Source organism: Dendrobates tinctorius, unplaced genomic scaffold (assembly GCF_039654945.1).
Source record: "Dendrobates tinctorius isolate UK_male_01 unplaced genomic scaffold, ASM3965494v1 ptg000074l, whole genome shotgun sequence".
In the NCBI taxonomy this organism is placed as follows: domain Eukaryota; kingdom Metazoa; phylum Chordata; class Amphibia; order Anura; family Dendrobatidae; genus Dendrobates; species Dendrobates tinctorius.
The window spans coordinates 63,351-185,246 of NW_027361742.1; the positions used below are offsets into that span (position 1 = coordinate 63,351).

Here is a 121,896-nt window from a genome sequence, read left to right on the forward strand (position 1 = left end):
CTTGTACTTGACCACCAGCAGGTGGTCGCTACATTGGGCTCTGCTCTCACCTTTTCGGAGCATCTGCCCAAGTAGCGTCTTCGGGAGGCCTCTCTGATTTTTGCGGACAGTACCGCAGGCTGCGGTACGTCGCTCAGAGAGGGATTTCTAGAGTGGGATGCTGGTATAAAAGTTATCAGTGTAGAGGTGATAACCTTTATCCAGCAGTGGGTGCACCAAATCCCACACAATTTTCCCACTCACTCCCAGGAAAGGAGGACACTCAGGGGGTTCAATCCGGGTGTCCTTCCCTTCGTAAACTCTAAACTTGTGGGTGTACCCTGAGGTACTCTCACACAACTTATAGAGTTTGATTCCGTACCTGGCCCTCTTTCTGGGCAGGTATTGACGGAATCGCAGCCTTCCCTTGAAGTGAACCAAGGACTCATCCACACAGATGTCCCTTTGGGGCACGTACACTTCAGCAAACTTTTTGTTGAAGTGTTCGATGACCGGCCGAACTTTGAACAGACGGTCAAAGTTGGGGTCATCTTGTGCGGGACACTCTGCATTATCAGTATAATGCAGAAACTTGTGGATGGCCTCAAAACGCTTCCGGGCCATGACCATTCGGAACACTGGAGTGTAGTATAAAATATCAACACTCCAATATTGCCGAATTTCCGGCTTCTTCAGTATCCCCATATGGAGGACCAGGCCCCAAAACTGCGTCATTTCAACTGCGTCTACAGGAGACCAGTTTGAAAATGTTGAACGCGGGTTTTGCTCCAAAAATTGACGAGCGTACAAATTAGTTTGCTCCACCATGAGGTTAACAATATCCTCAGAGAAAAAGACTTTGAAAAAGTCAATTTCTGTGAGGCCGGTGGTGTCAAACTTGATTCCTGATTCTGCCACAAAATCAGGCATCAGTGGCTCGTAATTTTCGGGGGGCGAGGTCCATACGGGGAGCACTGGGTCAGCTGCGGGCATGGTGGGCGCTGCCTCATCTTCTGTCCTGGAGCGTCTGCGTGGCGGTTCCGCAGGACCCGAGGAGGAAGATGAGGAGGGGTAAGAGGAAGAAGAGGATGAAGAATCCGATAAATAAAGAAAAGTCGGATCGTCATCCAAATCGCTATCAGTTTCGGAGGCAAGTATAGCATATGCCTTCTCCATTGTATAGCGCTGTTGGGATGAATTTGATGACATTTTTGTGTAAATATGGTGCTCGGGTGTACACTTTATTGAAAACTGTATGTGTACGTGAGGGGGGGGGAGTGATTGGTGTAAACTTTCTGTAAAGAAAAAGCTGTGGAAAAAAGTCTAAAACAGCAGGCCCTAGCTGATAAGTGTCACTTATCAAAACTAGGCTGCTGGATGTGCGCACGGGGTGGCGTAAGGGGGGGGTGGAAAAAAAAAAGGAAAACGGCAAACTCTGATAAGTGAACTGTGTCACTTATCCAAGTTTCGCAGCTGCGGGATGTGTGTACGGAGGGGCTAAGGGAAAAAAAGCGAGCTCAAGTGTTGATCGGTGAACTGCGTCACCAATCAACGCTCGGCGGCTGCGTACGGAGGTGGCGCAAAAGTGGGGTGGAGGGGAATAAAAATAGGGGGAAGGGGGATGGGGGGATTGGGGTGGATGAAGAGAGATTGGGCAGGGATCAACAGTTAGGGTTGTAGTTAGGTGGCACAAAGGGGGGTAAAAAAATGAAAAGCGGCAGGCACAAGCTTGGATAAGTGACGTGTGTCACTTATCCAACTTTTGCGGCTGCGGGATGTGTGTACGGAAGTGGCGCAAAGGGGGCTAAGGAAAAAAAAGCGAGCTTAAGTGTTAATCGGTGAACTGCGTCACCAATCAACGCTCAGCAGCTGCGCACGGAGGTGGCGCAAAAGTGGGGTGGAGGGGGGTAGAGGGGGGGTGGAGGGGGGATGGGGGGATGAAGATAGATTGGGGGGGTGAAGATAGATTGGGCAGGGGATCAGGGATCAATTAACACTTACAATTGTAGTTTTCTTTCTTCTTCTTTCTTCTGCAGGGATTGTGATGCTACAAGCTGTGGCACCACAATACCCAGCACAGGAGCTCTTGCTGCGTCCGACCTCTCTGCAGGAATCCTCAGCTAGAGTGAGGACCCCTGCAGACAGGTCAGAGGCAGGTCAGGGGGCAGGTCACAGAGCGGTCACATCGCTGCTGTGACCTGTCATTGGTGGGATCGAATGATTACATCGATCCCACCAATCCCTGATCTGCCTGGTGACCATGGCAACTGCCTAGAATCGGAGCTCACAGCTCCGATTACTAGGCAGGTCATGCCCAGGTCACCAGCAGGGCACAGAGCGGTCACATGGTGACCGCAGCTGTGCCCTGTGGTTGGCGCGATCGCCGATCTAATCGATCGCGCCAGCCAACTCCTGCAGGCCCTGCATCAGGCTCCAGCACGATCGGTGCTAATATAGCACCGATCCTGGCCGGTACTAGCAGGGCACAGCGGCGATATAGCGCCACTGTGCACTGCGATTGGCGCGATCGATCAGATCGGCGATCGCGCCAATCCGGGTGCTTTTTGCTGGTGCCTGGCGTTGCCAGGCACCGGCTCTAGGATCGAGTACATCGGTACTCGATCCCAGCCTAGGACATCATTGTTTCAGCCAAGCTGATTGGCTGAAACAATGAGAAACGCTGCGATTGGCTGTTCAGAATTGAACAGCCAATCACAGCGCTCTGGATGCTGGGGGGGCGGGATCGCAGCCCGGGATGCCGACGCCATCTTTTCTAAGGTGAGATGGCGTCTGAATTTTAATGCGATCACCGCGACTTTAGTCGCGGTATCGCATTAAAGGGCCCGACGTACTATCCCGTCCACGGTCATACGGGCCCGGGTACCGTGGATGGGATAGTACTTCGGATGTCAGGAAGGGGTTAAACAGGGCTGCCAAGAATTACGATGCACCACAATACCCCTTTCAGGAGATGTCCAGGAGGGCTTCTATAAAAAATATTGCATTGAATGCAAGATCTGCCCTGCTACCAAGTCATATGCACCACAATAACCCCAATCCATCCTTGGAAGAAACATGGAGGAGAGCCTCGTAACAAAAAATATCCCATTAAAAAGGGGCGGTCTCCTAGACTTGAAATCCCCATACACAAAGTGTGTTAGCTGTCAAACATTTTCTCCTGTGGGGTGCACCTCAACCTTTTCCATAACAAGTATTTTTTTTTACGACCAACAAAACCACCAACCCTTGTTAGGAATTCAACACTGGCTGTAGCAGCACGGAACAAGTTAACGGTGATTTAGTGGCAGCGAACGATGAGACTTGGAGGAAGGCCTCATTAAAAACAAGGTCCAATTTAAAGGAGCGGGTCTCGTAGACTCGTTATGCCCATACTCTAAGTGCATGGGCTGACAAACATTTCCCCCTGGGGGAATAAAATTGTTAAAAATATTTTATGGGTATTGTAAATCAAACAAATAAATAAAAAATGTGAATCCACCTATGAAAGAAAATAACAAAAGGGAGAGGCGAACACAGGTTCATAGATATGAAGCCAGAATGTGTTCAACGAGATATGTTTGTCCCTAGCAACAGCTCAGAGATAGGGATGTAAATAAAAATATAATATAATATAGGATTTCACTATTTTTATATTGGAGAGGTATACACTAGGTCATAAGAGGATGTTCCACAGATAGGGAAAATATAAGAATAAATGGCAAGAATATACTTACATCTCATTTTTATTCGATTTCCCCCTGGGGGAGTAACATTTCTTTTGGTTTCAAATTAGTAACGAGCATCATAAAAACATCCTTGCCAAAAATTGAGTGACTTTTGCATCACGAAATACGTTCACCCTGGTGTTCTATTGGTTGTGGATGATGAGAATGAGGATAAGGAGGAGGAGAACACCAAACAGACCAAATCAGGCAGCGGATAGCCATGTGTGGTTGTGAAGAGGTGCATGAGAATACACCTCCACAAAAAAAGACAATGTATTTGAGGTTATTTTTCGCTGTCTTCCTTCAGTGGTGTACAGAAGTCTTGCCCAATCCAGCCCTTGTTCATTTTTATAAGAGTCAGCCTGTCAGCATTGTCATTTGACAGGCGGATGCGCTTATCTGTTATAATTCCACCAGCGGCACTAAAAACCCGCTCTGACAGAACGCTAGCAGCAGGGCAGGCCAGGACCTCCAAGGCATAGAGAGCCAGTTCATGCCACGTGTCCAGCTTGGATACCCAATAATTAAAAGGCACAGAGGAATCCCTGAGAACGTTTGTACGATCTGCAAGGTACTCCCTCAGCATCTTCCCAAACATTGCACTTCTTGTGACTGCACCCCTTGCCTCTGTGGCAGCATGATGGTAGGGTCTGTGAAAACATTCCCAGAACTTTGCCATTGTTCCCCTTCCTGAGTTTGATTGTACTCCTTTCTCTCTCGCTTGGACTCCTTGGCTATACAACAAATGCTGACATCTCCTGCCAGCATTCTCACATGGGAATTTTTTCAGTAATTCCGCTACAAGGGCCCAATGGTACAGTAACATTTTTGTACACCTGTCTGGCTCTGGAAAAAGAGATTGAAAGTTTTCCTTGTAGCGTGGGTCTAGAAGTGTCACCAACCAGTAATGAGTGTTACCGAAAATTTTTATAATGCGAGGGTCACGGGAAAAACAACATAAAGTCAGCCATGCGTGCCAGACTACTAACAGGCAAGACTTCTGTGTCCTCACCAACTGACTGACCATGCTGTCATCCTCATCCTCCTCCTCCCTGTCCTCAGGCCATCCCCGCTGAAAAGACGGTATGACAGCTGTGGTTGTAGTACCATCTATAGCACATAAAAGTAGCTCCTGTTCTTCCTCCTCCTCACTGTCTACCAATCCAAGTTGCGACGAAATGAGGCTGGGCTGCGTGTAATCACCTTATATGGTTCCTTGCTCCATGTGTTCGTGCTCTGCCTGCAATGCATCATCTTTAATTGTGAGCAGAGAGGTTTTCAGAATGATGAGAAGCGGGATGGTGACGCTAATTATGGCGTCATCCCCGCTCACCAGTCCTCAAAGTTCTGGAGGATGGTACATATGTCTGACATCCATGTCCACTCCTGAGGTCTTATGTGTGGAGTCTGAACTGAACATAGATGGCCTTGTTGATGCTGGTAGTCAACAACTGCCCTCTTCTGCTCACAACTCCTTTCAAACATATGCAATGTAGAATTCCAATGTGTGGGGACTTTACACACCAGTCAGTGAGCCAGAAGCTGCAAATGCTACTGAAGCACGGCAAGGGCGGCTGAAGCTGTAGCTGACTTTCTAAAATGGGCAGACAGACGGCGTATTTTCACTAGCAGATCCGGCAGCTCCGGGTAGCTAAAGAAGAGGAGGAGGTGCAGGAGCTGTAGACTGTGGGGGCAACCCTGATTGACGAAGGGCCCGCAATCTTCGGCGTGGGGAGGATGTGTTCCATCCCAAGGTCCGACTAGGTCCCGGCTTCCACTATGTTAACCCAGTGTGCCGTCAGTGAGATGTACCATCCCTGCCCACAGGCACTTGTCCGTGTTCGTGGTCAGGTGGACTTTCTCAGTAACAGCATTTTTCAGGGCAAGGGTAATTTTCTGGGACATATGCTGGTGTAATGCCGGTACGGCACAACGGGAGAAATAGTGGCGACTGGGGACCAAGTACCTTGGGACGGCCACCGCCATCAGGTTGCGGAAAGCTTCCGTCTCAACGAGCCTAAAAGGCAACATTTTGAGGGCAAGTAGACAAGAAATGTGCGAATTAAGTACTGTGGCCTGGGTATTTCCGCTTGCGTTCCAATGACTGGGGTATAGACAACTGAAGGCTGGGCTGGGACGGGACAAGGACGCGGATGGGCTTGATGAAGATACTGATTGACTGTGGGCAACAACAGGTGCAGGGCCCGAGGCATCTTCACAGGCACGGTGAACTGTGGATTGGCTTGTACGCAAAACAGTGGAAGAAGCAGTGTTGTCACCTGCAGTGTTCCTGGAGCCTGGGGTTCGGCCCACAAAGTCGGGTGCTTTGCTGCCATGTGCCTAATCATGCTGGTGGTGGTCAGGCTGGTAGTTTTGCTACCCCTGCTGATGCGGGCATGACAAGTGCTGCAAATGGCCTGTTTGGTGTTATCGGCAGAGTCTTTAAAAAATAACCAGACTCGAAAAAATCTAACAGTTGGAATGAAAACTTCCGTCCTGTTAGTGTTACGGGGAATGGATGCACACCTCCTGTCTGCGGCCACCACACTGCTTCTTCCTGCCTGTTTTGGTGATATGCCTGCTTCCCCATGTGTGCTGCTGTCCTCGCTCTGCATGTCCTCCTGCCAGGTTCCACATCCGCACCCTGCTCCTCCTCCTGACTTTCCAGCAATTGTGTATCATCATCTTCCACCTCTTGTGACCGTGGTTGCTCAAAGATTTGTGCATCGCTACATGGAATATAATCTTGCCTCGCTTCAAGTGGAGCGGACGAGAGGCACGAATCTCCAAATGGAAAACTGAACAGCTCTTTGGAGTGTCTGAGTGTGGGATCAGTTGTCTCAGGGCACTCGGCATGGTGGGAGGAAGGAAGATCAGAGTGAGTAATATCCGGTCCACACTCACGGCTACTCAGACTTTACTGTGTGGAAGACGTGGTGGTGGTGGTGGCGGCTAAGTGACTAGAAACATTATCCGCTATCCAACCAACAACCGCTTTACACTGCTCTGGCTTCAATAGTGGTGTGGTCCCCTAGAAACTGGGACAGGAAGGTCGAGCGTGAAGATGTGGGTCTTTGCTGTGGCCCGCTTTCAGCTTGGCCACGGCCTCCTCCTCTGCATTCAACATCAGTATCACGTCCACTTCCCCGTCCCTTGACCCTGGCCTTGCCCATTTTAAATTGACCACTGAAATATTTGAAAAGCTCAATACAAATGGATTTATTTGGAGAAAAATTATATGTGATCAGTATGCCTGCAAAGCGAAGATTTTTCCACCACAGATACACCAGGCCTCAACCTGAGATAACAGACTGCATTAATTTTATTTTAGGTTTTGAGGTTATTTTTGAAAACACAAAATAATGAGTAGAACAAGGCTAGCAGACAGAACTATGCAGCGCATGCCTGTGAAGCAAAGATTTTTCCACCACAGGTACACCAGGCCTCAGCCTGAGATAACAGACTGTAGAAATTTTTTTAATTTTTTTGGATAAAAAAGACTGCTGGATATAACGAGAGTGACAGACTGCCCTAAAAAAAGGGAACATAGGCCTAAAATGCCTCAATTTTTGTCACACGGGTGTATGAGGCGGGTCACAGACCCCACTGTAGAATGTGTGCCCTGTTTTTTTTTATTTTTGGGCTAACTAGTGCTGTATATACGTACAGTTTCACCCAGGTCAAAAAAAGAAAACCGCTGTAAACTGGCAAAACTTTGTGCACGCACAGATATGAGTTTGCACGGAGATAACACACCAAAAAATGTGTGGCCTGCATTCCAATTACACCTGGCGCTAGCTATATACGGCTAATATATCCTGCAGGTGGCAGCAGCAGCACCAGAACACAGGAAGGGAATGGACCTGTGGCGCCCCTGAGGCTTCAGTCGCCACAGAGGTACTGCACCTTCTCCTAAGGTGTAGTGCCCCACCATCCAGGTAAGGTGGGAACTCCTGACCACGCTCCACACCTGCATTCCACACACAGGATAGTTCAGTGGGGCCACCTAACAGCTTCAGGCTGGGGGTTAGCAGAGCACCCCTCGTGGAACCCTGCTTCGTAACACGAGATGTGCTGGGAGGCGGGTGGAGTTAGATGATATAAAAGAGAGGGAAAGTGTAGGATTTCAGGTTAGTCTGGGAGAGACCCAGAAGGGGTCAGTCTGACAGGGGTCAGTCTGGGGAGAGACCCAGAGAAGAGAGCAGGCTAACAGCAGGTCAGCCTGAGAGGAGCTCAAGGCGGAGGAAGGCAGTCAGACAGGAGAGTCTGAGGACTGGTCTTAGTGGAACGAGCTTCTCAGGGAAGGAAGAGAAGGAGAAAGAGACGTAGACTGAAGACTACAGATTCCATAAGAGAGAGAGAGAACAGATCGGAACGAAGGAGAAGGAGAACAGAGAGGAGGAGTGGGTTGGATAGGAACCCTGCCTATAGGTTCTCAGCGCAAAGGCCGGGGCCCGGTCCCCGAGGTTGATTGGATCTTTACATCCGGCAACAAATACCGGAGGAATAGTGAGCCCACCATAGACTTGGGACACAACAGCGAAACGGATAGAGAGACGGGACTCAGGAGAGGAGTCCCCGAAGCAGGCTACAGCTGTCTGTCATACAAGTAAAGACTAGGAACATCTAGAGAGAGGCATTCCAGGGTAACTAAGTACTGGAGTGCTTCGCACCTAAAGGCGCATTTGAGGAGTCGTTCAGTGAAGGTACATATTGGCGGAGTGTGGAAAGGAGAGTCCTGTCCTGCCTGGAGGTTGGCTGGAGCCCTGACCTGGAGAACACAGTACGGAGGCAGGCAGTGGTGTGAACTGCAAACAGTGAGTAAAGCTTTGGAATTGCATACTCTGGTGTCCTCCAGTTATTCCCGCATCGCTATACCTGGGTAACAACATCTACACCATCCTGTGACTCTCCTCATCCATTGTTCCTACACTGCCCTAGGACTACAGCTCCACCTGTGGGGAGCTATACCATCTCTGCTGCACCACACCATCAGTCCCAGAGGATCTGTATGCAGCGTTGGCTAACACCTCACTTGTAATGTATAACAGCAAGTAAGATAAAATATAACTTTTAATGTATAGCTTAAAAAGTACCACACCTAAAGTGTCACCAAAAAATAATTAAAATAAGATGCCCATACATTGGGTGATCCCTAAGGGATAATAGTATATACCCAAAAGCATCAGATAGGAATATAGAATGCAGCTAGTATAACATCCAAACAGCAATCTATATATATTGGATACAGCATAAAGAATAGCAGCAAAATGCCATAGCCAAATACACTCATATGTTTATATATACTGGCTAGACCAAAAAAAAGGGGGGAGGGGGTTCATAGCCACCAATAGATGAGAATAATAAAAGGAACAATCTCACCAATATTTTGCAGACGGTCAGGAGTCTCCAGGGATACTCATCGTATATGTGGGAAGGCAGCAGTGGGAGTAAAATACCCTGTCACATCCCTCATATGCTGACCATTACCTGATCCCCAGACTCCTGCCCTGACAAGGGCAGTCCACAACTAGCCCTAGATTGCACAAGCCCTACACTTTCCCTTCAAGGAGCGTCCCAACGCGTTTCATCCAAGTAATTCTTCAGGGGACTAACTTGTTCAAAAGTGCCACAGTGCTAAAGCTAAGAGAAATACATCCTCCTGCTCTCAATGCTGTCTGCTGACAGACAGACAGCAGACAGCATTGAGAGCAGGAGGATGTATTTCTCTTAGCTTTAGCACTGTGGCACTTTTGAACAAGTTAGGCCGGTTTCACACTAGCGCATTTTCAACGCGCGCACGGCCGGGGGTAGCTCCGCCCCCGATCCGGCTCTCTGCCCGGTGTGCCCGCCCCTTGCCTGTAGCGCCGCCTCCTAGCGGACGGCGGCGCCTGCGATCGGCGCACCCTATCTTTAGCATAGGGTGCGCCGATCGTGCGCAGGTCGTGCGCTAGTTGCGCTTTGACCTGCGCTGCGCACTTATGACGGTGCGCCGTGCGCGCCAAAATCCGAAAAGTTCGATTTTGGCGCGCACGGCGCACCGTCAAAAGTGCGCAGCACAGGTCAAAGCGCAACTAGCGCACGGCCTGCGCACGATCGGCGCACCCTATGCTAAAGATAGGGTGCGCCGATCGCAGGCGCCGCTGTCCGCTAGGAGGCGGCGCTACAAGGAAGGGGCGGGCACGCCGGGCAGAGAGCCGGATCGGGGGCGGAGCTACCCCCGGCCGTGCGCGCGTTGAAAATGCGCTAGTGTGAAACCGGCCTTAGTCCCCTGAAGAATTACTTGGATGAAACACGTTGGGACGCTACTTGAAGGGAAAGTGTAGGGCTTGTGCAATCTAGGGCTAGTTGTGGACTGCCCTTGTCAGGGCAGGAGTCTGGGGATCAGGTAATGGTCAGCCTATGAGGGATGTGACAGGGTATTGTACTCCCACTGCTGCCTTCCCACATATACGATGAGTATCCCTGGAGACTCCTGACCGTCTGCAAAATATTGGTGAGATTGTTCCTTTTATTATTCTCATCTATTGGTGGCTATGAACCCCCTCCCCCCTTTTTTTTGGTCTAGCCAGTATATATAAACATATGAGTGTATTTGGCTATGGCATTTTGCTGCTATTCTTTATGCTGTATCCAATATATATAGATTGCTGTTTGGATGTTATACTAGCTGCATTCTATATTCCTATCTGATGCTTTTGGGTATATACTATTATCCCTTAGGGATCACCCAATGTATGGGCATCTTATTTTAATTATTTTTTGGTGACACTTTAGGTGTGGTACTTTTTAAGCTATACATTAAAAGTTATATTTTATCTTACTTGCTGTTATACATTACAAATTTATGGGTAAGAAATAATTGGAAATTTCTGATCACTATTGGCATTTCTTTGCTGTATATCTAACACCTCACTTGCCAAATACCACGGGTGGCGTCACGAACTATACCAATAAACTCTAACACCTTTAACACCCCCGCCATTGATATTGGGCACCCAGGGCCACGGACCGGGTCACCGCTGCTGTGACACATTCCCCTGACACTGGCCCGGTACCGAGTACCCCACGGCCCTGGGGGGGCGACCCACTGCTACCAGATGTAATACTTTGGGTATCTTCATCCTGCTGGTTACTTGCTAGTCGCATATACTCTGCCTCCCACAGGGAGAGATGGGGACTGGTTGGGGTAATTGAAATGGCCATGGCAATGTCCAATGCCTGCGGAGATGGCATATCCGCTACCTCCGATGGCACTTCTGCTGCTGTTGGGGACTCAGCTGGCGCTGTAGCTGGTTCCTCGGAATCCGATTCTTCCGTGTCCATTGGGACCTCGGCTGGCAGCACTGTAGCTTGGGGTTGCCAGCGGAGGTCAATTGGGCCATTTCTATTTGTGGATTCCGTTCCCAAGACTAGGGTTAGATCGGGGGCAGCGGTCGTACCTTGTGCCTCCAGGCGAGGTTCCAGTCTCGGCACCTGGTAGTGGACTGCGGCAGCCGCAACTCCCGGAGTTGTTGATGGAGTGGGCCGCAATTGGATCCGGGCAGGGGCAAGGCTGGCCTCGGCCGGAGTCATCGGTGGAGGCCGGTGCAACAGCGCCCGATCAAGACGGAGACGCGGTCCCGGCCCTCCGTTCTGCTCCAGAGCCCTCATATATCTCCTCCGGACGGGACTCACCCAGTGGCAATATTGGTTGTAAGGTGGTGGCGGACGCTGCAGAGTAGCGGTCGCAGCCTCCACAGGGGCGGCCTGGGGGCGAGCGGCTTCTCCTCCCCCCGTTCTTCTGTCTTCTCTTTCGATCATGGCGTTCTGGCATTCATCTCCCTCCTCTCTCGGCCCCTTTCCCGCCACTGGCTTCTGCCCCTCCATCTTGGGGCGGCGTCTTCTTCCAGCGCCTCCATACCAAGCCAGTATACGAACCCCTCGGGGGGTGGGCCATGTTGCTGTCACATAGTAATTCAGGCAGGGGAGGTCCAAGACTCTTCGCGGTCTTTTCCTAGGACCTTCCATCTCTTCACGCCCTTCTTCTCCACGCCAACGGCCATTTTTAATGTTCATTTCACAGTCTATTAAATTGGGTCTTCTGCACATTCTCAAAAGTTTTAAGTCCAACAAATCTTAGGCACACAGAACCAGATGGTATCGGGTCTCGTCATCCTGTTTGTGACGCCAAGTTGGGTCGCCCTCCCAGGGCTGCGGGGTACTCGGTTCCGGGCCGGTATCAGGGGGACGTGTCATAGCAGCGGTGACCCGGACCGTGGCCCTGGGCGCCCAAGCAATGGCGGTAGATGTTGTGAATGGTGGAATGTAGTTAGATGAATAGTTCGTGATGCCACCTGTGGTGTTTGGCAAGGGAGGTGTTAAGCCGACCCTGCAGACAGATCCTCTGGGACAGATGGTGTGGTGCAGCAGTGATGGTATAGCCCTCCACAGACAGGGCTGTTGTCCCAGGGCAGTGTAAATGTGGAGACAGATGGTGTAGTGTCTGGCGCAGGGGATGTAGCAGTGTTAGGCGGACGGACACAGGAAGGAATGGAGGACACCAGGGCATGTAGTTCCAAAGCTTTACTCACAGTCTGTAGTGCCCGCTTCTGTGCCGTGTCCTCCAGGTCAGGGACTCAGTCAACCTCCAGGCAAGATGGACGGACAGCTCCCTTCCACACTCCGCCAACTTATGTGCCTTTTCTGAACGTCTCCTCTATAGCGCCTTTAAGTGTGAAGATCTCCTAGTACTGTGTTACACTGGAGTTCCTCCTAACAGATGTTCCCAAGAACTCTACTTGCACGGCAGACAGCTGTAGCCTGCTTCGGGGACTCTCTACTCCTAAGTCCCGGCTCTCTATCCGTGTTGCTGTTCTGCCCTCAATTCTTAGATGGGAGTAGTGCATTTACAGCCCACTACTCCACCGGTGTCTGCTGCAGAACCAGTTCATACAACCTCGGGGACCGGGCCCCGGCCTTGCGCTTAGAACTTCTAGGCAGGGTTCTTCCTCTAACCCACGTCCTCTGTGTTCCCTTTTACTCCTACGTTCCGTACTTGTCTTTTCCCTTCTATGGAAGCTCAGGCTTCGGTTCAATGTCCGGTTCAATGTCCTTCTCCTTCTTTCCTTTCTTTTCCCGTGCCAGCTGGCTCAGGTCACTGAGGCAGCTGCAGCACTCCTTCCTTCATCCCTTCTTCCAGGGATCCCCACTCCTCCCGAGTGGCCTCTGAACCTCCTGTCAGACTGAACCCCGACTGAACCTCAATCCTGTAACTGTCCCATTCTTTTATATCTAGTCTAAACTCCACCCACCTCCCAAAACGTCTAGTGTTCCAAGCAGGGAACCACCAAAGGTGCTCTGCTTCTCTCTAAGCAAGGAGCCGCAATGTGGTTATGCTGAACTACTCTATTGTGTGGGGTGAGAGTGTTGGAGCGTGGTCAGGAGCCTCCAACTTACCTGGATGGTGGGGCACCACACCTTAGGAGAACGTGCAGTACCTTTGTGGTGACTGAGCCTCTGGGGCGCCACACTTACATTTAATTAAAGGAGATAGTACTGTGTCAGCACAGTTGCCAAACCACAGCGGCCGTCGTGGGCCCTCTCACCCAGTGCCCCCACACCTCTCCGGGCCCCATAGCAGCTGCGTGGTCTGCTACTATTGACGGTACGCCCCTGGTTCTGGGAGAGCTTTTTAAACCCCTGGGAAGCTCCAATCCCTGTCAGTTATACTTTTACCTTTGGCCGAGTGTGGTGACCTCTGTGTGCCTGTGCCTGTTCGTTGTTATAGCTTGTTTATATGGTTCTGACCCGGTTCTGTTCCCCGTTGTGAGTTTGCCTGTTGATTCTGTACTGCGCTACCCTCTCTGTGTATGACTCGTTGCCTGTTATTTGACTACTCTCTGCTCGCCCCTCTTGTACCTTGCAGCTATCTCTGTGTATGACTCATTGGCTACGTCCTGACTATCCTCCCTGTCTATGCCCCTTGGTAACTTTGTCTTGCAGTTACCCTGCTAGGAGTTCTCGTGCAGCTCCTAGCGCTCTGGAGTTTAAGCCACGTCCCCAGCAGTCACGTGCTTCAGTTCCTGCTGTTCTGAAGTATGCACCTACTCGGCTGCTGCCCGCTCCACAGGTATCTTTGAGCACAGTTCGCTTTACTCAGGACACGCGCACTGGCTCAATGAGCAAGTGCAGTGCGGTGTTCCTGACAAATAGTTTTTGCATCACCACATTTTGAGAGCTATAATTTTTCCATATTTTGACACATAGAATCATGTGAGGTCTTATTTTTTGCGGGACGAGTTGACATTTTTATTGGTACCATTTTTGGGCACATGATTTTTTTTATCACTTTTTATTCCAATTTTTGTGATGCAGAATGAACAAAAACCAGCGTTTCATGAATTTCTTTTGGGGGGGGGCGTTTACACCGTTCCGCATGTGGTAAAATTGATAAAGCAGTTTTATTCTTCGGGTCAGTACGATTAAAGCGATACCTCATTTATGTATTTTTTCATGTTTTGGTGCTTTTATACAATAAAAACAATTTTATATAAGAAATAATTGTTTTTGCATCGCTTTATTCTGCGAGCTATAACGTTTTTATTTTTTCGCTGATGACGCTGTGTAGTGGCTAAGTTTTTCCAGGACAAGATGACGTTTTCAGCAGTACCATGGTTATTTATATCCGTCTTTTTGATCGTGTGTTATTCCACTTTTTGTTCAGCGGTATGATGATAAAGCATTGTTTTTTGCTTATTTTTTTTATTTTAAAGGGGTTCACTAAAGAGGTTAACTAGTGGGACAGTCATATAGGATGGGTCAATACGGACGCGGCAGTACTAAATATGTGTACTTTTATTGTTCTTTCATTTACAAAGAAAAAATAATTTATTAGGGGAATGGGTTTTTTTTACTATTTATTTATTTAGGAATTTTTTAAAAATTATTTTTACACTTTTTTTTTTTTATTACTTTCTTGTCCCAGTGTGGGACCATATAATAATGTGTCAGATCACTGATCTGACACTTTGCAGTGCAGTGTCAGATCAGCGATCTGACAGGCACTGCTGCAGGCTTTCTCAGTGCCTGCTCTCAGCAGGTACTGAGAAAGCCACCTCCCTGCAGGACCCCGAAGGCCCCCACGGCCATATTGGATCTGGGGGCCTGCAGGGAGGAGACCCTCTGTGCAGCGCGAGCACATCGCGCTGCTCCAAGGGTCTCAGGGAAACACGCAGGGAGCCCCCTCCCTGTGCGATTCTTCCCTGTGCCCCCGGTACACTGCGATCATGTTTGATCGCAGTGTGCCAGGGGTTATTGTGCCAGGGGCGGTCCGTGACTGCCCCGGCACATAGTGCCGGGTGTCAACTGTGATAATCAGCTGACACCTGGATGCGATCAGCGGCGCTCACCCCGTGAGTGCCGCTGATCACGTTGGACGTACTATTCCATCCTTGGTACTTAGATCCCAGGTCACATGGACGGAATAGTATGTCCAATGTAGGTAAGGGGTTAATAATGGATAGGTGTCTTATTGACACCTCTCCATTATTAACCAGGCTTAATGTCACCTTACAATAGCAAGATGACATTAACCCTTTATTACCCCATATGCCACCCGCTACAGGGCAATGGGAAGAGAGAGGGTAAGTGCCGTATTAGGCGCATCTTACAGATACACCTTTTCTGGGGTGGCTGGGGGCAGATTTTTTGTCAGCCAAGGGGGGAAACAATGGTCCCTCTCTTGGCTATTAATATCTGCCCTCTGTCTCTGGCTTTCCCTCTCTGGCGAAGAAAACTGCGCGGGAGCCCAAGCAAGTTTTTACCGTGAATTAATCCTTTAATTTAACACCTACAGCTCCAAAATTTAACATACACACTACTAACATTATTAGTGAGGAACACATATAAATCTAACTGATATGCAATGGATTACTGTATGTAAACCATGTCTCATATCCTGTCGGGTTCTGTAATGATTTCACTGAAGCCGACAATTGAATTATTGGTTATTCTGCTATCTACCTCTGTATGAAATAAGTGTGTGTGTGTGTGTGTGTGTGTCTCACTGACATATATGTATATATAGACTATATATATGTTTTCACAAATATCTTAGGCCATGGATCCATTATAGGTCCATTTTGCAAGCCGGTGAGAAAATCTTGCCGTGCGGATGCCATATGGATGCTTAGATGAGAGAAAATCGCATATGAATCACTGTTCAGGGAACATTTTTGCGATTCTCGTCCGCGTATAACGGACTGTATTTTTATACGTTGTGTGTGACTCCAGACAGATAGAGTGTGTGTGCATCAGTGCTGCTTACTTCTTAGGCTGGTTTCACATTAGCGGTTTTTTGCGCAGCGCATCGTGCGCTATCGGTCGCATGCGTTATGCGCACCTATGTTTAACATGGTGGGCGCATGGTCTTGCGCTAGCATGCATTCGTCTGTGTTATCGTGCGCATGCGCTTTTTCCAGGTGTGAGTCTAGACGCGCTCGACGCAACATGTTGCATTTTTTGTTCCGCCCAAAGGCGTCAAAAAAACGCATGTGTTCGCTGTGCGCACGGAATGCGTAGAAACAAAGCATTATAGTCTATGGGAACGCATTGCGTGCACATGGACACGCGCACGCCTGCGCTTTTGAACGCATGCTGTTGTGAGTTCATTTTCCCCTTCACTACTGAGGCCCGAGGAACTCCCTCTTCTGGTGAAGAAAGGTAGTGAGCCTGATTGTCAAACACCTGGGGCTGATTATGATGACTGGCTGAGTGGAGTTAATGACTGGATATAAGGCTGCCGACGCCCTTCTGGCCTGCGGGTGATTTCTCTGTGGACTTCTAGGAAACCAGTCTGATTCCTGCTCATCTAAAGCTAAGATTTCTGCTTTGCCTTTTTGCATTAGTGTTTTGTTTTCCTTGCTTTTCTGGATTCTGCCATTCCCTGCTGGGGTGAGCTGAATCTCCTTTTGCCTGTTGCTCTGTCTTCAGAATATTCCTGAGTACTGACATAGCTTTTTTGAAGCCTAGCGTCTTCAGGGCCTTTTTTACTGTCAGTTGGTTGGCTCTTATTTTCATAGGGTTTTTCACAGATTGCAGACAGCAGCCTTCCTGTCCTTTCCTATCTAAGCTAGCGTGGGCCCCATCTTTGCTCAGTCTATCTTTCTGTCTGTTTTGTTCTTTCTTCTTGCTTCACCGTCATTATATGTGGGGGGCTGCCTTTTGCTTTGGGGTCTGCTCTGGGGCAGTTTAGATTTCCCTTTCTGTCTTTAGGCTATGTAGTCCTCCGGCTGTGATCGAGGGGCCGTAGGAGCCCCCCACGGCTACTGCTAGTTGTGTTGATCGGTTCAGGGGTCTGCAATCCGATAGCTGCCAACTTCTCTGGTTTTCTGGACTTAGCTAGCATTTCTATTTTTGCCTCCTACGGTGACTCAATCATAACAGAATCACCCGCCATACCGCAGATTCTAGGGTACTCAATAGCAGGAAAGAGTTGTATAAAAAAAAAAAGTGTGTATATTTTTTCCTCTATATCTCTGAGGCCGTAGGGGGAATTTTTTTTTTTTTTTTCCCTCAATGGAGATAAAGCAATTGTCTGATCGTGTGGAGCAGCTCGCTGCGGAAGTGCGGGGAATTTCCGCCTACCTTGCTCATTCACATGCTGCTGAACCAAAGATTCCTACACCTGATGTATTTTTTGGGGATCGGTCTAAATTTTTGAATTTCAAAAATAATTGTGAATTATTTTTTGCCTTGAAGCCTAACTCGTCAGGGAGCTCCGCGCAGCAGGTTAAAATTGTCATCTCTTTGCTGCGCGGCGAACCCCAGGATTGGGCGTTTTCTTTGAAACCAGATGATCCTATTCTGACTAATGTGAACGCATTTTTTCAGGCCTTGGGGTTGTTGTATGACGAACCTAATGCCATTGATCAGGCTGAAAAGACCCTGCTGGCATTGAACCAGGGTCGTGATTCTGCAGAATTGTACTGTCAAAAATTCCGAAAGTGGGCAGTACTTACTATCTGGAATGATAATGCCTTTGCTGCTCTCTTTCGGAAGGGGTTGTCAGAAGCCATAAAAGATACTATGGTGGGATTTCCTGTTCCCTCTGGTCTTGACGATTCTATGTCTTTAGCCATTCAGGTTGATCGGCGTTTACGCGAACGCAGAGCTGCATGAGAGGTGTTGCCACCTGTTGAACAGATGTCTGAACCTATGCAATGTGATAGAGTTTTTTCCAGAGAGCAGCGTCAGGAGTTCAGAAGGCGCAATAAGTTGTGTTTTTTCTGTGGAGATGCCTCGCATATTATTTCTGTCTGTCCTAAACGCGAGAAACGCTTTGCACACACGTTTTCTGTTGGTGGTGTTCAACCTAAGTTTCTTCTGGCTATTACTCTGATCTGCTCCCTGTCCACATTTTCCGCCAAGGCTTTTGTGGATTCGGGAGCAGCTCTAAACCTAATGGACTTGGATTTTGCTAAACGTTGTGGATTTCCGATGACACCTCTGCAGACGCCTATCCCTTTGAGGGGGATTGATGCTACTCCTTTGGCTAAAAATAAACCTCAGTTTTGGACCCAGGTGGTAATGCGGGTCGCCCCAGACCATCAAGAAAATTGCAGGTTTTTGGTGTTACATAATCTGCATGATACTATTGTTCTGGGGTTTCCCTGGTTACAAATTCATAATCCAGTTTTGGATTGGAAATCTGTGTCTGTGGTGAGTTGGGGTTGTCGGTGTGCCTTTAGTGAGGCTCCGGTTTTTCCACCTCTCCTCAGTCGCATGATGTTCCTGATTATTTGGCGGACTTTTATGATGTATTTAGTGAGAATGAGTCTGCGTCTCTGCCTCCTCATAGAAGTTATGACTGTGCTATTGAACTGAGCCCGGGGTGTAAATTTCCCAAGGGTCGGCTCTTCAATTTATCTGTACCCAAGCACGAGGCTATGCGATCCTATATTAAGGAGGCGTTGGAGAAGGGTCATATTAGACCATCCTCGTCACCCTTAGGTGCCGGGTTTTTTTTTGTAGCCAAAAAGGATGGATCATTAAGACCTTGTATTGATTATCGTGCTCTCAACAAAATTACTGTTAAATATCAGTATCCGTTACCCCTGATTTCTGATCTATTCTCCAGAGTTAAAGGTGCTTGCTGGTTTACCAAGCTTGACCTTAGGGGGCGTATAATCTTATTCGCATTAAGCATGGGGATGAATGGAAGACGGCGTTTAATACTCCGGAGGGACATTTTGAGTACCTGGTGATGCCTTTTGGGCTCACTAATGCCCCTTCTGTCTTCCAGTGCTTCATGAACGATATTTTCCGAGATTTTGTCGATAAATTTTTGATTATCTATCTGGATGATATTTTGATCTTCTCCAAGGACTGGGATTCTCATGTGGAACATATTTGGACTGTGTTCCGGATCTTGAGGGAGAATTCCCTGTATGTCAAAGGATCTAAATGCCTTTTTGGAGTACAGAGGATTTCTTTTTTGGGATTTATTTTGTCCCCGTCAACTATTGAAATGGACCCGGCCAAGGTACAGGCCATTTACGATTGGGTTCAGCCCACTTCTTTGAAGGCCCTCCAGAAGTTTTTGGGTTTTGCTAATTTTTATCGGAAATTTATAGCAAAATTTTCTAGTATTGCCAAGCCATTGACTGATTTGACTAAGAAGGGTGCTGATGTGTTAAATTGGTCTCCGGAGGCTGTTTCCTCCTTTCAGGAGCTGAAGCGAAGATTCACCTCCGCCCCGGTTTTGCGGCAACCTGATGTCTCACTTCCGTTCCAGGTAGAGGTGGATGCTTCTGAGATTGGTGCAGGAGCTGTTTTGTCCCAAAAGGATCCTGTAACATCTAAAATGAATCCCTGTGCTTTCTTTTCCCGAAAGTTCTCTCCATCTGAACGTAACTATGATGTGGGGAATCGGGAACTGTTAGCCATGAAATGGGCATTTGAGGAGTGGAGACATTGGTTGGAGGGAGCTAAGCATCAAGTCGTGGTCCTCACTGACCACAAGAATTTGATTTACCTAGAGTCGGCTAAGCGCTTGAACCCTAGACAGGCTAGGTGGGCCTTGTTTTTTACATGTTTTGATTTTGTGGTTTCTTTTCTTCCTGGAACTAAGAATGTCAAGGCTGACGCCCTCTCTAGGAGCTTCTTTGCTGATTCTCCTGTGGTGACCAAGCCTGCTACCATCTTAGGCGAAGGGGTAGTTCTTTCTGCCATCTCGCCTGATTTGAGATGTTCTCTGGAAGAGTTCCAGGAGGACAAACCTGAGCGTTGTCCCAGTGGAAAGTTGTATGTTCCTGACCAGTGGAAGAAGAGAGTGATGTCTGAAGTTCATTGCTCTGCTTTGGCTGGTCATCCAGGTATTTTTGGTACTAGAGATCTGGTGAGTCGGTCTTTTTGGTGGCCCTCCTTGTCTCGTGATGTCAGGAATTTTGTGCAGTCCTGTGGGACGTGCTCCCGGTCTAAATCGTGTTCTCGCTCTAGTGGGTTGTTGATGCCTTTGCCTGTCCCCAAGAGGCTATGGACCCATATTTCAATGGATTTCATCTCTGATATGCCTGTCTCTCAAAGGATGACTGTTATTTGGGTGATTTGTGATAGGTTCTCTAAGATGGTTCATCTTGTACCACTCCCTAAGTTGCCGTCTTCCTCTGAATTGGTGCCCCTGTTTTTACAACAGGTGGTTCGCTTGCACGGGATTCCTGAGAACATTGTATCTGACAGAGGAGTCCAGTTTGTGTCTAGATTTTGGAGAACTTTCTGTTCCAAGCTGGGAATTCAGTTGTCCTTCTCCTCTGCTTTTCACCCTCAGACCAATGGGCAGACAGAGAGAACAAACCAGACCTTGGAGTCATATTTGAGATGTTTTATTTCTGCGGATCAGGACGATTGGGTTTCATTTTTGCCCTTGGCCGAATTTGCTTTAAATAATAGAGCTAGTTCTGCCACTTTGATGTCTCCTTTTTTTTGTAACTTTGGGTTTCATCCTCGATTTTCTTCAGGGCAGGTGGAGCCCTCTGCCTGCCCAGGGGTTGACACTGTGGTGGAGAGAATGCACCAGATCTGGGACCAAGTGGTGGATAAGTTATCTCTCTCCCAGGAAAAGGCCCAGCGGTTTTCCAACCGACATAGGACCATTAGTCCCCAATTTAAGGTTGGTGATATGGTGTGGTTATCATCAAAAAATATTGCTATGAAGGTGGCTTCTCCTAAGTTTAAGCCTAGATTTATTGGACCTTAAAAGATTTTGGAGATTATTAATCCGGTCTCTTTTCGTTTGGCTCTTCCTGTCACATTTAAAATCCATAATGTGTTCCATAAATCTTTGTTGAAGAGGTTTGTTGAACCTGTTGTTTCGGGGGTTGCACCTCCAGACCCTGTATTGGTTGAAGGTAACATGGAATATGAGGTAGAGAAAGTACTGGATTCCTGTCTGGCTAGACGGAGACTCCCGTATTTGGTTAAGTGGAAGGGTTATGGTCAGGAGGATAATTCCTGGGTCTCTGCCTCTGATATTCATGCCAAAAGATTGGTGCGTGCCTTTCATCGGGCTCACCCTGATCGCCCTGGTGGCGTGGTTGAGGGTTCGGTGACCCCTCCTCAAGGGGGAGGTACTGTTGTGAGTTCATTTTCCCCTTCACTACTGAGGCCCGAGGAACTCCCTCTTCTGGTGAAGAAAGGTAGTGAGCCTGATTGTCAAACACCTGGGGCTGATTATGATGACTGGCTGAGTGGAGTTAATGACTGGATATAAGGCTGCCGACGCCCTTCTGACCTGCGGGTGATTTCTCTGTGGACTTCTAGGAAACCAGTCTGATTCCTGCTCATCTAAAGCTAAGATTTCTGCTTTGCCTTTTTGCATTAGTGTTTTGTTTTCCTTGCTTTTCTGGATTCTGCCATTCCCTGCTGGGGTGAACTGAATCTCCTTTTGCCTGTTGCTCTGTCTTCAGAATATTCCTGAGTACTGACATAGCTTTTTTGAAGCCTAGCGTCTTTAGGGCCTTTTTTACTGTCAGTTGGTTGGCTCTTATTTTCATAGGGTTTTTCACGGATTGCAGACAGCAGCCTTCCTGTCCTTTCCTATCTAAGCTAGTGTGGGCCCCATCTTTGCTCAGTCTATCTTTGTCTGTGTTTTGTTCTTTCTTCTTGCTTCACCGTCATTATATGTGGGGGGCTGCCTTTTGCTTTGGGGTCTGCTCTGGGGCAGTTTAGATTTCCCTTTCTGTCTTTAGGCTATGTAGTCCTCCGGCTGTGATCGATGGGCCTAGGGCATCGTAGGAGCCCCCCACGGCTACTGCTAGTTGTGTTGATCGGTTCAGGGGTCTGCAATCCGATAGCTGCCAACTTCTCTGGTTTTCTGGACTTAGCTAGCATTTCTATTTTTGCCTCCTACGGTGACTCAATCATAACAGCATGCGTTTTAAGAGTAAACATGTCTAGACACTGGTTTAATCCACCCCCTACACAAAGAAACATTGTTTCGGGGGTAATGTAGATAAAAGGTGTTGGCACTGGCAGTCCACTACGCTACAGCCAGCCTGGAACAGAGAAGCAGCAAGAATACTTTGAAGAGCAGCCCTTTGGAGACTTGCAGCAACTTTAATAATGTGAGTATTAAATCTAATGTCTGCCTGTACTTTTTTCTCAATTTATTATGTACTAATGTAGCTTTTTTATTGCAGCATGTCTTCTGGAGAGAAATACAGACCGGCCCGTGGTGAACTGGCCCAAGCAGAGCGTGAAGTGAGTACCTTCCTTCCCTACAGTTTGGGTAAGTATTCGCTGTCGCATCTACACATGTGCCAAATTATGTGCCAAATTAATTTTTGTTCTTTTTCAGACCTCATCGTCCACGGCAAGTGAGGAGGAACAGCAGGAGCAGCCAGCCCAAGTGCGGGCGGGGAGACGGCCTGTAAGTATAGACTGACTGTGACTGTACTCTTTTTTTTTTTTTTTCTTCTCTGACTTTTTTCTGGCCTGTTATTCATCTTCAATCTTGCTTCTTTTCTGTATTTTTCTTTTTCATTTCCAAATCCTTCCAAGATTAATGTTTTTCTTTCTTTTCTAGGCTCCACAACGGGATGGAGAGCTCGCCCTGGACAATGATGCCCTCATCCAGTTGGTCTAGGAGCGAGTCCCGTTGTGGGACAGCCGTGATCCTCAGCACTCGGACAACGTGGAGCTCCAGCGGCTCTGGAATGAGGTGGCTGCAGCGCTGATGAATGGATGGGACAACGCCTCTCCACTGGTCCGCAAGGAATTTTGTAAGTATTTAAATTCTGTGTGATGCGGCAGTGACCTGAAGATGATGATGATGATGTTGCTGTATACTGATGATGAGGCTGTATACTGATGGTGATGTTGCTGTATACTGACTACGGGGCTGTATACTGATGATGTTGCTGTATACTGATGATGAGGCTGTATACTGATGATGATGTTGCATACTGATGATGATGATGCTGCTGTATACTGATGATGGGACTGTATACTGATGATGAGGCCATATACTGATGATGAGGCTCTATACTGATGATGGGGCTGTATACTGATGATGAGGCTGTATACTGATTATGATGGGGGCTGTATACTGATGATGATGAGGCTGTATACTGATGATGATGTTGCTGTATACTGATGATGAGGCTGTATACTGATGATGTTGCTGTATACTGATGATGAGGCTGTATAATGATGATAGTGCTGTATAATGATGTTGGGACTCTATAAGGCATCACACACATTTGTGTTATCCTGACCTACAGTGCATTGTCTAATTTTGTTTTGTTTTTTCCACAGTGAACAAAGTCAGAACCCGTTGGCGCTCGATGAAGGACCGCTTCAACAGGGATGTACGTCAGTAGAGCAGGGTTCCCAGTGGTGCTGCGGCAAGGACCTCAACCAAATATAGATACCATCGGGCGTTGGCCTTCTTAAGACCGGTCCTTGCCACCAGAGCGTAAGTATTTTGTTGTTCTATTGGATTGTGTTTTACTCTGTGTTTTTCTATTCCACAGGAGTTGGCGCTTTAACTATTGTAAATGCATGATACTAATGGTTTTCTTTTCACAGCACCTGGAGCTGCACCCTGCAACCTGTTCCTGGAGCGGTCCTTCATCGAACGACCTCGAACCCATCCCAGCCATCCGACAGCCAAGAAGCAACTTGCGGGTCTGCACCACAGACAGCTGGAGACCAGGAAGCTGGTCAGTCAGGTGTTCCTCTGTCCCAGGCCTCTGCCAATGGTTTTGCGGGCACTTCCTGCCAGCGGCAGAAGGCCTCGGACAGGTCTGTCATGCCCGAGTTCCTTCACTTGAGCTCGGTCTTTCAGAATGGCCTCAAGGCACTGTCAGACAGGCTGGAAAGCGGGTTTACCCTAATGGAAAATAGCTTCCAGGCTGTCGACCGTCGCCTTGACCATCTGGAAGCCGACGTCAACAGACCAGCGCACCATTTTTTTTCATCAAATAGAACGGGGCATGGCGGAGCACCTTAGTCCTGAGCTACAGCTGAATGCGATGCAGGCCTGCAACACTGCTTATATGCACGCTATGCAGCAGAGTCTGTACGTGCAGCAGTGAGTGGTGGCATTTCCAACTGTGCCACCACTGACTCGCTTCACCTCACTACCGACTTCTGCTGCATATCACTGCACGGCCACCTGCATTCCAAGCCATGCCGGACACCAGTGCACCACCCCAATGCCGAATGCTGCTGGACACTCTCCCGCCACCACCATGGCAAGCGTTGCTCCTGCCTGGACCACCACCGCCACCACTCCTCCTGCCTGGACCACCACTCCTCCTGCCTGGACCACCACCGCCACCACTCCTCCTGCCTGGAGCAGCACTGCCACCAGTACTGCCTGGACCACCACCACCGTGCAGCAGCAGCAGCTGGGGGACCCTCATTCACTCTTTGCACCCACGGACGCTGGAAGGACCTCCACCACTTCCAGCATGCAGCAGCTACAGGATTTGCCAGGAGGTCCACCAGCTCCAGGCGGTCACCCAGCTCCAGGAGGTCCACAAGTACCAGGCGCTCCAGGCAGGGCATCTCAAGCCACAGGAGACACAAAAATGGACATAAAAAGAGGAAAACTCTTAACCCTCTCTCCCCCTCACCTTACACTGTGTCTCAGCCTGCCTCCAGTTCCATCCCTGAGCTCCCTTCACCCACTCATTTTGTCGCCCCTTCCCCTAGAACCCCTTCCTCGCCTTTAAGCCGTTCGTCGTCCCTCCACACCCCCAACTTGCCACCATCTTCCCTCAAACGTCGCTCCCAGTAATGTCTCTATTTTTTAGTTTAAAAATAAAGGTCATCATACTTGTTTTCCCCTAATACTGTTTGGTTATTGTGTGTTTTGCCGCCTACACACACTGCGCCATACACTTTTGTTTTTGCCACCACATAGCTCGAGTACTGACATGTTTCTTGTGTCAGTCCTGGAGATATGTGTTGTCAAAAACACAAATATATGACTTGTATTTTCACCACCATTAGTCTCTTCAGTCTGCTAATATTGCACAGACTGAATAGAGGATGGTGGTGAGTGCAAGGCATATCTATTCTCACCTTGCCAGGTATCCTAAAGAGTGAATTGATGATGGTGTGTTTTGACCATCATCATTTCACTCTTTGTGACACAAGGCCAGGGGATTCTAGATATACCTTGTAATTAACCACATCATCTATTCAGTCTGTGGCGAATAAACTGAAGAGATGATGGAGAAAATACACGTCATATCTACAATATCCTGGCCTGGTATCATAACTATTTAGCACACCTGGCCAGGTGACTATACCTGAATTATCTGCAGCGCCGCTTCAGTCTGCATTATCTATTGCACGCAGACTGGAGAAATGCTGGAGGTTCACTCATATGTGTATTGACCTGCCCAGGTATCTTAACATTCTGATGTCAGTATGCGTTTTTTTGGGCATCCTCACTTCCACATGACACCAGGCCAGCGGATTGTAAAAGTTGTATAAACGTTATCATCTCTCCAGTCTGCGTTCATACTCAAGCCACAGTGGTGATCCTACAAATAATATTTATACCCACATGTTCAGTTGTCATAAAGAGTGAAGGATGCTAGTGCATCCCAAAATCACTATTTGTAACATTTGATATAAATATTAGTTGCATTATCTCCACCGTCGCTGCAATCTGCCTTACTGAACACAGACTGGAGAGATGATGAAGGTCATACAACTTTTATATCTACACTCACCTGGTCAGGAATCCTAGTAAAGTCAGGATGCACAAAACACAGCATCCTGAATTCACTGGGACACCTGGACAGGTGATTATTTTATTGGAGTGTATAAAGACAGAATGTACTCGGTACAGGTATCAAAACAGGTTTTTTATTTACATACACACAAGAAAACAATTTTACACCATTTGTTCTTGCTATGATGTTGTGAATTCTCTTACTTCCGAGGTGAGGCTCCCTCTGGTGGTTACTGTGGGTAGTGTAGCTGGCCGGATTGACAGAAGTCTGCCACCTGACGACGATGATTGGAAAGCTGGGGTTACTGATTGGGAGTATTTAAGAGAGCAGGCTTCCCTTAGTTGCTGCTGGTGATTGTTTCTTCCTGTGCATTTTGGGGTCTGCTGTCTCCTGCCTGATCCTGCATTTTTCAGTTAAGTGGTTCTGGGACGCCCTCACACCCAGGGCTGTGGGGTACTCAGTACCGGTGGATCTCAATGGAAGTGGTCACGGTAGCTGTGACCCGGCCCGTGGCCCTGGGCGCCCATTGTAAATGTTCAGTGTGAATGAATAAGTCGTGACGCCACCTGTGGTGTTCGGCGATGTAGATGTTAGGCCGACGCTGCAGACAGATCCTCTGGGACAGATGGTGTGGTGCAGCAGTGATGGTATAGCCCTCCACAAGCAGGGCTGTAGTCCCAGGGCAGAGTAGATATGGTGACATTTAGATGGTGTAGTGTCAGGCACAGGGGAGGTAGCAGTGCCGAGCAGTTTGACAAGCGGTGTAGAAGCTGGTACCCAGATGTAGCGATGCTGGGTGCGTTGGCGCAAGAATTGGAGGACACCAGGGCATGTAGTTCCAAAGCTTTACTCAGTCTGTTGTACAAACAGGTGCCTGCTTCCGTGCCGTGTCATCCGGGTCTGGGACTCAGTCAACCTCCAGGCCAGATGGAATACTCCTTTCCAACACTCCGCCAACTTGTGCCTTTCTGAACGTCTCCTCTTATAGCGCCTTTTTATGAAGTACTCCTAGTACTGAGTTACACTGGAGTTCTTCCTGTCTGATGTTCCTATGAACTCTACTTGTACGGCAGACAGCTGTAGCCTGCTTCGGGGACTCCTTGCTACTAAGTCCCGGCTCACTATCCATTTGCTGTTGTGCCCCCAAGTCTTGTGTGGGAATAAAGTGGTCACTACTTCTATTCCGCTGGTGTCTGCTGCAGGACCATTAGTATCCGTACAACCTCGGGGACCGGGCCCCGGCCTTGCGCTTAGAACTTCTAGGAAGGGTTCTCTTCTCACCCACATCCTCTGTTCTCTTTTACTCCTCACGCTCCGTACTAATCCTTTCTTTCTATGGAGAGTCAAGCTTTTAGTCTATGTTGCTCTCTCTTTCCCGTGCCAGCAGACCCAGATCACTGGGATCTGCTGCAGCACTTCCATCCATCTATCCCTCTCTCTAGGGATCTTCTCTCTCCAACCAACTACTCACTGACTGACTTAAACTCTTCCCGCTCCTTGAAATGTAATCTAACTCCACCCACCTCCCAGCACGTTTCGTGTTCCAAGCTGGGAGCCACCAATGGGTGCTTTGCTACACTCCAAGCAGGGAGCCGCCGAAGGTGCTTTGCTACACTACTTTGTGGTATGGGGTGCAGGTGTTGGAGCGTGGTGAGGAGTTTCCACCTTACCTGGATGGTGGGGTACCACACCTCAGGAGGAGGTGCAGTACCTCTGTGGAGACTGAACCCTCAGGGGTGCCACAGTTCTTTTGCTAATCCTTTGCATCTGATCTGGTTTTGCCTTTTTCTGCTTTGCTGTGAGGGTTCAGCGTGCTCCCTGCTGGGGCTGTGCTGGACCTCGCTCCATATGTTACAGCTTGTTTCAGTTTGTTCAGTCCCATGTTATATTAGTCCCTTTTGCTTTGCTGCCAGTTTACACCAGAATGCTGATATAGTGGGGGAGAGGTCGTGAGACCTCAGTGTTTTTGTACATCAGTTGTGTTGGATTTTTTAGGGTTCTTGCGTGATTGCAATTGCAGACAGTGTCTTTCCTGTCCTATCCTGTATAGACAGTTTGGGCCCCATCATTTGCTCAGTCTATTTTCTGTGTTTGTGCCTCATCTTGTCTCACCGACAATATATGTTTGGGGGCTATCTATTCCTTTGGGGTTCTACTCCGGGGCAGTTAAGATTTCACCTTTCTTGCTTTAGGCTTAGTTAGCTCTCCGGCCGTGCCGAGGTGTCTAGGGCATCGTAGGTACACCCCACGGCTACTGCTAGTTGTGTTGTTAGCGGATTGCAGACCCCCTATTCCTAAGTTACCAACCTTTCTGGTTTCCTGGTGGCATGGCCTATTCCTGCCATCCTCCTCGGTGACCAGTTCATAACACCATGCCACACGTCCTACATCAGAGAGAAAGTAGGCCACAAATTGGTCCCTCATTTGGCCAACTTCAACTGATGACCTGAGAAGGTGCTGAGTGAAATCAGGTAATGGGTTAGCAGCTGGTTCATCTAGTTCAAAGTTAGGGTGCTCTTTAGCCATCACAAAATTATGAAGAACCACACACGCTTTCACCACCTCATCTACTGTTTCCAGTTTACGATTAATGGCTGTGCCGAGAATGCGCCCATCTGGAGATAAGAATCCCAAAGGCACACTCAACAGTTCTTCGTGCCCTTGTGAGTCTGTAATTGAATATTTTTCTCGTGTGGACCAAGTCCAGCTGGAGTAGGATTTCAGCAGATTTTGACACATTTGAAAGGCCTCTTCCCCAACCATTACAAATGGCAGTGGCGAACGTTCGGCATGGGGAAGAGGCCGTGACAGGGGGAAATTAAAATAGTTGCCATACAACCTACAGCCCATGTCCGAGTTCTTTAAAGCCTGTGAGTCATTCCCACGGCCAACTGCCCCAATGTCCACTGCAACAAACATACAGTCTGCATCCGCAATGGCCATGAGTACTGTAGAAAAGTATTTTTTATAGTTATAGTACTCCGATCTACTTCTTGCGGGTTTGGTTATCCTGATGTGTTTCCCATCCACCGCTCCCAAACAGTTGGGGAAATTGCAGACTGTCCAGAATTTTTCAGCAATGTCCATCCACTTTTCCGCGGTGGGCAGGGGCATAAATTCTGGACAGAGAACGTCCCACAAAGCCCGGCAGGTGTCCGCAACTATTCCCAACAAGGTGGAGATTCCAAGCAGGTACTGGAAGTGGAGTGAAGAGAGGCTCTCTCCAGTAGCCAGGAATCTGCCAGAGAGAGAAAGAAAAAAATTAATATACTTATGTCCAGGGTTTTGCAAAACACGGAAATGAAAAAATATTTGTACAAGGCATAACAATAATTCTGCAGGCTTTTGTTTACTACATGGCAGAACAATAAGCTTTGGATAAGTACATGGCAGACCAAAAACAATAATGCAGGCATTGGTTTGTAAATATTATGTACCGTAATGTGACCAGGAGCCGTTCCTCAGGAGGAATCGCACGACGGAGCTGTGTGTCCTGTCTCCGGATGGATTCTTGAACACGACCAAGCAAATCCCTGAAGCTTTGTTGGGACTTTCGGGTACAATCAGTAAATTTCTCCGGGTTTGCCTGGAGCTCGCTGTAGAGGGTGTGGTACACTCCACGGCTCTCCCGGAGATCAACAATCGGATGTATCCACATACGCCTCCGCTGCCGTCTTCACTGTCTCCCTTTCTTGCTGGCAAGCAAATGCAAAAGCCTGAGCCAGCGAGATGTCCAGATCCAAGTTGAAGTGAAAACTCATCCAGCGCAGATCCATGTGCACAAAGGAAACAGCAGCAAAATCTGCAGAATTCAGCTGTAAACAGGGTCTCTATAAAGAATTCCCATGACACGCCTACTGCCGTCCCATTGGTGGAGTCTGCTTCAAGGATTTTCCTCCTGTGAAATGTGACACCTAGAGAATGCATGCACATCAAAAACGCAAACGCATGGAAAAACGCTGCTTTTTTGTCATCATGCGCACACTGATGCGACAAAACATGGCAGCGTTTACATGCGTTTTTTGCAGGCGTTTCATTTGCGCATGAAGCGCTGCACAAATAAAGCCCAAATGTGAAAGTAGCGTTACTGTTATTTTATATATACCCGGATGTGTCCGCAGTTTTCTGCCCCGGATTTCTATTATTGCTTTCCTCTGTAGAGCAGCGGTAACTACAGAAATGAATGAGAGGTAGAAATCCTCCTCCTGTCACTGCCCTCAGAGCCTGCGCTCACCCTGCAGCTGCCGGACACCCACCACTGCCCAGTCTGTGTGCCTGCACTCACCGCACTGAGCAGTCAATCACAGTAATGTATGTGTCATGTGGGAGGAGCCCAGTCAGAGCAGAGCATTGCCCACCATTCCCCCCTTGTACACGCCGCTCCGAGTCTCCGCCCCGTCTCCAGTCAGGAGGGAAGACGCTAAAAATCTTGGTCAGCCCCCAGTAGTGAGCGGCCCCTGTCACTCACATCAAAGAGCCGGCTCTTCGTCTCCGATCATTCAGGAACGACACATGTGAGTCTCCGGCGGAGCTGCGGACAGCCCTGCCCGGGGTCCTCACATTGCGGCTTGTGATTGGTTACCGGCGGATCCGCTTGACAACCGCAGAGAAAAGAGAGAGACGCAGAGGTGGTGCGGCCCGGGCACCGTGCAACAGCGGGAACGCCTCCTGCACCGGAGCTGGGACTGACACAGGGACTAACGGGGCTCACAGGCGACACAGCCGGCCGGGACTCTGGGACACCGGCCCGGGAGACGGGAACACCAGGTACCAGGGGAAGGGAGGGAGGCTGCGTCCATGGCATCCCATCACTGTGCTCCATCGCTGTGTCATGTGCCGGCGTCTGTCTGCCATCATCCTGCCGGCACACTCCGGGTGTGTCCGGGGGAGATCGCAAGAGGGATCGGCTGACAAGTCCCGGTTCTGTGGGATCACAATGCGCAGGTCTGTGGGCTGCTGAGCTGTCACATCACTCAGGGTGTGTGATCTGTTAATAAGCAAGAGATCTATATCGGGAGATCACATTGGTGATTGTCCATGGTTATGTCACCCTCCTGTGTGAGGAGATCCCATGGGTGAAGCTGGTGATCGGCTGATCTGTCAGGAATCTATGTGAGATCTCATTGACAATGTGTAATCTGCTGATGTGTTAGAGAAATATATCAGGTCCATGGTGTCCTGATCTGCTATAGATCTATGTGAGATCACTGGTGAGCTCTGTGATCTGGTGATATGCAGTAGATCTGTGAGGAGATCACATTGGTGAAGTGTATTGTCCGCCGATGCGTCACAGATATGAGGTCTGCTGATCTGTCAGATCACATTGGTAGAGTGTGATCTGCCACTGTGCTATGGATCTATGTGAGATCACATTGGTGTATTCTCTGCTGATATTTGTGAAATCAGACTCTGAAGTCTGTGATCTCTGCACTGTATACAGTATACAGTTACGGAGGCCGGTGCACTGTATACAGTTACGGAGGCCGGTGCACTGTATACAGTTACGGAGGCCGGTGCACTGTATACAGTTACGGAGGCCGGTGCACTGTATACAGTTACGGAGGCCGGTGCACTGTATACAGTTACGGAGGCCGGTGCACTGTATACAGTTACGGAGGCCGGTGCACTGTATACAGTATACAGGTACGGAGGCCGGTGCACTGCACCATATATGGAGCGCCTGGACGGTGCAGGACCGTGGGGTACTCGGTACCGGGTCCGTTGACTTCAACGGGGGACGGTGTCACGGTGGCTGCGACCCGGTCCGTGGCCCTGGGGCGTCCATTAAATAAAATGATGAAAGGGGAAAAGTTGTTTGTGATGTTGTTAGATGTGGTAAAAATGAAGATAAAAGTTTATAGATGGTTAAATACGTGACGCCACCTGTGGTATTCAAGTCAGAGGTGACCAGCGCTGCGGTGTTGTTCCCCTGAGACTGTTGGTGTGTCGCAGCGGAGGTGAAAATAGCTCTCCACAGGTAGAGCAATAGTCCCAGAGTAAAGATGTTTGATTAATAGTTAGGATGGCTGTGAACGTTGGGGTGCAGAGAAATGAGAGGAGGACACAGAGAGGTGGTTTCTTTACCTTTTACTGGTAATAGGTTGCAGTCCGGAGTACCACATACAGGTGATGGTATGAGTCCGGCTCGCCTGGAAGCATTCAGGGGATCCACCTTGCCAGGTGGGGATTTAGGACCTTCCTTCTGCGCTTTGTAAATAAGGAAGGTAGTAGAACCTGGTGTGTAGGACATCTGGGGAATTCTAATGAAAATATCCAGTGTAATATTATATAATTAACCACCAGCATGCACATCCAAGGACTATGTATGACCAGTTGCAAAGACAAGCATAAACAAAAGGGGGGAGGACGAATCCAAAAACACAACTAAAGGACAAATATAAAATTGCTTTATTAGCGTGGAAGGCAAGGTACAAATAGAGTGTACTATAAAAACATAATCAGCGAAAATGGACACTGATACCCTGTAGGCCAAAACTACCCATAATAGTACAATGGAGTATATAATAAGCATATATCTAAAGACAGGTCTATAATTAATATATATGATACCATTAATGTACCAGTATGATCAAACTAGATAGCACCATATCCAGGCAGAGTAAGAAGTGCAAATTTGAATAAACACGCAATGCATAATACCTGAACTGGAAGGTAGATAGAGGCCGCAGGGTACCCTTGTTTTATATTTGACCTTTAGTTGTGTTCTTGGATTCGTCCCCCCCCCCCCCCCCTTTTGCTTCTGCGCGTTGTATGTGGGTCTCCGCTGTATATAACTATGCTGCGACCCTCAATTGCGTGATTATTTCACTAACCTAACCGGCTGTCAGCGTGAGCCTATTCCACGGGTACCGTCCTTTTCATTGTCAGCCCCGGGCTCCTTATCTGCTGCCGTGCCCTCAGGTGTTCAATGTCGCACAGGAACTTACAATCCCCTGTACTTTCAGATTCGGTGATCAGGACATACAGCTCCTGACCACCAAGGACTCTGACGTCCCTTTTCTTTCTATTAGCGCTTCGCCCTGGGGTCTGCTATATGCAGTTTTTTAACTTCCCCAGAGCCTCTCCGTCTCTGCTCGTGTCCGTTCCCTCTTCACAGATCAGCTCTCTCCTTGAACTGACTGGATCTTCCAGAAAAATCTCTTTACCTCATGTTTAACTGTCTTGTCATTTTCTCTCAGCTCACAGCTGCTCTCGTTTCCATGACAACTTCCTCAGCTCACTTCTAGATGTCTCACCAACCCCCTCTGCTGGCCAGAATTTATAAGGCAACTCCCTTTTCTGACCTGCAGCAGGAATTGTGATTTAATCTGTTACCTGGCATGGGGGTCCCTTTCTGCCTCCAAGCATGACTTCACCTCTCAGAGGGAGGCAATGTCACTGTGACAACCAGACTCTGGGGTGTCACATATACAGTATGGAGGCCGGTACACTGCACTGTACACCGTATACAGGTACGGAGGCCGGTGCACTGCACTATATACAGTATACAGGTACGGAGGCCGGTACACTGCACTGTACACAGTATACAGGTACGGAGACCGGTGCACTGCACTGTATACAGTATACAGGTACGGAGGCCGGTGCACTGCACTGTATACAGTATACAGGTACGGAGGCCGGTGCACTGTATACAGTATACAAGTACGGAGGTCGGTGCACTGCACTGTATACAGTATACAGGTACGGAGGCCGGTGCACTGTATACAGTATACAGGTACGGAGGCCGGTGCACTGTATACAGTATACAGGTACGGAGGCCGGTGCACTGTATACAGTATACAGGTACGGAGGCCGGTGCACTGTATACAGTATACAGGTACGGAGGCCGGTGCACTGTATACAGTATACAGGTACGGAGGCCGGTGCACTGTATACAGTATACAGGTACGGAGGCCGGTGCACTGTATACAGTATACAGGTACGGAGGCCGGTGCACTGTATACAGTATACAGGTACGGAGGCCGGTGCACTGTATACAGTATACAGGTACGGAGGCCGGTGCACTGTATACAGTATACAGGTACGGAGGCCGGTGCACTGTATACAGTATACAGGTACGGAGGCCGGTGCACTGTATACAGTATACAGGTACGGAGGCCGGTGCACTGTATACAGTATACAGGTACGGAGGCCGGTGCACTGTATACAGTATACAGGTACGGAGGCCGGTGCACTGTATACAGTATACAGGTACGGAGGCCGGTGCACTGCACTGTATACAGTATACAGGTACGGAGGCCGGTGCACTGCACTGTATACAGTATACAGGTACGGAGGCCGGTGCACTGTATAGAGTATACAGGTACGGAGGCCGGTGCGGTGCACTGTATACAGTATACAGGTACGGAGGCCGGTGCACTGTATACAGGTACGGAGGCCGGTGCACTGTATACAGGTACGGAGGCCGGTGCACTGTATACAGGTACGGAGGCCGGTGCACTGTATACAGGTACGGAGGCCGGTGCACTGTATACAGGTACGGAGGCCGGTGCACTGTATACAGGTACGGAGGCCGGTGCACTGTATACAGGTACGGAGGCCGGTGCACTGTATACAGTATACAGGTACGGAGGCCGGTGCACTGTATACAGTATACAGGTACGGAGGCCGGTGCACTGCACTGTACACAGTATACAGGTACGGAGGCCGGTGCACTGCACTGTACACAGTATACAGGTACGGAGGCCGGTGCACTGCACTGTACACAGTATACAGGTACGGAGGCCGGTGCACTGCACTGTACACAGTATACAGGTACGGAGGCCGGTGCACAGTATACAGGCACGGAGGCTGGTGCACAGTATACAGGCACGGAGGCCGGTGCACTGCACTGTACACAGTATACAGGTACGGAGGCCGGTGCACTGCACTGTACACAGTATACAGGTACGGAGGCCGGTGCACAGTATACAGGTACGGAGGCCGGTGCACAGTATACAGGCACGGAGGCCGGTGCACTGCACAGTATACAGGTATGGAGGCCGGTGCACTGCACTATATACAGTATACAGGTATGGAGGCCTCTGCATTGCACTATATACAGGTATGGAGGCCGGTGCATTGCACTATATACAGTACGGAGGCCGGTGCACTGCACTGTATACAGTATACAGGTACGGAGGCCGGTGCACTGCACTATATACAGTACGGAGGCCGGTACACTGCACTGTATACAGTATACAGGTACGGAGGCCGATGCACTGCACTATATACAGTACGGAGGCCGGTACACTGCACTGTATACAGGTACGGAGGCCGGTGCACTGCTCTATATACAGTTACGGAGGCCGGTACACTGTAGTTGTTGGTACCATTACAGGGACAGTATGCATTCGTGCTTAGCGAGGTTTTCCTGTGAAGAAAGTTAATTTTTATCAATATATCGTGGAATAATAATTTCCACAATTGGATGTGTTTAAATGAAACGTTCCTGTGCTGAGATAATCTTATAAATGTGCCCCTGCTGTGTACTGTGTAATGGCTGTGTCTGACCATACAGGAACATGGTCTGATCATACCACAGCTCCTGGTCAGGGGGGAAGCAAAAGAAATGTACAGACAGGACAGCACTGGATCACAGCTGATTCTTTCTTTGAGGTAAAACAATTTTAGCACAGGCAGAGAAATGCTTTACCTCAAAGAATCATCTGTGATCCCATGCTGTAATGTCTGTATACTCTTCTGCTTCCTTCTCTGCTCAGGAGCTGTTGTATGGTCAGACTATGTCCATGTATCGTCAGATACAGCCATTACACATCAAATTGTGGAAATTATTATTATTCCATGACATATTGATTTTAAATTAGCTTTGTTTGTGGGAATACCGTTTCAATGCTCCTAGTCCAGTCGTAGTAATGTTATTCCTTCTATAGCTTGTCAGGTCTCTCCCAACCTTTATTCACTGTTCACACATGAACTTCCATTATCTGTACGCCTGACTGCTTCTATGATGGAGCTGTGGACACTAATGTGCCAATCAGTGACTGCTAGAGTTGAGCGATACCGTCCGATACTTCAAAGTATCGGATCGGAATGGATCGGCCGATCTTTAAAAAAAAAAAAAAAAAAAAAAGGAATCGGTATCGCCGATTCCGATACCGGAAGTCCCATTCAAGTCTATGGGACTTCCGGTATCGGAATAAGAAAAACCCTATTTTTGCCTTGTACAGCCTCTCTGGGGTCTGTACGGGCCTTTCGGGGGCTGTGCCGGCCTGCCAGGGGGTCTGTGCAGGCTCCGGGGGGCTGTGCCGGCCTGCCAGGGGGTCTGTGCAGGCTCCGGTGGTCTGTGCCGGCCTGCCGGGGGGCTGTGACGGCCTGTGGGGGGGGGCTGTGCAGGCTCCGGTGGTCTGTGCCGGCCTGCCGGTGGTCTGTGCAGGCTCCGGGGGGCTGTGCAGGCATCGTCCGATGGGACTACAAGTCCCATCGGGCGATGCCTGCTACCATGACAGTGATTGACACATTAGCCAATGATGGGACAGTAGTAGTCCTATCATCCGGCTAATGTGTTGAATATAAAAAAAAAAATAAAAATTACATGCTACATACATACAACATGCATACTACATATATACTACATGTAACATACATACTACATATATACTACATGCAACATGCATACTACATGCATGCTACATTCATACTACATATATACTACATGCATGCAACATACATACTACATATATACTACATGCATGCAACATACATACTACATATATACTACATGCATGCAACATACATACTACATATATACTACATGCATGCAACATACATACTACATATATACTACATGTAACATACATACTACATGCATGCTACATACATACTACATACATACTACATGCATGCTACATATGCTACATGCATGCTACATGCATGCTACATGCATGCTACATGCATGCTACATACTACATATATGCTACATGCATACTACATGCATGCTACATACATACTACATGCATGCTACATACATACTACATGCATGCTACATACATGCTACATGCATGCTACATGCATGCTACATGCATGCTACATATATACTACATGCATGCTACATACATACTACATGCTACATACATACTACATATATACTACATGCATGCTACATACATACTACATGCTACATACATACTACATATATACTACATACTACATGCTACATACATACTACATGCTACATACATACTACATGCATGCTACATACAATACATTCATACAATACATACATAGACATACAGTACATATAACATAGAGTAACATACTTACCAATACTTGTCACATTGTTCCCCGAAGCCATTGTCGTGTACGGAATAAATATTAACATAACAAACCACAAAAATACTCACCCATGATCCGAAGCAGTCCACGAGTGTGTCCCACGACGATCTTGGGTAGAGAACTGCAGCATCAGCTGATGCTGCCGCTCTCTACGGGCTGCAGGAATCCAATGATGGAAGGTAGGTATCCTTCCGCACTGTATTCCTCCGCCACTTAAAAAAAAAAGTCCCTAGTCTCACTTTATGCCATTGCTGCGTGGGAATTTCCCACGCAGCAATGGCATAAAGTGAGACTAGGGACTTTTTTTTTTAAGTGGCGGAGGAATACAGTGCGGAAGGATACCTACCTTCCATCATTGGATTCCTGCAGCCCGTAGAGAGCGGCAGCATCAGCTGATGCTGCAGTTCTCTACCCAAGATCGTCGTGGGACACACTCGTGGACTGCTTCGGATCATGGGTGAGTATTTTTGTGGTTTGTTATGTTAATATTTATTCCGTACACGACAATGGCTTCGGGGAACAATGTGACAAGTATTGGTAAGTATGTTACTCTATGTTATATGTACTGTATGTCTATGTATGTATTGTATGAATGTATTGCATGTAGTATGTATGTAGCATGTAGTATGTATGTAGCATGCATGTAGTATATATGTAGTATATATGTAGTATGTATGTAGCATGCATGTAGTATGTATGTAGTATGTATGTAGCATGCATGTAGTATGTATGTAGCATGCATGTAGTATGTATGTAGCATGCATGTAGTATGTATGTAGCATGCATGTAGTATGTATGTAGCATGCATGTAGTATGTATGTAGCATGCATGTAGTATGTATGTAGCATGCATGTAGTATGTATGTAGCATGCATGTAGTATGTAGTATGTATGTAGCATGTAGTATGTATGTAGTATGTATGTAGTATGTATGTAGCATGCAGTATGTATGTAGCATGCATGTAGCATGTATGTTACATGTAGTATGCATGTTGCATGCATGTAGTATATATGTAGTATGTATGTAGCATGCATGTAGTATATATGTAGTATGTATGTAGCATGCATGTTGCATGTAGTATATATGTAGTATGTATGTTACATGTAGTATGCATGTTGTATGTATGTAGCATGTAATTTTTATTTTTTATTTTTTTTTACATTCAACACATTAGCCGGATGATAGGACTACTACTGTCCCATCATTGGCTAATGTGTCAATCACTGTCATGGTAGCAGGCATCGCCCGATGGGACTTGTAGTCCCATCGGACGATGCCTGCACAGACCCCCGAAGCCTGCACAGACCACCGGCAGGCCGGCACAGCCCCCCGGCAGGCCGGCACAGCCCCCCGGAGCCTGCACAGACCACCGGCAGGCCGGCACAGCCCCCCGGAGCCTGCACAGACCACCGGCAGGCCGGCACAGCCCCCCGGCAGGCCGGCACAGACCACCGGAGCCTGCACAGCCCCCCGGCAGGCCGGCACAGACCACCGGAGCCTGCACAGCCCCCCGGCAGGCCGGCAGAGACCCCCGGAAGGCCCGAAATGACGGCGCATCATGATGCGCGCACACCGCGCATCATGATGACGTCAGGCTGTCAATCAACTTTGAACTTCCGATTCCGATACCGACATCCGATATTGAAAAAATATCGGATGTCGGTATCGGAATTCCGATACAGCAAGTATCGGCCGATACCCGATACTTGCGGTATCGGAATGCTCAACACTAGTGACTGCCCATATATAACCTGGTACACGTTATTAACCATTGACCTCTGACTTTTGGCTGTGCCCATTAGTGGTGATGCCCGTGTGATGAGATGACCCCCTCTGTGCCCATTAGTGGTGATGCCCATGTGATGAGATGACCCCCTCTGTGCCCATTAGTGATGATGCCGTTCTGATGAGATGACCCCCTCTGTGCCCATTTGTGGTGATGCCGCTGTGATGAGATGACCCCCTCTGTGCCCATTTGTGGTGATGCCGCTGTGATGAGATGACCCCCTCTGTACCCATTTGTGGTGATGCCGGTGTGATGAGATGACCCCCCCCTCTGTGCCCATTAGTGATGATGCCGGTGTGATGAGATGACCCCCCCCTCTGTGCCCATTAGTGATGATGCCGGTGTGATGAGATGGCCGCCTCTGTGCCCATTAGTGATGATGCCGGTGTGATGACCCCCTCTGTGCCCATTAGTGGTGATGCCGCTGTGATGAGGTGACCCCCTCTGTGCCTATTAGTGATGAGGCTGGTGTGATGAGATGACCCCCCTCTGTGCCCATTAGTGATGATGCCAGTATGATGAGATGACCCCCTCTGTGTCCATTAGTGGTGATGCCGCTGTGATGAGATGACCCCCTCTGTGCCCATTAGTGATGATGCCAGTATGATGAGATGACCTCCTCTGTGCCCATTAGTGGTGATGCCACTGCACTGTGATGACCCCCCCCCTCTGTGCCCATTAGTGGTGATGCCTCTGTGCCGCTGCCCCTTCGCCACATGATCTCTTCTGTGCCGTGTAGACAGGTTGTGGCTTCTCCTGGAATCTCACATCTTTATCTTTGCCCCTTTTTGCTGCTCCATTTCCCTGTTGCCCATCAGGGAGTGACCCCGCTGCCAAATAATGAGCTGCTGTTGTTAATGTGATCGGTGGGGTGGGAGACCTGCCTGCCAGATAGTGATCACACCGTCACAGTGGGATTAGTGGGGGAGCAGCAGCTGGGAGAGCGATCCCACCGCCCTTGTGTCTTTGGCCTGGAAACCATACAGACAGAATGTCATTTCCTTTGTTGCTTGTGGCTCATTTCAGAGCTGCTCTCGTATTGACTTTTAATTATTTCACACCCAGAGTATTGGGAAGGGGCTTCCTATCCAGATGGGAGAGCCAGACTGTTCAATTATTCATGGTACGATGTGCAAATGAGCCCCCCTGTGCCATTGAGCGGGCAGCCGCTCAGATCTGTGCCCTGGGCATGAACGCGAAGCCCAGCTGCTCTCTGGTGGCAGCAGCTATCACAGGTTATGGGGAAGGGGCAGAAGAGCATACCGGCCGCCTACAGGGTATGTGCTGGAAACCGAGCAGGAGACCACCCATGAGTGAGACTAGGAGAGCTGATGGGGGCGCAGTCATATCAGGAGGAATGGGGCGGCTCAGAATGCTTCTCGTTAGTGGGGGCGATTACTCGTTACTGTCCATTACCAAAGACCAGAGGGGTTTTCAGGAATTAAATAAAAGATCTGATGGCAAGAAATGTGGAAAATGAACACGGAAATCCTCTTCACCTGGTAAAGCCGTCCTGGCGCGGCCTCATGATGGATTGTCGGCAGGGACTCTGGGTTATCAGATGCAGGACGCAGCCAGACTTGTATGCACCATGATGCTGATTGGCAGGGGTCCTGGATGTTGGATCCCCACCACTCACACATTAAAGGGGTTGTCCCAGCATGGTTTTAACATTCAAAAGCCTAAGGGTATGTGCACACGTAGTGAAATCTGCTGCGCTTCTGCAGCGGTTTTGGCTCTGCAGAAACGCAGTAGATTCTGCTGCATTGTACAGTACCTTTATTTCCAATGGGAAAAAAAAAAAGCTGTGCACATGCTGTGGATTTTTCCGCGCGGTTTTGCTGCGGTTTACAAACCGCAGCATGTCAATTGTTTGGTGCAGAAACGCTGCAGTTTTACACCTCATCCATTATGAGGTGTAAAACCGCAGGGCAAAACCGCAGATAAACCGCAGGACTTTTGTCCTGCGGTTTTCTCTCCAAAATCCGCACACCCAAAAAACTATGTGTGCACATAGCCTAAGAGTATGTTTCCACTCAGTGCATTGCCTGCGCTTTGGACGGAGCGGAAAGCCCACTCCACCCAAAGCCCCGCCCCCTTCTGTGCGCACGGTGATTCCGGATGTGCTCATTGAACACATGCGTTATCACCGCATCGCATACATAGACCGGGTTATTTACCTTGCGGAGACTGAGCGTCTCGGCATGTGTCTCTTTGAGCTGCCGCCATCACCTGAAGGGCTGTGCTGCAATGCTCTGCCCGATGTGCGGCTCTCTGGATGTCAGCTCCGTTGGTCGCACGCTTCCCTGCGTACCCGCCGGTTTTGGGGAGTCCCTCTCTATGCCGCCCTTTCTCTTCACGCCGCGGCCTGTCGCTCCCCTCTCAGCGTTTGCGGTTTGTACCTCATCAGCGTTCTGGCGGGAAGATCGTTTCCCTGGCCATGCGACCCATTTTACCTCACACTGACTGGCCACGCCCTTGTCACCCTGGTTACTGGCTCGCTCCGGCTGCAGTCTCGTTTCCCTCAGGAACAGGAGGTTCGGCCCCAGCAGTTCCGGACCCAACGCTCAGCAGCTCTGTCAGCCCCGTCTACCCTTCTACATCAGAAGTGACATTCTCCGGTTTAAAAAAAAAAAAAAAAGCAGTTTTCCAATTCAGTCAAGAAAAAACCCAATGTGTGTGCATGAGATTTCTGAAACCTCATAGCTTTTGCTGGTACTATAACAAGCAGCTTTTAATTTGCCAAGAAAACGGCAAAAACGCAACGTGTGAACATGGCCTGAGGCTCCATTCCCACAATGAGATTTTGGTGTCATTTTCATGCTGCATGTTTTTGAAAAAAAAATGCAAGTAACTTATTTTACTTAATGGGGACAGAAAATCTTCAACATCAAAAGCTCATTGTGGGAACACAGCCTAAAGGTATGGGGTTAATAGTGATAAAATGCTGTGCGGTTACCGGGTGCAAATGATCTTATTTCCTCCTGGGAACCGCTGCTTTCAGTCATAGACGCTGTAGAGATGCTACAGTCACATCAGCACACGGTGAGCAGCGGCTGTAACGTCTCGCCGGCACTTTGACAGCTTTCTGTGCACAGATATGCTGTAGTGCGAGCTGTCAGTCATAGTGCTGGAGCGTGGTCACAGCCGCCACTTACTGTGCACTGAGCGGTGACTGAAAGCCGGCGGCTCCTGGGAGGAGTAAAGTTAACTTCCTCCCATTAGCTGAGCTTTCAGTAATGTGGCCGGACATCATAGTAACGCTATTAACCTGCAGATTCATAACGTTTGGGGGCATGACGGGTTTCCTTTAAAGCTGCCGGACCTTTCACTATGAAATTATGGGGTTTAATTTACTGTACATAAATCCTGAAAACTCCTTTAGGGCAGCGCTCCCAATAGTAACTGCCCAGTGGCCATGAGTTTCATGGCGTCACATCCAACTTGTATGAACTGTTAGGGTACATGTTCACGCAGTCCTTTTTTTGCAGTATTTTTTAATGTATGAAAAATGTAGCATTGACAAGAAAAAGTGTTTTTGTTTTTTTTCCCCATGTTTCATGATTTGCTTTTTGCCATTGAGTGGGCAAAAATATTCAGCAAAAACACAAAAAATTAACATGTTGCAGTTTAAAAACCAAAAAAACTCTGAAAGGAAAAAAATGCACTGTGTAATGAGATTATAGAAATGTAATTTGTTTTGCTGCTATTGAAAAGTGCTGATGTGAACAAGCCCTTCAATGTAGCTGATTTTCTGCAACCAAAAAAGTGGGGGGGAGTAGTGTTTAAAGCCCCCGTTACACACAGCTCACTAGCGACCACTTAGCGATGCACCAGCGATCCATATCGTTGTCGGGATCGTTGTGCCCTTAGGCTATGTGCACACACTGCAGATTCGTCTGCGGATTCATATCTGCGGAACCGCAGGTAAAATGACCTGCGGTTTTGCCCTGTGGTTTGCCACCTGGACAATGGAATAGGTGGCAAACCGCAGCAGAATCCGCAGAAACAATTGACATGCTGCGGAAAAAAACCCGCAGCTTTTCCGCAGGTAAAAATCCTCAGCATGTGCAAAGCAGAATGTTAATCCCATAGGATAACATGCTACTGTACACTGTCTGCAGAACTGCTGCAGTTCTGCTGCGGTCAAAACTGCAGCAGAACCACAGCAAAAACCGCAGCGTGTGCACATAGCCTTATACTGCACAGGAACATGGCCTTAATCTAAGGAGGCACCCTCTTAGTTGAGGAGATTACCTTTATTCTTCCTATGACAAGAAGGCACAGGGGTGGCATCACCGATGTAGCCAATCAATGAGCTCCCTGGGGTAGGTGGCAGAGCTGCTGAGCTCAGTGATTGGCTGCAGTGGTGATGTGTGCTGCTGACATGACCTCACCGCTGCAGCCAATCACTGAGCTACCTGTGGTAGGTGGCAGAGCCACTGAGCTCAGTGATTGGCTGTAGCAATGATGCACACTGATGACTCTGCTGCAGCGAAAACCCTAAGACCTGAGCGGTGCTTCCGAAGCACAGAAGGGCGAGCTCTTGCACTGTTTGTTATCTTAGAGTGTTTGTGATCCACTTTTCTGAAAGTGAAAAAGTCCTTTAACATTTTGAGGACACTGCAGAATTAGATGAATGTTCTGTGTGAGTCGCGCTGTGGATTTCCTCTGCACTTGGGCATGGATTTTACCTTCCAGTAGATGTTCATCATTTTGTCCCGTCCCCCCCTCCCCCCCATAGCGGTACCTCCCCTGTGAGAGGTTTGTCCGGCACGGAAGCTGCTTCTCTCCATTAGACGCAGGCATTGCTGTGGGGCTAAACGTGGCTACGTGGAAAGCTCCTGCCATCTATTATCTCGCTGGGATCATTCTGTCCTAGATCTTGTATGCTTCCATTATAGCCCCCGTCTCACATAGCGAGATCGCTGTTGCGTCACCAATTTTGTAACACAACAGCGATCTCGCTACGTGTGACCCATAGCGACGATTGGGTCCCTGCTGTGATGTCGCTGATCGTGCTCGAATATCCTGGGCCATTTTTTGATCGCTGGTGTCCTGCTGGCTAGCATGCATCGCTGTGTTTGACAGGGACAACGACGAACGACCTCAATACTACAGGTGTGAGAGACAGGGTCCCAACGACCGTTGTATCATTCCGTATTGTTGCTGCGTCGCTGGTGAGATCTGCCTGTTTGACATCTCACCAGCGACCACGTAGCGATGCACCAGCGATCCCTACTAGGTCATATCGTTGTCGGGATCGCTGGTGCGTCGCCAAGTGTGACGGTACCCTATCAGTGGAGCCGCGGCTTCCTTGCTTTCCAGCCGCCATTGTTCTGCTGTTGCTGGGATAACTGGCCATCATGGCACTAAGCTGAGTACGGCAGCATCACCTCTCACAATGTGTCACATAGCAACACGTGTGGACACAACACCCAGTACACAGAACTTACAGCAACTCCGTCAGCACAGACTTTTCAGTAATGGCGGAGCCAAGCATTTATACACACCTTCCCATCTGCCTGTTTTCCTTCTATCTCCACCTCCATCTTCTTTGACAGGTCTGGCTTCATAGATCCAGGGAAGGGTGGCAATATATGAAAACCAAGGAGGTGAGAAGGTGTGTACAGTTAGAGATATTTGTCTTTCGGACAAAATTTCAGGAGAAGTTAATGTGACCGTCTCTAAACTTCTGGATGCCCATGTCCAACTGTTCATTGTTTCAGTACTTTTTGCACAACTTGCTGTTCTCTAACAAGGAGCTTAATGGCAAAATTCACAACAGGTGTTTGATCCATGAATCGCCCAGTAAATTTCAGAGTCAAATTAGAATTAGTTTTAAACAGTCGTCCACATCTTACTGTTCACATTCTGACATCATGAGACCATGATGACTCCTAACAATTGATCACCAGTACTCACCATTGTGAGGCTTCAAGCAGGATGATCTCAGACGGAAGAGGCCACTGAGCCTAGAGAGACACAGTCATCAACAGGTTGCCACAGAGAGACTAGAAGAGTCACAGAGAGGTGGAGAAGTGGAAGTCCTCTGCCACATCCCACACTGATGACCGACCACTTCATTACGAACCATGCTTTTCACATCTGGATGATGAATGTCACACAACTCTGGGCACATTAAAAAGATGTGAGAGGCGCCCAAGTATCACGTCAGACCATTCAAAGCCACTTACATCAGTGTAGATGCTTTGGTACCTGACCACGCCACCAGACACAGGCATTATTGTATCGCATGGGCCAGGGACATCTACACTGGATGAGGGACCAGTGGGCCTCAGTGCTGTTCGCTGATGAAAGTCGATGCACGCTGAGCAGAAATGCTGGCTGCCAATGATGTTGGAGACGTCAAGGAGGGCATCAGCCACTGTTGTCACCAGATGAGCCTTTGGTGGTGTTGCAGTATGGGCAGTTTTGTCTAGTCAATACAGAACTGCCCTACATGTTGTGAATGGTACAGCGACAAGCCCTTACTAGAGTACCATCAGTAATCCAGTCATTGTGCCTCTGCATGAACAACGTAGGCCTAACTTCATCTTCATGGATGACAATGCTCCAGCTTATCGAGGTCACATCATTAGGGAATGGCTGCTGGAGACTGGGGTACCTCAAATGGAGCGGCCTTCACTTTCTCCAGAACTAATTCCCATAGAAAATCTATGAGATCAGCCGAGTCGCCATGTAGAGGAACGTAACTCTGTACCGCAGAACCTCAATGACCTGAGGGCCGCCCTTCAAGAAGATTGAGATGCCATGCGTCAGCAGACAATAACTACACCTGTGATCCTCATGAGACGTCCTTGTCCGCTGAAATTGATGCTCAAAGCCTCATCACAAGTTATTAGGACATTTGGGGGGTGTACCCAGCACTGTTGTTGGCTTTTGTTGCAGTGAATTGTTTGAGATGAGGAAATCTCCATTTTTGCTTCTACTTAAATGCCCGACTTTCTATAGTGTTAACCTTTTAAGTTTTCCATAAATTTCACTCAAAAGCCAAAGATCCGGTTATTAAAGAGGTTTTCCAAATTGATAAGTCTGCAGTCACTGTGTGACTGCAGACTTATGAGGCCCTCCAGCACATGCACTGTGTGACTGCAGACTTATGAGGCCCTCCAGCACATGCACTGTGTGACTGCAGACTTATGAGGCCCTCCAGCCCATGCACTGTGTGTTCTGAGGGTTTCTGAGCCAGTGTTTGAGTTGCACATACTCCCATCCAGAGGCCGTCCAGTGGGCGCAGCCTTGCTCCCATACGCTTGTGTATACTGTACGTGCACTGGGGGATTCAGAATTCTGCAGTGACGACTGCAGGCTTATCGATTTGATCCTGATAACCCCTTTAATTGGGGGATGTCACATATTTTAAATCTGTCACTAGAGGGAGCATAGGAGCTAAGCACTTACGTTATTAGTATAGTGTACATGTGTGCTCCCTCTACTGGCAGCGGCAGGTACAAGTCATGTTTGGACTGTGTATCAGGAGAACAAAGCTTCCGCTGCTATATAGCTGTGAGGATATGGATCAGGACTAAAGGCTTCATCCTAAACCCCTGTGATCACAACATGTGGACATTTTTTATGCTTTGTAAAATTAAACATTAGGCCGGGATCACACTTGCGAGAAACTTGGACAAGTCTCGCACCTCAACTCGAGACCGGAGCGTTCAGCTGCATAGAAAGCGCGGACACTGCCCATGCCTAGACGAGAGCTGTCTGTGGAAGATTACATTTTTTTTTTTTTTTTCCTCAGTTCAACACCTTGAAAAGAAAAACATTGCTCCATTTCTGTTTGTCATCCTCTTGACTTTTTATTTTATTTTTTTTTTTTAATGTAACCAAGTTCATGGTGTTTTTCTAAAAATATCAATTGCACCTATGTTTTTGAGGTTATTCTAAGTAAAGATTTTTATTTATTTCTTTTTTTTTACAAAAGGACCAAAATGAGTTAAAACTAAAAATAAGCAATAATCTCCTTACCAGCACTCCCCCTGAGTGCGATCCTACCGCTTCACACTAGCCTGTGCTTCCTCCAAAAGTGACAAGGTCCGCTGCAGCCCATCACTTTGTAGCCCAGATTCATGCTGCATAGATTTACTCGGCAGCACTCCGCCTGCCGCTGCCGCTAGAGGGAGCTAACTGAATACCATGGTATTATTCAATCCCATACATAGCAGTAAGCAGCTGTGCGCCCTCTAGTGGTGGCTGCAGGTAGCCAGAACACACAGGACATCATTTTCTGTAAATCCTTCAGTTTGTTAGTCTGCAGGGAAAGTCAAGTGCTGAGATCAGTCAGTCCACGGTTTAGTAGCCTATTTTGGTGATAAAAAAAATCCCAATTGGCTTCTAGATTGAGGAGCTAACAATGCCTGTGTAATTAAGATGTAGGAGCTACCGGTGCCTATGTAAGATGTAGGAGCTAACTGTGCCTAGGTAAGATGTAGGATCTAACAGTGCCTAGGTAAGATGTAGGAGCTAACTGTGCTTATGTAAGATGTAGGAGCTAACGATACCTATGTAATTAAGATGTAGGAGCTACCTGTGTCTATGTAAGATGTAGGAGCTACCTGTGCCTATGTAAGATGTAGGAGCTACCTGTGCCTATGTAAGATGTAGGAGCTACCTGTGCCTATGTAAGATGTAGGAGCTAACGATACCTATGTAATTAAGATGTAGGAGCTAACTGTGCCGATGTAGGAGCTAACGGTGCCTATGTAAGATGTAGGAGCTAACGGTGCCTATGTAAGATGTAGGAGCTACCGGTGCCTATGTAAGATGTAGGAGCTACCTGTGCCTATGTAAGATGTAGGAGCTACCTGTGCCTATGTAAGATGTAGGAGCTAACGATACCTATGTAATTAAGATGTAGGAGCTAACTGTGCCGATGTAGGAGCTAACTGTGCCTATGTAAGATGTAGGAGCTAACTGTGCCTATGTAAGATGTAGGAGCTAACTGTGCCTATGTAAGATGTAGGAGCTAACGGTGCCTATGTAAGATGTAGGAGCTAACGGTGCCTATGTAAGATGTAGGAGCTAACGGTGCCTATGTAAGATGTAGGAGCTAACGGTGCCTATGTAAGATGTAGGAGCTAACGGTGCCTATGTAAGATGTAGGAGCTAACGGTGCCTATGTAAGATGTAGGAGCTAACGGTGCCTATGTAAGATGTAGGAGCTAACGGTGCCTATGTAAGATGTAGGAGCTACCTGTGCCTATGTAAGATGTAGGAGCTAACTGTGCCTATGTAAGATGTAGGAGCTAACGGTGCCTATGTAAGATGTAGGAGCTAACGGTGCCTATGTAAGATGTAGGAGCTACCGGTGCCTATGTAAGATGTAGGAGCTACCTGTGCCTATGTAAGATGTAGGAGCTACCTGTGCCTATGTAAGATGTAGGAGCTACCTGTGCCTATGTAAGATGTAGGAGCTACCTGTGCCTATGTAAGATGTAGGAGCTAACGATACCTATGTAATTAAGATGTAGGAGCTAACTGTGCCGATGTAGGAGCTAACTGTGCCTATGTAAGATGTAGGAGCTAACTGTGCCTATGTAAGATGTAGGAGCTAACGGTGCCTATGTAAGATGTAGGAGCTAACGGTGCCTATGTAAGATGTAGGAGCTAACGGTGCCTATGTAAGATGTAGGAGCTAACGGTGCCTATGTAAGATGTAGGAGCTAACGATACCTATGTAATTAAGATGTAGGAGCTAACTGTGCCGATGTAGGAGCTAACTGTGCCTATGTAAGATGTAGGAGCTAACGGTGCCTATGTAAGATGTAGGAGCTAACGGTGCCTATGTAAGATGTAGGAGCTAACGGTGCCTATGTAAGATGTAGGAGCTAACGGTGCCTATGTAAGATGTAGGAGCTAACGGTGCCTATGTAAGATGTAGGAGCTAACGGTGCCTATGTAAGATGTAGGAGCTAACGGTGCCTATGTAAGATGTAGGAGCTAACGGTGCCTATGTAAGATGTAGGAGCTACCGGTGCCTATGTAAGATGTAGGAGCTAACGATACCTATGTAATTAAGATGTAGGAGCTAACTGTGCCGATGTAGGAGCTACCTGTGCCTATGTAAGATGTAGGAGCTACCTGTGCCTATGTAAGATGTAGGAGCTACCTGTGCCTATGTAAGATGTAGGAGCTAACGGTGCCTATGTAAGATGTAGGAGCTACCTGTGCCTATGTAAGATGTAGGAGCTAACTGTGCCTATGTAAGATGTAGGAGCTAACGGTGCCTATGTAAGATGTAGGAGCTAACTGTGCCTATGTAAGATGTAGGAGCTAACTGTGCCTATGTAAGATGTAGGAGCTAACGGTGCCTATGTAAGATGTAGGAGCTACCGGTGCCTATGTAAGATGTAGGAGCTACCGGTGCCTATGTAAGATGTAGGAGCTAACTGTGCCTATGTAAGATGTAGGAGCTACCGGTGCCTATGTAAGATGTAGGAGCTACCGGTGCCTATGTAAGATGTAGGAGCTAACGGTGCCTATGTAAGATGTAGGAGCTAACGGTGCCTATGTAAGATGTAGGAGCTAACGGTGCCTATGTAAGATGTAGGAGCTAACGGTGCCTATGTAAGATGTAGGAGCTAACGGTGCCTATGTAAGATGTAGGAGCTAACGGTGCCTATGTAAGATGTAGGAGCTACCGGTGCCTAGGTAAGATGTAGGAGCTAACGATACCTATGTAATTAAGATGTAGGAGCTAACTGTGCCGATGTAGGAGCTAACTGTGCCTATGTAAGATGTAGGAGCTACCTGTGCCTATGTAAGATGTAGGAGCTACCTGTGCCTATGTAAGATGTAGGAGCTACCTGTGCCTATGTAAGATGTAGGAGCTAACTGTGCCTATGTAAGATGTAGGAGCTACCTGTGCCTATGTAAGATGTAGGAGCTAACTGTGCCTATGTAAGATGTAGGAGCTAACGGTGCCTATGTAAGATGTAGGAGCTAACGGTGCCTATGTAAGATGTAGGAGCTAACGGTGCCTATGTAAGATGTAGGAGCTAACGGTGCCTATGTAAGATGTAGGAGCTAACGGTGCCTATGTAAGATGTAGGAGCTAACGGTGCCTATGTAAGATGTAGGAGCTACCGGTGCCTATGTAAGATGTAGGAGCTACCGGTGCCTATGTAAGATGTAGGAGCTACCGGTGCCTATGTAAGATGTAGGAGCTACCTGTGCCTATGTAAGATGTAGGAGCTACCTGTGCCTATGTAAGATGTAGGAGCTACCTGTGCCTATGTAAGATGTAGGAGCTACCTGTGCCTATGTAAGATGTAGGAGCTAACGATACCTATGTAATTAAGATGTAGGAGCTAACTGTGCCGATGTAGGAGCTAACTGTGCCTATGTAAGATGTAGGAGCTAACTGTGCCTATGTAAGATGTAGGAGCTAACTGTGCCTATGTAAGATGTAGGAGCTAACGGTGCCTATGTAAGATGTAGGAGCTAACGGTGCCTATGTAAGATGTAGGAGCTAACGGTGCCTATGTAAGATGTAGGAGCTAACGGTGCCTATGTAAGATGTAGGAGCTAACGGTGCCTATGTAAGATGTAGGAGCTAACGGTGCCTATGTAAGATGTAGGAGCTAACGGTGCCTATGTAAGATGTAGGAGCTAACGGTGCCTATGTAAGATGTAGGAGCTAACGGTGCCTATGTAAGATGTAGGAGCTACCGGTGCCTATGTAAGATGTAGGAGCTAACGATACCTATGTAATTAAGATGTAGGAGCTAACTGTGCCGATGTAGGAGCTACCTGTGCCTATGTAAGATGTAGGAGCTACCTGTGCCTATGTAAGATGTAGGAGCTACCGGTGCCTATGTAAGATGTAGGAGCTAACGGTGCCTATGTAAGATGTAGGAGCTACCTGTGCCTATGTAAGATGTAGGAGCTAACTGTGCCTATGTAAGATGTAGGAGCTAACGGTGCCTATGTAAGATGTAGGAGCTAACGGTGCCTATGTAAGATGTAGGAGCTAACGGTGCCTATGTAAGATGTAGGAGCTAACGGTGCCTATGTAAGATGTAGGAGCTAACGGTGCCTATGTAAGATGTAGGAGCTAACGGTGCCTATGTAAGATGTAGGAGCTAACGGTGCCTATGTAAGATGTAGGAGCTAACGGTGCCTATGTAAGATGTAGGAGCTAACGGTGCCTATGTAAGATGTAGGAGCTAACGGTGCCTATGTAAGATGTAGGAGCTAACGGTGCCTATGTAAGATGTAGGAGCTACCGGTGCCTATGTAAGATGTAGGAGCTAACGATACCTATGTAATTAAGATGTAGGAGCTACCTGTGCCTATGTAAGATGTAGGAGCTACCTGTGCCTATGTAAGATGTAGGAGCTACCGGTGCCTATGTAAGATGTAGGAGCTAACGGTGCCTATGTAAGATGTAGGAGCTACCTGTGCCTATGTAAGATGTAGGAGCTAACTGTGCCTATGTAAGATATAGGAGCTAACGGTGCCTATGTAAGATGTAGGAGCTAACGGTGCCTATGTAAGATGTAGGAGCTACCGGTGCCTATGTAAGATGTAGGAGCTACCTGTGCCTATGTAAGATGTAGGAGCTACCTGTGCCTATGTAAGATGTAGGAGCTAACGGTGCCTATGTAAGATGTAGGAGCTAACGGTGCCTATGTAAGATGTAGGAGCTACCTGTGCCTATGTAAGATGTAGGAGCTACCGGTGCCTATGTAAGATGTAGGAGCTAACGGTGCCTATGTAAGATGTAGGAGCTAACGGTGCCTATGTAAGATGTAGGAGCTAACGGTGCCTATGTAAGATGTAGGAGCTAACGGTGCCTATGTAAGATGTAGGAGCTAACGGTGCCTATGTAATTAAGATGTAGGAGCTAACGATACCTATGTAATTAAGATGTAGGAGCTAACTGTGTCTATGTAAGATGTAGGAGCTACCTGTGCCTATGTAAGATGTAGGAGCTAACTGTGCCTATGTAAGATGTAGGAGCTAACGGTGCCTATGTAAGATGTAGGAGCTAACGGTGCCTATGTAAGATGTAGGAGCTAACTGTGCCTATGTAAGATGTAGGAGCTACCTGTGCCTATGTAAGATGTAAGATGTAGGAGCTAACGGTGCCTATGTAAGATGTAGGAGCTACCTGTGCCTATGTAAGATGTAGGAGCTACCTGTGCCTATGTAAGATGTAGGAGCTAACGATACCTATGTAATTAAGATGTAGGAGCTAACTGTGCCGATGTAGGAGCTAACTGTGCCTATGTAAGATGTAGGAGCTAACTGTGCCTATGTAAGATGTAGGAGCTAACGGTGCCTATGTAAGATGTAGGAGCTAACGGTGCCTATGTAAGATGTAGGAGCTAACGGTGCCTATGTAAGATGTAGGAGCTACCGGTGCCTATGTAAGATGTAGGAGCTACCGGTGCCTATGTAAGATGTAGGAGCTACCGGTGCCTATGTAAGATGTAGGAGCTAACGGTGCCTATGTAAGATGTAGGAGCTAACGGTGCCTATGTAAGATGTAGGAGCTAACTGTGCCTATGTAAGATGTAGGAGCTAACGGTGCCTATGTAAGATGTAGGAGCTACCTGTGCCTATGTAAGATGTAAGATGTAGGAGCTAACGGTGCCTATGTAAGATGTAGGAGCTACCTGTGCCTATGTAAGATGTAGGAGCTACCTGTGCCTATGTAAGATGTAGGAGCTAACGATACCTATGTAATTAAGATGTAGGAGCTAACTGTGCCGATGTAGGAGCTAACTGTGCCTATGTAAGATGTAGGAGCTAACTGTGCCTATGTAAGATGTAGGAGCTAACGGTGCCTATGTAAGATGTAGGAGCTAATGGTGCCTATGTAAGATGTAGGAGCTAACGGTGCCTATGTAAGATGTAGGAGCTACCGGTGCCTATGTAAGATGTAGGAGCTACCGGTGCCTATGTAAGATGTAGGAGCTACCGGTGCCTATGTAATATGTAGGAGCTACCGGTGCCTATGTAAGATGTAGGAGCTACCGGTGCCTATGTAAGATGTAGGAGCTACCGGTGCCTATGTAAGATGTAGGAGCTACCTGTGCCTATGTAAGATGTAGGAGCTAACAGTGCCTATGTAATTAATTAGGAAACTATGTTTAAAGAAAAATAAAAAGCCTGGCAAACCTAGTACTCGGCTTATGTAAATATCGAGGTGTACCGTGTGCCTACATTATGGCTGCTGGCTATCTGGGGAGATAATTATACAGAGATGCTTCATACCTGCTGTGTATACAGACACTATGCACCTTGTACATCACCTCGTGGGATCGCACCCATCCACAGGAGGGCTTCCCCTGCCCAATGGTAAGATGTCTAGGCTGCATCTTTAAAGAAAATAGCGCTTTGTCCTGGAAGGGTAAATTCACAGATTTATTGCAGACATTTCTGTACCTATCGCATTCATGTGAATGGGGTCTGCAGAAATCCATGCACAAGAAAATGCATGTAGTTTTGGCTACTGATATTACTAGATCTGTCTAATGAAGGGCTTGCACATGAAAAGGATCATTATCAGACATGACTGTGAATGCAGCGGAGCCGGCGGTGGTGTGATCAGTACACTAGAAGGCTGGGCTCTGACACACGTGACCGCACCATTCTGTGGAAAATCAGGGTATTGCTTGTAAACCATGGGGTTGTGCTTCTGCCTGATTGGAGCACGTTCAGTGTGGATGTCCAACCTAAAGAACTTCTATATTTGCTCGCTCACACTGGCGTATGTTATCTCGTGCAAGAGAATCCGGACGATTATGCTAGTATCAGGCGGATTAGACTCTGTCATAGTCTGATCCGAGTGTTCTCTGAGTGAGATCCAATTCTCTTACATGAGATAATTTTATCACAGTGGAGAAGATGGAGAGCCTAATTTCCTCATCTTCTCCATTGTCTTGAGTCTGCGCATGTCGAACTGCATTTGCATGTTTTGTGAGTGCAGTCCGATGTTTCACACCCACCCATAGACTTACGGTTTATGATCTTGATCCGAATATCAGGGCCACATGCAGCATGCTGAATCGGTATGAGGAAAAAAGCGCTGGTTGGCCATGCCCCATACGATAACATTGGTCAAAGTGCTAGCCGATAGAACGTGTTATGCCCCGGTGTGAGGTGGGTTTCCTAACAGCCCAGACTGTACCTAAGGCTAAGTTCACAGGAGTGTATAAAACATCGTCCGATTTTCGGTCTGTATGGCAATCATTTTCATACAGCAGACAGTAAAGTTTAGACCAAATACCATTTCTTATGTTAGAAATTGCAATGTATCCTTGAAAATCTAAATCTATATTGTTGATCCATATGGGATCTGTTGGTTTCTTTTTTTTTTTTTTCAAACCCAAAGACTTTAATAAACGAGTCTCATCCAAAAAAGAATATTGCATGCTGCGATTTGAGATATATATATAAAAAAAAATTTTTTCTGTAAAAGAAAACCGGTCACTTGCACAGCCCAGTTGATCCACATTGTCCTTAGTGCTGTCCGTGTGATGTCAGTTTTTCTTTTTTGACAGCCAGCACTTGGACTGAGACTCCCTATCCTTACTGTGATGAGTGACTTGTCGGCGCTGTTAATCCATCCTCCACCTATAAGGCTGGGCTGTGGAGAGGCTTGTATGTGCGGTACCTACGGACGTCCTCTCCATGCAGCTGTAGACGTGACATCGGTGTAATATAGGGGTGAGCATGGCTCCTGGGCTGTGGCATTACATCTTGGCATACCTGAGCTGTATTGTCAAGCATCGCCACATAGGACAGGATGCCGAATTTAACTATTTAATGAACAAGGTTTAAGATGGATCATATTTTGTCTCCTTTTTTTCCCATAAACATTAAAAATTAATTTTACACATCCACTCTGATCTCTGTGACTCATGAACTAATGTAAAATGCAGGCACTGCTGGCCTGACCTTGCTTGCAGAGGTTTAGCCAGAAACAACATCGGTACATACTGTGTTTTTCCCTGACGCTCTAACACTGGACCTCTGTGTTTCTGGTATTTTTCCAGCAGATGGACTAAAAGCCGGATAAAAGGGAGTCGGGTTACTCCATGTGCTGGATTTTCATGGCATCCGTAATTGTGCCACCTCTGTGAATGCGGCTTTGATGGAGAAATCGGCTTCATTTTGTGTTATGCACACTGTTAAATTCCCTTACACTATTGATTTTTTTTTTTTTTTGGTTTTCCTCTCTTCCAGACCATCACCATGACGGCTGAAGAAACTGTGAATGTTAAAGAAGTAGAGATTACAAAGCTGATTTTAGACTTCCTCAATGCCAAGAAGCTGCACATCAGCATGTTGGCCCTGGAGAAGGAGAGCGGGGTGATAAATGGGCTTTATTCTGATGACATGCTTTTTCTCAGGTATGTCACAGTCGGCAAGGTCTACAGAACCCGCCAGTTATCAGCGGTGCATGATGGGGATTTTCTCAGCGTTATACAGGTGTCGTTTACAGATTTATTTTACATTGGATTTTATATCCTCAACACATCCGAGGAAAAAGTGTCCTGTATAATATTGGTATATTGTGCCTTTAATGGATTCTGTCAGCCCAACCTATGCATATAGCCTTGTATTGGGTATAGCCCCTCTACAAATAGCTCTTCAAGTGTCTAATCACGGTCTCCGTTCTACATAAATTAAAGTCTAACCTAATATACTAATTGGGGTACTTGGTGCACCCTGGGTGTAACCAAGAGGCTGAGCGTGCTGTCCTGTTCCCATGCCTCCCTCACTAATAACGGACAGTGCTTGCCTGACTTTTGTCTGCAGACCGTTCTCCCTTCCGGCAAGGCATTGCTGTCTCTCACTCATGAGGGAGGCAGGGGAATGGAAAACCATTGGGTGATTGAGATGCACTGACCCGCTCTTTCACCCCCAGGGTGCTCCGAGATGCCTTTTTCCATTACAAAGCTAGGTGCTTGGTTTATACTATCAGTTTGGGCTCATAGACACCCTTTACGGCTGGGGCTATACATTGCGCTTCTGTGTAACGTGTCATGCAGCCAAAGATAGCTCCATGTCAGCATAGTGCAGATGACTTGTAGGGTGCAGCAGCAAACAAAAATGTGTCCTCACGTTCAGTGTACCTTGGGGACGCAGTGTCCCTCAGTAACCTGCGTTCTACTGTGACGTCGCAGTGGCGTTGAGCGATCTTCGGCCCGTGCCTATGTTGCGCCCAGAGTCGCCGTGTTCCCATGGCCTTACCGTATGATGGTAATGTGGGGTCTCCGTTCTCTGCCAATCTTCTTTTCTTTGGTATCCCGCAGACAGTTGATACTGGATGGTCAGTGGGACGAGGTCCTTCAGTTTATCCAACCACTTGAGTGCATGGAAAAATTTGACAGAAAAAGGTAATTTCAGTAGGTAAAATGAAGGAGTAATTGTCCGTGTGAATCGCGTCCTTGTGTCAGTGTTCAGCATGTCCTGACCACGTCTGATGGACGTAATCACTGTATGTTCTCTGTGTGTTTTCTGCACGTTCTGTAGTCTCTGGTGTGCCGATATATACACACATGGATATTTTGATCTCCTCAGGTTTCGGTACATCATTCTGAAGCAGAAGTTTTTGGAAGCACTGTGTGTGAACAATGCCATGTCAGCAGAAGAGGAGCCGCAGCATGTAAGATATAAATGAGCTCACAATGTAGGTTTCTCCTAGAGGCGCCCTTGGGGAACGTGTTCTTCCCTCTCTTCATCTTCTGCCGTCAGTCATGCTATGTGCCAAGTAATTCATTATGTAAAAATAAAAATTAGAAACTTGTTCAGAAGCTGATGAATAAAATATTTGTGCTAATTTAGCCAGGATGTATGTGGACTTGTTTTTAAGTTGACATTGCACGTACTGCCTTGTGTATACTGTCATCTGATGGCAGCGTTATGCATTGATCTGGCCATCCTCCTGTAAACCGCGAGCATGTCTGATGTGGAGAGAAAGACCCCCTACATCGGGGATAGGCAATATTCCCAAGGGGTCACATGAGATGCTGGGACTGTTGTGGAGGGCCAAACCAACCCATCAAACTTAATTCTGCTCAGTATTATTGTTTTATATTAATTTTTATTAATATTGAGCAGAATTAAGTCTGTTGACTAGTTATTGCTGCTAATGCGTGTTACAATATGGCTTATTAGTGATGAGCGAGTGTGCTTGGTACTCAAGATTTCCCGAGCATGCTCTGGTGATCTCCGAGTATTTGGATGTGTTCGGAGATTATGTTTGAGTCCCCGCAGCTGCATGATTTGCGGCTGCTAGACAGCCTAAATACATGTGGGGATTGCTTGTTTGTTAGGAAATCCCCACATGTATTCAGACTGTCTAGCAGCCGCAAATCATGCAGCTGTGGGGACTCAAACTAAATCTCCGAACACATCCAAATACTCGGAGAACAGCCGAGCATGCTCGGGAAATCTCGAGAAACGAGTATACTCCCTCAGCACTACTTATTATAATCTATATTCTTAAATGTAGGTGTGAATCTAAACCATATACTTTACTCCTGCTTGTAAAGTTTATATACAGCAGTGAATCATAATGCTCTCGTTTTTCATCCCTTGTATTTTGATCAACAGATGCACAGTCTCAATAGTGGAAGAGGGAGCTGATGGCTCTGTGTTCCATCATTGTATTCACCTGTATCTGCATCCCGAGGATGCAAATATCAGTGAAAATGAGACGACTTGCAGAGGGCAGCCTCGAGGTGTGAGATTCTACTGCATAAAACTGTTTGGCTGTCCTGGTCCACAGGTCGCCCCACAACAGCCAAGGGGCCACAGGTCTGTCCTGCATTCATATAGACTCCCTTTAAAGACTTCTATCATATCTGGTATGGAGGATGTCGGCAGATATCACACCCCTGCCCTAATCTTTTTAATGGGATGCTGAAATTAGCTATGATGGGGAATCCCTTTTATTCTTTTATTTATAATCTTTTTATTTTTTATTTTATAATTGTATATATATTTTCTGGTTTATTTCTCCTTCGTCTCATTGGGGGACACAGAGACTGTGGGTGTGTGCTTCTGCCGTCTGGAGGCTGACACTAAGTATACAAAAAAAGAGTTAGCTCCTCCTCCGCCGCATACACCCTCGCCCCCAGACCGGGCGTAACTCAGTTTTTTGCTTAGTGTCTGATGGAGGCACATGCAGTCTGGAGCTCCAGACTAGATTTTTTTTTTTTTCTTTTTTTCTATGAAGATAAGACAGGGGCGACGGATCCTATAGAGAGGGTCCGATCTCCCCAAATCATCAACGGGCGACCACGTGTGAGTAACCCTCCACGTGTTTCTCTCCCGCACCGAGGGACACATCTGGGACTTTTCCCCAGACAACCATTTTTCTTTTTTATTTTGTAAAGAGGCGGCAACGCATCCTGATAAGAGGATTGCGGTTTCCCCATCGTCCCCAACGGGCGAGCACGTGTGAGTGATCCTCCACGTTGTTCTCTCCTGCAACGTGGAAATGCCCCTACCACCCCTAGGTAGTGAGTCCAGGGGTGGAGTTGGAGGCGCAGGTAAGCAAGGGATTGAAGCGGAGAGCGGTACAGTAGCCTCCCCCTCCCTGCCCAGGGATGGGGTTGAGAAGCACCTCAAGAGAGCCCCCTCGGCGGCCCGGCTCACCTTTTGTTAATAGGCTGGGACCAGGTAGTCCGCCTCTCACCCGGCGCTGCCCCCGGCGGGTAACGCCGCACGCGGAGTGCGGCCGGAGCCCCGCGGGCGGCCGCGGCCCCCGCTGTATGGGGAGATCCGTGAGCGCGCGCCCGCCGACTTCCGGGGGTAGCCGGAAGCCCCGCCCACTAACTTCCGGGGGCGGAGAGCGGCGGGCGCGCACAGTGACCGGGGAGCTCCCGCCCCCCTCCCTCGAACGCCGCACGTGGAGTGCGGCCAGAGCCCCGCGGGCGGCCACGGTCCCCGCTGTATGGGGAGGTCCGGAGTTCCGCGCGCCCGCCGACTTCCGGGGGTAGCAGAAGCCCCGCCCACTAACTTCCGGGGGCGGAGAGCGGCGGGCGCGCACAGTTACCGGGGACCTCCCGCCCCCCTCCTTGCATTTCCTCGCCGAAGTGGGGCCGGAAGCCGCCCCCTATCTCCCGGAGTGCGAGTGCCCCGGCGAGTAACGCCGCACGCCCCGTGGAAGAGACGCAAGGTGGGACATTACCGGTGGGTAAGTGCAACCCCGTTGCGAGTGCCGCACTAGTAGTCAAGGAAGGGGTTATCCTCCTCCTCCTACCCTACCTTGCAATATGTCTGGCAAAGGGAAAGCTCACTCTTTCCTATACGCTGTTTGCGTTTCCTGTGGGGTCAGGCTGCCTAAAGCGCAGCCGGGTAAATTTTGTGAAGCCTGCGAGTCGGAGCGAGCCCAGGAGCCCCCCACTGTTGCAGAGCCCAGAGGTCAGGACCCTCCAGAATGGGCGGTGTCTTTATCACACTCTATGATGTCCCTTACAAGGGCAATTGAGTCTCTCCAAGGCCCAGGCAGGGACAAGGATGGAGGTCTGCCAGCGGAAGACAGCTCGTCCACGTCTCAGGACCCTCCGACCGTTAGAGGCCGCTCCAGCACCAGACAAGCTCATAGCAAGAGAGCTTGTTCCCCGTCGGCCGGACCCTCTGGGGCTTCGGCGGCAGGTATTAGGGTATCTCGTTCCCCGTCGCCGAGCTCAGGAAGCGAGCAGGATGAGGGCGAGGAGGAGGAGGAGGAGGCCTGGAATCCAGAAAGCCTGGGATACCAAGACTCGGTGGACAGCCTCATTGAGGCAGTCAACCAGACATTAGAGATCGAGGACGATGTGTCCACGGCCTCAGGTCACAAGGTCTCCTTCAAAAAGACCAGGCGACCGCATAGAAGGTTTGCCACGCATCCGGAGTTCGAGGAGCTAGTTCAGAAACATAGGGAACACCCGGATAAGCGTTTTGCAATGCAAAAAGCGCTGCAAGCTAAGTATCCGTTTCCTCCTGAACTCCATAAGGGATGGGTGGAGTCGCCAGTAGTGGACCCACTGGTATCACGTTTAGCGTCCAGATCGCTATTGTCGATACCCAGCGGTTCTTCTATCAAGGACCCAACTGATCGCCTTATAGAGGGGCTTGCCCGCTCGGTGTATGAGGCAGCGGGGTCGGCCCTAGCCCCCTCCTTTGCGGCTACTTGGGTGGCTAAGGCCATGGTTTCATGGGCGGACGCTCTGCAGAATGCCCTCCAAAACAGAGATCTGCCTGCGGAGGTCTTGGAGGTGACAAATCGGATCTTAGGGGCAAGTGATTTTCTCGTCAGCGCCTCTCTGGACGCGGCCGAGTGTTCTGCGGTGGCAGCAGCAAATGCGATCGCCGTTAGGCGAGCATTATGGCTGAGATTGTGGAAAGCGGATTCTATCTCCAAAAAGTCCTTGACCTCATTGCCTTTTCAGGGCAATCGGTTGTTCGGTGAGAAGCTTGATAAGCTTATCTCAGAAGCCACAGGGGGGAGGAGTAGTTTCCTCCCGCAGCAGAGGACTTGGCCAGCATTCAGGCAGACACAGAGGCGTTTTCGGCCCTTTCGTTACCCCTGGAGGGGGACTTCGGCCAGAGCATCCACCTCCGCAAATGATGGTCAGATTAGGGAAAGGCAAACCTCTTACAGAGCCAATCCGCTGGGTAGAGGCCGAGGCCATTTGCCCAGAACAAGGGGGGCCAGATCCCAAAAGCCTCCAGCAAAAATGACTCGAGGCGCTTCGTACCTACGGACGACAGAGTGGGCGGACGCCTACTAAGGTTCAGCCACGTTTGGGTCGCAGTGGCACGCGACGCTTGGGTGGCAGAATTGATATCGTCCGGGTACAAGATAGAGTTTCTCGCACTCCCGCCACGGCGATTCTTCCGTTCCCGGCTTTCCGGAACAGAATCGCAGGCGGAGGGTTTGTTACAGGCCATAATGACGCTACAGCGCAACGGGGTCATTGTCCCAGTGCCGAAAAGCGAAGAGACACAAGGTTTTTACTCCAACCTGTTTTCGGTCCCCAAAAAGGACGGGACAGTAAGGCCAGTATTAGATCTAAAAATCCTGAACAAATTCATCAGAGTCAGGCGGTTCCGGATGGAATCCCTCCGTTCGGTCATTGCAGCCATGGATCCAGGGGAGTTCCTGGCCTCGATCGACGTGCAGGATGCATATCTGCACATTCCGATTTTTCCTCCACACCAGAGGTTCCTGCGTTTTGCGATCGGAGGGCGACATTTTCAATTTGTTGCTCTGCCCTTCGGTCTGGCCACTGCTCCCAGAGTCTTTACGAAGATAATGGCGGTGGTTATGGCCATCCTGCATGCTCGGGGCATAACGGTACTACCTTACCTGGACGACCTTTTGGTAAAGGGGCCGTCGTTTCAGGCGTGCCAGGAGAATGTCAGTATCACGCTGGATACCCTGGTGCGTCTAGGCTGGTTGATCAATCGGAACAAGTCGTCTTTGGTTCCAGCCCAGAGAATCGTATTCCTAGGCATGGTTTTCAACACCTCCCGGGGGCTGGTGATCCTCCCTCAGGACAAGGCGCGAAAGATCAAACGGGGTACGGAACCTTCTACAGCCAGGCTCCAGATCCATCCGGTACGGCATGAGTGTGTTGGGCAGAATGGTGGCGGCGATGGAGGCAATCCCGTTTGCCCAGTTCCATCTCCGTCCGCTTCAGCATGCGCTCTTGTCAGCATGGGACAGAAGGCTGCTATCCCTCAGTTATCGGTGCAATTTGTCTCCGCTGGTCCGACGATCACTCCGATGGTGGACTCGCGACTCGTCTCTGGTCCAGGGGAAACCCTTTCCCCCGGAACAGTGGTTGGTGGTGACGACCGATGCAAGCCTGCAAGGTTGGGGAGCAGTTTTCCAGAGTCACACAGCCCAGGGGCGGTGGTCCATTCAGGAGATAATTCTCCCGATCAACATTCTGGAGATACGGGCAATACGATTGGCCCTGCGACATTTTCAGTGTTTCCTGAGACACCGGCCGGTGCGCATTCAGTCGGACAATGCTACAGCAGTAGCATATGTCAACCATCAGGGGGGCACGCGCAGCCATGCGCGAGGTTGGGCTGGTACTGCGTTGGGCCGAAAAGAACCACGTGGTAATTTCAGCGGTGCACATTCCGGGAGTCGAAAACTGGGCGGCAGATTTTCTCAGCCGACAGGGGGTCGCGGCAGGGGAATGGTCCCTGCACCCCGAGGTTTTTCAACAGATCTGCCAACGGTGGGGGACACCAGACGTGGACCTTATGGCATCCAGAGAGAACGCCAAAGTACAAAGGTTCGTCGCTCGATCCCTCGACCCGCAGGCGATCGCAGCAGACGCTCTGGTGCTTCCATGGAGCCAGTTTCGTCTCCCGTACTTGTTCCCCCCGCTACCTCTGCTTCCAAGGGTCATCAGAAAGTTAAGGAGAGAGAAGGTTCCAGCAATTCTTCTAGCTCCAGACTGGCCTCGGAGGGCCTGGTATGCAGATCTGGTTCAGCTAGTGGTGGACGTACCCTGGCGTCTACCAGATCGGCCGGACTTGCTGTCCCAGGGGCCGATCTACCATCCGAACTTAGGGGCCCTGTGTTTGACGGCGTGGCCATTGAATCTTGGCTGTTCACACAGGCAGGATTCAGGCGCGATGTGGTGGCCACGATGGTGAGTGCCCGAAAGCCTTCCTCGGCGAAGGTATATCATCGGACTTGGGAAGTTTTTTTCCGTTGGTGTAGGGATCGCGGAGTGGCTCCTCTGGTTTTTTCAATCCCCAACGTACTGGCTTTTTTGCAGGCAGGGCTGGACGCAGGATTGGCTCCGAGTTCGCTCAGGACGCAAATCTCGGCCCTGTCGGTCCTTTTTCAACGAAAGGTCGCTTCGGTCTGGCAGGTTAAGACGTTTATGCAGGGGGTCGCACGTTTAGTACCCCCCTATAAGGCGCCGACGGAATCATGGGACCTGAACTTGGTGCTCAGGGCCCTTCAGGAGCCCCCCTTCGAACCCTTACAAGAAGTCTCCTTACCTTACCTGTCCAGGAAGGTCGTTTTTCTGGTAGCTATTACGTCTATTAGGCGGGTTTCGGAATTGGCGGCTTTATCTTGTAAACCGCCGTTCTTGACTTTTTATAAGGATAAGGTAGTTTTAAGGCCAGCTCCTCCCTTCTTGCCGAAGGTTGTCTCTGCATTCCATATCAACGAAGACATTGTCTTACCCTCGTTTTGCCCGGCACCGGTGCACAGGGTAGAAAAGGCTTTGCACACACTGGATCTGGTAAGAGCTCTTAGGAGGTATGTGACAAGGACAGCATCTTTCCGCCGGACAGACTCTCTATTCGTGATCCCAGAAGGGCGGCGGAAGGGGCTTGCTGCGTCCAAAGCGACTTTGGCCAGATGGGTTCGCCTGACGATTCAAGAATCTTATGAAATCAGTGGCACGCCGGTTCCGGCAGGGATCAAGGCACACTCGGCTCGAGCAGTGGGTGCCTCATGGGCACTGCGACACCAAGCTTCAGCGGAACAGGTGTGCAAAGCAGCTACCTGGTCCAGTTTGCATACGTTTGTCAAACATTATAACGTACATACCCAGGCATCCTCGGATGCAAGCCTGGGAAGAAAGATTCTCCAGGCAGCAGTTGCGCACCTCTAATCAGGGGCGCAAAATAGCATGGATTGGGTGAGCTAAGATCCCGCCCAGGGACTGCTTTAGAACGTCCCACAGTCTCTGTGTCCCCCAATGAGACGAAGGAGAAACATGGATTTTTGTGAGTACTCACCGTAAAATCCTTTTCTCCGAGACGCTCATTGGGGGACACAGCACCCACCCTACTAGCCAGTTGGCTTTTGCTTATTTTAAGTTATAAAAATCCTTATGTAAGGATCAGGGTGGTCCCTTTTCCAGAAGTATAATTTCTTGCCTGAGTTTAAGGCGCGTTCTCCTACTGCTTATGCACTAAACTGAGTTGCGCCCGGTCTGGGGGCGAGGGTGTATGCGGCGGAGGAGGAGCTAACTCTTTTTTTTGTATACTTAGTGTCAGCCTCCAGACGGCAGAAGCACACACCCACAGTCTCTGTGTCCCCCAATGAGCGTCTCGGAGAAAAGGATTTTACGGTGAGTACTCACAAAAATCCATGTTTTCTGCACATGAATCTGGATGCAGCCATCTTGCCTGAGCTGATGTTAACAGCATTTTGAGATGTAATTTGTGGCAGCCTCATAGATAATCGAAAACCATTGTTTTGAGCTTACATATAGACGTTATGGTAGATCTACCAGTAGAATTTTCTGTCATCTGTGCAGAGGTCATTGTGCAGGGAGGGTGTGGAGGTGAGCTGTGACACCACTTATGGAAATGGCAGATCTTGTGCTATCTACTGGTTCTGTGTGTGTATGTATGCGTGATATTATTGAGATTCTTTCTTGGCTTTTCGCCTAAACCGTATAAGTGTAGTGCTGATAGCATCATATTGGCCAGCACTACACTTACGCCTTTTAGCTGTAGTAAAATTTTGGTTTATTGCCACATCTTTGTTTTTACATGATTGGGGAAAGTCATGCAAGAATCTCAAGAATTTTTGTTGTGGTTTTTGGAACATTGGCATGTCACACACAGCTCCCCCATAGTGAAACATTGAGTTTGCTATAAGCTGCAGTCACTGTGACTACCAAAAGTGACTGCGTAGCCCAAGACTGTAACCTGCTGTCTGACATGGAAAATACTAGTGCAGCACGAGAACCATATAGGCAGCATTGAGAATGATTTTACAAATGGAACATCATTGCAGATGGTGGTTATTGGTTTACCTGCATGCCCCTTTGTCTACCAATGTCCCAGTCCTGAAAAATCCCAGAACACTGGTCGAAAACATACAGATCACCGACATCCTATATCGTAATGACGTGCAGGGGACAGATGTTTCCAGACAGACGGATCGCCCCGTGTTTCCAGTGATCAGGTTTCCTCCTCCTGTTACCCGTCGGCTGCATAACTCACGTTTTATTCTCCGGACTCATTTCTTAATTGTCTTCAGTGGACAAAAGCCTATTGCAGACGTTGCAGGGTTAATAATTAATGATGACTCTTTAGTTAAAATTTTAATAAATTGGAAAGAGTGGGAGCGAACCTTAATAATAATGTTTTGTTTGGTTTTTTTCTTGTCCTGTCTTGCTGCAGCTGGAGTTTACAATGCAAGAAGCGGTGAAGTGTCTCCATGCCCTAGAAGAGTACTGCTCCTCTAAGGAGGACTACAGCAAGCTCTGCCTTCTGCTCACTCTGCCCAGGCTCACTAACCACGCAGAGTTTAAGGACTGGAATCCCAGCACAGCTCGGGTGCACTGCTTCGAGGAGTCCTGTGCCATGGTAGCCGAATTTATTCCTGCTGATCGGAAGCTAAGCGAGGCGGGCTTCAAGGCCAGTAATAACCGCTTATTCCAGCTCATCATGAAGGGCCTGCTGTATGAGTGTTGTGTGGAGTTCTGCCAGAGTAAGGCCACGGGAGAGGAGATTACAGAAAGCGAGGTCTTACTTGGCATAGACCTTCTTTGTGGTAACGGATGTGACGATCTTGACTTGAGTCTCTTGTCCTGGCTTCAGAATCTGCCTCCCAGTGTGTTTTCTTGTGCCTTTGAACAGAAGACACTGAACATTCATGTGGACAAGCTGATGAAGCCCAGTAAAGCTGGCTATGCCGACCTTCTCACACCTCTCATCAGCAAACTGTCCCCCTACCCTTCCTCTCCCATGAGACGGCCGCAGTCTGCTGACGCATACATGTCGCGCTCGCTGAACCCAGCCTTGGATGGTCTCACGTGTGGGCTGAGTGGCCATGAAAAAAGAACAGTTGAGCCTGGAAATAAAACCTCACCGATGTCTCATTCATTTGCTAACTTCCATTACCCCGGGGTGCAGAACCTCAGCCGTAGCCTAATGTTGGAGAGCTCGGACTGTCACAGTATCTACGAAGAGTCTTCTGAGAGGTATTTGTATGAAAGTGCTGTGAGTTTGGTGTATCAGTGGCCAACTGCAGGCAGCATGTATACCACCAGTAAATCACATACAGACACATTCTCATCCAATTTCTTTGACGTGGAAAGAAACATTTACAGAACTGTACATGTGAACTGCAAAGTGAATCAGCATTATGATCAATAGGAAAAGTCTTTTCAAATGTTGTGTTTTTTTTTCCTTCCTAAAAAAGACTATTTTGGGGGCGTTTTCTGGCGTGCATCTGCTCTAAAAAATTTTTCCATCTGCGCATAGCCTAAAGGTTAATTTACACTGCGTATTGCATCAGTGGTGTGATGATTGTGATTCTACAGGAATGATAAGAGCATTTTCAGGAGCTGAGAGAGGAGAGCAGGAGAGTACCTAACTGCTGTATAGAAATCATTTGGCTGGAGAGAGCTGACTGGATGTTAGGAGTTAACTCCCATCCTGGAATGTAACTACTGCGCTCACTCAGTCAGGCTCTGGTGGCCGAGCTCCTTGGAAACGAGCTGTATGCCATGTTCGATAAAAGCGCTCACAGTAGGTGAATGAAAGCTGACCGAAAAAACACTGGATATATGAACACAGCCATGTATGTTTGACTCTGAAACGTTTTTGAGTTGAAAACATACTTTTTATAGCCGCCTGGGACGGAGACCGCACTATAGACTAGTTGGACAGAAAGGTCCAGCTGGCTTCTCCCCACCTGCTGTTCAGGATTGACATTTCTCTGCCTACATGTATGTATAGGGAGAGACCTGTGAGTCATTCACAGTGGGCAGGAAGAAGCTGCCGGGCACCTGCCTATTGAGTCATCTACAACGCAGTCTCTGTCCCCAGGGTCCAAAAATGTAAGAAAACTTGTAATTTACATGCAATAATAAATGATCCAGTGAAACATTATTACATGTACTCTAGTATATGGCAATATGTGTCCTGCTCATGTGAGAGCTGCTGGTCACTCGTGCTCCGTCCCTCCCCGGCTGCTGGATCCTCACTGTGTTGATGGAGTCGTGATCCGGCGCTCCCTGCACCGCAGCCCATGCTCATCACTATTAAGAAAACACCTAGGAGTAAATTATTTGTGTGGAGGCTTTTGCTTGCTGGAATCTATATTTACAACTACCAGAGGGGAAAGAACGCGAACTTGGTGGTGATCGGACACTAGACGCAATACAAAGGGTTTTGGGTTTGTAGCCAGAAAGCACAGAAATGGCTGACAGGCCGCTGCCTTTCTGCACACGTACTAATGCAGTCATTATCTGCTTAGGGAGGCAAAAAGAAAAACAAAAAAGATGGAAAGTTGTGTCTTAGGGGCTGGCAGTGCGAAGTAGTTTTAGAACCGGATTTAGTGGCCTCTTGGGATTTTTCCAGCAGTTTATTTTCAGGATAACTTGCGTTAAAAAATCCCTTAAATCTTTCTGCACGGTGGTGCGTTCAGTCAGAATTCGCATTTGTGATATCCATCAGGACGTGTAGTGGATACTGTGATTCATCTTATTGTTCCAGCAGAAGTGAAACTCCTCAGGAGAAAGACATCCCAGGCAGTAGTGAGACCCTGTGCCATAACATCAGCCCCGAGAACGATCTCCAGACGGCGGCATCGGATGAGGGGCCAGGGAAACCAGAGAGGAATGAGGTAATGTTTCCCTGCAGAGTGATTTCATAGCTTTTTCCATGGCCTGAAGGCTGCTTCTATGAGTTGGTGTAGGAAACTCTGGCACGGCATGTGTGCAGCCAGAGAACGTACATGTGCCCACTCGGATGGGCTTAGGGCATGATGTCGGCTCTTTAAGAGACACAGAGGGCTAGAGAGGATCTCCAGGAGGGGAACATACGATTCCTGGCCTCTTCTGCCACTCGTGTGTCAGGGATCACTGGATTAAATATGAGCATCAATTACAAATGTAAAAAATACATTGCTTTCCTTCATATTTATCAAAATGGTCACCACCACATAAAGTGCCATGAAAAAGTATTCCTGCTCGTCAACTTTTCCACATTTTTTTCAAGTTATACAACAAACTTAAATGCATTGTATTTGTATTTTATGTGATATCCCAACACTAAGTAGCAAGTATTTGTGAAGTGTAAATGAAATGATTCATGGTTTTTTTTTTTTTACCCCTTAATGACTGTCAATACGCCTTTTTAACAGCAGCAGTTAAGGATACTTATGCCTCAGCACTTCTTTTTAACAGCGCTGAGAAATAAGTGTATAGCGCCCCCAGAGTCGGAATTTCTCTGGAGTCTCGGCTAACGGGGGTGTCCCTACAACCTCCCGTGAAGTTCCCCAGGCCTCCGGCATCTTATTCCAGAAGAAAATGGCGAGCGCGTGTGCCGGCAACAAAAGGACATTTTTCCTATTGGTTCATTTTGATCACTGTGATAGGGTCTATCACAGTGATCAAAATAAAAAAAAATAGTAAATCAAATTCCCCTTTATCACCCCCTTAGCTAGGTAAAAATAATAAAATGAAAAAAAAAAAATATTTCCTGGGCTGGGCTAAAGTGGGCTGGGCTATAGTGTGCTGTGAGTTGGGGTTGGAGTTAAATTGGGAGGGTTCCACTCTTTAGGTACATCAGGGGGTCTCCAAACGTAACATGGTGCCACCATTGATTCCAGCCGATTTTGTGTTCAAAAAGTCAAATGGTTCTCCCTTCCTTCTGAGCCATGCACCCAAACAGTGGCTTTCCCCCAAATACGGGGTATTGGTGTACTCATGAGAAATTGCACAACAAATGTTTTGGTCCATTTTCTCCTGATACCCTTTGTTAAAAAAAAAAAAAAAAAAAAAAAAAGTTCAAAAGTAAATTTTTTGTTAAAGAAAAATGTTCATTTTTTTCCCCTTCACATTGCTTTAGTTCTCGTGAAGCTCCTGAAGGGTTAATAAATTTCTTGAATGTGGTTTTGAACACCTTAAGGGGGTGCAGTTTTTAGATTGGTGTCACTTTTGGGTATTTTCTGTTATACTGACCCCCTAAACTTAAACTTGCTTCAAATGTGAGGTGGTCCCTAAAAAAAAATGGTTTTGTAAATTTTGTTGGAAAACTGAGAAATCGCTGGTCAACTTTTAACCCTTATAACGTCCTAAAAAAAAAATTTGTTTCCAAAATTGTGCTGATGTAAAGTAAACATGTGGGAAATGTTATTTATTACCATAACTATTTTATGCGTTATGACTCTGATTTAAGGGTACAAAAATTAAAAGTTTGGAAATTGCTAAATTTTCAAAATTTTTGCCAAATTTCCTTTTTTTCATGAATAGCAAGTTATATAGAAGAAATTTCTCTATCGCTTCATTGGGGGACACAGGAACCATGGGTGTGTGTTGCTGCCACTAGGAAGCTGACACTATGCATAAAAAAGTTAGCTCCTCCTCTGCAGTATACACCCCACCGACAGGCACTAGGTTAATCAGTTTTAGCTTAGTGTCAGTAAGAGGTGGACACCGGTCTTTCTCTAGACCCATATCTACCTCCGTTTTCAGCGTTTTCCAGTAACATCTCTTCTTTTCCAGTTGGATCTTCTCCCCTACCTCTGGAGGGATACAGTGTGAACAGTCACAACTGTAACTGTACTCACACGTAGAGACTGAGTACGGTGTGTACTGCCACCCCGTATCCTCATATGTCTAGTCGGCAGTACCCCAATCCCTAACACGGAGGAGTGTTTAGGTGATCCAGATTCAGTCCTGGCCCCCATCTCCTACCCACTCGCCCAACAGAGCCTGTTGGTTTTAGGAGGTGTGAACGTCCCACAATACAGGAATTTGGTACGTTTGACATTTCCTGGATGGAGCGGTACACTTTTTTTTTCTCCCCCCCCCCCCTCTTCCCCAGGCTCCTTCCAGAGGTGATGAGGAGAAGTTCCACTTAAAGGTAATCTGTCACCCCATTTTTGGCCTATAAGCTGCGGCCACAGCCATCAGGGGCTTATCTACAGCATTCTGTAATTGAAACAAGCAAGCAAGAAACAAGCTTGAAACAAGCAAGAGGATACCATCACTGATCCCAATATCTGGTATTGTTGGTAAATTGGGTGCCTGCAGGAAGAGCTCCATTTAGACCATTAATAAAAGAATTTAGTTTAGCAGTGAGTACATTAGGATTCTTTTGCAGGGGATGCCATATGAGACCTCAGCCGCCTCCGCTGTATCCGTAAAAAACAGAGGAGCCCCCGTGTACGACCCAGAGCCATGCCGGATAGATCATTGAGTATATAACATTTCTCTCTCTGAGCTGCTTCTTTATTTCGATAAATTGCGCCCGCTGTTTCTGACATTCCATGGAAAAATCCGGGAAGATCGAGATCACGGCGTTGTTGAACTTGATAGGACTTTTTGCCGTGCAAGACGCAGAATAGTGTCTGTCTTTACAGTTGAGGAGACGTGCCAGGAAAGGTCTAGGTGGGGCTCCCGGAGGAAGTGGTTTTGTAGGAACCCTATGAACCCTTTCAACGGCGAACATTGGAGAGATTCCATCTCCCAAAGAAGTCTTAAGCCAACCTTCCAGAAATTGCACCGGATATTGACCTGAGCGTTCCGGCAGACCAATGATACGGATATTATTCCATTCTATTCTTCAGGCCGTCTGCTTTCTGCCTCCTGGCGTTCATAGAACCTGCCGCTTTTGTTAACTTGGCCTCCATAGGTGCTATGGTGTCCTCCTCCTGGGATACTCTTGTCTCCACTTCTGTAATGCGTCCCCTCATAGTTTGCATATCCTGTCGATGTCGTCCCACCTCAGTGTATAAGTCCTCTTATTTTCTCAGTCAGGGATGTCCTAGTCAAGGAGATGGCCTGCATCAACTGTTCGGACGCCTGTTTGAGGGTCAGTTCTTCCTGCTCAGATTCCTCTCCTCCCCCAGATGGACGATTTTTACGTTGAGCTTGAGAGGGATTGTTTCTAAGAGATCGTACACTTTCAGAGGGATCGAGTCTGGCAAACTCTAGTCCTGAGGCCCTTAGGAGTTCTCCATTTGAACCTCTCCGAGAGGTCTCTGTCCTTTCTGTCTTGGAAGGTGGCATTTCTTGTGGCCATCATCTCCATTAGGCGCGTCTCGGAATTGGCAGCTCTTTCCTGTCATCCTGCTTTCTTGATTCTTCACCAGGACGAGGTGGTTATGCAGCCTCTACCTTCCCTCCTCCCTTCCTTCCTTCCCAAGTTGGTGTCCGCCTTTCACCTACATGAGGATATTGTCCTCCCTTCCTTCTGTCCTGCTCCGACTCATCCTCTGGTACGTTCACTGAACAGGTTAGACCTGGTCAGGGAGGTGCAGGACTATCTGGCTAGGACCGCCCCCTTTAGGAAGACAGACTCTCTTTTTGTCATTCCAGAAGATGCGCAAAGAGTCCTGCTGGCTTTCAAGGCTACGATTGCTCACTGGATCAGAACTGCAATTTTGGAGGCTTACCCGGGTCAAGGAAAGAGTGCCTCCCACAGGGATTAAAGCTCACTCTCCCTGGGCAGTGGGCAGTACACCGTAGGGCATCCGCCCTGCAACTTTGCAAAGCAGCAACCTGGTCTTCCATTCACACGTTCGCCAAATTTTATAGGGTCCGTACCTACGCTTTGGCGGACGCCAACCTAAGTAGAAAGATCTTGCAGGCGGCAGTGGTGCGTTCTCTGACCTGAACTGAGTTTTCTTCTGTTCCCTCCCTAGGGACTGCTTTGGGACGTCCCATGATTCCTGTGTCCCCCAATGAAGCGATAGAGAAAACAGGATTTTTGGTTGCTTACCATAAAATCTGTCTCTCTGAGCCTTCTTTGGGGGACACAGCACCCTCCCATGTTTATCAGCTGTTTTTTACTGTGCTATATTGTTACAGTTTGAGTTGTCTGTTTTTTTTTTGTTTCTCTCTATCTTGTTGTTTCTTCTACTGCTTTCTCACTAACTGATTAACCTAGTGCCAGTCGGTGGGGTGTATACTGCAGAGGAGGAGCTAACTTTTTTTAGTGCATAGTGTCAGCCTCCTAGTGTCAGTAGCATACACCCATGGTTCCTGTGTCCCCCAATGAAGGCTCCGAGAAACCTCCTGGATACCAATACAGTTGAAAGCAATAATGGAGGAAGGAGCAACAGCTGATGCTCCCTCTCCCATCATTCCCCTCTTCGTCTCACCAGTGCGGCACAATGAGTTCATTACAACGCTCGTGCTGTGCTAAGTTGTGCAAAGAATCAGAAGACACCATGAAGAGACTGGAGCAGTGGAGGAACGAGGAGAGATGAGTATTTTTTAATGTTTTTTTTAATGTGGGGTCCATTATAAAGTATGGCGCACTATGTGGGGTTATTATATGGTATTGGGCACTTTTTGTGGCCATTATACTGTATGGCAGATTATGTGGGGCTTTTATATGTTATGGAGCACTTTTTGTGGCCATTATACTGTGTGAAGGACTATATGGGGCCATTGTACCGTAATGGAGGGCTATATTTGGGATTACAATTGGAGAATCATACTGCGATGGGGGGTCACCATACTTTGCCGGGACATTGAGAGAGGATGGTACAGTAGGGTCATTATACTATGCGTGCGGAGGAATCCACTGCGGGGGGGTATCTTGCTATGTTTGGGGGGTAGTTTTGTTGGCATCATACTTTATTATCCGTATTATTCTGGGTTTTTTATCCTTTGTTATTATTTAAACGGAATCTGTCGCCTCAATTTGGTGTGGTATGTAAATGAGTTGTGTCCGGTCCGATGGGCGGTGTTTTGGCTCCTTCACCCCTCGTTGGCCGCTGTACGCAATCTTCCTGAGAATTTCCGTAGTTGTCGTCCAGATTATGCGCGTGCGCATTGCAATATCCAATCACGCGTGCGCAGTATGCTTTGCCCAACTGTGGGCAAAGCTGAAAAGCATAAGTGCGTATGCACCGGTGAACTATGTCCCGGAAGTATTTTGCTGCCATATCTGGGACACAGTTCACCGGCACATGCGCACTAATGCTTTTCGGCTTTGCCCGCAATTGGGCAAAGCATACTGCGCACGCGCGATTGGATATTGCAATGCGCGTAATCTGGACGACAACTACGGAAATTTCCAGAAAGATTGCGTACAGCGGCCGAGGAAGGGTGGCGGGAAGGAGCCAAAACACAACAAGTGTTAGTTTTCCACCACACATAGTGTTTTGTATTTATCCCAAAAAGTTTTACTTAGATCTCATCTGACCAGAGCACCTTCTTCCACATGCTACCCTACATGGCTTTTTACAAATTGCAAACGGGACTTGTTATGGCTTGCTTTCAAAAATGGGTTTATTCTCGACAGTCTTCAATAAATGTCCGAATTGTAGAGTAAATGACTAATAGTTGTCCTGTGCGCAGATTCTGAGCTGTGGATCTGTGCAGCTCCTCCATAGTGACCATGGGCCTCTTGGCTTCTTTAATTAGTGCTCTCTTTGCTTGGGATGTCACTTTAGGTGGATGGCCATGTTTTGGTAGGTTTGCAGTTTTGCTATACTCCTTCTATTTTTGAGAAACTGGGTCTGAGCAGAAAAAGTAAATTAATGTGCATGCAAAATGTAATTGCATATGAACACATGACCTTTACACAGAGAAAAACAAAAACAAAACACAAAACAAATATCCTGGAATAAAAAAGTAAAAAAAATATATATATTGCAAAAATTGCATGAAGGTAGTAATAATAGTAATAAGGGTATTTAGTTAACATAATTTTGATCAAAATAATGTAGAAGCCATCCCGCCACGTCACGGCAACCCTTGTGGGACAGTCCTAACTTTTGTATTTAAAACCTTTCCACTTGTCAAGTGACGTAAATGTGAACAAGAACAGAGCGACTGAGCCACCAGTAATAGTATAGGCCAGACAGGATGGATTTTCCAACTCAGAAACAGGGCGGTCACACCCTTATATGCACAGAATGCACAATGAAGCAATTGAGAAACTGGGTCTGAGCAGAAAAAGTAAATTAATGTGCATGCAAAATGTAATTGCATATGAACACATGACCTTTACACAGAGAAAAACAAAAACAAAACAAATATCCTGGAATAAAAAAGTAAAAAAAATATATATATTGCAAAAATTGCATGAAGGTAGTAATAATAGTAATAAGGGTATTTAGTTAACATAATTTTGATCAAAATAATGTAGAAGCCATCCCGCCACATCACGGCAACCCTTGTGGGACAGTCCTAACTTTTGTATTTAAAACCTTTCCACTTGTCAAGTGACGTAAATGTGAACAAGAACAGAGCGACTGAGCCACCAGTAATAGTATAGGCCAGACAGGATGGATTTTCCAACTCAGAAACAGGGCGGTCACACCCTTATATGCACAGAATGCACAATGAAACAATTGAGAAACTGGGTCTGAGCAGAAAAAGTAAATTAATGTGCATGCAAAATGTAATTGCATATGAACACATGACCTTTACACAGAGAAAAACAAAAACAAAACAAATATCCTGGAATAAAAAAGTAAAAAAAATATATATATTGCAAAAATTGCATGAAGGTAGTAATAATAGTAATAAGGGTATTTAGTTAACATAATTTTGTTCAAAATAATGTAGAAGCCATCCCGCCACGTCACGGCAACCCTTGTGGGACAGTCCTAACTTTTGTATTTAAAACCTTTCCACTTGTCAAGTGACGTAAATGTGAACAAGGACAGAGCGACTGAGCCACCAGTAATAGTATAGGCCAGACAGGATGGATTTTCCAACTCAGAAACAGGGCGGTCACACCCTTATATGCACAGAATGCACAATGAAACAATTGTGAAACTGGGTCTGAGCAGAAAAAGTAAATTAATGTGCATGCAAAATGTAATTGCATATGAACACATGACCTTTACACAGAGAAAAACAAAACACAAAACAAATATCCTGGAATAAAAAAGTAAAAAAAATATATATATTGCAAAAATTGCATGAAGGTAGTAATAATAGTAATAAGGGTATTTAGTTAACATAATTTTGTTCAAAATAATGTAGAAGCCATCCCGCCACGTCACGGCAACCCTTGTGGGACAGTCCTAACTTTTGTATTTAAAACCTTTCCACTTGTCAAGTGACGTAAATGTGAACAAGGACAGAGCGACTGAGCCACCAGTAATAGTATAGGCCAGACAGGATGGATTTTCCAACTCAGAAACAGGGCGGTCACACCCTTATATGCACAGAATGCACAATGAAACAATTGAGAAACTGGGTCTGAGCAGAAAAAGTAAATTAATGTGCATGCAAAATGTAATTGCATATGAACACATGACCTTTACACAGAGAAAAACAAAAACAAAACACAAAACAAATATCCTGGAATAAAAAAGTAAAAAAAATATATATATTGCAAAAATTGCATGAAGGTAGTAATAATAGTAATAATAGTAATAATTTTGATCAAAATAATCCATCCTGTCTGGCCTATACTATTACTGGTGGCTCAGTCGCTCTGTCCTTGTTCACATTTACGTCACTTGACAAGTGGAAAGGTTTTAAATACAAAAGTTAGGACTGTCCCACAAGGGTTGCCGTGACGTGGCGGGATGGCTTCTACATTATTTTGATCAAAATTATGTTAACTAAATACCCTTATTACTATTATTACTACCTTCATGCAATTTTTGCAATATATATATTTTTTTTACTTTTTTATTCCAGGATATTTGTTTTGTGTCCTTCTATTTTTGGTTGATAGATTGAACAGTGGTCGATGAGATGAACAGAGCTTGGGCTATTTTTTTTTTTATTATTTACAGTGGGGAAAAAAAGTATTTAGTCAGTCAGCAATAGTGCAAGTTCCACCACTTAAAAAGATGAGAGGCGTCTGTAATTTACATCATAGGTAGACCTCAACTATGGGAGACAAACTGAGGAAAAAAAAATCCAGAAAATCACATTGTCTGTTTTTTTTTTCATTTTATTTGCATATTATGGTGGAAAATAAGTATTTGGTCAGAAACAAGCAATCAAGATTTGTGGCTCTCACAGACCTGTAACTTCTTCTTTAAGAGTCTCCTCTTTCCTCCACTTATTACCTGTAGTAATGGCACCTGTTTAAACTTGTTATCAGTATAAAAAGACACCTGTGCACACCCTCAAACAGTCTGACTCCAAACTCCACTATGGTGAAGACCAAAGAGCTGTCAAAGGACACCAGAAACAAAATTGTAGCCCTGCACCAGGCTGGGAAGACTGAATCTGCAATAGCCAACCAGCTTGGAGTGAAGAAATCAACTGTGGGAGCAATAATTAGAAAATGGAAGACATACAAGACCACTGATAATCTCCCTCGATCTGGTGCTCCACGCAAAATCCCACCCCGTGGGGTCAGAATGATCACAAGAACGGTAAGCAAAAATCCCAGAACCACGCGGGGGGACCTAGTGAATGAACTGCAGAGAGCTGGGACCAATGTAACAAGGCCTACCATAAGTAACACACTACGCCACCATGGACTCAGATCCTGCAGTGCCAGACGTGTCCCACTGCTTAAGCCTGTACATGTCCGGGCCCGTCTGAAGTTTGCTAGAGAGCATTTGGATGATCCAGAGGAGTTTTGGGAGAATGTCCTATGGTCTGATGAAACCAAACTGGAACTGTTTGGTAGAAACACAACTTGTCGTGTTTGGAGGAAAAAGAATACTGAGTTGCATCCATCAAACACCATACCTACTGTAAAGCATGGTGGTGGAAACATCATGCTTTGGGGCTGTTTCTCTGCAAAGGGGCCAGGACGACTGATCCGGGTACATGAAAGAATGAATGGGGCCATGTATCGTGAGATTTTGAGTGCAAACCTCCTTCCATCAGCAAGGGCATTGAAGATGAAACGTGGCTGGGTCTTTCAACATGACAATGATCCAAAGCACACCGCCAGGGCAACGAAGGAGTGGCTTCGTAAGAAGCATTTCAAGGTCCTGGAGTGGCCTAGCCAGTCTCCAGATCTCAACCCTATAGAAAACCTTTGGAGGGAGTTGAGAGTCCGTGTTGCCAAGCGAAAAGCCAAAAACATCACTGCTCTAGAGGAGATCTGCATGGAGGAATGGGCCAACATACCAACAACAGTGTGTGGCAACCTTGTGAAGACTTACAGAAAACGTTTGACCTCTGTCATTGCCAACAAAGGATATATCACAAAGTATTGAGATGAAATTTTGTTTCTGACCAAATACTTATTTTCCACCATAATATGCAAATAAAATGAAAAAAAAACCAATGTGATTTTCTGGATTATTTTTTTCTCAGTTTGTCTCCAATAGTTGAGGTCTACCTATGATGTAAATTACAGACGCCTCTCATCTTTTTAAGTGGTGGAACTTGCACTATTGCTGACTGACTAAATACTTTTTTTCCCCACTGTATATACTTAACCCTGCTTTACTCTTCTCCACAACTTTATCCCTGACCTGTCTGGTGGTTTTCATGATGTTGGTTGATACCTATTCTCAAACAAAGCTCTGAGGCCTTCACAGAACAGCTGTGGTTATACTGAGAATAAATAACACACAGGTGAACTCAATTTTTTTTTTTAAACTTTGTTTTTATTGAATGTAAAAACATACATATATCAATGCAGATCATCATTTACATAGAACAGTATATGAAGACAAACACTAAAAACCGGGGGAGGGAAGGAAAAAGGGGGGAGGGAAGCATGTCAGAGACAAGTATAGTGTTAACCCGTCAGACATTTAGCATAATTGTCCAACTTTAAGTTCAGGACCCACCAACACCAAAGTACACCCCAAACACCCCGAAATAAAAAAAAAGAAAAAATGCCAGCTTACCCAGTTGGTTCAAACCATAAGCTGCTATACTGTATAGGCTCTCAGCAGCGGATAAAAGACAGGAGCTCTTGCCAACAATAGATGCGAAAAGGAGATGAATTCAGCGAGCCAGGTTTGAAGTACGTAAAAAATCTTTTTCTTTATTTCAAATGTAGATTAAAAATATTTATCCATAGCAGCATATTATGAATATAGGCAGAGATAGGAAAAATTACTGCTGTAAAGCGCACGGCAAGACGCGTTTCGGCTAAACCTTTATCATTGCCATAAACACCCCGAAATGTCTCTTTGCAGCAGTTCACCCAGAGACCTCATTAGACTGGTGCCTCCCCCAATAGTAGTTGTTCCTGGTACCAGACTGTCGGCTGAAAACAGGTATTAATATCCTTCTGAATGCATTGTGGGAGCATAGAGATGAAGCTTTCCTAAGTTTTGAAAGGTCTGCACCCTTCCCTCTTTTGGTAAAGAGGCCTCAACCCAGTCCATTTGAAGCAAATATGACAGCTTCTCTAGAAAGATTTTGAAAGGAGGAGCATGTTCATGGATCCATGTCTGTAAAATGGCCTTAGCACCGAGATGGACTCATAGTAACATAGTAAGGCTGAAAAAAGACATTAGTCCATCCAGTTCAGCCTATAAAATTCTGTCAGAATAAATCCCCAGATCTGCGTCCTTCTAAAGAACCTAACAATAACTGTAAGATACAATATTGTTACGATCCAGGAAGACATCCAGGCCTCTCTTGAACCCTTCGACTGAGTTCGCCATCACCACCTCCTCAGGCAGGGAATTCCAGATTCTCACTGCCCTAACAGTAAAGAATCCTCTTCTATGTTGATGGAAAAACCTTTTCTCCTCCAGACGCAGAGAATGCCCCCTTGTGACCGTCACCTTCCTTGGTATAAACAGATCCTCGGAGAGATATTTGTATTGTCCCCTTATATACTTATACATGGTTATTAGATCGCCCCTCAGTCGTCTTTTTTCTAGACTAAATAATCCTAATTTTGCTAATCTCTCTGGGTATTGTAGTTCCCCCATCCCCTTTATTAATTTTGTTGCCCTCCTTTGTACCCGCTCTAGTTCCATTATATCCTTCCTGAGCACCGGTTCCCAAAACTGTACTCCAGTACTCAAAGTGCAGTCTAACCAGAGATTTGTACAGAGGCAGTATAATGCTCTCATCATGTGTATCCAGACCTCTTTTAATGCACCCCATGATCCTGTTTGCCTTGGCAGCCGCTGCCTGGCACTGGCTGCTCCAGATAAGTTTATCATTAACTAGGATCCCCAAGTCCTTCTCCATGTCAGATTTACCCAGTGGTTTACCGTTCAGTGTGTAATGGTGATATTGATTCCTTCTTCCCATGTGTATAACCTTACATTTATCATTGTTAAACTGCATCTGCCACCTTTCGGCCCAAGTTCCCAACTTATCCAGATCCATCTGTAGCAGAATGCTATCTTCTCTTGTATTGACTGCTTTACATAGTTTTGTATCATCTGCAAATATCGATATTTTACTGTGCAAACCTTCTACCAGATCGTTAATAAATATGTTGAAGAGAATAGGTCCCAACACCGACCCCTGCGGTACCCCACTGGTCACAGCGACCCAGTTAGAGAATATACCATTTATAACCACCCTCTGCTTTCTATCACTAAGCCAGTTACTTACCCATTTACACACATTTTCCCCCAGACCCAGCACTCTCATTTTGTGTACCAACCTCTTGTGTGGCACGGTTTCAAACGCTTTGGAAAAATCAAGATATACCACATCCAATGACTCACCTTGGTCCAGTCTATAGCTTACCTCTTCATAAAAACTGATTAGATTGGTTTGACAGGAGCGATTCCTCATAAACCCATGCTGATATGGCGTTAAGCAGTTATTCTCATTGAGATAATCCAGAATAACATCCCTCAGAAACCTTTCAAATATTTTACCAACAATAGGGGTTAGACTTACTGGCCTATAATTTCCAGGTTCACTTTTAGAGCCCTTTTTGAATATTGGTACCACATTTGCTATGCGCCAGTCCTGTGGAACAGACCCCGTCACTGTAGAGTCTCTAAATATAAGAAATAATGGTTTGTCTATTACATTACTTAGTTCTCTTAGTACTCGTGGGTGTATGCCATCCGGACCCGGAGATTTATCTATTTTAATCTTATTTAGCCGGTTTTTCACCTCTTCTTGGGTTAAATTGGTGACCCTTAATATAAGGTTTTCTTTGTCTCTCGGCATTTCACCTAGCATTTCATTTTCCACTGTGAATACTGTGGAGAAGAAGGTGTTTAATATATTAGCTTTTTCCTCATCATCTACAACCATACTTTCCTCACAATTTTTTAATGGGCCTACACTTTCACTTTTGATTCTTTTACTATTGATATAGTTGAAGAACAGCTTGGGATTAGTTTTACTCTCCTTAGCAATGTGCTTCTCTGTTTCCTTTTTGGCAGCTTTAATTATTTTTTTAGATAAAGAATTTTTCTCCTTATAGTTTTTTAGAGCTTCAACGGTGCCATCCTGCTTTAGTAGTTTAAATGCTTTCTTTTTACTTTAATTGCCCCTCTTACTTTTTTGTTTAGCCACATTGGGTTTTTCCTATTTCTTGTCCTTTTATTCCCACAAGGTATAAACCGCTTACAGTGCCTATTAAGGATGTTCTTAAACATTTCCCATTTATTTTCTGTATTCTTATTTCTGAGGACATTGTTGTCCAAATCAACCAGATTAAGGGCATCTCTAAGCTGGTCAAACTTTGCCTTCCTAAAGTTCAGTGTTTCTCGTTCGCCTTATTGGGGGACACAGAGACCATGGGTGTATGCTGCTGCCACTAGGAGGCTGACACTATGCACAAAAAAAGTTAGCTCCTCCTCCGCAGTGTACACCCCACCGACCGGCAGGAAGTTCCTCAGTTTAGCTTAGTGTCAGTAGGAGGTGGACAGGGGTCTTTTATTAGACCCCTATCTACCTCGTCGTGCGTCGTTCCTTTACAGGTTTCGGAGGGATACGGAGTGAACAGTCACATCCGTACTCCCACAAAGAGACTATGCTGATGACACAAAGCTAGGAGGGATAGCTAATACTAGAGAAGAGAGAGAGAGGATTCAAAAAGATTTAAATAAACTGGAGAAGTGGGCAGCAACTAACAGAATGGTTTTTAACAGGGAGAAATGCAAAGTACTACATCTGGGCAATAAAAATGAAAAAAGCATATATAGAATGGGAGGAATAGGGCTAAGTGACAGCACATGTGAAAAAGACTTGGGTATACTAATAGATCACAGACTGAATATGAGTCAACAGTGTGATGCAGCAGCAAAAAAGGCAAATGCAATTCTAGGATGTATTAACAGAAGCATACAGTCTAGATCACGTGAAGTAATTATTTCCCTCTACTCCTCTTTGGTCAGACCTCATCTGGAATATTGTGTCCAATTTTGGGCACCACATTTTAAAAAAGACATCAACAAACTGGAGCAAGTTCAGAAAAGAGCGACCAGAATGGTGACCGGTCTGCAAACCCTGTCTTATGAGGAAAGGTTGCAGGATTTGGGAATGTTTAGTTTGCAAAAGAGAAGACTGAGAGGAGACTTAATAGCTGTCTACAAATATCTAAAGGGCTGTCACATTGTAGAAGGATCAACTTTATTCTCATTTGCACAAGGAAAGACTAGAAGCAATGGGATGAAGCTGAATGGGAGGAGACACAGATTAGATATTAGAAAAAACTTTTTGACAGTTAGAGTGATCAATGAGTGGAACAGGCTGCCACGAGAAGTGGTGAGTTCTCATTCAATGGAAGTCTTCAAACAAAGGCTGGACAGACATCTAACTGGGATGATTTAGCGAATCCTGCTTTGAGCAGGGGGTTGGACCAGATGGCCCAGGAGGTCCCTTCCAACTCTACGATTCTATGATTCTATGAGTACGGCGTGTACTGCCACCCCGTATCCTCATAGGTCTCCGCGGCAGGACCAGGAGCCTCGTACAGGTGCGTGCCAGCTATACGGACGTCCTTGCCCCCCGCCTCCCACCATCTCGCCTACCAGAGCCTGACGGTTGGACGAGGCGTGGATTCCATAAAGACGACAGACAGCGTGGGATTCTCAGGTACCTTTATTGTGGCCCCCGGCCTGGGTGAGTATGCGGTCTAGCGGTCCCCCGGCATTTTCATCCTAAGGCGGTCGCCAGGGGACTACGGTAGGGCCTGCGCGCCCGCTTCTCCCCACGGTCGCCGCATCCATGAAAACCCCTTTTCTTTCGGGCCTTGTTCTGCGTCCCCCCCCCCCCCGTTTCTTCTTCATCCCGGCAGGGGTATACAGGGGTCGGGCTGTGGGAAGCAGGGACGCGGCCCGGGGTTGCGGCCCGGTGTTGCGGCGCATCTTCCGCGCCGACCCCCTGCTGACAGGCGGCCGGCGCTATTAATTTAGGCCCCGGCTTCATCTCGGGCCTACCGCTGCGTCGCGGCCACGCCCCCTGCCCCTTTCTTCTAAGCGGGCTTCTCTCCCGCCCGTCCTAGGCCTTCCCAGCCCCCTTGCCTCACACCAGCCTGCTATTGGACAGCGGGCGGTGCTAAGGGGATCTCTGCGGCGAGCTCCGCCCTTCTTCTCCCTCTGGCAGCGCGCCCTTTCCCTGGTGGTCGCCATCTTCTCAGCCTGCCAGCCGGACCTCATTCCCTGCCGGATTTCGGTCGCTGGGCCTTTTTTCAGCCGGATTGGCCTGGCCTCATCCTGCAGCCAGATCAGAGAGCGTCGCCCTTGGGGACACCGGACCGTGAGTAGCTCTGCACCTGCAGAGTGACACCCTTCTCTGCCTTCTGTCCCCCAACCGGCCGGCACTGCCTCTCTTTTCACTATGTCCAACGCTAAGTCTGATCGTACCCGCTCTGCGTCCAGCCCGACGCCGCTCAGGAGCCATCCATAGCCCCAGGGGCGAGTGAGCCCCCCATGCCGGGTTGGGCCTCCTCTCAATCACAGTCAGTGGCAGACCTCATCAAGGTGTCTCAGTCCCTAGTAGCCGTTCTGGACAAGTTGCCCTTGGGAGCTTCGGCGGGACCCAGTACGTCTCAGGACGTCCCATCTGAGCCAGCCAGCGGCAGTCACAAGAGGCCCAGGCAGGACCTCCAGGCGGAGTACTCCCCTCGTCCTACCTCACCCCATAGTCCCCAGCAGTCTCCCTCTCGGGCCTCCTCCCCCGAGTCAGGCGAAGCGCTTTCGGAATCGGAAGGGGTCTTAGAGCTGGATTCGGACCAGGATGCGAACATGAAGGTTACGGTGCAAAACCTCATTGCCGCGATTCACCATACCTTTGACATCGCTGACGCCCCTGCGAAATCCTCAGATCAGGAGGTTTCGTCCAGACGGGCGGAAACACCATCCAGGGTGTTTCCCTTCCATTCTGAGTTTGGAAAGATTTTTACAAAGGAGAGAGAAGATCCGACCAGACGCTTTCAAAGAGGAAAGCGTCTCGGCGTGCTGTACCCGTTTGCTAAAGAGCTCACGGACAACTGGGCCGCTTCTCCCTCGGTGGACCCTCCCGTGTCCAGACTTTCTAATAATACGGTCCTTCCGCTGTCAGGTGTGGCGTCGCTAAAAGATTCTAATGATAGGATCATAGAATCTCTAGCAAAATCTGCCTTCGAAGCGGCATCAGCAGCGGTATGTCCAGTCTTTGTTTCTTCTTGGGCAGCAAAGGCCATATCCACTTGGGCAGATGACCTTCGGCAGGGCATTCTGGATAAGGCACGACCAGAGCATTTGGCCGATCTCGCCAATCAGATTTCCCATGCGGGGGATTATCTGCTTTCTGCCTCCTTGGATGCCGCATCTTGCGCAGTTCAGGCGTCAAGTAACATCGTGGCAATCCGACGTATAATTTGGCTCAAGGCCTGGCAGGCGGACTTGTCCTCTAAAAAGTCTCTGACCAATCTGCCTTTTCAGGGAGTGCGTCTCTTCGGATCACAATTGGATCAGATTATTAAGGACGCTACCGGAGGTACGAGTTCTCTTCTCCCCTCCAAGCCTCGCAGACCTCCTCCAAGGCGTCAATTTCGTCCCTGTCGGACTTTCCGCCGTTTCAATACGGCGGAAAACCCTTCCAACCAGCAAAGGCCACAGGCACGTCAGGAAAGAAAGAAGGTTTCTTTCAGGCCCACTCCGTCCTGGCGGTCCCACTCTTCCCAGGGAAGACCGTCCAGATCTAGATCTGGACGGTCTACGTCCGCATGACTACCATCGGTCTCCCGTGGGTCCCTTCCAATTGGGAGGTCGACTTCTCTTCTTCAGCGACGTCTGGCTCACCTCAGTAGAGGACGCTTGGGTCAGAGAGTTTGCGATTCTTCACGAACATTACCAGTTCGTCGCGCTTCCTTTCGTGCTCGCCACCGCTCCCAGAGTCTTCACGAAGATTATGGCGGCGTTGATGGCCTTGTTGAGGATCAGAGGTCTCGTTCTTTTTCCGTACCTCGATGATATCCTGATCAAGGTCCCCTCCTTTCAACAGGCCCGCCTAAAGTGTGGCGATCGTTCTAGACACCCTGTCCAGTTTTGGGTGGATCGTCAACCGGGAAAAGTCCTGTCTGGTCCCTACTCAACGCCTTGTGTTTCTGGGCCTTCTGTTCGACACTCGTCGGTCAAGGGTATTTCTCCCACAAGACAAGATTCTTTCCCTGCAGCAGGGCATGCGATCATTACAGATCACACGATTTCCATCCCTCAGGTCAGCCATGAGGGTCCTGGGGAAGATGGTGGCGGCGATAGAGGCAGTTCCCTTTGCCCAATTTCACGCCAGGCCACTCCAGCAGGCCATTTTGTCCAGGTGGAACAGGTCGGCTCTGTCTCTGGATCGTCCGGTTCGCCTTTCCTGCCGCATCAGGCGGTCTCTCAACTGGTGGTTGACGTCTCCCCTCATTCTCTTGGGGCGGTCTTTTCCCGTTCACTGGCAGATTGTCACTACGGACGCCAGCCTCATCGGCTGGGGTGCAGTGTTCCGCAATCACACTGTTCAGGGTCGATGGTCGACTCAGGAATCAGCTCTGCAGATCAATGTCCTAGAGATACGGGCGATCCATCTAGCTCTCGTCCACTGGGAAAGGCGCCTCAAGGGCCTGCCTGTCAGGATTCAGACAGACAATGCCACAGCGGTGGCGTATATCAACCGCCAAGGGGGGACACGGAGTGTCTCAGCCCTGGCGGAAGTGTCCAGAATTCTTCAATGGGCAGAGACCTTTGTTCCAACGATTTCCGCGGTTCACATTCCCGGCGTGGACAACTGGGCCGCCGATTTCCTCAGCCGCGAGGGTCTCGCGGCAGGGTAATGGTCCCTACATCCGGAGGTGTTTCATCTGCTCTGCCGTCGGTGGGGAACCCCGGATGTAGACCTCATGGCATCTCGCCTCAACAGGAAAGTACCACAATTCGTGTCCAGGTCTCGGGACCCTCTGGCAGTGGGCGCCGACGCTCTGGCCGTCCCTTGGTCACAGTTCGTGCTCCCCTACCTGTTCCCTCCTCTGCCTCTTCTTCCCAAGTTGTTGAAGAAAATCAAAGCAGAGGGGATTCCAGTCATCCTCATCGCCCCGAATTGGCCCAGAAGGTCTTGATTCGCAGACATTGTCAACCTTCTCGCGGACGCCCCCTGGAAGCTTCTCGACGGGCAGATCTGCTGTCTCAAGGCCCGATTTGCCACCCCAATTCTCGGTCGCTCAATTTAACGGCGTGGCTGTTGAGACCAAGGTTTTGAGACGGGCAGGAATCTCTGATCGGGTATTTCATACCATGATCCGCACCAGAAAGCCGCCTTCTTCGAAGATCTATTACCGTACTTGGAAAGCCTATTTCTCCTGGTGTGAGGCCAATGACATCGCGCCCTTGGTTTTTTCGTTCCCTTCTATTCTAGCGTTTCTTCAGGCAGGGCTGGATGCGGGGCTTGCTCTCAGTTCCTTGAAGGGTCAAGTTTCGGCACTGTCCATTTTATTTCAGAAAACGCTGGCCTCCCGGCCCCAGGTCAAAACCTTCCTCCAGGGTGTGGCTCACACGGTTCCTCCGTACCGAGCTCCCGTGGATCCTTGGGATCTTAATTTGGTTCTTCAGGTTCTGCAGGGTCCTCCTTTTGAACCTCTCAGGGACGTTTCCCTTTCCCTCCTTTCTTGGAAAGTGGCCTTTCTGGTGGCCATTACCTCCATCCGGCGCGTGTCGGAATTAGTGGTACTTTCTTGCCGCTCTCCTCCTTTTTTGGTCCTTCATCAGGACAAGGTAGTTCTGCGGCCTCCGCCCTCTTTTCTTCCGAAGGTGGTATCTTCGTTTCACCTCAATGAGGACATTGTTCTGCCATCCTTCTGCCCGAGCCCAGCTCACCCTCGGGAGCGGTCTTTGGACAAGCTGGACCTAGTCAGGGCATTGAGAGTCTATCTAGCCCGGACGACTTCCTTGTGGAAGTCAGACTCTCTGTTCATCACCCAGCCTCAAAGGCCACTATTGCGCGCTGGATCAGATCGGCAATTTTGGAGGCATACCGGGTCAAGCATCGAGTGGCCCCTCCAGGGATCAGAGCGCACTCTACCCGGGCGGTGGGTGCCTCCTGGGCGGTGCGCCACAGAGCTTCCACGCTGCAGCTTTGCAATGCTGCAACGTGGTCATCGGTTCACACCTTTGTGAAATTCTACAGGGTCCACACCTGCGCTTCGGCGGACGCCAGCCTATGTAGAAGGATTCTGCAGGCTGCGGTGGCGAGTCCACTGGCCTGATGGAAGTTTGTTTCCCACCCCAGGGACTGCTTTGGGACGTCCTATGGTCTCTGTGTCCCCCAATAAGGCGAACGAGGAAACAGGATTTTTTGGGTTGCTTACCGTAAAATCTGTTTCTCGGAGCCTTCATTGGGGGACACAGCACCCTCCCATGTTCTACAACTCCTGTTCTTATGTTTGTCGGTTTGTTACAGTTGAGTTGTTTGTTCTGCTTTCAATCTATTCTGTTACTTCTCCTACTGCTTTCTCACTAACTGAGGAACTTCCTGCCGGTCGGTGGGGTGTACACTGCGGAGGAGGAGCTAACCTTTTTTTGTGCATAGTGTCAGCCTCCTAGTGGCAGCAGCATACACCCATGGTCTCTGTGTCCCCCAATGAAGGCTCCGAGAAACAGATTTTACGGTAAGCAACCCAAAAAATCCTGTTTTTTGTGACTCCCTGACATGTCCCCCTAGCGAAAGACAAGTGAAACTGTACAATATTGTGGTCGCTATTTCTTAGATGCCCAACAACCTGCAGATTTGTTATTCTGTCAGGTCTGTTAGATAGTATTAGACTCAATTTACTAATTCTGTGACTTTCCGAGGCTGAATACAAATGCACGTCACACATTCCAGATTTATATTTTTTAAATATTTAGAAAACCATGTATCATTTCCTTTACACTTCACAAATACTTTCTACTTTGTGTTGGTATATCACAAACACTCCCAATAAAATACATTTAAATTTGTGGGTATAATTTGAAAAAGTGTGGAAAAGTTCCAGGGGCATGAATAATTTTTTCAAGACACTGTAATACATTTGGTACAGTATAAATATAGGGATACCTTTTTAAACTTTCATCCACACCGACTGAAAAGAGCTTTTCAGTGATTTTTTTTTTTTTTGGGGGGGGGGGGGGGTGTTTTCCCTTTGGTAGCAATTATGTGTGATGAGTGCAGTAATACTCACCAGTTGCCGTCTTCCTCTGTCTTCATTACATGACTGCATCTGTGACCTGTCAATCATGCGCTGTATGGAGCCCAAATGTAAGCGTATGAGAACTAGGCTGGAGAGCCTGCTCCTGAGTCTCATAGTCTGGTACTGAGAAAGTAGCCTGCGCTCCACACAGCCCCAACTGCCTGATCCATCAGGCTACAGATGCAGCCACGAGACACCACTGGGAATGGCAGAAGACAGCAACTGTATGTTACTGCATTCATTACACATGCGTACATCATTGCTACCTATGGGAGAACAAAAAAATTACTGGAGCGCTCCTTAGATTTTCCATTCTCCTGCGTGAAGATGAAATATGTTGTGTGCCTTCCGAATGCATATGTCACTTCTGCTAATACATGACACACCATTTTTCTGGTGCATTCATTGGTTGTGATGTTTTTCAGATGCGGGACTCCACAGAGCAGTTTGAGGAATATTACCGCCAGAAGTTGCGTTACCAGCAGCACCTGGAACAGAAGGAGCAGCAGAGGCAGCTCTATCAGCAGATGCTGTTCGAGGGGGGAGTCAACCATACCGAGGAAGCAGATCACCCCCAAAATCTCACTGAACAGTTCCTTAATAGGTAGGAATTACTAATTGGGATATTTGGCTATATTATCACTTTGAGGACCTCATTTTTCATTTTTGTGCTTTCATTTTTTTTCCTGCCCCTCTACTAAGAGTTGTAACTTTTTTATTTTTTGTCGAAATAGTGGTATTAGGGCTTGTTTTTGTTGTAATTTTGAATAACACTGTTCATTTTTCCCTACTATTGAATGTACTGGAAAACTCTTCCAAGTGAGGGGACACTGCATCAAAAAAGTGCAGTTTGTTTTTTGGGTTTTGTTTTTACAGCATTCCTTGTGTGGTCAAGATGACCCAGCAATAGGATTCCCCAGACCAGTAGGATTACGGCTGGTCCACAGCAGTTTGATAACTGCATTGCTTAGTATTTTTAGCATATGGCAATGCCCTTTTATTCTCATTTAGGTCTATCAAAAAATTGGGTGAGCTGAATGTCGGGATGGAGCCTGTTAATGAAGAGATGCAGACGAAGAGTCATCCACACAATGGACCCAGAGACAGCAGCTCATCTGCCACCAACGGACCGTCACCTTTATCCTCTTCTGTAACAAGAAATCTGCAGCCTGATGGACAGAATATACATACAAGCACCCCTAGGAAACGAGGCGTTGATGCCCATATACCATTCCCAGAGGAGTCACCCGTGTTTGGAACTACAAGGTTAGTTATGTCCCTCAATGTTTGTACATGTGATAGTGCTGCAGATTGGAGGGAGGACTGTATGTAGCAGCTTTATGGACTGTTCAAGCCTTGCATATGGAGAGGAAGAATAAGGAAATAGTCTTGCTTTTAATAATCAGATTTCTAAAATGGAAAATTGCTTCAGCAGTATGCACACAGGGCCGATTTTAACTTTTTTGCTGCTTGAGGTGAAAGTTGAAATGGCTTTCACCCTCCCCAATCAAACTATCCCATCCAAACATCCCAAAAACCTACCTGTAGCAGTCAGTTAAATTGAAAAGCGCATCATTGGAGGTTTTTGTGGTTGATGAATGGCATCACATCTGGTGCAGGCTGAAGCTAGGCTGGAAAGCAGATGTGTTTCATAGATTTGTTATTTTTGGCAACTCCAAGTGCCTGGACAATATTTTGGCATGACAACCCCTTTAAATTAACCTATACAAACCTCATATCATCGGCTGACATTACTTCTGTATATACAGACTATAATATGATATGTAGGCCCATGTAATATCTGTAGGGGTGTATGATTTTTTTTTTTTTCTTCCACTTGTCACAGTACTGTAAAAGGATTTCTGGGAAAATGGGCTCAATCCCTGTCCCTCAAGCTAGGAGGGCCCTAGGCTATCCCTGTTCCCCAGATGACCCCTGATGGTGGAGACATTGGTGTCTCGTACCTAGCTATGCTGCTATATGCCACTTACCTGTTTCCAGGGAGGTATGGGACAGAAGTGTATGGGAAAACATAAACCTGACAGACAGGGGAAACAGACAGGGAGTAAAGAAAATTACAATCCTACAAATACACTCACAAAACAACCGAATAGAAATCAAGGGAACAGTAGAAGGGACAAACCAAATGGGAATAGGATTACGATAAATGCACAATACCAAATCCATGAGATACAGTATCTCTTGAAAACATCACCAACCGACTGCTACTAATTAAGGACTTTCCTTTCCTTCCCCACTAAACCAAGAAGTTGTAAAATATCACTAGCAACTCCCTAGTTTAAGTGCTGAGTGTACATACCTGAGAGGAGTGACCTACACAGAACAGCTGAGACAATTCAAAACTGTGAGCTCTAGGAGATAGAACGGATTATCCCTTGCAATAATAGAGCAAGGAACACCTGCACTGCTAAAAGGAAGGTGAAGCAGATCTAATAAGTGTAGGGGTTTGTGTAACCAGACACCGTGATCCTCTGGCCCCTCTCTAGCGCGGTATCTCTGTGACATCACTTTTGCCAAGAGTCATTTTTTCTTTTTTTTTTTAATTTTTCTGTCAATATAACCTATGAGAGCTTATTTTTTGCAAGACAATTTGTAGCTTTGAATGGCCAATGGCACCATTCAATTCACTGTACAATCTCCTCGACATGGGAACGGAAATTCCAATTGCAGTGAAATTGTGCCAAAAAACACAGTTTCACAATTTTTTTTTTTTTTTTCCTTTTTTTCCCTCCATTTTACGTTTATTGTGCTGTAAAAATGACCGGACAGCATGATTCTTCAGATCAGTACAATTACAGCGATGCCAAACTTGACTGAATTTTTTTTATCTTGTTGTTGTTGTGTTTTGTTTTTTAATATAAGTGGTGAAAAAATTTTTAGACATTCATAAAAGAAAATATTTCTTGTCGCCATTTTCCAAGGCATGTAAGGCTGGCTTCACACTAGCGTTTTGTAGCGCTGCGGATGGCAACCTAATTCCTCCTTCCATCCTCCGTTAAGCCCCGCCCACTGCCGCACCTCTTCATTTAGCTCCGCCTATGTCTGCATGCATCCTGCGTACCCCATCTTTAACATTGGGTCCGCAGGCCATGCGTATGTATGTTGACGCATCCGCATGCGTCGTTTTGACGCTGCACCAAACTCAACAAGTTGCATTTACCCAAGTGTATTAAATTATTCTTGTGTATGTCGATTACCCTACAGCATTTAGGATCATCCACAAATATTGAAATTGTACTCTGTAAGCCTCCTGCAAGATCATTAATAAATGTTAAAAGAAAGAGGGCCCAATACATTCCCCTGTGCTACCTCACTGTTAACTCTAACCCAATCTGTGTGTAATCCATTAATAAACCACCTGTTTCCTATCACTGACCAGTTGGTATCCCAGTTACACATATTTTCTTCTAGTGCTAATACTCTCATTCTTTGTACCAACCTTTTGTGTGGCACCATGTCCAATACCTTTGAAAACTAGACTGTAGAGCTGTGACTGTGCACCCTCGTGGGCAGGGTCCTCTCTCCTTCTGTACTTGTGTGTCCCTTGTCTTGCACATGTTTATGGTACTTGTCTATATTTCCCCTTTGCCATGTAAAGCGCCATGGAATAAATGGCGCTATATAAATGTATAATAATAATAATAATAATAATAAAAAAAAGTGCATATAGTCCTCATAGAGGCTGATGAGATTAGTTTGCCATGTTGATGCTGGGCTATTCTTATTGAGATATTGCAGGATCGCATCTCTTAGGAAACTCAAGGTTTTTACCCACAATTGAGATTTAACTTATTAACCCATAATATTTCTTAATATTGGCACCACATTTGCTGTGCACCAGTGCTTGAATTTTGGAAATAATGGTCTGTCTATGTTGGTACTTAATTCCTACAGTATTTGGGGGTGTATGCCATCCGGGCCCGGTGATTTGTCCACACTAGTGTTATTGAGGCAGCCCTGTACTTCCTGCTGGGTTTAGTGGGCGACATTTAATGGACAATGTATGGTGTCCCTGATCATGTCGTTTGTCATAGCATTGTCTTGTCTAATTACTGTAGAGAAAAAGGCGTTTAGCAGATTGAAAAATAGGAGTAGCTGCCCACCACAATAGTCCTTAATTCTCCGGAGCTCGAATCAGCCTGCTGCTCAGACAGAAAAGACAAGTAAACGAAGCAGAGATGGATCCAGCCACACAGATAAAAATCCTGAGGTTTTATTTGTTCACATTAATAATTCCACGAGAATCCATAACAGTCTGAAAATGACACGACACCAACGGGTTTTTGGCACATGGAGCTTAGCAGATTGGCCTTTCCCTCATCCTCTTCCACCAGTTCTCCCAGATTATATTTGAGGGGGCCACCACTATAATTTTAGAGTTTCTTACTGTTTATGTAGTTGAATATTGTTGGATTATCTTTTCTTTCTTTGGCAATGCGTTTCTCTTTCTCCATCTTTGTTGCTTTGATTATTTTTTTTATTTTTTTTAATCCAATTTTTGTCTCTATTTATTGCCTTGTTATTATCCTCTTTCTTTAATTCTCTAAATGCTTTCTTTTTTCATTTCATGCACCCCTTACAGCTCTACTTAGCCATAGTGGTTTCCTCCTGTTTCTTGTTATATATTGTGCACAGGTCCTATTCCGGATGCATATACACGTGTCCCATTTGCTTTGTGTAATTTTATTTCTAAGGACGTTGTCCTAAGATCATCTCTCAGCCGTTAGAAAGTCATCTACCTTAAGTTTAGTGTCCTTTTAGCCCCTCTACTATACATCTTATTAAAGGACATATGAAAACGTATTATTTTGTGATCACTATTACCCAAGTGACCCCCAACCCGTATGTATCTGATATTCTGTCCTGCCAATCGGTTAATATTCGGTCTAGCAGTGCCATCTTCTTATTGTGTCCTGAACCAGTTGTGAAAATTAATTGCATTTCATTATTGTCAAAGACCGGTTTCCTTTTCTGGACATGCAGGGTTCTGTTCTCCAATTTATATCCAGGTAGCTGAAGTCCCCCATAATAATGACTTCTCCCTGATTCACTGACTCATCTATTTGCTTTGATTATATTTTCTGTTGCTTCCATTATATTTGGTGACTTGTAACAAACCCCTATCAATATTATATTATTCTTTCACCCTCCTCTTATCTTCACCCAAGCGGGACTCAACATATCTGTGGACCTCACATATACACTGCTCAAAAAAATAAAGGGAACACTCAAATAACACATCCTAGATCTGAATGAATGAAATATTCTCATTGAATACTTTGTTCTGTACAAAGTTGAATGTGCTGACAACAAAATCACACACAAATCATCAATGGAAATCAAATTTATTAACCAATGGAGGCCTGGATTTGGAGTCACACACAAAATTAAAGTGGAATGTAATGTCCTTAAAACAAGTCAAAATGAGGCTCAGTATTGTATGTGGCCTCCACGTGCCTATATGACCTCCCTACTGTACAACGCCTGGGCATGCTTCTGATGAGGCGGTGGATGGTCTCCTGAGGGATCTCCTCCCAGACCTGGACTAAAGCATCCACCAATTCCTGGACAGTCTGTGGTGCAACGTGCTGTTGATGGATGGAGCGAGACATGATGTCCCAGATGTGCTCAATCAGATTCATGTCTGGGGAACGGGCGGGCCAGTCCATAGCCTCAATGCCTTCATCTTGCAGAAACTGCTGACACACTCCAGCCACATGAGGTCTGGCATTGTCCTGCATTAGGAGGAACCCAGGGCCAACCGCACCAGCATATGGTCTCACAAGGGGTCTGAGGATTTCATCTCGGAACCTAATGGCAGTCAGGCTACCTCTGGCGAGCACATGGAGGGCTGTGAGGCCCTCCAAAGAAATGCCACCCCACACCATTACTGACCCACTGCCAAACCAGTCATGCTGAAAGATGTTGCAGGCAGCAGATCGCTCTCCACGGCGTCACGTCTATTACATGTGCTCAGTGTGAATCTGCTTTCATCTGTGAAGAACACAGGGCGCCAGTGGCGAATGTGCCAATCCAGGTGTTCTGTGGCAAATGCCAAGCATCCTGCTCGGTGTTGGGCTGTGACCCATCGACGTCGGGCCCTCAGATCATCCTCATGGAGTCTGTTTCTAACCATTTGTGCAGACACATGCACATTTGTGGCCTGCTGGAGGTCATTTTGCAGGGCTCTGGCAGTGCTCCTCCTGTTCCTCCTTGCACAAAGGCGGAGGTAGCGGTCCTGCTGCTGGGTTGTTGCCCTCTTACGGCCCCCTCCATGTCTCCTTGTGTACTGGCCTGTCTCCTAGTAGTGCCTCCAGCCTCTGGACACTACGCTGACACACAGCAAACCTTGCCACAGCTTGCATTGATGTGCCATCCTGGATGAGCTGCACTACCTGAGCCACTTGTGTGGGTTGTAGAGTCCGTCTCATGCTACCACGAGTGTGAAAGCACAACCAACATTCAAAAGTGACCAAAACATCAGCCAGAAAGCATTGGTACTGAGATGTGGTCTGTGGTCCCCACCTGCAGAACCACTCTTTTATTAAGGGTGTCTTGATAATTGCCACTAATTTCCATCTGTCGTCTATTCCATTTGCACAACAGCATGTGAAATTGATTGTCAATCAGTGTTGCTTCCTAAGTGGACAGTTTAATTTCACAGAAGTTTGATTTACTTGGAGTTATATTCTGTTGTTTAAGTGTTCCCTTTATTTTTTTGAGCAGTGTATTATCACATAAGATGGGTTTTAGGGATGATTTTACATATAAACACCCCCTCTCCCTCACTTATTTGTCAGGTTTCCTGAGCAGACTCTAGCCCTGTAAATTAACAGCCCAGTCTCATAGCTCTCGTCCCGTCATGTCTCCGTTATCCCCACCATGCCATCATTTTCTTTGACAAAATTATATCTAATTCCTCCATCTTGTTAGTGAGGATTCTGGCGGATACGTAACTATTGTACCCAGGCCTTGTAGCCCGGGGGTCTAAAAGGTCCATCTGGTCCATAGGAAAAGGCTATTACTATTAAAGACCTGCGATCGTTCGGGACCTTATTGGAGATTTTGCACTGGGGCCCACAAGTTCCGCCACTGGATTCTAGCATTGGTGTACATGCACTTTATGTATTTCTCTACCCTGCTTAGGCTGTTTTCACATTAGTGTTCAGGGGCGCTGTTGAGGTCTGCGTACTTCCACCGTTAAGCTCCGCCTACTCCCGCATACTTCTGCATGCGTTCTGAGTACCTATCTTTAAGATTAGGTACGCACGACTTGCGGATGTATGCGGATGCATTCTTTTGACGCACCTGCCGACCGTGCGGGAAAGATGGCAGGCGCGTCCAAACGACGTATTTGCATACATCCGCATGTCCTGCGTACCCATTGTTAAAGATAGGTACGCAGGACGCATGCAGAAGTATGCGTGAGTAGGCGGAGCTTAATGGAGGAAGTATGCAGACCTCGGCAGAGCCCTCGAACACTAATGTGAACCTGGCCTAAGTGTACTGACTTCCTAACCCCTCCCCATGCCACCCCACTTTCATTACTTATGCCCAGGTCACTATCTTCCCCTCCAGTTCAGTAATTGATCTCCCCACTGTCCCAAGTATATAGTGGGGAAGGGCAGAAATTGTCTTTTAGGCTGCTTTTTTTATTTTTTATTTTATACCTAATGGCTAAAACCTGTTACCAATATAAATACACATAACCCATCTCCGTAACCTCTTGCATAATTTTTCTTTGCAGTGGGAAAGTTGAACCAAACCTTGAAGAACCTGTAAGTGCTGGAGCAAGAAAAAGTTCAGAGGTGAGAGGGTACAAACAGTACATACTGGGATACTTGTTTAAAGGGTTAACAGGCTCAGAGTCCCATTGTATCCAATTTGTTTGTGGTGAATGTATTTTGACCCATTTAGAAAAAGTGATGACTTGCCCAAGATGTTTAGCGGGAAATATTTTCAATATTTCTCAAAATATTTTTTTGAGATTTGAATTGTGACTTTTGTTTACAAGTGGTGTTTTTGGTCTTTTTCCGTTTTGGGCCCCCTGTACATGTGTCTTTGTATCTGGCTGTGCTTCTCTCCGCTGTGCTCCAGAGACACTGGAGGAAAATGCGGATTCCAGGCCTTTCTAAGGGAATAGTTTCTGCATCGTTTGCATCTGTTATAATGTTTCTTGTCTCCCTCCGCTGAATATAAAAACCGATGCACAAAATTGCCATTAGTCTATCTCAGACATAAAACAGTAAGTTGCACACAGCTGACACCCAGCATGTGAACCTGGCTTAACCCCTGAAGCACCCAGGGATTTTTCATTTTTGCACTGTTGTCTTTTTCCTCCCCTTGTTCCAAGGGCCATAAATGTTTTCATTCATCTGTCAGCATATCCATGTGAGGGCTTGTTTTTTGAGTAAGTTTTAGTTTTGAATGAGGCCATTCATTTTATCTTACAATGTACTGGAGAAAGGAAAAAAATTAAGTTAAATTGTGGGGGGAAAAAAACAAAAAACACATTTCCACCATTGTTTTGGGGGTTTTGTTTTTACAGTGTTCATTGTGCAGTAAAAAAAAAAGGAAAATGATTGGGCAACATGATACTCCCCTGAAAATTCAGCATTTGACAGCTGATCCATGTGGCCCGATCCCCAGCCAGCATGTAACAGACCGTGGCTGTATGATCTCAGCCATATATGTTTCACTCTGAAATGCTGCGGTGTTTCTGCCATAAACAGTGAGTTACAGGTGTCATCCTATACTTGCACTCAGGGCAGGGCCTGTTACACCTGGGCAGCGGGGGGTGGGGAGAACATGGCGGGGACTCATCTGTCCAACTAGTCGATTGCTGGCAGCCACTAAACTAGGCTTTTCTCTGGAAGGCTCTAGTGTTTCTCAGTAAAACATATATGGCTTAAATCATGCAGCCTGTGTCTGATACATGTTGCTGTGGATCGGGCAGATATACTAGCTGCAAGGTTGCCTTAGAAACAATTTCTTACCATCATTAATATTATTATGTTTTCATTCGGTCGCTTACACAATATGGTACAGCATTGCAGTATATATAGAAATCGCGGTTCTCCTGCAAAGTCCGTGCTGTGCTTGGGTTATGATGACCCGTCACGATCTTGTCGCACGAGGCCTGGTGGGAGCCGGGGCCCGCATGCAATGGCAGTGACGTTGTTTAAATGCCTCAGTCTGAGATTGATATCGACATTTAAATGGTTGAACTGCAGTGGTGGGAGTAGCTCCGGTTGCTGCCGTTACCGGCAGGAGGTGGCTGGTATGAAGCGGGCTCCGCTCCTTAGCCTGCTTCATACATATTTTAGTGACCTATGATGAAAATGTATGGCATAGGTCATTATGGGGTAAAGGGAATATTCACAAAAAAAGCAAGTTATCCCCTACCCATAGGTTTGGTATAAATGGATGATGGGTTCTTAAAACTTGGACCTACAATGATCCTAATATCAGGGCTCTGGAATCCCAGAAATGGGGCTTTGGTGCCCCATTCTGGAGTGAGTAGAGGTGGGCATGCTCAGCCGCCAGTTCATTCTTTGTCTATGGAGCTGCTGACTTTGTGCCTCTGCTTTTTATCAGAGTAGGACATGTACAGTGAAGGAAATAATTATTTGATCCCTTGCTGATTTTGTAAGTTTGCCCACTGACAAAGACATGAACAGTCCATAATTTTAATGGTAGGTTAATTTTAACATTGATAGAATATCAAAAATAAAATTTGGAAAATCACATTGTATAAATTATATAAATTTATTTGCATTTTGCAGTGAGAAGTAAGTATTTGATCCTTTACCAACCATTAAGTTCTGGCTCCTACAGACCAGTTAGACGCTCCTAATACACTCGTTAGTTGCATTAAAGACAGCTGTCTTACATAGTCACCTTTATATATAAGACTCCAGTCCATAGACTCAATTAATCAGTCAGACTCTAACCTCTGCAACATGGGCAAGACCAAAGAGCTTTATAAGGATGTCAGGGACAAGATCATAGACCTGCACAAAGCTGAAATGGGCTACAAAACCATAAGTAAGACGCTGGGTGAGAAGGAGACAACTGTAAGTGCAATAATAAGAAAATGGAAGTCAATCGACATCTATCTGGGGCAACATGCAAAATCTCGCCTCGTGGGCTATCCTTGATTGAGGAAGGTGAGAAATCAGCCTAAAACTACACGGGGGGAACCTGTTAATGATCCCAGGGCAGTTGGGACCACAGTCACCAAGAAAACCATTGGTAACACATTACACCGTAAAGGTTTAAAATCCTGCAGTGCCCACAGGTCCCCCTGCTTAAGAAGGCACATGTGCAGGGCTGTCTGAAGTCTGTCAATGAACACCTTGATGATTCTGTGAGTGATTGGGAGAAGGTGCTGTGGTCAGATGAGAGAAAAATTGAGCTCTTTGGCATTAACTCCTCTCGCTGTGTTTGGAGAAAGAGAAATGCTGCCTATGCCCCAAAGAACACCATCCCCACTGTCAAGCATGGAGGTGGATGTTTTGGGGGTGTTTCTCTGCTAAGGGCACAGGACTACTTCACCGCTTCAGTGGGAGAATGTACCATAAAATCCTGAGTGACAACCTCCTTCCCTCCGCCAGGTCATTATAAATGGGTCGTGGCTGGGTCTTCCAGCAAGACAATGACCCAAAACATACAGACAAGGCAACAAAGGAGTGGCTCAAAAAGATGCACATTAAGGTCATGGAGTGGCCTAGCCAGTCTCCAGACCTTAATCCCATAGAAAACCTATGAAGGGAGTTAAAGTTCCGAGATGCCCAGCGACAGCCTCAAAATCTTAATGATTTAGAGATGATCTGCAAAGAGGAGTGGACCAGAATTCCTCCTCATATGTGCGCAACCCTCATCAACTACCATTAATGTCTCACTGCTGTGCTTGCAAACAAGGGTTGTGCCACCAAGTATTAAGTCTCGTTTGCCAGAGGGATCAAATACTTATTTTTACTGCAAAATGCAAATAAATGTACTGTATATAATTTATACAATGTGATTTTCTGGATTTTATTTTTGATATTCTATCTCTCAATGTTAATATTAACCTAGCCATAAAATTATAGACTGTTCATATCTTGGTCAGTGGGCAAACTTACAAAATCAGCAAGGGATCAAATACTTATTTCCTTCTCTGTACATGATACCTGCTGGCTGTGCACTTGTCCTGGCTGGTGCCTTCTCATCCACATCTTACCTTCTGATGTGGAAGTGAGAGGAGACAGAGAATGCCTCCAAGGATTGCACATGGATTCTTGCCATTCATTTTCATTTTTCCAATGATATATATATTTTTGGGCTTAAACAGGCAGATGGAAAATCAAAGCAGCAATTTATCTGCCTGACAACAATGGAGGACACACAGGCGGTCCGTGCAGTAGCGTTTCACCCCAGCGGATCGCTTTATGCTATTGGATCCAATTCTAAAACGCTTCGAGTTTGTGCTTACCCTGATGCCTTGGATCCCACCAGGTAACAGACTTTACAGTCCGTAATTGGAGAACTACCTAGGATGACTACAATTGTTACAGCTTTCTATTGTTACATTCCTTTTGTTCAGTGCCCCAAGCACTCCCACCCAGCCACTAATCCGGTTTAAGAGGAACAAGCACCACAAGGGCTCCATATACTGTGTGGCCTGGAGCCCCTGCGGGCAGCTACTCGCCACAGGATCTAATGACAAGTATGTGAAGGTGCTGCCTTTTAATGCTGAAACCTGCAATGCGACAGGTGAGACTAAGTGTAACATTGGGTGTCACATACTGCACCCGCCATATTCATAGAGGCTTGTCGGACATTAGTCATATGTAATAGTCTGTGCTGCTTCCAAAAAGGTGTTTTCCAGCATTTTATTATCTCCTAATGGGGTATGGGATCTGATGCTGGGCCACAAAGGGTGCGGACACGGAGTATAATGTGGAGTAGTGTGGGCCCCTTTTCTCTTTCGATCCCACCTGTGCGGCTATATTAGAGGTACACACTTTTCCTCTGTAAAGACAGTGCCGTAGAGGGATATGTTTCATGGAAGCTGAAGTCGATGATTCCTTGTCTGAGGCTGGGCATGTAATTGAGAATCTTGCCTTTTCAGGACCAGACTTGGAGTTCAGCATGCACGATGGAACGATCAGAGACCTGGCTTTTATGGAAGGGCCAGAGAGCGGTGGTGCAATACTGATCAGTGCGGGGGCCGGAGACTGTAATATCTACACTACAGACTGCCAGCGTGGCCAGGGGCTTCATGCATTAAGTGGGCACACAGGTAAGCAGCACTTCATTGACCCATCAGATGCGCCAAACCTGAACAGCCATTAAAGGGAATCTGTCACCCTTTTTTTGGACTATGAGTTGCCGGCATCAACATCAGGGGCTTTTCTACAGTATTCTGTAAAGCTGTAGATAAGCCCCCGATGTAACCTGAAAGAGAAGAAAAAAGAGTTAGATTATACTCGCTGGCGGACGGTCCGGTGTCGCTCCGATGGGTGTTGCGGTCCGGCGCCTCCCATCGTCGTACAATGCCATCCTCTTACCTTCCTGTCGTGGCTCCGGCGCAGGTGCACTGCTCTGCCCTGTTGAGGGCAGAGCAGTATACTGCAGTGCGCAGGCGCCGGACCTCTCCCAGCGCCTGCGCACTGCAGGACTCTGCTCTGCTGTCAACAGGGTAGAGAAGTGCACCTGCGCTGGAGCCACAACAGGAAGGGAAGAAGAGGATGGCATCATATGAAGATTGGAGGCGTGGGACCGGACGGCGACACCCATCGGACCGGACCAGACGCCGGGGTGAGCATAATCAAACTCTTTTTTTTCTTAGCTTTCAGGTTACATCGGGGGCCTATCTACAGCATTACAGAATGCTGTAGATAAGCCCCTGATGTCGATGCCTGCAGCTCATAGTCCAAAAAAAGGTGACAGATTCCCTTTAAGAACAGAATGCAAACCGTATAGAGGAAGATTGGTCTGTTAGTCCGATTCATCCTGCCACGTACACCATGTATAGGAAGCTATCTGATAGACCCCCCCCCCCCCCCCCAAACTGTGAACTGACATGTATTTTCCGTTGATGAAGGTCCTTACATTAAACCTAGTAATGAAAAATATTTTGTGACTGTCATAGGGCACATCTTGGCTCTTTACACATGGAGCGGTTGGATGATTGCATCAGGATCCCAAGATAAGACTGTCCGATTTTGGGATCTCCGCGTTCCCAGCTGTGTTCGAGTGATTGGCACTACTTTCCATGGAACAGGTAAATTAGTAACTTGTAATTATAGGTAATATACTGTTGTACTTACATGGCAGTATCGTCTAAATTTGCTGTTCCGTAACCCAGCAGAGTACAAAATTATCTGGCAATGGTAAAAGTTAATGAAAAGAAACAGGTCCTTGAGAGAAGAAAATTGTGATCTCTGTGTAGTGATTAGGGCCGTATATAATAATAATAGGTAAAGTCAGGGTTCATACCCCACGTCTTATGTGGTTCTACGTTAGACGGGGAACAACTTCATGTATTGTTTTATAGTTGGGTGGTTCGGACTAGGTAAAAGATCTCAAATAAATATAATTCAGAATCATAATTTTGCTGCCAATTTCCCCCCAAAAAAGTGTTATTTCACAATGAGTATGACACAAAAATAAAAACACTGTTGTAACATATGATAGCAGCCCAAACATGAGTTCATCCATATTGGAAATTGGGAACATGTCAGTTTAGGCCTCATGTACACTGTGCCGTTTTCATTGGTATTTTGTTGAATGGCACAGACAAAATTATCCATACAGTGGGAAAAATGACTTCCTGAAGTTCTGGCAGGGCCGACCAGCAATTGGACTTACCAATATTTTAGATTCATGCCACTAACCCTTTATATAGTATTTTACAATGAAGATTTCTAACCCTTTTTAGATCTGTCCACCTTTTAACCTGTACTAACCAGGATTTCCTAAACGCCATTCATTCTCGGGAGAAACAATCTGCATGGATTTTAGGACTTTGTACATTTATGTTTGCAGCATGGACTAATGTGGATTTGTTACATGTTGCCAGTGGGTTGAGGATGTAGTTATTATTCCATCCGTGCCTACATTGCATTTATTAGAACAGGGGTGCACATCCTGCAACCTGGGGGCCACATGAGGCCTGGTAATCCATTCTGTGTGGCACCCGAACATGTCTGATCTCCTCTGTTGTTCAGTAACTCTATAGGTGCACTCATTGTATAGTCGTCTGGACTGGTAAATAGGGGAGCAGAGGACCCTCTTTGTTCGAACCTAAATAGGTTGTGCACTTCTATTAGAGAGCATTGGTATTTTCCACTTATAACTTCTGGCTATGTGCAGACATGTAAAATACTGTTGCTGAATATCTGTCAGTGGAGATATGCTCTCAGAGAGCAGTGAAGGCATGTATCCAAAATCATACTGATAAGTGTCAACTGGTATAAAAAAAAAACCAAATTAATTCCAATTATTTTTAATCTGTGAAATACTTAGTGATTTATTGTACTTTTAACGTCATTTACGTTCCTTAAGTGAATTGTGACTTTTCTTTTGATGTCTCCTTGCAGGCAGTGCTGTGGCCTCGGTGGCAGTAGATCCTAGTGGGCGGCTGCTTGCCACAGGACAGGAAGACTCCAGTTGTATGCTGTATGACATCAGAGGAGGCCGAATGGTACAGAGTTATCAGCCACACTCCAGTGATGTGCGCTCTGTTCGTTTTTCCCCAGGAGCACACTACCTGCTCACTGGTTCTTATGACATGAGGATTAAAGTTACAGATCTACAAGGTATGTTCTTCATTAATGTGTAAATGGGGTTAAAGGGGTTGTGCACTAGTCTGACAACCCCTTCTGAATCCCCCCAGTAAAATAATAACACTTATACTCCCCTTCAGTGCTGCTCCACTGCCTCTCCCAGGGCACCATTATATCACACAATCCCAGTGGCCTATCAGCGCTGGCTTTACTCTCCCCTTCTTCAGGCAAATCAAGACATCCGGAGGAAGTGAGAGCTGCGACCGCCCTATCACTTCCTCCAGATGTCAGATACATTTGTAGTAGAGGAGGGAAAAGCAGCACTGATTTGGGTGCAGTGATGGGTGCAGTGATGGCATAACAATGTCACACAAACCCTGGGAGAGCCAGTGCCGACACCACTGGAAAGATGCCAGGGGCAAGTATAAGCGTTATTATTTTACTGGAAGCAAATGTAGGGATTAAGAAGGGGTTGTTCGAATCAGCTGAGATCCTGTGCTGTCCTGTCTGTATACTGTTTTATTTTATTTTTTATTTCTTTCCCCCCCTGCCTAGAGGAGCAAATTATTTCACCGTGTTCACTATTTTTATCCACATGGAACGATTTGCAGATCGTCTATCCATCCATCACTGTTCTTTTCTGAGCTAGAAATAAAGACTCTGGGAAACATGCAAGAGTGATGGGGCCTCATTTCCTCATCCAAGATACCAAATTAATATTACAAAGGTTCTATGGAAATATCAATATTTTTAGAATTACAGGTACAAATTCTAGTATTTCCTCCCAAAATGATCTAATAATTGGGCACTGCCATATCATGTGCCAAAAAATCCTCATTTTGGGAACCACACTTGTGGCACATGGCATCCCTAGATTTACCGATCTTCCTCACGCTAATCGGTGTGAGATAGCTCTGATGCATGATACAGTATATAGGTGATATTTAGGTGTAAACATTTAAAAGTTTGAAAATAGCTAATTTTTGTAAAATTTCTGATTTACTTTGCATTTATGAAAATGGCAACCGAAACGTACTGCTATCATAAAGTATAATGTGTGAAGAAAAGCAAAGCATCTGTAAATCACTGGGATGTGTGGAAACATTCCAAGGTTCTTGCCATTTACATTTACACTTGTCAGATTTGAAAGCTAGGGTGTGGTCACTAAGGGGTTAAACACTGCGGGTGAGATAACGACTGGCCCCTAAACGAAAATCTAATCTTTTCACCAGTGTAGTGCTGAGGTGTACCTCCGCCGATGGGAGGCTGCCATGTATCCCAGTGTAAAGGCAGCCGTGAGATATGTTCTCCATATGGCCCCAATGTTGACAAAGAGAAAAAATAAAGCTAAGAATGGATTAGCATCATACTTTAATCTAAAAATGTTAAAAAAACACATAGTCAATGTAGGACGAGGATCAATAATGTATGTTCCCCCTAAGGTAAATTAAGTAAATAGTGGAGTACTCCCAAAATATAATAACACTCTAAAGAAATTGGAGTGAACAAGAACCGCTGACCTAAAGGAATCATAAAGTCACTTTTTTATTGTAAACAAATGCTAAAATACAGAATAAATGTACTAACTGTGAGGAGGTCAAAATAAAGAGGAAAACCTAACAATATTGTATGGAGAAGCGCAACCACATTGTCCAATATAGCACCAATACATATGGGTATGTATAGGGACCATCCCCCTTATATAATAAATCTCAAATGTGGGAGGATAAAGGGGGAAAAATATTATAGCAACAAAATATTTAAAAACACTGCGACCTATCAAAGCAGCAGTCACTAAATGGCGACACGCACTTGTCTATGAAGTCACTGGGTTTGTTTTCCTGACACGTGCGTGTCGTCATGATGGCAGCGGGCAAGTGCATGAACATCTCCATACCCACAAGTGGGTCTTGTATCACAAAAGCCAGGCTCGACACCCTTTTAGCTTCCAAAAAAGGCACTCGGTCTGGCATCATGTATCTGACTTCTAGGTTTTCATCTAGTTGATAAGATAGATTCTAGTAGATGATACCTGGGATGTTAGTAGGATCTCAGCCAGTTACTGAGCACTGCCGATCTACTATATCATACAAGTCGAGCAACGGTGGTTTGCCGGCCTGGTCACACAGGCCCATGAGAATGGGATCACGTTCTCGTCAGCACATTCCGTCTCCACAGGATGATAATTAGGAGTGAGCGTTCTTATGAATAATCATTTCTCATCTCATTCATAGCCAGAGCTTCTAATCTAATAATACATTCGCAGGATTAAGCAGACCTAAAAGTCAAGTATTCCACAACCAGCGTCTCTGGAGACAAATGTGTCCTTCAGGCCCCCAATATCTGGCTCCACAATAGATGCACTGCGGTGCACTTGTACCAAAGAAAACTGGATAGAGGAGCCATCACTAGATCCCAGCCTAAATAGCCATTGTAATAGTTAAAGTGGCTTGTGTTAGAAACTGGCTTTCTGCCGAAAAAAGGTTAGGCACGTGTGGCCCCATAGCCAGTCAGTATGTGCATGATACTGACCACAACTAGAGGTCTGATAAATTGCCTACAACTCTCACACAAAGATTTCTATCTCCCTATTCTAAAATAGTAGTTCTATTTTTCCCATCATTGTTTCATTAGTAAATTTTGCATCTGAAAAAATATATAAATCCGTGTGCTCACGATCTGGGCCCACACTGATTGGCCCTGTGTTTCTCATTAATAGCTTTGGGAAACACAGGACTATGGGTGGGTCTCCCTGCCACTGGGAGGCTCGCGTGGGTCTCCCTGCCACTAGGAGGCTCGTGTGAGCCTTCCTGCCACTGGGAGGCTCGCGTGGGTCTCCCTGCCACTAGGAGGCTCGCGTGGGTCTCCCTGCTACTAGGAAGCTCGTGTGGGTCTCCCTCCCACTAGGAGGCTCGCGTGGTTCTCCCTGCCACTAGGAAGCTCGTGTGAGTCTCCCTGCCACTAGGAGGCTCGCGTGGTTCTCCCTGCCACTAGGAAGCTCGTGTGAGTCTCCCTGCCACTAGGAGGCTCGCGTGGTTCTCCCTGCCACTAGGAAGCTCGTGTGAGTCTCCCTGTCACTAGGAGGCTCGCGTGGTTCTCCCTGCCACTAGGAAGCTCGTGTGAGTCTCCCTGCCACTAGGAGGCTCGCGTGGTTCTCCCTGCCACTAGGAAGCTCGTGTGAGTCTCCCTGCCACTAGGAGGCTCGCGTGGGTCTCCCTGCCACTAGGAAGCTCGCGTGAGTCTCCCTGCCACTAGGAGGCTCGCGTGGTTCTCCCTGCCACTAGGAAGCTCGTGTGAGTCTCCCTGTCACTAGGAGGCTCGCGTGGTTCTCCCTGCCACTAGGAAGCTCGTGTGAGTCTCCCTGCCACTAGGAGGCTCGCGTGGTTCTCCCTGCCACTAGGAAGCTCGTGTGAGTCTCCCTGCCACTAGGAGGCTCGCGTGGGTCTCCCTGCCACTAGGAAGCTCGTGTGAGTCTCCCTGCCACTAGGAGGCTCGCGTGGTTCTCCCTGCCACTAGGAAGCTCGTGTGAGTCTCCCTGCCACTAGGAGGCTCGCGTGGTTCTCCCTGCCACTAGGAAGCTCGTGTGAGTCTCCCTGCCACTAGGAGGCTCGCGTGGGTCTCCCTGCCACTAGGAAGCTCGTGTGAGTCTCCCTGCCACTAGGAGGCTCGCGTGGTTCTCCCTGCCACTATGAAGCTCGTGTGAGTCTCCCTGTCACTAGGAGGCTCGCGTGGTTCTCCCTGCCACTAGGAAGCTCGTGTGAGTCTCCCTGCCACTAGGAGGCTCGCGTGGTTCTCCCTGCCACTAGGAAGCTCGTGTGAGTCTCCCTGCCACTAGGAGGCTCGCGTGGGTCTCCCTGCCACTAGGAAGCTCGTGTGAGTCTCCCTGCCACTAGGAGGCTCGCGTGGTTCTCCCTGCCACTAGGAAGCTCGTGTGAGTCTCCCTGCCACTAGGAGGCTCGCGTGGTTCTCCCTGCCACTAGGAAGCTCGTGTGAGTCTCCCTGCCACTAGGAGGCTCGCGTGGTTCTCCCTGCCACTAGGAAGCTCGTGTGAGTCTCCCTGCCACTAGGAGGCTCGCGTGGGTCTCCCTGCCACTAGGAAGCTCGTGTGAGTCTCCCTGCCACTAGGAGGCTCGCGTGGTTCTCCCTGCCACTAGGAAGCTCGTGTGAGTCTCCCTGCCACTAGGAGGCTCGCGTGGTTCTCCCTGCCACTAGGAAGCTCGTGTGAGTCTCCCTGCCACTAGGAGGCTCGCGTGGGTCTCCCTGCCACTAGGAAGCTCGTGTGAGTCTCCCTGCCACTAGGAGGCTCGCGTGGGTCTCCCTGCCACTAGGAAGCTCGTGTGAGTCTCCCTGCCACTAGGAGGCTCGCGTGGGTCTCCCTGCCACTAGGAAGCTCGTGTGAGTCTCCCTGCCACTAGGAGGCTCGCGTGGTTCTCCCTGCCACTAGGAAGCTCGCGCCTAGGTAAAAAAAAAAAGTGTTGGCTCCTCCTGTTGGACAATACCTGCTCCTCAGATAGTAGGCAACTCGCTTTTAGCCTACTTTCTGTAGGAGGCAGACATCACCTATTTTCAGGTCATCTGCACTTTTTTTTTTCCTTTTTATTAGTGGTGTAGATGTCACCTCCTCGTGTATTACACAGTAGTGTTCCTTCCTGCAGACATCATTTCATTGTTGGTTAGCCATGTGTCATGGATGCTGTCTCATCAGACTGCTAGGTGTCCCCATGGTTTGTGTGAGGCCACTAAAGGATTGTCCCTGTGACCATGTCGGATACATGAGTATAGTGCCTCAAAAATCCCCAGCTCACTGCGTGGCCCATTTTGTTTCTCTCCATGTTGTTAGGGTCTTTTCCCTGGGGGTCTTCCTCCTCTTTATTCGTTGGGCCATCCTTCTCCCTCTCCTCGGCCTATATGTTTTACAGGCCCTTAACGGTTTTCTGTATTTTTTTTTTTTTTTCACTACGGTTTCTCTGCATTTTTTTTTTTAACAGGTCATTGACACATTTTTGGCCAATCTGGGGGGGGAGGGAGGGGAGAGGGGGAGTTCGGTGTTTACAGGACCCTTTGGTCTCTCTCTTTCCCTCTGGCTGGTAGCCTTTCTGCCATGTAGCTTCACTAATCCAGGCCCTTGTTTTTCTCACAGCTAAGCCACAAACTTTGCTCTGCCCCAATGATGAACTTGTACCTCCCCTGATCTGTCGGGATCAGAGGGGGAATAGGTTGGAATACAGACTTCTTCTCTGTTTAAATGGGTGTCCTGAGGATTACCCCTGCAATATCCAGAGAAATGTATTGTAGATTGTAATTGTAGTTCCATCTACATTCTGTCTAAAACTGTAAAGGCTCGTGACCCTCTCACTTCTGGGACTCTAAGTGAAATATCGGGGGCTTGGCGCTCTTGCTGTGTATGCAAGCCAGCCCCCTGACCAAGGCTAATCACAGTCTGTGCGATTTGATGTCCCCCTCGCTCTCTTTCTGTACTGACTGCCTGCACCTTCACAACTTTTATATGACCTGTTCTTTTGCTCTCCCTGCTTCTCCAGCTCTCCCGCCATAATCCTTCATAGGTCATGTAGAAGTGACAGTTCAGCTAGCCAGTGCAGAATGAAAATGAGGGGTGGAGGGCCATCAAACAGCACACAGACTGTGAGGATCCTTGGTCAGGAACATGGCTTACATATGCAGCAGGAACACAAGCAATGTCCCCTGTTCTCACGTAGCGTCTCAGAAGTGAGGGGGGGTGCACTCAGGAGCAGCAGCAGTGCTGTGACATGAGGGCACAGTGGAAAGTAGTAAAATCATAAAACGTTACATATAAGAACAGACAAAGGGATATCATCCTTTATAGTTTTGGACAGAATGTAGCTTTATATAGATTTTTATCTATCCGGAGTGCACATAAAAGTGCTTTTCTCCCTTTTTACTTGGAGATGGGCCTTTTTTCACAGTTTTTTTTCCTGGACTATGTGCTGTCTTTGCACTTCTACAGACATCCTTGTCTTGGATCCTGCAGCTTCCTATAATGCAGAGCATGAGAAGCCTCTCCCCGCTTCCCCACAGATGCTCTTAGGAGAGATCTCTTGCACAGATTCTCTTCAGCTTTCCCAAATCACTTCCAGGACATGGGCCATTGTAAACGACATGACCTCTCCCCTACACAGTCCGAAATTTCTTAGGGACACCTCTGTCTATGCTATCCTACATTGTTTTCACTTAGTGTTGAGCCTCCTAGTCCTGTGTCCCCCAATGTATTCAACAAGAAAGGGATTTATCAGTTAGTACAAAAGAAATACCTATGGTTCTCACTGTCGCTTGAACAACTTCCCATTTTAGTGTCAGGCAGGAAAACTCTTATAAAAGACAAGTATTATACTGTCATTCTTATATGGATTTTTATTGCAAGTACGACAACCTCATTGGCTCTTCTGGCCTCCCAAATAATTATATTGAGGCCTGTTCCCAAACTGAAGTTGTTGGAAGCATAAGGGATTTCGGATTTGTTGGCTGGGCATCCTTACACCCATCTGTGTTCTTGGTAATTGGGGAAAAAGGGACAATTCTTTATGGATTTTATGCCTAGAATATTGGAAGTTCGTTTGGAATTTGTTTCAACTCTAACTTTTATTTCTTCTCAGGTGATCTTACAAAACCTCTTCCAATCATTGACGTCGGGGAGCACAAGGACAAGGTGATCCAGTGCCGGTGGCATACACAAGATCTGTCTTTTTTGTCGTCTTCTGCAGACAGAACTGTATCATTGTGGGCTTACAATGCTTCATAAGAGACTTCACAATTTAGGTTGACTTTCACTAGGAGACCAATTTGGCTTCTCCTATTTGGCCTCCATTATCGTGGTTGTACAGTTAACCCTCTAAGCTCTCAGAGCGTTTGGTTAGTAAATGCCTGCAACCAGAAATCAATCTACAATTAAATCATAGATATATCATGCTGTAGTAATGCAGAGGAACGGGGGCAGAAAGAAGGTAAAGCCGGCTGTGACTACCCTCACGATAGTTAAAGGTTAAGGTCATTAATATATATACACGTGTGTATATTTGCGTCTTCTCCTGCGTCGTCAGTATGTGAGTGGGATTTCCTGCTTTTAAGAGCACGCCTATCAGCAGAACACAATTGTATTGTTAGCTTATGCTAAGACAAGCAGTAAGTAGCACGTGCCGATGACGTACCCATCAAGACCGCTGCTTCCCTTCTCACAAGTCTGTGGACACTTTACTGTTTGTTTTGCACTTTAATATTTACTTTGCTCCCAACTATTAGCCAAGTGATTGGTGTAACCGATAGCCAAATGTGCCAAGACCACATGGAACTCCTTCAATGTAATGATTGCAACAAAGTACCAAAGACTTCAAAGGTTTACACTGCAGATCTAGCCATTTCTCTCGAAGTGAAGGTGTGTGCCATTAAAGCGTACACTGTACTGACCTTACACAGTTATTGCAGTTAGGCCCTGCTATTAGCCAGAACAGCACAAAAATATTATGCCACTTGGCTAGTAGTAGCCATCAGAGATACACAGGGTCACATAGTTGGAGAGCAGTGTGTTAATGAAATGGGCTCGATCCTCATCTCTGTACAGTGATTGACAGGCTGCTGTGTGGAGACATACTGTGGCCACCACTCACTGCCTGGGAGGCCTGGGGAAGCAGGAGTACTCACTCATACACCGGACGCATGAACTGTGTGTAAGGTGAGTTCACTGATTGCTCCTATTGGTTTCATGGCCCGATCATCTCAGTATGAGGTTCAGTGTGCCTGTCCTTGTGCTGCGCTGCCTTGCCTTCTTAGAAGCCTGCATACTGTAATGACCAATTAAAGAGGTTTTCCACCCTCCATTTTTAAAAAAAAATGAAAAAATAAGCATGTACTCATCATTTTAACAGCCAATCTCCTCCTTTAATGCTGCCCCCATTGTTTTTCTTCTGGCTGGGGTTGGTCTCGCCTGTGAATTTGGGTGGTAGAACCAGGTAGCATTAAAAGAAGCAGCGGAGATAGGTAAGGATGTAAATAATTACTAAATAAGTTGGTGTGCATTTTTTCAACTTTTTTTTTTTTTTTTTTTTTTAGCCTCTGCATATTCCATAAAAAAATCAGAGGTGGGAAATCCTTTTAAAGTAAATTTCCTGTAAAAATTCCAATGGTACCATACCTGTCCTTTTCCTTTAGGCTATGTGCCCACATTGCTTTTTTTGAAGCAGAATATTCCTGAGCGGAAACGCACACCCTCTTGCCGGGAAAACGCATGCGTTTTATGAAGCGCTTTTGTAAGCGTTTTAGCATGCGTTTTCCTAAGCGTTTTTGCAATACAATTGTATGTATGCGGAAACGCACGCGTTTCTGCAAAATTAATGAACATGCTGCGTTTTTTTCTGCTAAGCGTTTCTGTAGCGGAAAAAAACGCACTTGGCACAACGTGCGGATTCAATTATGATTACATGGGATGCTTTTCTTAAGCATTTCTGCGGCAGAAACGCGCGTCTAAGAGCGCTGCGGAAACACTTAAAAAAAAAAAAAAAGCAACGTGGGCACACAGCCTTACAGACATGTCGGAATATTGGCTGTGGTCTTAGACAGCACATTGTCCCTATAGGATTGTTTTCGCCTCTCCCAAAATATTAGGAAAGCTTGGGAAATCTCCGTAAGATGTGCTGCCCCCATTAGTGTTCTGAGTTACATGGTGACTTTCTTAATACCAGAGGCATAGACAAGATTAGTGATGGTACCTCCTGATGTAATACAACGTTCCCACGATGAGTATTTGGGAAGTTTTTGATGTTGCTGCTATTCTGCACCATTTAGGTTACCTGTGTGTGGGTTTTTTTTCATTGCGTTTTTGAGTACATTGTTACTGCGTTTTTATCGCAATTTTGACATTGAGGTTATCGTCTCTCTTTTGGCATTTAAAGTTTTAAATAAAGCTGCTTTTGTTTTTAATACTTTCTGGTATTTGACTTTGACAAAACTTTATTGGTACAGTCATGTGTGGGTTACATGTGTTTTTAGCGAATTTCTGCAGTGGAGACTCAGTAAAAACGCTTATACGGTTTTACTTTCGGATTTTCCACGTACCATCAAGGAAAATTGACATGTGGTGGATGGGAAACACGGACCACAGGTCAGTTTACACTGCGTTTAAAAAAAATTTAAAAAAAAAGCAAGGGAGGGGCATGATAATTCTATAAATCTCATCCACATTGCTGGAGCCATAAGACGCTGTGTTTTTTAAAGATACACAGCATCAAAAAAGCACCAAATACTCATTGTGTGAACTTACTCTTGGGGTGATCCATGTCTTTTATGAACATCTCGACTATTTCAATGCCTTATAGCAGCTTTATCTGTTACAGAGCTAATTTGCATTTGTTACATTTTTTTTGTACATCATGAAAAACCAGCAGCATCGACACAACTACTTTTTCCCGAAGCAGCTGCTTATACTACATTCAAGAAAAACAAACATTTTCACATAAAAATATATTGCCATTAGCAGAGAATGAGGCCTTACATTTTTTGTATATCAGAACTTAAGATCAGGAGATGTTGCCATAGCAACCAATGAGATTTCAACTTTTCTATTTCCAAATAAGTGATAACTTCTCAGGTTACCATGGGAACATCTTCTTTTCTTTCCTGCACCAGTTTCCATGCATCATGCCCTATGTGTGCCACTTTTGTTTGGGATTTTCCACTGTTCTCTCCTCAAGGTACTATAATGATGTTTTCCAAATTTGCATTTATAAGAACATTTTCTGGTATAGCTGGGTAAAGGAAGAAAATTATTATTTTTTTTATAAAGGCATATTCCAGCCTAAATGGGTTCTCACATATCCACTGGATGATCACTATTAGGCCTTTTTCACACGTTCAGTATTTTGCATCAATATTTTAAGTCAAAATCAGGAGAGGAAAAATCAGAGGAAATGCGTAATAGAAACCCATCACCACTTCTGTATTTATCACCCACTCCTGGTTTTGGCTTACAAATACTGATGGAAAATACTGAAAGTGCGAATGTGACCTTATCTCACCGATTGGCTGAACAGGCGACAAACCCCCCCCCCTGCATCACTCGATCCAGGACACTAATGCAAGTAGCTGGGCTTCCAGGTATCTGAATGGAGCAAGAAGGTTCCTGTGTGACCGACCTCTCCATTCAGCTCCTAGCTGCTGCCTTGTGGCCAGGAAGGCTCCTGTGTGACCGGCCTCTCCATTCAGCTCCTCCTAGCTGCTATCTTCTGGCCAAGAAGGCTCCTGTGTGACCGGCCTCTCCCCATTCAGCTCCTCCTAGCTGCTGTCTAGTGGCCAGGAAGGCTCCTGTGTGACCGGCCTCTCCATTCAGCTCCTCCTAGCTGCTGCCTTGTGACCAGGAAGGCTACTGTGTGACCGGCCTCTCCATTCAGCTCCTCCTAGCTGCTGCCTTGTGACCAGGAAGGCTACTGTGTGACCGGCCTCTCCATTCAGCTCCTCCTAGCTGCTATCTTCTGGCCAAGAAGGCTCCTGTGTCACCGGCCTCTCCAGCTCCTCCTAGCTGCTGCCTTGTGACCAGGAAGGCTCCTGTGTGACCGACCTCTCCAGCTCCTCCTAGCTGCTGCCTTGTGACCAGGAAGGCTACTGTGTGACCGGCCTCTCCATTCAGCTCCTCCTTGCTGTTATCTTCTGGCCAAGAAGGCTCCTGTGTGACCGGCCTCTCCATTCAGCTCCTCCTAGCTGCTGCCTTGTGACCAGGAAGGCTACTGTGTGACCGGCCTCTCCATTCAGCTCCTCCTAGCTGCTGCCTTGTGACCAGGAAGGCTACTGTGTGACCGGCCTCTCCAGCTCCTCCTAGCTGCTATCTTCTGGCCAAGAAGGCTCCTGTGTGACCGGCCTCTCCAGCTCCTCCTAGCTGCTGCCTTGTGACCAGGAAGGCTCCTGTGTGACCGACCTCTCCAGCTCCTCCTAGCTGCTGCCTTGTGACCAGGAAGGCTACTGTGTGACCGGCCTCTCCATTCAGCTCCTCCTAGCTGCTATCTTCTGGCCAAGAAGGCTCCTGTGTCACCGGCCTCTCCAGCTCCTCATAGCTGCTGCCTTGTGACCAGGAAGGCTCCTGTGTGACCGGCCTCTCCAGCTCCTCCTAGCTCCTGCCTTGTGACCAGGAAGGCTACTGTGTGATCGGCCTCTCCATTCAGCTCCTCCTTGCTGTTATCTTCTGGCCAAGAAGGCTCCTGTGTGACCGGCCTCTCCATTCAGCTCCTCCTAGCTGCTGTCTTGTGGCCAGGAAGGCTCCTGTGTGACCGGCCTCTCCATTCAGCTCCTCCTAGCTCCTGCCTTGTGACCAGGAAGGCTCCTGTGTGACCGGCCTCTCCATTCAGCTCCTCCTAGCTGCTGTCTTGTGGCCAGGAAGGCTCCTGTGTGACCGGCCTCTCCATTCAGCTCCTCCTAGCTGCTGCCTTGTGGCCAGGAAGGTTACTGTGTGACCGGCCTCCATTCAGCTCTTCCTAGCTGCTGCCTTGTGGCCAGGAAGGTTACTGTGTGACCAGCCTCACCATTCAGTTCCTCCTAGCTGCTGTCTTGTGGCCAGGAAGGCTCCTGTGTGACCGGCCTCTCCATTCAGCTCCTCCTAGCTGCTGTCTTGTGGCCAGGAAGGCTCCTGTGTGACTGGCCTCACCATTCAGCTCCTCCTAGCTGCTGCCTTGTGGCCAGGAAGGCTACTGTGTGACCGGCCTCTCCATTCAGCTCCTTCTAACTGCTATCTTCTGGCCAGGAAGGCTCCTGTGTGACCGGCCTCTCCATTCAGCTCCTCCTAGCTGCTGTCTAGTGGCCAGGAAGGCTCCTGTGTGACCAGCCTCTCCATTCAGCTCCTCCTAGCTGCTGTCTTGTGGTCAGGGCAGCATAGGAACAAACCAGTCCCCATTCTAGCAATCATTGGGACCTCGCTGATCTATCAGCTATCGCATGGCCTTGTTTAGGCTGGAATATCCTCTGAGTTTTGGCACAAATGAACGTACCATAAATGTACTTTTGAAAATAAAGTTACTGTCATTAAGGAGACAAATACATTTCCATAAAATCCCAAAAGTAGCAGTTGATACATTCCCATGACCAAACAGTGACTGATGGCTATCTAGTGCTGCATTAACCCCTTTCCTTCTAGTCCGGCCTTTAGAAGTCACTAGACTGTATTTTCGTCCTCGAGGTGTCCGCATATGAACAAACGCACTGACCTCTTACAAAGCAAATCAAGACGCTCCACACTACTATATCGTGCTGTATGCTGACGTTCATTGTGGGTGAAATTCTGCTAGAATTATCCAGTGTTGATCTCAATGTTTTCCAGTTTTTCTACACATACGGTAAATATATGCAACATAAGCCGGATTTCCCCGCTCACCCTCTGCTTCAGTGGCCAGTAAGACGTCTCACCGGCAGCGACAGAGCTTGTGATCTCACTAGTAACCATTAGGTGCCAGAAAACTCGGAGTATTGTCTACACGACTGCATGGCACAAGAGCATGAATTCAGTTTCTCACAGCTACAACCTGGGTATTAAGTCTTGCACTCGCGTGTCGTGTTCACGAATTTTCTATCATACAGGTAAAAACCTAGCTTCAATGTTGTATTCACTAATGTAAATGCTAATACTTCTGGACTATTCTGTTCATACTGTATATTTTATTTTTTGTTAAATTAAAAAAAAGCCTAAATGAGATTTAGAAATGTTTTTATTTATTTGATATGAAGTGGAATTCTTTTGTTCTTTTAACATACTACATTTTCTGTGCACTGTATGCATCTATTTTTTACCTATTGTTTAATGTGGAGATGTTTACTATGGAAGTGTAACTGTGCTGCAGTATGAATAAAGAGATCCAAGAGTCATTTCAGCTCACGAATCTGCTTTAAAGGGTAACTGTGCCTTCAAGTAACTTTTCAGAATAAGGTGTCCTGTGTGTACATGAGGAATACCATCATATCTGACCATTATGTGACTTGCATCCTGCTTTCTCACCAGTTTTCCCTTTTGTACTCTTTCTACCTTGCAATCCACTGTTTGCTGGAAGAGAAGACAAGCTGAAGTGATTCCTCCCACACAGAGCTCAGCACAGAGTGAGGGGTTCCTGCTCTTCACTCATTTTATAGCTCCCAGAGGCAAGCTGCAGCTACATAGAAGACATACAGCGGAGCTGACCTGTGTATATCTGAATCAAGCTCTGTTAGGAAAAATACTTGTTACAGAGCTCTGCACAATGGTTTTCTGTTTGTTCAGTTCCATGCTGCTCACTCCTCTCAGAGGATATTGTGCTGGTCCAGCAGGCAAAAATGTCAGATAAATTGTGAATTAAGCTGATTTCTCTGCTAAGATACATTAAAGTTTCTTATTTGCAATTTTGATTTGTGCAAAGATTGTTGAAAGAACAGTTCTGTTTTAACTGCAAATACATAACCTGATGCACTGGGTGAACATAAGGTAAGTCTGGGTAGCTGGCAGTGCATTGACAGGCATTCTAGACACGTTTTCTGTGATGTTTAATCTCTAAAGACTTTCTCATTTGAGCCTTTAAGACAAATAATTGGCACATTCCAGGATCCATAATAAATATATATTATTTTTTTTTGCCCACATAGCTGTAGAGGGCTTTATTTTCCAGGATGAGTTGTATTTGTCATTGGCACTATTTTTGGGTACCCATCCACTTGTTACATTTTTTTTATGACGAGAAGAAAACATATAAATATAAAAATGTAGAAACAGCAATTGTGCCATTTATATATTTTTTGTGTGTTTTTGAAATTTTATGCCATTGACGTTCTGCACAAATAAAGTATTAACTTTGTTCTATGTGTCACACTGATTATGGCAATATTAAATTTGTTTTATTATTTTTGTATAAATTCAGGGTTTTTTTTTATTTAAATTGCTTTTGTGTCCCTCAGATTCTAAAAGCCGTATGTTTTACACCTTTTCCACCAAGAAGCTGTGTGACAGCTTATTCATTGCATGACAAAAAGTAGTTGTTTTTTTTTTATTTTAATAGGTTTGTGGAAGGTGGAATGTATCAGTCTAATTGACATACAATGGGGAAAATAAGTATTTGATACACTGCCAATTTTGCAAGTTTTTCCACCTACAAAGAATGGAGAGGTTGGTAATTTTTACCGTAGGTACACTTCACCAGTGAGTGACAGAATCTAAAAATAAGAACTAGAAAATCACATTGTATGTATGATTTTTACCTAATTCAAGCAATAAAAATGCAAATTAATTATTTGTGATCACCTACCACCCGGCAAGAATTCTGGCTCTCACAGACCTGTTAGTTTTTCTTTTAGAAGACCTCCTACTCTGCACTCATTACCTGTATTCATTGCACCTGTTTGAACTTGTTACCTGTATAAAAGACACCTGTCCACACAATCGCACTCCAACCTCTCCACCATGGCCAAGACGAAAGCTGTCTAAGGACAACAGGGACAAAATTGTAGACTTGCACAAAGCTGGGATGGGCTATAGGACCATAGACGAGCAGCTTGGTGAGAAGGCAATAACCGTTGGCACAATTATTAGAAAATGGAAGCCACACAAGACGACTGTTATTCTTCGGTCTGGGGCTTCATGCAAGATCTCTCCTCGTGGGGTAAGGATGTGTGGCACCCCTGAGGCTCAGTCGCCACAGAGGTACTGCAACTCCTCCTGAGGTGTGGTGCCCCACCATCCAGGTAAGTTGGAGGCTCCTGACCATGCTCCAACACCTGCATCCCACACAACACGGTAGTTCAGCAAAGCCACATTGCGGCTCCCTGCTTGGAGTGTAGCAGAGCACCTTTGGTGGCTCCCTGCTTGGAACACGAGACGTGCTGGGAGGCGGGTGGAGTTAGAATACATAAAAGCATGAAGGTTTAGGATTTCAGTCAGTAGGTCAGTCACTCAGAGAGGAGTAAGGAAAGAAGATCCCTGAGAGAGGGAAGGAGGTGCTGCAGCAGATCTCAGTGACCTGGGTCTGCTGGCACGGGAAAGGAAAGAAGGAGAAAGACATTGAACCGAAACCTGATCTTCCATAAGAAGGAAAGACTAGTACGGAAAGTAGGAGTAAAAGGGAACAGAGGACGTGGGTTTGGAGAGAACAAGGCCGGGGCCCGGTCCCTGAGGTTGTATGGACACTAATGGTTCTACAGCAGACACCGGTGGAGTAGTTGGCTGTAAATGCACTACTCCCATCTAAGACTTGGCACAACAGCAACATTGATAGTGAGATGGGACTCAGGAGTAAGGAGTCCCCGAAGCAGGCTACAGCAGTCTGCCGTACAAGTGGAATTCTTGGGAACACCTGTCAGGAGGCACTCCAGTGTAACTCAGTACTAGGAGTACTTCACACCAAAGGCACTATAAGAGGAGACGTTTAGAAAGGCACATGTTGGCGGAGTGTTGGAAGGGATCATTCCATCTGGCCCGGATTTATTGAGTCCCTGACCCGGAGGACACAGCACGGAGGCATGCACCTGTGTGTACCACAGACTGAGTAAAGCTTTGGAACTACATGCCCGGGTGTCCTCCAATTCTTGCGCCAACGCACTCCGCATCGCTACATCTGGGTACCAGCTTCTACACCGCTTGTGCCTCTCTACCCTGACATCTACACTGCCCTGGGGCTACAGCTCCACCTGTGGGGACCTTCACCATCTTGGCTGCAACACACCACCAGCCCCAGAGGATCTGCCTGCAGCGTCGGCTCAACATCTCACTTGCCGAACATCACAGGTGACGTCACGAAGTATTCCATTAACTACATTCCACCATTCAATCTCCCGTTTACATTGGGCGTCCAGGGCCACGGACCGGGTCCCCGCTGCTGTGACACATCGCGCAGACGCCGGCCCGGTACCGAGTATCCCACGGCCCTGGGAGGGCGACCCAAACTTGACGTCACGAACAGGATGACGACACCCGATGCCATCGGGTTCTGTGTGCCTAGGACTTAAAGTTTTTGAAGATGTGCCAAAGACCCAATTTAATAGACTGTAAAATGAACATTAAAAATGGCCGCTGGCGCGGTGAAGGGCGTGATAACATGGGAGGTCCTAAGAAAAGACCGTGAACTGTCCTGGGCCTCCCCAGCCTGAATTACTATGCAACAGCAACATGGCCCACCCCCCGAGGGGTTCGTATACTGGCTTGGTATGGAGGAGCTGGAAGAAGACGCCGCCCCAAGAAGGAGGAGCGGAAGCCAGTGGCGGGAAAAGAGCCGAGACAGGAAGAACGCCATCTTGGAAGGAGACGGGAGGAGGCATGCAGAGCGCGAGAAGGTTATGCTGGACCTCCCCGACGCCATGGCTGAAGGCTCCAACCCAGTGTCCGAGATGAACCACCAGCAGCTGGAGGACGAAATAGCCCAGCTGACGTGCCGCCTGCAACTGAGGCAGGAAGCGCTATGGACTTTAAAGCTGCAGCGCTCCCAGGAGGGGCCTACACCTGCGGTACCCGCACCACTGGTACCCGCCGCTGCTGCATCGGAACCTTTCCAGGCAGACTCTGTGGAGCCTGCGACCGCTGCCATACCACCGGCAGCATCCACTGTCCCCTCTGCCGGTACCACCGGAGGAGTGGTCTAAAGCCCTGGGAGCCGAAGCGGAGGAAGAGAAGCTCCCGTCCGGACCTGACGCGGCCGCGCAAGTCCCTCCAGAGACCTCTGCAGACCCGGAGCCACCATTAGCTCCACCGCCGTCCCCGGTATTCCACCGAACAGCATCCGCTGCCACCATGCCTGCACCGGAGCAGAGACCACGCCGCAGGGAGGCACCAGGTATATAACCCGGCCCTCCTAATGGGTTGCCCTCTGACTTCACGTTGTCGGAGGCTGGCTTGCGGGAACTCGAAATGGGGCAGTTGGAAGAATCAGCTGGGGACACTAGGCTGTCGGAGATGGGGAGGTAGAGGAGGTCCCTACTGAGAAGTGTACGGCTGGAACAGGCGCGCACGATCCGGCATCTTCAGGGCTGGGAGAAGTCAAGATCGCTTTGGGATAGTGACATCGGGATCCCTTGGCTGCAAAGCCCCCGCGTAGCCGCCTACCAGCGCCAACAGGCCACGACCTCCCTGGATGTTAGGCCCCGCACCAGGGCAGCGGAACCACCCACCAATGAGGAACAGCTGATGGACATTGGTGTGCATCATGGGTTCCCTTTACCACAGCTTCAGTGCCCTAGGCAGCAGTCGCACCAGCTGTTACCACCATGCCCTATGGCAAGCAACCAGCGACAGGATGAAGACACCCAAAGTTTCTCCCCTGGAAGCAGTTCCAGTCCAGAAACCCCAGGAGGGGACAACAATTAGTCAAGATGCTTCTTTAAAATAACTCTCGTTACCCAGGAGGGTATTTGCACCATTGTGCCTTTTGTTTCTTATTTTGACCATCATGGTTTAGTTTTGTTTTTCCAGTTGTTGCCCAGTTGTATTGGCAGCTTTCACACTTGAACTGCAGAGATCATGAACACTGAATGGTCCAGAACTGTTATTGTATATAGTTTGCACCTCTTTAGGTGCTCTCTCTTGATTTTACATAGGACTCTCTCTTCTTGAAGGAAGAATTACCTCAGCATAAGGACATTTCCAGACATGTTGGCCGGACCCGTGTCTATTATTTGCACTTATTGATAATGGTTAATATATTTTTGAAACAGAAAGCTAGAAAGTGATAATGCTTAATAACAGATTTTATAGGGAATAGTTGAGAAAGGAATACAGTGAATGTTTTACAAATGTCGATATTTAGTAAACGGTATACTAAAGAAAGTTTGAAGTACAAATGCCTTGAATGTGAATAAATAATTGAAGTTACAGGTGATGAACCAGACACCAGCAGTTGTCATATAATAAAGTAAGAGAATGTGTTGCTAGAAAAAGGTGAATTGATATTGAATTGCTTCCATAGCACTTTAAATTAGGTAGCATAATTTTGAATTTAGCTAGCTAGTTAAAACTTTGCAACGTTCAAGAAACCGTGCCTCCCACATTGGGAAGTTTAGTATAAGAAATGTTTATTCAGCATTACAAAAATTTGTATGTTCCTGTATTGTCAACTTTGTTTGCCTTGCAGACTGCGGACGTGCGGTTTAATGGGGGGTATGTGGTGCCCCTGAGGCTCAGTCGCCACAGAGGTACTGCACCTCCTGAGGTGTGGTGCCCCACCATCCAGGTAAGTTGGAGGCTCCTGACCATGCTCCAACACCTGCATCCAAGACAACACAGCAGTTCAGCAAAGCCACATTGCGGCTCCCTGCTTGGAACACGAAACGTGCTGGGAGGTGGGTGGAGTTAGAAAACATAAAAGAGTGGGAAGGTTTAGGATTTCAGTCAGTGAGTCAGTAAGTCAGTAGGTCAGTCACTCAGAGAGGAGTGAGTAAAGAAGATCCCTGAGAGAGGGATGGAGGAAGGAGGTGCTGCAGCAGATCTCAGTGACCTGGGTCTGCTGGCATGGGAAAGGAAAGAAGGAGAAAGACATTGAACCGAAACCTGATCTTCCATAAGAAGGAAAGACTAGTACGGAAAGTAGGAGTAAAAGGGAACAGAGGACGTGGGTTAGGAAAGAACCCTGCCTAGAAGTTCTAAGCGCAAGGCCGGGGCCCGGTCCCCGAGGCTGTATGGACACTAATGGTTCTACAGCAGACACCGGTGGAGTAGTGGGCTGTAAATGCACTACTCCCATCTAAGACTTAGGGGCACAACAGCAACATTGATAGTGAGCCGGGACTCAGGAGTAACGAGTCCCCAAAGCAGGCTACAGCTGTCTGCCATACAAATGGAGTTCTTGGGAACACCTGTCAGGAGGCACTCCAGTGTAACTCAGTACTAGGAGTACTTCACACCAAAAGCGCTATAAGAGGAGACGTTCAGAAAGGCACATGTTGGCGGAGTGTTGGAAGGGAGCATTCCATCTGGCCCAGAGGTTGATTGAGTCCCTGACCCGGAGGACACAGCACGGAGGCAGGCACCTGTGTGTACTACAGACTGTGAGTAAAGCTTTGGAACTACATGCCTGGGTGTCCTCCAATTCTTGCGCCAACGTACCCAGCATCGCTACATCTGGGTACCAGCTTCTACACTGCTTGTGTCTCTCCTCTACCCCGACATCTACACTGCCCTGGGGCTACAGCTCCACCTGTGGGGAGCTTCACCACCTGAGGCCTGTTTCACACTTCCGTTTTTTCAAATCCGTCAAAATCCGTTGGTTTCCGTAAAAAAACGGATCCGCCATTTTTTTGCAGGATCCGTTTTTTGTCCCATAGACTTCCATTAGTGGTTACCGCGGATCCGTCAAAAAAACGGATCCGTTTTTTAAAAACGGATCCGTTTGCATCAGTTTCCGTCAAAAAAACGGAAACTGATCCGTTTGGCGGACACAAAAACGGAAGTGTGAAACAGGCCTTAGTTGCAACACACCACCAGCCCCAGAGGATCTTCCTGCAGCGTCGGCTCAACATCTCACTTGCCGAACATCATTAACCACATTCCACCGTTCAATCTCCCCTGTTTACATTGGGCGCCCAGGGCCACGGACCAGGTCACCGCTGCTGTGACACATCCCACCGATGCCGGCCCGGTACTGAGTACCCCACGGCCCTGGGAGGGCGACCCAGCCGAT

At 47.2% G+C, this 121,896-nt stretch overlaps 1 protein-coding gene across 2 annotated transcripts; it reads left to right on the plus strand.

Annotated features, from left to right (window-relative positions):
- The first annotated feature begins 30,334 nt into the window (after positions 1-30,334).
- Positions 30,335-115,138, plus strand: WDR47 (WD repeat domain 47). Of its 2 annotated transcripts, none has more exons than XM_073582850.1 (15): positions 30,335-30,703; positions 55,245-55,411; positions 56,318-56,401; positions 56,586-56,670; positions 65,178-65,980; positions 67,500-67,629; positions 87,899-88,077; positions 88,485-88,739; positions 95,242-95,302; positions 98,830-98,993; positions 99,082-99,251; positions 99,610-99,780; positions 100,633-100,764; positions 102,083-102,301; positions 108,901-115,138. In XM_073582850.1, the coding sequence occupies exons 2-15, from the start codon at positions 55,254-55,256 to the stop codon at positions 109,044-109,046; spliced, it is 2,757 nt and encodes a 918-aa protein (XP_073438951.1). In that variant the 5' UTR covers positions 30,335-30,703; positions 55,245-55,253; the 3' UTR covers positions 109,047-115,138. The 2 variants fall into 2 exon arrangements, with proteins under 2 accessions (XP_073438951.1, XP_073438952.1); XM_073582851.1 differs by having other exon boundaries at positions 30,336-30,703; positions 67,503-67,629.
- The last annotated feature ends 6,758 nt before the right edge of the window (positions 115,139-121,896 follow it).

What these genes read in the sequence shown, in the direction of transcription:
- WDR47 (XM_073582850.1), top strand. Translation starts at nt 55,254, where the DNA reads ATGACGGCTGAAGAAACTGTGAATGTTAAAGAAGTAGAGATTACAAAG. An exon ending in CAGAAGAGGAGCCGCAGCAT is followed by an intron (nt 56,671 to 65,177) that starts GTAAGATATAAA and finishes GTCTTGCTGCAG; the next exon opens with CTGGAGTTTACAATGCAAGA. An exon ending in TAAAGTTACAGATCTACAAG is followed by an intron (nt 102,302 to 108,900) that starts GTATGTTCTTCA and finishes ATTTCTTCTCAG; the next exon opens with GTGATCTTACAAAACCTCTT.